The sequence below is a fragment of the Ceratotherium simum genome, chromosome 36, assembly GCF_057802395.1.
Source record: "Ceratotherium simum simum isolate JZ-2026a chromosome 36, ASM5780239v1, whole genome shotgun sequence".
Taxonomy (NCBI): domain Eukaryota; kingdom Metazoa; phylum Chordata; class Mammalia; order Perissodactyla; family Rhinocerotidae; genus Ceratotherium; species Ceratotherium simum.
Window position 1 is genome coordinate 28,677,213 of NC_141935.1, and position 144,179 is coordinate 28,821,391.

Below are 144,179 nucleotides of genomic sequence, written 5' to 3' on the forward strand. Positions count from 1 at the left end.
TCTGGACCTATAGTTTATCCAGAAAGCTATTTTCCTGTAAATGTCCTAGGAACCAGATGCTGACACTCGAGATTTATCTGCTAGAATCATGGATCCTTTCACTGCCTGCCCCTTGCATCTTCATTTTTAAAAATATCAGTTCAAGCATACATTTAAGTGCAATCTTATCCATGTAAGTGTCACTGTGTTAATACTCAGTTCAGCTAATAATAAGCATCAGGCAGGATAGGGGATAATCACTAAGTAAAAATAATATTCCAAATCTGCTGTCTATTTTACATGCTGATTTTTTTTAATTTAAGTCTTTTTGTTGCATATTACAAAAGAATGAAAAGAGTGGTCCAGACATCATGTATATTTTAATTTACAGACATTCATAGTTGGGTTGAAAATCAGCTTATAACTAAATGAAGGGACTATGACCTCAGATTTGGCTCCATCATCCCTGCAACAATTTGTTTCACACCCTCTTCTGCAGCTGGGGTGGTCCTCAACCATTTTCTTTGTCAAAATGCTCAGATGCAGATGGGTTGTAATTAGTATTTTGGTGGTGAACATGATGTAGTCCATGCAGAAATAGAAGTACAATGATGTACACCTGAAATTTTTACAATGTTATAAACCAATGTTACTGCAATAAACAAAAAATTAAAGTCAAAAAAAAAAAAAAAAAAAAAAATGCTCAGATGTATTTCATTTCTCGCATCTTCGTCACCCATGCATTCTTTACAATTTTGAGGTGTTAAAATTTTTTCCAGGCTGAAGTCCTCACCTTAGTGTTTAGACTAAGATTCACTGTTCTCCAGGATCCGAATGGAATCAGTAGATACTCAACACACGCCTTTCAGAAACTCATGACAAACAAAGGAAAACAATGCTTCAGTGATAAGTTATAGTAACAGTAAATTCTAACAGCCCAACACTCCTCAAATAAACTGCAGAAATTCTGATGCATTTAAGTCTCAGGGTCTTCCATGTGCTAGACTGTTGACAGGGTACTTCCATGAGGCAAAAGGATAAACAGTTTAAAGTTCACTGGGCCTTTAACTTTGAAATGAGGATTCTTGAAATAAAAGAAAAATTAGGGTGACATGGGGGCAGAAGATGGAGACTTTCTGTTATTTCAGTTGAGTTATCTGTTGATAACTCTATTATCTGTTGCTGTGTAACAAGTCACTCCAAAATGTGGTGGCTTAAAACAACACACATTTATTATGTTCAGGTTTCTGTAGGTCAGGCTTCTGGGCACAGCTGAGCTGGGGCCTCTGCTTCAGGTTCTCTCTTGAGGCTGTAACCAAGGTTTAGGTCTACGGTCTCTCCCAAGCTAGATTGGGGAAGAACTCACTCCCTTGTGTGATTGTTGGTGGGGTTTAATTCCTCACCCCTGTTGGACTGAGGGTCTCAGTTCCTTGTTGGCTGTTGGCTGAAGAGGCTGCTCTCAACTCCTTGTTACACGGACCTTTCCAACATGACAGGTTGCTTCATTAAAATGAGCGAGCCAAGAAGGTGATAGAGTACGCCAGCAAGAAGGAAGTTGCAATATTTTGTAACCTAGTCACAGAAGTGACATCCCACCAGCTTTCCCATTATTTTTTGGTTAGAAGTCACTAGATCCAGTTTACAGCCAAGGTGAGGGGATCACACAAGGACATGGGGATCATCGGGCCATTTTAGAAGTCTGCCTCCCACTTGTATCAAGTAAGACTTTATATTTTATATCATAGTTTCAAATTCACATAAAATAAATTAGCCCTCACTGGCCGAGAGAATCTAATAGTGCTTAGAGTTTGGCAAATACATATATTCACAGGGTACTTGCGAATTATCTTCTATTTATTTATTATTTTAAGGAAAATATTTCAGAGACAGGTGGCATTAGAATAAATTGATGCTTTGCAAGGCAGCAGTAGACCAGGTAAGTATGTAAAAGAAAAAAAGTTCAACTTTGGGAGACAGAAAACTTGACTTCAAGCTCTGGTGCATCACACAATGTGTTGCGTGGCATCAGCATGGCAGAAGTCTCCCTCGTGCTCCCTCTAGTCACTACCCAGTCTTCCCCAAAGTTAACCACTATCCTGACCACAACAGGTTATTTTTGTCCATTTTTGAACGTCAGATCAATGTAATCACGCCATCAGTATTTTTGTGTGTGTGTCTGGCTTGGTTTCGTCATCAATACATTTGTGAGATTCCATCATGCTGTTACACATAGCTACAGTTCATTCATTTTCATTACTGTTTAGTAATTTCATGTTTGAATATATCCCAATTTATCCATTCAACCATTGGTGGTCCTGTTGTTGTTGTTAGTTTTTGGCTACTACGAATAGTGCTGTTCTTTCGATATATACGTACATATGTAACTATTGGTTTTACACCCAAGGTTGACATTGGTGGCTCATAGGAATGTGTATGTCCAACTTAAGAGATAATGACAAACAGTTTTCCAAAGTGGTTGTACCAATTTACACTCCTATCAGCAGTGTATGAAAGTTCCTGTGGCTCCACAACCTCACCAAAGTTAGCACTGCCAGTTTTTAAAATTTTAGCCAATCTGGTAGAGGTGTCATATATATCCTCACGTGGTTTTAGTTTGCATTTTCCTGGCTATTAATGAGGTTGAGTACCTTTTCATATATTTATTGGCTAGTTGTATGTCACCATTTATCATGCTCCTGTTCAAGTCTTTTGCCCATTTTTCTATTGGTTGTCAGTCTTTTTCTTATTGATCTGTAAAATTTCTTTATATTCCAGATATAAGCCCTTTATCAACTATTTTTTGTATATATCTTCTCTTACTCTGTGGCTTGTCTTTTCATTCTCTTAATGGTATATTTTGATAAATGGAATGTTTTAATTTAATGTAGTCCAATCAAATACACAACTTCTTTATGGTGGTTCCTTTAGTGGTTTATATGTCCTTTTTAAGAAATCTTTCCCACCCTAAGCACATGAAAATGTTCTCCTATTTTATTTTCAGGAAACTTTATTGTTTTACTTTATAACATTTATATCTTCCATCCACCTATAATTGATTTTTTTGTATACTGTGAGGTAGGGGTCAATTTTCTTTCTTTTTTTTCTAACATGGATATCTAATTGACATTTATTGAAAACTAAATCCTTTCTTTGCAATGACTTCTTTGTTGTAAATTAATTGTTCAGATAACATATGGGTCTGCTCCTGCATTTTTTATTTTGTTTCGTTTGTCTATTTGTTCCTTCTTACACCAATACCACTTTGTCTTAATTACCGTAGCTTCATAATAAGTCTTGATATCTAGTAGGACGGACTCTCTCATCTTGTTCCTTAAAGATATCTTGGCTAATCTTGGTCTTTTGTATTTTAATTTACATTTACAATCACCTTGTCAATTTCAAAAAAAAAAATGCAATCTTGCCTAGCTTTTGACCAGAATTGCATTATATCTATAGATCATTTTGGGGGAGAATTAACATCTTTATGATATTGAGTTTTTAATTTCTGAAAATGTTACACCCTTACGTTTGTTTAGGTTTTCTTTATTTTGTCTCAGTGATTTGTAGTTTTCTACGAATAGGTCTTATAAATCTTTAAATATATTTAGTCTTTGGCATATAATTTTTTGTTGCTATTGTAAACAATATAATTTAAATTTCATTTTCTCTTTGTTGGTGGTATATAGAAATACATTTATTTTCATTTGTTGATCTTATGTCCAGAGACCTTGCTAAAGTCTTTTTTTTTTTTTTTTTGTGAGCAAGATCAGCCCTGAGCTGACATCCATACCAATCCTCCTCTTTTTGCTGAGGAAGACTGGCCCTGGGCTAAGATCTGTGCCTATCTTCCTCCACTTTATATGGGATGCTGCCACAGCATGGCCTGACAAGCGATGCATCACTGCGTGCCCGGGATCCGAACCCAGGCCGCCAGCAGCGGAGCACGTGCACTTAACTGCTAGGCTGTGGGGCCGGCCCCAAGACTTTGCTAAAGTCTATTCTAAGAGTTTATCTTTAGATTCTTTGGATGTTTTTATGATCTAAATTATGTCATCTTGGAATAAAAACAGTTTTATTTCTTCCTTTGAAATCCTTATGTCAGGTATGTATGTATGTATTTACACTTGCCCCAGTAAACTGGTTATAATCTCCAGTACCTGCCTGTAATTGGTGCTAGTCAGCATTCTTATTATATTCCTAATTTCAGAAGGAAAGTTTGTTTCATTTATGATGTTTATTCTGAAATTTTTTGTAGACAACCTTTATCAGATTAATAAAGTTCCCTTTTATTCCTAATTTGCTGAGAGTTTATCTCCTACAAATGAGTATTGAGTTATATCACGTGCATTTTCTGCATCTATTGAGATAATGATTTAATTTTTCTTCTTCAGTTTGTTAATATGATTAATTATATTGATTCATTTTTGAATGTTTAACCAACTTTGCCTTTTGGAACCCTAGCCAAATTGGTCAACTTTTATTATTCTTTTATATATCACTGGATTTACTTTCCTAATATTTTGCTTAGGATTTTCACGTCTATGTTTATGAAAGAGACTGACCCATAATTTTTGTTCTTTTTTGTAAGGTTTTGGAATCAATGTTATGCAGGCCTAAAAAAGTAAGTTGGCAAGTATTCCTTACTTTTCTTAGAGTTACAAGAGTTTTTTTTATTTTTTTTAATTGCTGTTATTTCTTCTTTTAAAGTTTGTAAAATATTCATCATAAAGCTATTTGGGCCTGCAGTTATCTTTGTAGGACTGGAATTTTCTTTGTAAATTATTGATTTCTATTTAAGAATAATTATTAATTATTTAGGTTATCTATTTCTTTTATCAATAATGGTAAACAATGTCTTTTTTTATAGAAATGTGTCTTCATCTGATTTTTAAAATATTTATCAGCATAACAGACAAAATAGTTTTTTTATCTTTTTTTTTTGTGTGTGTGAGGAAGACCAGCCCTGAGCTAACATCTGCCAATCCTCCTCATTTTTTGCTGAGGAAGACGGGCCCTGGGCTAACATCTGCACCCATCTTCCTCCACTTTATATGGGACGCCGCCACAGCATGGCTTGCCAAGCAGTGTGTCGGGTGCACGTCTGGGATCCAAACCGGTGAACCCCAGACCGTTGCAACAGAGTGTGCGCACTTAACCGCTTGTGCCACTGGGCCAGCCCCCGTCTTTTTATCTTTTTAACATATTTAGGATTTTTTTTTTTTTTTTTGGCTAAGGAAGATTCGCCTTGCGCTAACATCTGTGCCAGTCTTCCTCTATTTTGTATACGGGTTGCTGCCACAGCACGGCTGCTGACGAGTGATGCCCGGGAACCAAACCTGAGCCACTGAAGCAGAGCACGCTGAAGTTAACCAGTAGGCCACGGGGCTGGCCCCTAGGATCTTTTTTTATTCCTGATATTAGTTATTCGTGAACTCTTCGTTTTTGCTGATTGGATTCACCAGGAGTTTATTAATTTTGTTACTTTTTCCAAATTTTCCGCTTTAGTGGGTTTTTTTAGCAACTAACCTTTAGCTATTTAACTTTATTAGCAAGACCAACTTTAGTTTTTGTTTGTTCTTTTTTATGTGCTTTTTACAAAATTATTAATAATTGTTCTTTTTTTCCCCTTTCCATCCACTTTCTTTGGATTTAATTTGCCCATCTTTTTCTAATATTTTGAAGTGATTATTTCGATCTTGGTTTTTGAGACTTTCTACTTTTTATTATATACGTTTTAAAACACACGTACTTTTCCTCTTTGTACAGCTCTGGCTGCATTTCACAAGTTTTGACATGTCTTATTTTCATTATCTTTCAGTTCAAAATATTTTCCAATATTTATTGTGAATTTATGTTTCATATGAAATATCAAGAAGTAAAATACTTAATTTCCAAACATTTGGGGATTTTCAGTTATCTTTTTGTATCCGATTTGTAGCTTAATTCTACTGCAGCCAGAAAACATATCTTGTGTAATTTCAAGTCAGTGAAATTTGTTGCTTTATGGTTAATTTTCTAAATGTTCTATGTGCACTTGAAAAGCATATATCTCCTCCAGTTATTAGGTGCAGGGTGTAATACATGTCATTAGGTCAAATTTGTTAATCATTCATCTTTACCAAATCTTCCATATCTTTACCAATATCTTTTACAATAATTACCAATTATTAACAGCTATTTTTTGTGATTTTTATTTTTTTATTGAGGCATAATTGACACATAATATTGTATTAGTTAAAGGTATACAACATAATGATTCAATATTTGTGTATGTTGAGAAATGATCACCACAATAAGTCTAGTTAACATCCGTCACCACACATAGTTACAAAATTTTTTTTTCCTTTTTTTCTTGTGAGGAGGACTTGTAAGATCTACTGTCTGAGCAACTTTCAAATATCCAACACAGTATTATTAACTATAGTCACCATGCACTACATTACATCCCCATGACTTACTTATTTTACAACTGGAAGTTTGTAGCTTTTGACCCCTTCACCCATTTCGTCCACTCCCCACTCCTGTACCTCTAGCAATCACCAATCTGTTCTCTCTATCTACGAGCTTGTTTCTTTTGTTTGCTTTATGTTTTAGATTCCACATATAAGTAAGATCATACAGTATATGTCTTTCTCTTTCTGACTTATTTCACTTAGCTCAATGCTCTCAAAGTCCACCCATGTTGTTGCAAATGGCAAGATTTAATTCTTTTTTATAGCTGAAGAGTATTCCATTATATATATATATACCACATCTTCTTTATCCACTCATCCATCGATGGGTACTTATGTTGTTTCCATATCTTTGCTATTGTAAATAATACTGCAATGAATGGGTGCATATATCTATTCAAATTAGTGTTTTCATTTTCTTCAGATATATGCCCTGAAGTGGAATTGCTGGGTTGTATGGTAGTTCTATTTTTAACTTTTTGAGGAAACTCTGTACTGTTTTCCATAGTGATTGCATGAATGTATGTTCCCCCCAACAGTGCACAAGGGTTCTCTTTCCACATCCTCACCAACACTTGTTATTTCTTGTCTTTTTGATAACAGCCATTGTAACAGGTCTTAAGTGATAGTTTATTGTGGTTTTGATTTGCATTTCCCTGATTATTAGTGATGTCGAGTACCTTTTCACGTACCTGTTGGCCATCCGTATGTCTTATTTGGAGAAATGTCTATTCAGATCTTTTGCCCAATTTTTAATTGAATTGTTTGTCTTTTTGAGTTGTGTGAGTTTTTTGTGTATTTTAGATATTAGCTCCTTATCAAATATATGATTTTCAATTATTTTTTCCCATTCAAGAGGTTGCCTTTTCATTTTGTTGATGGTTTCCTCTGCTATGCAGAAGCTTTTTAGTTTGGTGTAGTCCCATTTGTTTATTTCTGCTTCTGTTGCTTTTGCTTTTGGTGTCAAATCCAAAAAATCATGGCCAGGTCTGATGTCAAGAAGCTTACCACCTATGTTTCCTTCTAGGAGTTTCATGGTTTCAGATCTTATGTTCAAGTCTTTAATCTATTTTAACTCTATTTTTGTGTATGGTGTAAGATAGTGGTCCAGTTTCATTCTTTTGCATGTAACGGTCCAGTTTTTTCAGTCATTTATTGAAGAGACTGTCTTTTAGCCATTGTATATTCTTGCTTCCTTTGTTGTAGATTAATTGACCATATATGCATGGGTTCATTTCTGGGCTCTCTGCTCTGTTCCATTGGTCTATGTGTCTGTCTTTCTGCCAACACTACACTGTTTTGATTACTATAGCTTTGTAGTTTGAAAACCAAAATCATAGTTTGAAATCAGGGAGCATGACTCCTCCTGCTTTGTTCTTTCTTACGGTTGTTTTGGCTATTCTGAGTCTTTTGTGGTCTATACAAATTTTAGGATTATTTGTTCTGGTTCTGTGAAAAGCACCATTGGTATTTTGATAGTGATTACATTGAACCAGTTGATTTCTTTGGGTAGTACGGACATTTTAACAATATTAATTCTTCCCATCCATGAGCACAGTATATTTTTCCATTTATTTGTGTCACCTTCAATTTCTTTCATTAGTGTTTTATAGTTTTCAGAGTATAGGTCTTTCACCTCCTTGGTTAAATTTATTCCTAGGTACTTTATTGTTTTTTGATGTAATTTTAAGTGCGATTGTTTTCTTAATTTCTCTTTCTGGTAGTTTGTTATTAATCTAAAGAAATGCAACAGATTTCTGTATATTAATTTTGTATCCTACAACTTTACTGAATTCATTCATTAGTTCTAATAGTTTTGTGGTAGATTATTTAGGTTTTTCTATATATAATATCATGTCATCTGTAAATAGTGACAGTTTTCCTTCTTCTTTTCCAATTTGGATGCCTTGTATTTCTTTTCCTTGACTAATTACTGTGGGTAGGACTGCCAATACTATGTTGAATAAAAGTGGTCATCCTTGTTTTGTTCCTGATCTTATAGGAAAAGCTTTCAGTTTTTCACTCTTGAGTATGATGTTAGCTGTGGATTTGTCATATATGGCCTTTATTATGTTGAGGTACTTTCCATCTATGCTCACTTTGTTGAGAGTTTTTATCATAAACAGATGTTGAATTTTGTCAAATGCTTTTCCTATTGAGATGATTATATGATTTTTATCCTTTGTTTTGTTAATGTGGTGTATTACATTGATTGGTTTGCAGATCCTCCCATCCTTGCATTCCTGGAATAAATCCCGCTAGATCATGGTGTATGATCCTTTTAATGTATTGTTGAATTTGGTTTGCTAATATTTTGTTGAGAATTTGTGCACATATGTTCATCTGGGATATTGGTCTGTAATTTTCTTTTCTTGTGCTGTTCTTGTCTGATTTTGGTATTGGGGTAATGCTGGCCTCATAAAATGAGTTTGAAAGCATTCTTTCTTCTTCAAATTTTTGGAAGAGTTTGAGAAGGATTGGTATTAATTCTTCTTTGAATGTTTGGTACAATTCATCAGTGAAGCTGTCTGGTCCTGGACTTTTGTTTTTTGAGAAATTTTTGATTACTGATTCAATCACCTTACTAGAAATCAGTCTATTCAGATTTTCTATTTCTTCATGATTTAGTTTTAGAAGGTTGTATGTTTCTAGGAATTTACCCATTTCTTCTAGGTTGTCCAATTTGTTGGTGTATAAGTGTTCATTGATCTTTTCTATTGTCTTTTTAGTCTTTATTTCATTTATTTCTGCTCTGATCTTTATTTCCTTCCTTCTGCTAACTTTGGGCTTCATTTGTTCTTTTTCTAGTTCCTTGAGGTGTAAAGTTAGGTGGTTTATTTGAGATTTTTCTTATTTCTTGAAGTAGGCATTTATCACTATGAACTTGCCTCTTAGAACAACTTTTGCTGCATCCATAAATTTTGGTATGTAGTATTTCCATTTTCATTTGTCTCATGATATATATATATATATTTTGTGTGTGTGTGAGGAAGATTGGCCCTGAGCTAACATCTGCCAATCCTCCTCTTTTTTTTTTTTTTGCTGAGGAAGACTGGCCCTGGGCTAACATCCATGCCCATCTTCCTCCACTTTATATGGGATGCTGCCACAGCATGGCTTGCCAAGCAGTGCATTGGTGTGCACCCGGGATCTGAACCGGTGAACCCTGGGCCGCTACAGCAGAGCACGGGCACTTAACCACTTGCACCACTGGGCCGGCCCTCATGATATTTTTTGGTTGCTCCTTTGATTTCTTTGTTGACCCATTGGTTGTACAGTAGCATGTTGTTTGATCTTCACATATTTGTGAACTTTCCAATTTTCTTCTTGTAATTGATTTCTAGTCTTATACCATTGTGGTCAGAAAAGATGCTTGATATGATTTCAATCTTCTTAAATTTATTAAGACTTGTTTGGTGGCTTAACATATAATTTATTCTAGAGAATGTTCCATGTGCACTTGAGAAGAATGTGTATTCTACTGCTTTTGGTTGGAATGTTCTGTGTATGTCTACTAAGTCCATCTGGCCTAATGTGTCATCTGAGGCCAATCTTTCCTTATTGATTTTCTGTCTGGATGACCTATCCACTGATGTAAGTGGGGTATTAAAGTCTCCTGCTATTATTGTATTGCTGTCTATTTCACTCATTATGTCTGTTAATATTTGCTTTATATATTTAAGTGTTCCTGTGTTGGATACATAAATATTCACAAATGTTATATCCTTTTGTTGGATTGATCCCTTTATCATTATGTAATGCCCTTGCCATTTTTACAGTTTTGTTTTAAAGTCTATTTTGTCTAATATAAGTATACCTACTCCAGCTTTCTTTTGTTTTCTATTTGCATAGAACATCTCTTTCCATCCTTTCTTTTTTAGTCTGGACGTGTACTTACATCTGAAGTGTGTCTCTTGTAAACAGCCTATGGATGGGTCTTGTTTTTTTATCCATTCAGTTACTCTATGTCTTTTGATTGGAGAATCTAGTCCATTTACATTTAAAGTAATTATTGTTAGGTATGTACTTATTGCCATCTTGTTAATTGTTTTCTAGCTGTTTTCATAGTTCCTCTCTGTTCTTTATATCTTCTGGTTCTTTCTTCCCTTGTGGTTTGATGGCTTTCTTTAGTGTCATGTTTAGATTCCTTTCTCATTTTCTTTTGTGTATTTATGATGAGTTTTTGCTTTGTGGTTACCATGAGGCTTACATATAAAAACCTATATTTACAACAATTTATTTTAAGTTAATAACAGTTTTTGAATGCAGTTTAAAACTCTACATTTTTACTCCCCACAACATTTTATGTTTTTGATGCCACATTTTACACCTTTTTTCTTGTGTGTCCCTTAACTATTGTAGTTAGTTATTTTTGCTACTTTTGTGGTTTAACCTTCATACTAGCTTTATAAGTGGTTAATCCACTACGTTTGCTATATATTTACCTTTACCAGTGAGATTTATATTTTCATGTGTTTTCTTGTTACTAATTAGTGCCCTTTCTTTTCAGTTTAAGGAAGTTCCTTTAACATTTCTTGTATGTCCAGTTTAGAGGTGATGAACTGCTTTGGCTTTTGCTTGTCTGGAAAACTCTCACTCTGCCTCAATTCTGAATGATAGCTTTGCCAGGTAGAGTATTCTTTTTTGGGAATTCTTTTCAGCACTTTGAATATATCATGACACTTTGAATATATCATGACACTTCCTTCTGGCCTACAAGGTCCTGCTGGAGAACCTGCTGATAGTCTCATTGGGGATTCCTTGTACATAACAAATTGTTTTCTCTTGGTGCTTTTTAAGATTTTCTCTTTGTCTTTGTCTTTGTCTTTTTGACACTTTAATTATAACGTGGCTTGGTGTGAATGTCTTTGGGTTCATCTTATTTGGAACTCTCTGGGCCTCCTGGATCTGGATGTCTGTTTCCTTCCCCAAGTTAGGGAATTTTCAGCTACTGTGTAGCTGAAATAAGTTTTCTGCCCCTTTCTCTCTCTCCCCCTTCCGGGACCCCTACAATGTGAATGTTGATCTGCTTGGTACTGTCCCATAAGTCCCTTAAGCTATCTTTACTTTTTAAAATTCTTTTTTCTTTTCGCTGCCCTGATTGGGTGAGTTCCACTGCCTTGTCTTTGAGATCACTGATCCTTTCTTCTGCATCATCTAGTCTGCTGTTGACCCCCTCTAGTGTGTTTTTTCAGTTCACTTGTGTTCTTCAGCTCTGTGTGTTCTATTAGTACCTTCCTATATTTTCTATCTTTTTGTTGAAGTTCTCACTATGTTCATTCAGTCTTCTCCCAAGTTCCCTGAGCATCTTTATGACTCTTTATCCGGTAAGTTACTTATCTGTTTCATCAAGATTTTTTTTTCCTGAGGTTTTATCTTATTCTTTTGTTTGGAACATATTTGTTTCATTTTCCTTGACTCTCTGTGGTTTTTTTCTCTGTCTTAGATGAAACAGCCACTTCTCTCAGTCTTGAAGAAGTGGCCTCATGTAGGAGATGAATCTTGTCATTCAACCCTACCCTCGCTCTTGGTTGTCTCTCAAACCTTTGTGATTGTCCAACCAGCCTATTTGATTTTTAACAGCTCCCAGTAGTTGAGGGTGTGCCAAGACCTATCAGTGTCCCAAAGGGAGGATCTCAGTCAGCAACTAATTTTAGGCTGATTGGAAGCCAGGCCCAGAGCAGCAGCTTTTAAAGTATCAAATATACACAGTCCTGTGGGACCACAACCATAAACCCTGCTGGCCTCCAGACCAGGCAATCTGGAGGTGTCCCCTGGGCAACAGTTGCAAAAATCAGGGTTCTCGACAAGTATATAAGCTTCTTTCTGGGAGATACTGGTGAGCTGTAGTGAGGCAGAGGGAGAGTGCAAAGATGATGACCCCCAGCCTATGTTCCCAAGAGCACCTCCATAGGCTTCTAGGTGCATGGCAAATCTGAAGCCTGCCCCTATAGTCGAAGCTCCAGACAAGTAAACAGGCCTCTTTCACAGAAAGACTGGGGGTGTGTTTTAGTCTGCTGTCTGCAGTGCTCTGCCAAGAAGTCTCTCTCTCCAATTTTTATGGTCCCATAGCACCCAGGAATACAGACCCCTGGCCACCAGAGCCAGGCAATCAAGGGGCACATCTGTGCAGCAGCCGCAAATACCGAGGCTGGGTCACCACACGTCTGGTGACCCGGATTAAAATCTGGGTCACCAGATGCGTAAGAACTTCCCTCTGAGAGATACTGGAGCTCTGGATTGGTAAAGGGAGAGTGTGAAGACAGTTCCTGCCTTCTGAGGTCTCTGGAAAGGTTTACAGTGAGCCCTTAGATGTGTGTTTAATTAGAAGCCTGCCCCTCATGTGTAACTATGATGATAGGCTCATAGGCCTCTTTCACAGAAAGACTGGGCTCCTGGGTCTGTGGGCTCTGGTTGTGCCCTGAGGGCGGTAGCTGTTTGGGAACTCTTTCTCTGTTAGTTACAGTCCTGTAGGACCCACGAGCATAAGCCCTGTTGGCCACAAAAGCCAGGTGAGATAGAGGTATCCTCCGAGAGCAGCTGCAAGAATTGGGGCACAAGATAAGGGTGTAAGCTCCTTTCTTGGAGGTACCAGTAACCTGGGGAGGGGAAGAGGGGGAGCACAAAGACTGTGTCCATCGGCCTCCATTTTCTGGGATTCTCTCTGTAGGTCTCTAGAAGTGTGCCAGAGCAGAACCCTGCCCGTCAGGCCAAAGCTCCTGAATAAGCAAACAGCCCTTTCTCAGAAAGATTGGGGTGTGTGCCAGGCTGCTGTGTGTGCACTTCCCTGGGGGTGGGAGTCTGCCAAGAACTGTCTCTCCAACTGTTACAGTCCCATGGGACCCAGGAACACAAGTCCCCCTGGTCTCCAGAGCCAGGTGATCAATGGGTATCCTCTGGGCTGCAGCCACAAAATACATGACACCAGACATAAAAACTGGAGCACTAGATGTGTGTGAAAGCTCCGCTCTGGGAGATACTGGCACTGGTGTATCTCCCGTGGAGTGCGGAGTGTGGCAGAGGGAGATCCTGAAGATGGCACCCACTGAGGGGAAAAAAAAGATGGCGCCCACTGGGTTTAGTAAGGAAGAGGGAGAGCACAAAGACGGCGTCCAGCAGCACCTCCGTCCCTGGAGAGTATCCCAACAGACCCCTGCCCCTCCAGCAGATACTTTAAGATTAGTAAATGAATCTCTTTCACATATAGTCTGGGCTGTTTTCAAACTGCTGCTTTTGCACTGGGCCCTGGGGTGAGTGAGTCTGTGCAGGAGCTCTTTAAGAGCAGTTTCTCAGTTCACCCAAGACGCTTTGGGTCTCATGGACACTAGCCCTGTTGGTTTTCCCAGCCAGATGTTTTGGAGGCTTATCTATCAGGTTCATGTCTTAAAAGTTGGGGTACCTGATGTGGGGTACATCACTCTTCAGGGATAAGCTCCAGATTTGTGAGTTTCCTCCTGATTGCTTCCCACGCACCAGGGGTGGGGTTTATGGAGAGACTGCCTCTCAACCTCTTCTACCTGCCTCCATGTGGCCCTTTGATTGCTTGCTGATGTGAAGGAGCTGTTCAGCCTATTCAGGCCTTTTTCAGAGAGAATTGTTCAGACGTAACTATAGATTCGGTGTGTCTGGGGGAGGAGGTGAGTTCAGTATCTTCCTACATCACCATCTTGGACTGCCTGCTAACAAGTATTTTTAAATCTCCCTCAGTGATTGTAAATTTGTGCAGGTCTCCTTTCATTTCTGTCAACTTTTCCTTTCTATATTTTGAGGGTATGTTGCAGGTGCACTAAAATTAGAACTTCTTTCTTATGAATGTAATCTCTTAAAACTATGAAATAACACCCTTTATCTCTGATAATGTTTCATGTCCCTTTTATCTGATATTAATATAGCATTTGCCCTTTAAAAGTGTATACAATTTTTCCATCTTTTAATTTTCAACTTCTCTGTGTTCTTATATTTAAAGCAAATCATTTTAAAGTAGCATAGGGTTGGGTTTGTTTTTTTAAAATCCAATCAAACAAATTTTATCTTTTAAATGGCATAGGTATTTATTGTCTAAAATAAGATAATTATCGATAAACTTAGTTTAATTTACCATCTTACTATTGCTTTCTATTTGTCTGGCCTGTTCTCTGTTCCTTTGTCTCTCTAGTCTTGCCATCTAGTGAATTAATTATTTTTTAATCTTCCTCCATCCCGTTTATTAGCTTATTGGCTATATATCCTTTTATTATTCATTTAATGATTACCCTAGAGATTATAATATGCATCCTTGACTGTTTAAATCTAAGATAAATAAATACCTTCATTCTTTCCTGGATAATACAAGGCCATTAGAACAATTTATCTCCCTTTACTCCTCACTTTCCCGTGCCCACCAACTTGTATTCCATTGTTGGTATGTGTTTTAATTCTCTTTCTCTTTATATCTATATATCTATCTATTATGCCATAAGAAATAAATATTTATTTACACAGTCTAAATTTATTTGAATGTGTCCACATATTAACTCTTTCTGTGAATTTTCATTCTTTCTTGCATCTGTGAGCTCTCTCTGGGTTCATTTGCCTTCTGCACGAAGAAAACCCTTTCATGTTTCTTTGAGTGACAAAAACCTCAATTTTATTTGCCTGAAAATTACTTTATTTTGTTATCATCCTTTGAAGAATATCTTTTTCTGGGTAAAGAGTTTCAGGTTGGCAGTTGTTTCTTTCAGCACTTTGAAGTTACTATTCATTGCATTGTCTTCTGGATTCTGTGGTTTCTGTTAAGAACTCAGCCATCATTTTTATTGTTACTTCTTTGAAGTTAGTATATATATTTTTTAGCTCCTGTAATTTCATTGTATTTGGTATTTAGCTGTTTTACTATGATATGCCTAGGAGTGGTTTTCTTTGTATTTATCTTGCTTGAGGTTCATAGAAATTCTTTAAGCTATAAATTTATATCTTGTTTTTGTAAATGCAGGTGGCTAAGTTAGAAGAAATAATAACCCTCAATAACTTGAATTCAATCAGAAATAGAGATTATTTGAAGCTCCCTGACAGGGCTCATCTATCTCCAACTTGTCCCTACTCCTTTGGTATTAGCCTTCAGAGTTCCAACCCAAAGGCTGGGGTTTATAAGGGCCCATCTTCCTTATTGAATCTGATTTCCAATATTGTATTTCTAATCCCTTGAGTTGACAGCTCAGCTCAGCATCTGTGCTTCTGGAATCAACAGGTGCCTCTGAGGAAAAGTGGCTGTAAATTCTTGACCCAACTCTCCAGGTCCTTCTCTCTCAGATCTTAATCATGCAATTTTCCTCCCTGCTTTAGCGGATCTCTGATGCATTCAAACAAATGTAGTGTTACATTTTTTCCCCAGATTTTCTAGTTGTTTTCTGCAAATGGATTGATCAGCACTACCTACTCTATCACTGTAGGAAGGGAGACATTCTTTATGTTTTAAACATAGCATTTCACTCTTTTTCTTTCTTTTCTCCCCAAACCCTGAGGTCCCTGAGAGGAGAAACTATCTTATTCATCTTGGTATGCACAGCACTCGGCACAGAACTTGAAATATAATACACGATTATTAAATATTTGTTGAATAAATGAATAAATGCAGCTTCTGCTTGGGATTGGTGACAATTAATGTTATTATTATTATTTTTTTACCTTTTACTGGAAATTGAAGAGCATCACTCATGAGCAGTAGTATGCCACAGGCAGGGCAGTGGGAGCTGCCCACCCTGGATGCAGTCAATGCTCCTACTGTCCACAGCCTAGGGTGGCCTGCTCCCACCACATAACCCTCAGTGTGCCCTGCCCATGACAGCAGAGGCAAGTGAGATGGTTGTGGGGACAGTCCAGCTGGGCTTATGGAGAGGGCTGTGCCATGTAGTGAGTGGGCCAGCTGGCTTTGACTCACTTCATTTCCTCTGACATCCCCACCCTATGCTGGTCTCTGGGGAAACATTTATCTGGATTCAATTGTTTTTAACTACACTTCTGCTGATGAAACTGGTCAGGGCACCGTGGCTGGCAAATGTTAAAAAGTTATTTGCCCAAATTGGATAGACTGCACATTTGGGTTTTCTTTCCCTTGAGGACAGAGACATTCATTATTGTCTGTTCCCGAGCACCGACTCCAGTATTGCAGAGAATTGGTGCTCAATCAATGTTAGTTACACTGAATGGTTCTCCTCTGTGTCTTATCTCACACATAAAACACAATACACTTGTTTTCTCATTTCTTAAAACCAAGATGAATGGGAGTGAAATATAAACTTCTTAGAGAATATATGACATCCAGTTAAAAGGCTCTATGCTTCCTGGGATATAATTTTAAGAGAGAAATTGGTAACATATCAGTAAGGAATACATTATTTGTTTAAAAGAGGAGGAAAGCACATATTAAAGAAATAGGTTTTATTTCATGAAGAAAAATGGAACAAAGATTAATGAGCAGTCAACCTACACAGTAAAGGGAAATACCACACACACTTTGAGAGACGAGTTCATGAAATTCAAAGACACACTGGGGCTTCTCATACGGGAAGACTTTTGATACACTCACAAAGCTCAGTTGAGAACACTCTTTTCTTTAATTATGTTCTTGTGTATCTGTTATTTTAGATGTTGACAAGCAATAAAGTTCACCTAAAGAGATTTCTGCAACCTAGGACACATGAAAGAAAGCTATTTGAACCTCTTATATCCATGACTATTTTTGCCCTGCCTGAGCATTAAGTCAGCTGGTTGACATCTCTGAGTAAATTTTAAGAGTGTGGCTTTTTTTTTGTGATTACTGACACCAAAGTTTAGGGTGTCCTATTTTGGTTCCCTTCGTTCTTATTCCTCAGAGAGTCATTCTGATCCTAGACTTAGATTCTTTATCAGTATTAAATATTCCTTACTTTTTATCCTTATGAATTTGTCCTCACTCTCAATGAGAAAATCATTGATGAATTTGTATTTTTCTAATTGACCATGTTAGTTATTAATACTATTCCCTAAATATTTCAGATTCTCCACCGTTCCAGAAATGCTGGTAAGATTGAATTTATTAGCATTAGGCTGAGTGAGAGCACATGACTAGTTCTGGCCATTGTATTGTGAGCAGAAGTGACGTGTGTTACTTTCTGGCCAGAGAGAGCAATTGCTGATGTAAGACCCTCCAGTGATCTCTTTTCCCTCTGGCATAATGACCAGCAATATTTTCTCTGTCAACTTGTGTCCCTGAGTGGCCATGATAAGCAGAATATTCCTGTCGACCCTTGAGGAATACATAGTGCGAGCAAAAAATAAACCTTGTGGTTTTAAGCCACTAAGATTTTGGGATTGCTTGTTACTGTGTTTATCAGTCAGAGTTCCACCATAGAAATAGAACAAGTAGGATACACACACACAGATACACAAACATAATTAAGGAAAGATTTATCGAAAGGGATTGGCTGATGTGATCATGGGGCTGGCTCGGCAAGCCTGAAACCCACAGGGCAGGCCATCAGGAGGGGCAGGCTGAAACTCTTGGGCAGGAGCTGATCCTGCTCCACAGGTGGAATGTCTTCCTCTTCAGGGAAGCTTCAGTTCTGTTCTTAAGGCATCCCAACTGATTGAATCAGGCCCACCCAGATTATCTAGGATAATCTTCCTTACTTAAAAAAAATGATTATGGATTTTAATCACGTCCACAAAATACCTTCACAACACCACCTAGGTTAGTGCTTTATTGAACAAGTGGGGACTATGACCTAGCCATACTGACACATACAATTGACCCTCACACTGTGGCCAACATAATCAGGCTACTCGAATTAAATGAACATTGTAACAATTTAGCAATATTTGACCGTCAGCAGATCTTAGACTTAATTGACCTGTCTCATGCGTCCTTTCTATATAAATAACTGCAAACTGACTGGCTAAGTGACAAACTCGAAAAAAAGAATTTTGTTTTCAACTCGTAAGTTAAATGGTAGTTTTTACGGAAATCTTTTCACTTTTGAATGAGTGCCCACAATGGACTTATGGGTGAAACAGAATACACAACTGTAGACCTTCTTCTGATTTTACCAATCCCTACTCAGATTGAGCAGGGAGAGATGCCAGGCTAAAAGCGCCTTAACTCTACCCTACCTCCTCCAATCCCTCCTGGGGCATCTGAAAGACCCATCTTCCTTTGTCAGACCTCTTAGGAGTAGTTTCACTTCCATCTTCTACAAATCCCTGTAAACTAACCTCTTGCCCTAAATATTCAGCATATAATATTAGCAAAATTTGCATTTATTAAGTCAATCATTAGAATATGTATTTAAAAACATTATGTAAATTTATAACACATCTGCCTCTACTTTAACTTAGTGCGTGTTCTCTACCTCATTTTCTTCATATAAAAAATGATGGGTTTGGGCTTCAAGAGTTCTAAATTTTCTTCCAGCTCTAACAATCTCTGTGTCTATCATGTAGTCACCTTCGAAATGGATTTTTCATTTGCATTCTCAGTGCTTCTAATTCATCTTTATGAGTCTAGGATATTTGGTTACAGCTGATTTGATATTTAACACTTGTAGGGTGGATCCAGGTGAGGTACCATGGAGATATCCCTTGTGGGTCCCCATCTAATCAAAACATAGTGTCCTACAGTGGTTCCTCAGCTTCTCGCTTACTTCCAAGCTACTCAGAAACGAGGATAACTTTAACTTTAGTAAGCGTGTTAGGCCCCTCTGGATTACAAAGAACAGACACGCAGTCAGGTCATCTCAATTAATGTGAGTTTATTTGTGTCGATACACAAGAAAGTAAGGAAGATAAGAAAGCAACCCGATAACTACAAAGTCCAGCCTCCTTGTTCAGGCACCAATCACTACTCCAGTAACATAGAGCAGTAACGGTGAATCAACAAGTACCCTGGTTGTCTTACTGCAGAAGTAGCAGCCATGACTGCTCTAAGGTGGCGCCATTAGTTACTTAGCTCCTCTCTGTGTCTATGTTGGTTGCTCTTAGTGCTACTCATTTACTTTCTATGTCTTGTATTCAGACTCCCTGAAGGAGGGCTCTGACTCTTTCAGCTAGGTGCCATCCAATAAGAAAACCGCTGCTGGGTCCATCTCCTTTCCTAAGCTACCTGCACAGGCTGGCCTGTAACTGAGTTTCTTTGAGTCAGGTATGGACCTTGGTGCAGTTAGCCGTGGCCAGTTTGGAGAATTCACGTGACAGAAACATGGTTCTGCTTGTGCAGGAGCTACGGGTGTATTCTCTCCAGGAAACTACAGATCCAACCAGGAAATACGGATAGTAAGACAGAGCTTTACTGCTGGGCACAAAACAGCTTTTGTTTCTTTTTTTTTTTTAAAGATTTTATTTTATTTATTTTTTCCCCCCAAAGCCCCAGTAGATAGTTGTACGTCACAGCTGCACATCCTTCTAGTTGCTGTATGTGGGACGCGGCCTCAGCATGGCGGGAGAAGCGGTGCGTTGGTGCGCGCCCGGGATCGGAACCCGTGCCGCCAGCATCGGGGCTGAGCAGCTTTTGTTTCTCAATGACATTTTCTCATGGAGGATTTTCAAAGTGCTCTATCGTTACCATAACCTCCCCGAGACTAAGCTGCCGCCTTTCGTTTACTGCATTTTTGGGGGGATGTTGCTTTAATAACATGCACTTTCTAAAGAAGCAGATGATCTCCACTTCTAAGTGAAAGTGAAATTGCAGATTAAGCTCTGAATCACGTGAATGTTATTGGGTCATATGTTCTGAGTTGTCTTTAAAGATCTTCTTCTTCCATTTATATTGGAAAGTCACATATAATTTCAATATTTTTAATCCTAGAAATTGAGGTCATACTCCTAAGATCTGTTGTTGACCAATGTGGGGACACTCTATATTATAAACCAGTTTGTCTGTGTACGTGACTTACAAGGAGCTCAGAATTTCTCAACCGTTCCTCAGAATTTTCCACCCTTGGGAGACAGTCAAGTCCATAAGGGAACTGAAAAATTTTCAACATGGCTGAAGCCAGAAGGAATGGGTTTGAGAGCCAGATATCCATTTTATAAAAGAAGAACTTTTTCCCTTACTAATTTTTCTCTCATATGAAACAAAAATAAATCATAACTAATCTTCACCTTTACTATGATTTAATTAGACTCCTTAAACATGACTGTCTCTCATCAGACTGTTAGCCCAGTTAAAAAAGGAAAAAAAAAAAACGTGAAATTGTAGGATTCAAAAACTGCTGGTCAAATCAACTTATTGTTCACTATTGCAGATTCAGAAGATTGGTTTTTATTAAGCCTTTTGCTAAACTCTCAAATGACAGCTTTAAAAAAGTATGAGTCTTCAGATTTCTTGTCTTTATGAAGAGGGTACCTACCTCATGCACATACCATGCACATCCTTTCAGAGATAAGACTTTGCCTCAAATCCAAATTACTTTAGTGAATCAAGAAAATTGTATTCTGTGTGGGTCTGGAAAAGACCCTGTACTGAGCACTCCAAATATATTTGGCTTGAGTAAGTCCTCAGCTTCTGAGTGGCTGAATGGGATGGGAATTTGTGCATCTGGAAGAGTTGGTTTGGGTGGCTTTCAAGGTGCCCTCTAAACCTGAGATTCAATATGGATTTGTTGAGCAGACACCAGGTGTATCTGATTTTGGATTTAAGCCTGGAAAGAAAAGAGTGTGGTGGGCAAGTACAGAAGACAGCTGAGCTCATATACACAGTTGCTTTTTCTGTCACTGGGCTAGAGTGTACAGCCTGGTCTCTACAATGGTTTCTTCACTAAAACCATTGTAGTTTATTTACTAAACCATTTAGTTTATTCACTAAAACCAGCACATATTGGAAACAAACTGTTTTTTGCTTTTTTTAGAGAGACAGGAATAGCATTACAAAGATGCCTCCTTGGGCAAACATACAAAATGGTGGGACTGTAGCCCACTGGGCCAGCTGCATTACTTTATTCATCACTTAGATTACAGCTTGGACACTGATGAGAGACCAGTTTGTTTCTGAGATTAAGCTGAGGAGAAAAATAAATGCTTCATCTCACAGAATGAAAAAACCGTGTAACATTTACTTCTGAAAAAATGGAGCATTTGGTTATATGAAAGGTTTCAGAATTGTAATGATGCCCAAATTCAGCCCTTTATCACACCAATTTATTTAGAGATCTTAAGGTCAATAATATAGATATGTCCAGGTACAACTTTATCCTATTTACATAAAGAAACATTAAAAATTCAAGATATCTTTTGTAACAGAATTAGAAGTTTCGTAGTTGAACATAGCAAAAGAAAATGCATAACAGCCTATTAAATCTCACATTTCTTTTCATCAAATTGCCAAAAGAAGTGTAAGTGATCAGGGACCTTTTTTAGAACTCTGTAAGTATAAGATTGCTAATGGGTCAAAAATAAGAAAATTTGGTTTTTATAATTTCAAGAAACTTCTGAAGAATACCTATCTGGTCACCATAAAAAGCAATATCTTCATAATTCAGCCAAAGATGGGAATTCTCTCAAATGGGAAAGGCAGGCTGTGAACTGGGCTTGACTTTGGGGTGATTAAAAAGCCTTCACCAATCTAAATCGATATGGTAAACAGCTATTTGGTTACCAACATATAAAAGGAAAAGGAAAAATGCTAAATAAATAACAGCAGATGGGAAAATGCTGAATATGGATTAATTTATCCAATCTACCTCAGGCCAAAGGGACATTACATTAATTTCTCCTTCAAAAGGCTTATAACAAAGTCCACCAGTTCATTGAGAATAAATACAGAAAACCAAAGAATTGAACACTCATCCAAGATCTACGGGGCTGCTTATAAGGGACTGAATTTGAATAACCAATAGCAAAGTACCTTTCATTACAGAGGATAACTCTTCTATTGCGAGTGAAGGCAGCTTTTTACATTCTTTAAATGTTAAAAATAATAGAATGAATTTTGGACAGAGAAACAAACTCACACAAGTAGTCATACATATGGTAAAAAGGCAGATTCTGGGATAGAATTCCTGAGACAGACGGATCCTGGGTCTGATCTGATCAAGAAATTCTTATAGTCCTTTTATTTTTTTTCCTCTGGAATTTAGTTCAATAAAAGTTCCTAAAAACAGAAAACTCAGAATGAATCAGAGTCACTTGAGAATAGCCACGAGTGGGCGGGAAATGAGCTTCTGTCAGTCCCAGGTTCAGCGAGGCACTTTTAACAAACCAGCAACTGCAGGAAGAAAACACGTTTTTCAAAGGTTAAGACCAACCAAAAATGTGATCAGACCGGACTCACCAAGAGCCAAGTCAGAAGTGAAACAAACAACAGCACAAACACCGCCCAAATGGGAAAAGTGGCGCCAGAGCTACACAGACGCCAAATTCTTCCACAGCCCTGTCATTTCTTTTACTGAGTCTGCTTTGAGTTTTTTAAGACACTAATTTTCATTCTATGTTCCATGGGACTTTGGAAGTCCATGAAACATCTCTGTACAAGGTCCCTTAGAGACAGCGGGGACATTTCCAGTGTGCCTCGCTTCTATCATTTTCAGGTACCCACAGCATGGTGATACAGAGCATGGATATAATCTAGAATGTTCCATTTCCTCTCCAGTGGTTTGGTAAGCTATGATTCAAAAATTTTACATACTAGTGGCCAGTGGCAGTGCAGTGGAGGCCAACAGTATTGATATTTGACGATATGTGTCAATGATTTGATTTGGGGGTGATCAAGGTTGTGTGGCTTGGGAGGAGAGTTGGCTGCATAAAATCTATTGACATCCATAAGCAAGTTTTCAACTGGAAGGCCCATTAGAAGGTCCTAGTGGACTCCACAGTAAGCAGAAGTATTCTCATATAGTGAATCGCTGTTTAAAATCAATGCTTGATAATAAATAAGGCACTAGATTAATAATGTTAGTGGCACAGAAATCTAAAATATAGTCTCAAATTGTGTTTGCTTTCCTTTTTCCTCCCTTGGGAAATGATTCCTGGAATGTTTATGAGGAAAGAAATGGAGGTTGGTAGTCACCCTCCTCCTCATAATTTCTGGCATGGATATCTGTTAGATAGTCTCAAATTAAAGTGTTTTTGTTTTTCCTTCTTGTCCTCTTGGGAAACCATTCCCGGGATGTTTATGGGGGGGAAGTGGAAGTTGGTAGTCTTATTTAGTACAGACAAAATCCAAAAGAGAAGGCCACTTCTAGAGGGGTGGACAAAGCATCCATAGGAAAAAGAAGGTTCTGCAAAATAAAATATTCTCTTAGGAGACATGGACCCATTTATGACACCCTCTGCACAGGGGCCATTTTCTGGCTGCCACAGAAGGCCAGCCTTGCTTTTTGAAGTCAATGGCCTGACTGCTGCTGCCTGGACCACCCTGAGGAGGTGACTGCTGTGGTGCATGGCACAGAATCCTGGGACACGGTTCCTACCTTTTTGGTGGGGCTCAGAGGGAAACGGCAATGATGATCATTTCGTAAAGGACAAAATTCTCTTCTCCTATCACATGCAAAAGATAGAGACTTGAAGGGGCCCCATTACACCAAGCCTACGCTTGTCCCACGGCTGTGACAAATACTCCAGGAGACAACTTGAGAACTAAGAAGGAAGCAGCCATCCCGCCTCCCTTAGATGTCCCTTGCAAACCCAGCCCAGGTTGCTTTTCTTTGCCCAAGAGTGAGCTTGGTAGGTTAGTTTTTCTCTGTGCCTACTCTTTGCTTGCTTGTTTTCTGTTTTGAATCATCACCAAAACCACATTTACTTTGCTGGGATGACCGACAGGATAACCCTCTACTCAAACAAGGATTGGGTATACAGTAAATATTTAGAGTCCTATGGATTGTCCATTATTGGTGGAGAATTTCATTAATAATCCCCCAGTCAGTCATAAAAACATGCTACGCTTAAAAATACAAGTTTCGTCCACCCTTCTTCACTGCCTGGTTAAATATCCAGAAAGCCATACTTGGAAACAACAAGAAAGGAAGTTATGTGATGCTAGATGACCAACAATAGCCATTCTACACCAAGTGAACCCATTGGATAAGATTCATGGGTTCCTCCATCACTCTTTCTGGGATATTAGAAATCAAGTCTCTAGACATAAAAAAAAAAAAAATTGAGATTGCTTTTCCTTGCTCTGAAAACACACGTGTGTGCTGGTCCTAAAGAACCATCACTAGCATAATGTCCGGTTTTGTGTTGATGTTATTCATGCCAAAGTGATCCGACAAAATGTTCCATCAAAAGGATGACAATCCAGATCTCCAGCAGGGTTTCTGCCTTGCCGTCTTCATCCATAATCGTAACTGGAAGCTATGGACTTGTTTTCCCTAGTAGGTTCTCTGGGAGAACCTGGTGTTGATTATATCAGGATACCACAAAGATTATTTCAAGAAAAAGATTATACATCATAATGCTTAGCATTTATATAGGTTCTTTTGATTTCAAAACAAGTTATAAATATTTCCTACCGTGACAACGTCTTCACGAGGTAGGTGAGAATTACTGTCCCTACATTACCAATAGAAACCCGAGGCCAAAGAGTGCAGGACTCTGTCTCAGGCCAGAGATAGTCAGGAGCAACATGAAGACTGGGACTCCCGATGGCCACCTGCTCTGGGCTCTGAAGAGGCCACGCATCTCTCTAGTGTAGCAACAGTCTCCACTAATATAGGGTTATATATTGTATAGATATAAAACAACAACACACAATGACATTATAGAACAATAATCCAATATTTTTCTTTCTTAGTAAAATATGTTAAGCACAGTATTTAAATTGCATTTCTCTGAAAAGCATTTGGTATATTAAATAGCAGAAGGTATATTAAATAGCTCTATAAATGTTGGCTGGCATACTCTTAACAGCATAACGATTCTAAAGAAATTAAAATCCACTGACGCATAGAGATCTTTTCTGTATAATGCCATAAACTAAACAAAAATGTGAAAAACTACTTTATTCTCATAATGCAGACTTAATAGCTTGCTGGATATTAGCAGGTGGCTACATGATTGTTCTGAGCTTGAGAGAAAGGATACATATTGCTGGCTGTGGTTTTAAAACGTCAATTTGGTAGGGAGAAATGCAGTTGAAAGGTGAAAATTAAAGACTGCAATTTCCATTTTGTATCCATTCTGAGGAATTTATACATTTTCAAAAGATATTATCATACTTGGAACTAATGTGGAGGTGAATATAGGGATGCTACAGAACACTTTGTGAGAAAAGGATACAAAATAAAAGCTATGGTATTAAGAAGAAAATGAACAAAGAGGCAAAATGGGTGTTTTTCAAGAGTGTTGAAGCCTGACATGAGATGTAAGCTGTTCGTGCGTAGACTGTATGGGTCTTGGAGACGTTTACAAGGATAAACACTTGGTGTGATCAGTCTCTTCTCCAAGGTGAAATCCTTACTCTCCTCTCTAAGTCAGCGGTTCTCAGAAGGGTGTTAAAGAGCTTACCTCATGCTAAGCTTCCTAAGAACTGACCAAGTGGGTCAGCAGAAAAAGTTCTAAAACTAGAAACGAAGACGCATCAAAGTCTTAAAATTTGTATGCAAACGTAAAAACTAACTTCCAAGCCGGAATGACATTCTTTGTCAGAAGTAACAAATACAAAAGTCTTAAATTTTGTGTACACGCTGCTAAGATATTGTTAGATAAGGTATTACACGTCGTTCAGAGAATATTTTTTATGTGTGCTTTTCCCCTAAAAAAGACATATTAAATTGTTTTTTCTCTCCTCAAGTCCTTTTGGTATAAATATGAAATATGAAGTGTCCTGTCAGTCTATTCTTTCATGTTATGCACTCGCAGGGTCCTTCCCACTCACGTTGTACGTGGCAGTTTTGTTTGAGGAGGGTCTGAGTTTCAACAGGCTTGAGCAGTTCGGCTGTTTGGTTGGCTGGAAGTTTCTGGCATAGGGTGAGTACCAGTCCCTCTCAAACACGTCTTTCAGTTGCTTAATGATGCTCGTGTTGTTCCTCACATCTGCTTGGTTGATAACAAGGCCTGTGCCAGCATTCTGGGTAAAATCATTCCCCACCCAGTCAAAATTTCCTGCCAACAAAGGAAATAATGGTGAGGAGTTAAGATCCACTGGGGAATATTTCCCATTTAATGAAATACAGAGCAGATTCTATTAAAAAAATTAAATAAACACCCCAGAATAATGACAGGAAGATTGAATTGTGTTGACAGCTCAGAAAAAAAATTCCAAGAAGCCTTCCATATGGCGTATTAATATTTGCATATTATTTTGGCATTTTCTTCAGCTCTGCTCAACTTGAAACTCAAAACAAGGAATCTGCTGTTCTTTTTTGTAAATGTTATTTCTTATTGACATTCACAAGGCACACTAAATACAGCAACATTTAAAATATATAGGAATACACTTAAAAATCCTGTGAACAATTACTACCTTCTCAAAGAGACAACATCGAATCCATATGGACAAATGAGGGATTGTGATTATAATGCTCAGAGGCTTTCACATCAAAGAAAAAGCTGAAGTCAGAGGAGGACCAATTCCTACATGAATACACACAACACTCATTGCTTGGGCTGTGGATCATTTCCCAGTTCCCAGATCAGGCTCCTCGGCCCAGGAATCAGGGCAGCTGCTGTGACAGCAGGCTCCCCAGTATGACTGTCTGGTGTTGGGTAGTACATTAGTTTGCTAGGGCTGCTGTAACAAAAGACCACAGATTGGGTGGCTCAAACAACAGAAATTTATTGACTCACAGTTCTGGAGGCTAAAAGTCCAAAATCAAGATGTTGGCAGGGTTAGTTCTTTCTGGCTGTGACAGAAAGGTCTGTTCCAGGCCTCTCTCCTTGGCTTGTAGATGGCTATCTTCTCCCTGTGTATCTCCACAACATCTTTCCTCTATGCATGTCTGTGTCCAAATTTCCCCTTTTTCAAGGACACCAGTCAAATTGGATTAGGGCCTACCCTAATGAGCTCACCTTAACTTGATTATCTCTATGGACCCTCTATCCAAAGAAGGTCATATTCTGAGGTTCTGGTGTTAGGACTTCAACATATGAATTTTGGGGGAACAAAATTCAGCCCACAACAGGTAGTAATGCTGGGATCTGCCCCACAAGGGGCTAATCAGGTCTACGTCACTCACATATAGTCCATCTTCAAAGTGGGAGTTGATGCAAGGGCTGGACCACCCAAACTCCTACACGTATCTCTTGTCTTTGGTATCCAATGGGGAGAGGCTTCCAGCAGGAGAACAAAGGTTTCTCCTCAAGAGGGTACAGGACTGTTTGTTTCCTCGACTCTCTTTGTCCTTCATTTAACGTGGAGTGTCTAATGTCTACCAGGTACTATGTTAGGGGCCATGACATAAAACTGAAGATGACAGTCCCTGCCTTCAAAGGAGTCCAGAAGGAAAACAAACACAATAAGCATAATACAAAGCATGTGAGATAGTATGAGAGAGGTATGTGAACTGTGCCATGCCTGGTAGGGCAGGAGAAAAACTTCTGACCTGGCTAGATGTGTCAGGAAAGGAGCACTTCACTGAGTAATGAGAGAGGCACAGAAACTTATCAATTAGGAAATTAATTCCAAAAGGAAGTTGTCATATTTGTGGACAAAAGACGATTAGGATCTCGGAGCATCATGGGGAAAAGCTAGGGAGGAAGTCGGGGTAAAGGGACTTCGAGGGGAGAGGCGCTATCATTTATTAAGTGCCTACTGTGAACGAAGCACTGTTCTCGCTATTTGTATACACTATCTCAGATGGCTGGTGGGATTTATGTGCACTTTACAGATGAGGAGGGTGCGGCTCCAAGAGATGAATAAATCTGTCCAGTGTCACATGGCTAATCCATGGTAGGCCCAGGTCTGCCAGACTCCGTAAACTATCTACAATACCATAAACGAAGAATTATTCTCACTGAGAAAGACTCACTCATGTCAAGACTGACACAATTATTTCATAAATTACCACCAGCCCGGATCTGCTCTAAGCTCCCAATTTTGCTCTCTGTGGTTCAGAGCTGGTGCCATAAGGAGAACTGAAGGCTTTTTAAGTGTAGACCTTGACTTTCCATTCTCTCAGCCCCTCAGACATCACGGCAGGAATTTTTGCTGGAAAAGATGCTAAAATCATGGTCCCTGGGCATCCTTGACTCAAGGCCCTGCAGCCTTCTGTGGGAGAAGCTGCTGGGATAAGGGACATTGGTAGAGAGAGCCAGTATATGTTCCTTTATAGCTCTCTTCCTTTGGTCCTTGCTCTCTCTTTGGAGCCCCCACACACATAGACTCCCTTTTCAATACGGCATCCTCTGGAATATTGGAAGGTGGTTCCCTTGTCTCTCATTTTATTCTTTAGATTTATTCCTCAGGGCCTAATACTAAATCCCTAAATCAATATTAGCACAGAGAAGGAACTCTTCTCTCTCTCTTTACCTCTCTTCTCCATCTCACACCCTCCCCACCACCAACAAACACCACAATGATAGTCAGTGGCTTCATGATAAACATAACTTTGGACGAATTTTACTGCTATAAATTAGCAAACTGTCTGCCAAGTGATTTATAATATCATATTCAGGTCTCTGTGCAGAGACCCCCTTTGCCAGTGCTGTGTTCCTGACCATGCATTCTCAGAGACGTGGCCACGCTCAGAGGCTGCGGCTTTGTGCACGCACTCAGTGCCAGGTGAATACAGGCTTGGACCTCTAGACTGGGAGATCAGTAGCTACCACAGACTGAGAGTTATTCTGAGCCTGCTGGCAGGTGGCACCTTCTATTCATTCCATAAACAAAAAAGCCCCTGTGTTCTTGACATCTTTCAAGGACTTTTGAATAAGACGCTAAAATCTCATCCCTCTGGCTAAGTGCCAGGCACTGGACCACGGGCAGTAAATTCATTATCTCATTAGATTATCTCATTCAATATTCACTGCAATCCTACAAGGTGATAATACTAACTCCACTGTACTGATGAGGAAATTAAGGCGCAGGAAGGTTAAGTAATTTCTCTAAGGCAGGAGGGAAAAATTACCAGAGCTGAGGCTCAAAGCTAGGTCCAACTCCACAGCCCACACTTAACTTCTGTTTCCTGTTACCTCTGATCCTAAAGGCATATTTCTTGCTAACTGTGCACTTGACCGTGGACTTCAAACCAGCCCCCGAGGTGGAGCATCAGGCCACCCGAGATCTCTGCTCCATTCATCTGTGGACCCCACTCTCTGAAGGAAACATCCATAGATTCGTGCTTTGGGGGCAGCATGGGGAGGGGGAAAGATGAGAGGAGAGAACTGATGAGATTTCAAAGGCTCATTCTGTGAAATTCAGCTTTTTCCTTCAATACAATGGATGCAGCCAGGATCCTGCATCTTTGTTGATTCTCAAACGCTTGAATTAGGTTATTCTCAGGAAGCATAGCTCTAGGCAACTTTCACAGGCTGCAGAGGCATTTCTACACCAAGTGATCCTGTTTCCCTACTTTTCACTTCCTGACAGTTTGGCTAACCTTCAAAATCATGTATGTGCTTCAGTATTTTTTCAGTTGGCATGCAGCTTCACCCAGCTTTTTCTGAGCCTGTCATTTCAGCTTCCAGAATACTTGTTTAGGCTCCAGTTGCCAAGGAGAACTGCAGTGCCACCCTCAGGACACCAGGGTGAGGCTGCAAATGAACTCACTGGGAAGGTGTATGGGCCCCAATAGGCCTTCTAGTGTCTTTAATCAACCTACCACCCCCTTGAGCCCTCAAATAATTCAAACCATCTCCCAGACAAGTTTGCCAAGCTTGACTCAAATATACTCTGGTAAATTCAAAATTAGAGAGATGACACTGTTTGGGGATTCTTCTGTAAGTCTTGTGAAAATTTAATGGGGCTATATAATTCCATGCAAGGTCTAGCGTGGGTTTTTCTTAATTCAGCATTCTCAGCAAGTATCTGAGTGATGACTCAAGAGATTCCCGGAACATGCTGATAATTATTTAAATTATCAATGATTTTTTCCCTCTTGATGCTCTTTAAATATTTTTATGCCAGAATTATGCTTCACTCTAGGGAACTAATGTTTTGCTAAAATGCTATGTGTAAAAGGAACTCATTCAAAATTGCATTATAATAGAGAGCCCAGAAATAGACCCACATAAATACAGTCAACTGATCTCGACAAAGAAACAAAGGCAATACAATAGAGCAAAGATAGTCTTTTCAACAAATGGTCTTGGAACAACGGGATGTCCACATGCAAAAAATGAATCTAGACTCAGATCTTATACTTTCCACCAAAATTAACCCAAAATGGATCACAGACCTAAAGGTAAAATGCAAAACTGTAAAACTCCTAGAATATAATACAGGAGAAAATCTAGATGACCTTGGGTTCAATGATGATTTTTAGGTAAAACACCAAGATCCATGAAAGAAATAATTGATAAACTGGACTTCATTAAAATTAAAAACTTCTGCTCTGTGAAAGAAACTATCAACAAAATGAAAAGATAAGCCACAGGTGGAAAGCAAAAGACATATCTGATAAAGGACTGTTATTCAAAACATACAAAGAACTCTTAAAACTCAACAATAAGAAAATGAAAAACCCAATTAAAAAATGGACCAAAGACCTTAACAGACACATCACCAAAAAAGATACACAGATGGCAAATAAGCATATGAATCAAGAAAATTGTATTCTGTGTGGGTCATCATATGTCATTAGGGAAATGCAAGTTATAATAACATTGAGATACCACTATATACCTATTAGAATGGCCAAAATCCAGAACACTGACAACACCAAATGCTGACAAGGATGTGGAGCAATCGGAACTCTCATTCATTGCTGGTGGGAATGCAAAATGGTACAGCCACTTTGGAAGACAGTTTGGCAGTTTCTCACAAAACTAAACATACTCTTACCATATGATTCAGCGATCATGCACTTTAGTATTTACCCAAAGGAGCTGAAAATTTATGTCCACACAAAAACCTGTACATAAATGTTATAGCAGCTTTATTCATAATTGCCAAAACTTGAAAGCAACCAAGATGTCCTTCAGTGGGTGAATGGATAAATAAACTGTGATATATCCAGACAGTGGAATATTATTCACCACTAAAAAGAAATGAGCTATCAAGCCATGAAAAGACATGGATGAACATTAAATGCATATTACTAAGTGAAAGAAGCCAGTCTGAAAAGGCTACATACTGGATGATTGTCAACTATATGACATTCTGGGAAGGGCAAAACTATGGAGACAGTAAAAAGATCAGTGGTTGTCAGGGGTATGGGGGGAGGGAAGGATGAAGAGGTGATACAGCAGATTTTTAGGTCAGTGAAAATACTCTGTATACTACTACAATGATGGATGATGTCATAAACATCATATAATGATGTCATTATGCATTTGTCCAAACCCATAGAATGTACAATGCCAAGAGTGAACTCTAACGTAAACTATGGACTTTGAGTGATAATGTTGTGTCAGTGTAGGTTTGGCAACTGTAACAAATGCACCACTCTGGTGGGGGATGTTGATAATGGGGGAGACTATGCCTGTGTGGGGACAGAGGGTACATGGGAAATCTCTGTACCTTCTGCTCAATTTTGCTATGAACCTAAAATTGCTCCAAGAAAAATAAAGTCTTTAAAAAATCCTTATAAGGGAAGAAGTGAGAGAGCCAGGAATCAGTATTTACTAAGGATCTAGACAGAAGGCTCAGAGATGGTGTTAGGAGCTTTTCATATATTTTCTTATTTAATCCTCATACCACCACCAAAGGGTGGGTGATTTACCATTTTAAAGATAAGGAAACAGAGGCTCACAGAGGCTCAGAGAGATTGCATGACTTCCCACCATCTTTCAGCTTGTAAGTGTCAGTGTTTGAATTCAAATATAGGTTTGTCTGACTCCAAACCACTTACTTAATTCATTAAAAGAATATTTGGACGCAGGCACAAGTTGCTGCTGAATATACACCAACCCCTTACTTTAAGTAAACCCCACAGGGAAAATATCCAGAGTTGAGTCCCTAAATCCCACTGCGCCTGACACATATCCATCCTGTATTTCTCAATAATTGAGCCAAAAGTTCCCACTTTTGATTAAACCATTTTGAGTTTGTTTTTGTCACTTGCTTAAAAAGAAGCTGATTTCATTCTACTCTCCATAAGTTGACGAACATGAGACAAATCCAGATTATCACATCTTGGGTCACTGAGAGGGACAACATGAAAAAAATAGTATTCTCATATTCTAGAACAACCAGAATGATGTACATTGCTAAAAATCCCAATACTCCATTCTACTAACGTGACACATAACTATTCAAAATGGAAAAAGACAGAACATCTTCACTGGGCCAGGAGGTAGTAACTGGGGAGCGGGCAATGGCAGTGTCTTCTGAAGGGTCACTGGGGTGAGGCGTCTGGGTGCCCTGAATTCTAGACCCTGTTACATGTGCATGTTTTAAGTCATTTCATGTCTTATGGCTCAAGTCTCCTCATTTCCAAACTGCAGGTGATAAAAGCCACCCTCCCTATTGAGAATGTTGCTAAGAGAATCAAATAAGATGAATAAGCTTTATAAAGTTAAAAGGGCATATTTTTTATTCACTGAATTTGGGGGAAAAAATACAGAATCCATATGCCTTCATTCTATACATGTTTTCCTGTTCTGCTTTGAGACTGCCACTTCATCTGTACAATGTAATAACCAGGCGGCTGTTGGGGGACTTCTCCACCTTGGTTTTACAGATAGTATTTTCTACCCTGCCCATGATGGTACCAGGTAAGGGGTTACCCTGGACTCATACACGTCATGGGAAAGTAGAATAGATTTGATACATTAGTAAATAAATCCCCCAGGATGTATGGTTTCTGCCTCTGGAGCTTCATTACCCTGACAATAATAGTTAACACGAATCGGCTATTATCTATGTGCCATGGGCTTTAATTGTGCAAGGTGCTTTGCATCGATTATCCCATTTAAACTTGAGCCAGTGAAGTAGAAACTATTATTAGCCCCATTTTACAGATGAGAAAATTGAGGTTTAGAGAGCTTAACTGTCCAAAGTTGGACATATAAAGATGGCAGGGGTGGGATTTGTCCCAGGCGGTTGCTTTGACAGTGAATGTCTGCCTCCCCATTAATCCTGACAGGCTGGCTGTGGGACTGTGGGCAGGCAAGGGACACTGTGCTTGTTCTCAGGCCAGGACTCACCTTTCACGAGCTGCTCAGCCCCTCACCTATAAAATGAGGCAAACGGACCAAGAATTTCTGCAAAGCATTTATGCAAAGACATCTTATCTGGTCCCCTAGCAGATGAACCAAGCCATCGAGATGTTGGGTTGAAGAGCTCTTTGCCCTCATGCTCCTGTTTACTGACCTCCAAGGCCCCCCTCTCACTGGCAGGAGCTCTCGAGCCGCTGCTTCCCCATCACGGGGTACAGAAGAGCACAGCTGGACCACCACCAACCTGCGTAATCCCCCAAGGAGCCTTACAAGCCTGACACCTACCAATGTAAGCTGCGCCATCTGTCACCATGTACTTGTTGCGATTTAATTTAGGAAAGGTGTGATCCTTTTGTTCCTTTGTAGCACAAGCATTTTCTCTTTCCAGATCAAAAAACTTCTGTAAGACAAAATAAATAAATAAATAAAGCAGGAGAATAGAGAACGTTTCTGGTCTTGTTCAAGAGCACAAAAGGGTTTCTTAGCCAAATATCAACAATAGACCTCATGTTGGGTTATTAAAACCACAATCTTGCTACTTCGTATAGATGAAGCTATTTTTATTCTCAAATCTGTATAGGCAACAAGAGAGAAAATTAAAGTGCTCGATGGGGTCTATCGTTAACACTTTTAAGCTGCAAAAGGAACACAAAATTCATTCTTTCAACAGGCTGGGGGCCAGAAGGTTGTTTAATTCTCATTGTCTTATTCACCAGGGTGCACTGGCATTTGAGGTCTGCCTCGGGGCGCTTTCTGTCAAGCATGCCAATGAACTGAATGAATATTCTGACACTCTGCATACATTATAAGAAGCAGTAGGCCCAGGTCATGAATGGCTGATTAAACTGGGGATTTGCAAAGGTCAAAAGAGATTTTGCCAAGAGAATAAATACTCCCATCTAAACACCTACGTCTACAAGCCCTTTTAATGGGCGATTCAAAAAATCACAACTTCAAACCATGAACCCTGAATTTCAACTTTAATGTGACCCAAAAAGTAGCATTCCAGTTCACCTCAGACCCAGATTTGGGAGCTAAGAGAGGGGGCTGATAGCCAGAGCGGCCGGCCCTGTGCCTCAGGAATCTGCTGAGATGGGGTAATGGCTTAGAGGAGGCTTACAGTGCAACCGAGCTCACAGGATCCTGTGACTGAGCTCACAGGAAGACACTGTCAAAGGTGAGGGTTTCAAGTTTCCTCCACATTGGAAAACGTTGAACATTTTCAGAACTGCATGGAACCTTTCTGGAATGTCTTACAGCTGTAGAATCATTGTGTTTGAAGGAAAGAAGAGGAAAACAAGATGGTATCTAGGAACGGAGATGTCATTTACAGTTTTTTTTTTTTTTGGTGAGGAAGATCGGCCCTGAGCAACATCTGCCAATCCTCCTCTTTTTTTTTTTTTTTTGTTGCTGAGGAAGACTGGCCCTGGGCTAACATCTGTGCCCATCTTCCTCCACTTTATATGGGATGCCGCCACAGCATGGCTTGCCAAGCAGTGCGTCGGTGCACGCCCGGGATCCGAACCGGCGAACCCCGGGCCACCACAGTGGAGCGCGTGCACTTAACCGCTTGCACCACCAGGCCGGCCCCTCATTTACAGTTTTAAAACTCTACGTGTTCACATTTGGTTTGGAGAAATAACGAGAGTTGGTCTTCCCTCCCACCAGGCTGAGAAAGGAGTGATAAACCAGGTGCTCACGAAGGTCCCTTCCAGCTCTGGAAATTCTCTTCTGATTGTTTGTAGAAGCCTTGAGATCAACGGTGCACAGGCCCAAACTACTACTCTAGAATTGTCTATTGCACATCACAGAGGAACATTCCTCCAGGGCCATACTGCCATGGTTATAGCCAATGCTGCCCAGATCACCTTCTTTCCTTGATTCCTGTCTTCTGCAAAATCTGTGTTGTTTGGAGCATTCACATATAGCCTTTGTGGCTCTTCAAACTGGCTTAACCTGTGAATGCTCTTAAGTCATAGTTATGTATTTGTAAGGCCATGTGAGTATTGAGGCTGCCCACCACCCAGTGACAGCCAGCAGCCACCTCACTTGGACATTCTGACTCTACACATGTCCACACACTTGACCATTTCCTTTTGAGGAAGATATTACTGTAGAATCAAGACGGATCTGAAAAAAAATACAATATACATTCTAAGTCAGGGATGGTATCACAGCTTGAGGCTTTACTGAGAACCCATTTGCTCCAGAAAGTCGAAGATGGCCCAAAAGAGGAGAAAGAGCCTTATCCGGGAGACTAAAATGACGGCAGCCAGCCCTGGTGGTCTAGTGGTTAAGATCCAATGCTCTCACCAACATGGCCTGGGTTTGTTTCCCGATCAGGGAACCATACTACCCATGTGTCAGTTGTCATACTGTGGCAGCTGTGTGTTGCTGTGATGCTAAAAGCTATGCCACCAGTATTTCAAATGCCATCAAGGTCAGCCATGGTGGACAGGCATCAGTGGAGCTTCTAGACTAAGACAGACTAGGAAAGAAGACCTGGCCACCCACTTCCGGAAAAAATTGGCCATGAAAACCCTATGAATAGCAGCGGGGCATTGTCTGACATAGCGCCAGAAGGTGAGAGGATAGAGCAAAAAGACCAGGCAGGGTTCCACTCTGCTGTGCACAGGGTCACTAGGAGTCAGAATTGACTCAACAGCACTAACAACAAAAAATGACAGCAGAAATCATATTGTATTCAGTGACATAATATTAGACAGGTAATATGCTGTAGGTGACAGCAAAGATATTTCAGAAGTGATTTGTTAATTTATTAAAAAATAAAAGCCCAGCTGACTGGGACAACTTTATGAGTTGCAGTCTCTTTCCATGAGCTCCCTCACGGATATAAACCCACAAAGCCAGCAGTGGGGTGGGGTGGGGTGCCCACCCCTCTAAGGACAGAGATGCTCTGCCTCATTCCCAGGCCATCGCTTTATCAGTGCTCCGAGGCTCTTGAAGACATGCTATGTGTAGGGTTCTGTCACCCACTTTTCTTGGAAAAGTTCCTCACCCATCTGTGTTCTGGATCTTGGGCCATAAGCTTCTTTCCCACCTAAACTTATCTTGATGCAGAGAAATGCACAGCCTGACTTAAGTGAAGATCGGAGTCTTTGTTTCATAAAATGTCCAGCAGTGAACTATTCATGTTTGGTTTATTCAAATCATGTGACCATCAGTGTTCAAAAACACGAAGATGAGTAAAGACTGTAGAGGTTAAAATGATGGATTCCACTTTCCTTGTGATTTCTTGCAAGTCTTAAATGAGAGCACTTAACATTTCACGACGGAGATTTCAGCTGACAGAGCCTTAGTGGGAGGTGCTCTGTGGGGTCAGGAAGCAGTGGGTGGGCAGGGACCACTGAGTTGGCCTGAGGGGGAGTTGAGAGAGGAGATGGGGCAAATGCAGCATGTGCCACAGGCCCCAGACACTCTCCTCTTTGCTTCTGCTTGTGTTAGTGATGTCCTTTTATTTTCCGTGTTCTGATGCTCTGACATCCAGGGGCCTTGCTGACCCTGGAGGCAGCCCTGCCCAGGGTTGGCTAATTCCTGGAGATAGCAAACAATTGCCTGTGAGCACACCTCTCACATGCAAACCAACCAATCCAGAGCCCAAACCCTGAACCACCTCCTTTATGGGCTCTCACACTCTGAGCCACTATCCACCTGCCCTAATCAGGTCCAGGTACCAGGCCACTAGGCACAGCCCCTAGGCCCCCAGAGCCCACTGAAATTACTCAATCTAGCCAATCCTAAATCGGCTGACCCTGCCTCGCCTATTCCTTCCCACAGAAACCACAGCAAAGGCTCTTGCCCATGTTTTCTCCTTGCTCCCTCTGCCTCCTGGGTGATCCTGGTGCTTCCCTGTATGTCCCCCCCCGCCCCAGATCCCATGCCCCCTTCTCCTGAGATCTGTGAAAATAACAAACTATCTTTTCAATGGCTATCGTCTCCTGATCAGTTGAACTTGTCACACTTAAATAATAATAAAACCCATATTTTAAAACACTGCTATACCTGGTAAGTCTGACAATGGCACTCCTCTGACTGCATGCACACTGAGCTCCCAGGCACATGACCTCACCTGGCAAATTCCTCACCCCTCAGCTGCCTTTCTCCAGCACAGCCCCGGAGAAAATGGCTAAAATGACTCCAGGTCCACCAGTCTTGGACTCGGGCATCATTCTGGGCTCTGCTCCCTCCACTCGCTGGTCCACAGAACCTTTATCACTCTGCCTTCATTAGCTCCCTCCCTTGACTTCATTCCCTCATTCATCCAGTCACTCCAATGTTGAATGCTATGTGCCAGCACCATGTAGGCACTGGGAATACAATCGTGAACTAGACACCTGCTCTCTGCCTCACTTGATTTTCCCTGAGCCCCACATGCCACTTCAATTATCTGGAAAATGCCACCCCTGAGCTGAAACAATCTCCAGCATTTGTTCTCTTGTCCACAGAAAGGTACTGAACACAGTCTGACTCAGTTCTCCTGGGTCTCTGCCTGGCTTCCTGGGGCTGTACCAGTGTTTCCTCTGAGCCCTGATATCTGATTCCAAACCGAGGTTGGCGTGCTGATCCAACTCCTGGTTATTTCATTCACTTGCAAATATGGCCTGGAAAACAGGTTTGTAGTAGTAATCATAGACTTGTTTTTTTATTTCTAACACAGGCATACCTAATTCTATTGTGCTTCGCTTTATTGCACTTTGTGGATGTTGTGTTTTTTATAAAAGACCCTCCACCAGCAAGAAGATTACAACTTGCTGAAGGCTCAGATGATGGTTAGCATTTTTTAGCAATAAAGTATTTTTAATTAAGGTATGTACATTGTTTTTTTTGGCCAAAATGCTATTGCACACTTAACAGACTACAGTATAGTACAAATGTAACTTTTGTATGGACTGGGAAACCAAAAAATTATGTGATTTGCTTTGTTGCAATGTTCACTTTATTGCAGCGTCCTGGAACCAAACCCACAATATTGCCAAGGTATTTTTGAACCCACAGACATGTGCATGGCTGCCTCAGTTTACAAAAACCAGTTGTATACAGATAAAAATGTCTATTTACCATCAATATTACCAAAATATTAGGGAGATTAAGGTGAAAATATATGTGAGAAGCAATATTTTTTCTTTTTTTTTTTGAAATTTACAATAAATTCTAGAATTTAACGTCTTTAAATTGTTAATGATTTCAACATTTAAAAATATTTTAATGGCATGAATGAGTTGAAAACATTTTATCTGACTTTTTTCTAATCCTCAGAGATATAATTCAGATGTGTAGCTTCTCAAGTCTTTGAGAAAGTGTGGGATATGATGTTTTTGAATATAGATAGGAAAGACAAAAACGAACTTTGTAACTTCACTTGTTCCACATGCAGAGGCGACACAGTATAATGTTTAAGGGCTCAGGCTCAGCATTAGAAAGACTTGCATCAGAGTCTTTCTCTGTTATTAACTAGTGTCCTTGAGAGAGGTTATTTATCTCTCCTTAAGCGTCATTCTCCATGCCTGTAAAATGGGAAAAGTGCCTTCTTCATACTGTAGTTGTGAATATTAAGTAATACATACAAAGTGTTTAATGCAGTGCCTGGCTAATTGTATACACTCATGAATATAGCGGATTCCTTCACCTGTTTAAAAAATATTAAGCACTTACTATGTCCGGGCAATGTGAAGTAGGGTGCTGCCATAGCAACAACAACAAAAGCTTAATAAATTATGCAGCAAGGTTTACCCAATGGGCAGCAGGCAGCAAGTGAATTGCTATCGCAGGATGGAAAGATGGATACCCATGTTATGCAGTGGAGAAATATTTGGTAAAATCATAACCTGCATTTATTTGAAAGGAAGAGCAAGTACCCCTGAACCTTTGACTATAGGGCAAGGAATTGGAAAACAAATTGTGTGCAGTGTGTGTTGGTTATTATTCGTGTTTTAGAAAATTATTAGAGGAGATAAATAAGCTCAGGGAAGGATTTGCTGGTTTGTAAGCAGATATGAAAAAGAATAGACTAGAAATTTGCTATTTCAAAGGGTTGGGAAAGCTGATTGTGCCTAGAGCTTAACAGTGGAAAATAAGTTTGAAAAATGCTGTAAGTGACCAGGCCAGTTAAGACTCATCCTGCAGCAAAGATCAGATAGTTGGTGTAATTATAATTGGTATAATCTTCCCACCCGCGTGTGATGCCCCAAATGAAGTTACCATTAAAAAGAGAGGGAAAGAGAAAGACATGGAGAGGGAGAGAGGCAGAAGTATATGGCATAGAAGCATAATTAGGTGAGTTTGGGAACTACATACATCAAAAAAATTTGGCTGTGGTTACTGGTACATGGAAACGACTAGAAGCAAATAGATCAGAAGCCTAATAAGTTTCTGAGAAAATTGCATTGCCAAAGAAACCATGAACTGGGACCAAAAACTCCTGTAATTGTTCATGCCTGAAAACAACCCTGGGGGCCAGCCTGGTGGCACAGTGGTTAAGTTCATGTGCTCTGATTCGACGCCCCAAGGTTTGGATCCCAGGCATGGTCCTATGGATCGCTCATCAAGCCATGCTGTGGCGGTGTTCCACATACAAAATAGAAGAGGACTGGCATGGATGTTAGCCCAGGGTCAACCTTCCTCACCAAAAAAAAAAAAAAAAAAAAAGCCCATAACCTTGGTCCTTGGTTTGAAGGAGCAGGAGTACAAGGACTTTATAACACTTCCCCAAAGGATTTTACACTTGCTGTGGTCCAGTGACCACGGTGGGTCTCCCCCTCTTCCTGTTTCTGAATGGGAGTTTTCACTGTCCTTCTCCTGTCTCTGTTATGTGGGAGGGAGGTAACTTTAACCTCAGTTTTGGTTTTTGGGGGTGGTTGTTGTGTTTTTAGTCTCTGTGTCATTGAACTAGGAGGTGCCATGTCCAGACTTGCTGTTGCGAACTGCATGTCACTGGGAGGTCCTAAACTTTGGGCTGTGCAGTAACTGTGGGGGGATGAGGGCTCTCTATGTGGGAAGAGAGTGAAATGGATAGTGGGTGCCCACAATTTCAGACTGTGATAATTCACAAACCTGTTCCTTTGTCCTCTTGGGAGGAGCCGTCAGAAGGACGGCTGCCCTTCTGACCACACACATAAGCCACCCTTGCCATTGGTGTGGTCAGGTGAGTGATTTATGGGCAGTGGAATGAAGGCTAAAGGGATGTTCACCACCTCTAGGCCTAACCCGTCAATGCCTCTTGTGAAGTCCTCCAATCTCTCTCTTCTTCTGATTGGCCTCGGGATATTGAGGCTCAGGGCAATCTTGGAAGCCATGTGTCAAAGTTGATGGTGGAACCTCTGTCATCCTGGATCTCTAAATGCTACCTGGATAGCCCCATCACCTAGAATAGGGCATGGCACAGAGTAGGGTCTCAAGTACATTTGCTGAATGGCTGGGCACAGCTGAGACCTAGAGGAATATTGGGCATTAATTAGTCAGGTAAGGCGTGGAGAAGAAGAGTGTCATAGGCAGAGGGAACAGCATGTTCAAAGGGCCTGAGGGAGCAGAGGGTGGTACATGTGAAGACCAGAGGATAGTCAAAGATAAGCTAGAGAGTTAGCGCATTTAGAATAGTACCAATTTCTAATCTTGCTTTCCTCATGGTATGCAGAGATGGATTAGCATGTGGCCCAGGGGCCCTGGAGCAAGCACGGGAACCCAAGCTAGGCGGACTTTAGGACTAGGGTGGCGGGGGGTGGTCCATGCTGGTGCATATTCTAGTGCTCCGTTGCTCACAGTCTTACAATAAGAATAGTAGGTGAATGAAGCAGTTCAAACAAAATGGAGAGGATGCCACAGAAAGAGTGTGTAAAGAGGGCTACACTAAGGGGGCCGGCCCGGTGGTGTAGTGGTTAAGTTCGTGTGCTCAGCTTCGCGGCCCAGGATTTGCAGGTTCGGATCCCAGGCGCAGACCTATGCACCGCTTATCAAGCCATGTTGTGGCAGTGTCCCATATAAAGTGGAGGAAGATGGGCATGGATGTTAGCCCAGGGCCAGTCTTCCTCAGCAGAAAGAGGAGGATTGGCAACAGATGTTATCTCAGGGCTGATCTTCCTCACACACACAAAAAAGAGGGCTACACTGGAAGGGCTCCAGAAACTTGGCTTCGAGTCCTCTTTTTTATGTGTGATTGTTTTGAAAAATTACTTACCTACTTTTTGAAGTATCTTCACTATCAAAGATTGTGATCCTGGTTCTTATTGGAAGTTTATGTGTACGTGTGTGCTTACAGCTTTCACGGACGTGTAAAGCATATCAACTCTTTTTATTTAATAACATAGTCAATATAGTACTTACAACTTTCAAACTGCAGTTGGCTATTTCAGTGCAAATAGCTTTAAGAGATGAAATAAAGTTAAATGTAAGGGGATCAGTTTCCTTCCAGAAGCTTATAAGGAGTCGAACTTTAACGCTTCGCAAAACTAATGCTTCTCTTATCTTCCCATCCAGATCTGGCCAGTAAGTCCTATAGAAATAATATCCATATAGATAAAAATAAAGAAAATAAGTTAGTTATGGAAAAGATATTTACTATATTACAGAGAACATTGATATTAATCGATTATCTCTTTGTTCCGTAATATATAAATAACCTGGTAGGATATTGAAAAAAAAGCAAGCCTCCTGGGTTAGGGTACTGGGAGACAAGGCTTTCCTGAGACCTGCCCCTACCTAAAATGAGGTGTCCTGCCACCAGGGAATCAGGCTGTGTGGGCTGAGGGCATGCATAGACTGACGGCCGCCATATACCATCCTCACTACACCTCCAACCCTACCTGGGCCTCAGTTCACATGTGGGCTAAGAACCAACTTTTCAACAGAATTCCAGTTAGGAGCCTTAAGCATTCACTCTGTCCCCAAATGCTGCTCAAACTTTTCTTCTTGGGTAACACCCCCAAAATGAGCTTCTGCTCTAGTTATCGGAGATTTCCCACACTCTTATTTCCAGGCTGTCTTCCTCTCTCCTGACCAAGCCCCCTACTACTCTGGGCCCTTGGAATCCTCCATCAGGCCAACAGTTTCCCCTATAGCCCCAGCCTCCTCCTTGAATCCGTAACCTTTTGCCTTAACAAAATCCTGCCGTGTGTTTTCCCCCAATACCTGCCCACTTGGTTTAGGTTGCAGGGTCAGCCTCCCTGCTCTCCCCACAACACACACAGTGTCAATTCCAGATCTGTCACTTAATTCTCATGTTAAAAACAGAAAACAACAGCAACTAGAAGGATGTGCAACTATGACATACAACTATCTACTGGGGCTTTGGGGGAAAAAAAAGGAGGAGGATTGGCAATAGATGTTAGCTCAGAGCTGGTCTTCCTCAGCAAAAAGAGGAGGATTGGCACGGATGTTAGCTCAGGGCTGATCTCCCTCACAAAAAACAAAAACAGAAAACAATAAACTTTCCCATCTTAAAGACAAGCCTCAGATCTCCTATCTCCCCTCAATCCTGTTATTTGTAGACCTTCTATTTACTCATTCAAATCTTTCCCTAATTCTGGGCCAATTCACTGTTGGGACTAATGATATATTATTCAAAACCTTAGCCCATCAGTTTCATAATCATTGCTCCTCCAAAGGTCTCCTCTTTACATCTGACCCTGGCCTCCTGGCCTTCAGGCTCCTCCACTCTCCTATCACGCGTGCGGGCCCAAGATCCAGGCTTCCTCCACTTTGCCTGGTCCATTGGTTTTTCCCGGTCCCCTTTCCCTGACCAGCCTAATCTTGGCTCTGATCACTTGAAGGACTCTTACCCTTCTCCCTTCCTCTTGCTCTTGGCAAAATCTAAATCCTGGATCAGTGCTATAATTCCCTTGGACTATTTCAATAGCCACAAAGCTGAGGTCTATTGTAAAAAGTCCCCTCAACCTTGTGCAGACCTGAGCAAACAGGAATGCATTCTGGCGCCCAACATCATTCGCCAATCCCTGCCCTTGTGTTGTGTCAGATCCACCTCCTGTACCTCTCTGTAATTATTCTAAACTTTGCCTCACTCTAGAGAAACTTGTTTCTTCCTTCAATCACAAAATTGAGGTTCTCAGTCATGGTCTTCCTCAACTCTCTACTCCGTATGGATACACTCATCCTTATCTCCTTCCCTCTGGCTCAGAGGATAAGGCATCTTCCTCACTGTCAGACCTGAACTTGCCCCTTCTCCCCAGGCTGTTCCCTGGACCCTCTGCAACTGCATTTGATTAGTCACTTTCCTGAAAATACCCTCAACTTCTCCCTCTCTAGCCTCCTCTTAGTTTGAAGAAAAAAATGTAAATCTCTCCCATTCAGAGAACCCTCCCCTGACTCTGCATTGCTCTGTGGTTGGTGCGCAATCCTTTTCGTCTTTTGAACAAAACTTCTTGGCAGCAGAATCTAGAATCTCTGACTTTACTTCATCATCCTCCAATCACTCCTCAGCCCACTGTCCCCTGGCCTCCAGCCCACCATTCTTCTGCAAATCTTCTCAAAGTCAGCAGTGATATCCCAGCCGCCAAATCTAATGGACATCATTCGATTCTGATTTTACTGTTAGACTAGGCTGCATGTGGCTCTGTTGATGGTTCCTTTCTTCTTGAAAATCGATTCTATTGGCTTCTACGACTCTATGGTTTGCTGGTCTGCCCCTTACCTCTAGGACTGTTTGTTTACCTGTTCTAGGATCTCTTTAAATATCAGTGCTCCCTTAGGATTCCATCATCACCCTCTGTTCTTCTCACCTTACCTGCCATCTCCTTGGTGACTTTTATCTACGTACTTGGTTTTAATTGTCCTCTATTGTCTGAAGAGCTCCAAGTTCATGTCACCAGGCTAATCCACTTCAGACTTCATTCCGGATATCTTGACAAGATCTTTACAGATCTAAAGAACCTCGAATTCACAAATCTGCATATTTCCCTATACTTTTTATAGCCTTCCCTACTTTGTATAGCCTTCATCATCTAATCATCCAAAGTAAAAATCTGGGAACCATTCTTGTGTCTGCTCTCCTTTTTATCAATCACCACGACCAGAAATCACCCTCAGAAATATTCCTGGAACGTATTCCCTTTAGCCTGTCCTTCCGAAGACTGCCCTAGTCTGGGCCCTCATTATCCCCGACCTGGGCCACTACAACAGCTCCAAATTGATTTTTCTGCCTCCAGTCTTGTCCCTGTCGAGTACATCCTCCATGACCATCAAAGCGATCCATCTGAAAGCATACCTCATCCTTTGATTAAAACAGAGTGGAGGCTCCCCGCAGTCACAAGACTCCCCAGTAGTCAGGCCCTCCTGCTCCTGGTCCTTGTCCCCTCTCCAATTTGATCTCTCATCACCTTACCTTCGGCTCTACGTTTCAGCACTGAACTGGTTACAGATCCTGGCCTGCGCCAGGCTATTTTTTTCCATCTGAAACTTTGCTCATGCTGTCACTTCTACCTGTCTCACTCTTTTCCTGACAAACTCTTGCATATTTTTAGATGTATTTCAGGTAGCATTTCCTCCAATAAGCTTCCTCTAACCGTGAAATTGCCATAGATGCCCCTTCACTGAGCATCCATAGCATTCTGTACATATATCTATTGTTCCATTCACCCCATTGTGTCATGATAATCTATCCTGTGTCCATTTGCCTCTATTGGACAGCGCTCCTGGAACCATATGTTGTTTATACTTTAATCACTCTTTCAGAGTGCCCAATAAATATTTGTTGAATGAATACATAAATGAAAAATACTAATACCCCACAGACTAATCAGCCTACTTTTTTTTTTTTTTTTGGTGCGGAAGATTGGCCCTGAGCTAACATCCGTGCCCATCTTCCTCTACTTTATATGGGATGCCGCCACAGCATGGCTTAACGAGTGGTGCGTCGGTCCGCGCCCGGGATCCAAATCTGTGAACCCCGGCCCACCGAAGTGGAGTGCGCAAACTTAACCACTATGCCACGGGCTGGCCCCCACAGCCTACATTTTTTTACTGAATAAATTTGATGTGTAACATTGTGTAAGTTTAAGGTGTACAGTGTGTTACTTTGGCATATTTATATTTTGTAATATGATTACTGATGTAGCAATATTTGTCACATTACATAATTGTAGTACAATATCGTCTATATCCATTATACTATGAATTAATTAGATCTCTATCGCTTATTTACTCTCGTTACAAGTTTGTACCCTTAAACACCATCACTCTTATCCACTCTCCTTATCCCCTGTTAACCACCATTTTACTCTTTGTTTTTTACAGGTTTAACTTTTTTAGATTCCACATATAAGTGATATCATACAGTACTTGTCTTCCTCTGCCTGACTTATCTATCTTAGTGTAATGTGCTCAAGGTCCATTCGTGTTCTAGCAAATGGGAGATATCTTCCTTTCTCATGGCTGAATAATATTTCATTTTGTATATATACCACATTTTTGTATCCATTCATCCGTTGATGAGCATTTGGGTTGTCTCTCTATTCTGTCTATCACAAATAATGCTGCGATAAACACGGGAGTGCATACATCTCTTCAAAATCCTGTTTTCATTTCCTTTGGGTATATATCCAGAAGTGGAATTGCTTGATTTTATGGTAAATCTATTTTTAATTTTTTGAGGAACCTCCATATTGTTTTCCATAGTGGTTGGACCAGTTTACATTCCTGGCAACAATGTATAAGGATTCCCTTTTCACCACATCTTCGTCAGTACCTGCTGTCTCTTGTCTTCCCGATGATGGACATTCTAACAGGTGTGAGGTGATATTGTGATTTTGATTTGTATTTCTCTGATAATTCATGACAGTGAGCATCTTTTCATGTGTCTGTTACCCATTCTGATATCCTCTTTGAAGAAATGTCTATTTAGTTCTCCTGTCCATTTTTAAGTCACATTGTTTGTTTTTTTGTAACTGAGTTGAAAGTTCTCTATATGTTTTGGATATTAACCTCTTATCCTATATATGGTTTGCAAAAATTTTCTCCCATTCTGTAGGTTGTCTTTTCATTTTGTTAATTGTTTCTTTTGCTGTGCAGAAGCTTTTGAGTTTAATATAGTCCTATTTATTGATTTTTTTTCTTTTGTTGTTTATGCTTCTGGTGTAATGCCCAAAAAATTATTGCCAAGACCAATATCTATAAGCTTTTTCCCTATGTATCTTTTAAGAGTTTTATGGTATCAAGTCTTATGTTTAAGTCTTTGATCCATTTTGAGTTAATTTTTGTGAGTGGTGTGGCATAGGGGTCCAATTTGATTGTTCTGCATGTGTTTCTCTAGTTTTCCCAGAACCATTTGTTGAAGAGACTATCCTTTCCCTATTGGGTATTCTTGGCTCCCTTGTCAAATATTAGTTGACCACATAAGCCGGGGGGTTTAATTCTGGGTTCTGTATAATGTTGATATGTCTATTTTTGTGCCAGTACCATTCTGTTTTTATTACTAGGATTTGTAGTAGTTTGAAATGCAGAAGAGTGATACCTCCAGCTTTATTCTTTTTTCTCAAGATTGCTTTGGCTGTTCAGGGTCTTTTGTAGTTCTACACAAACTTTAGGATTGTTTTTTCTATTTCTGTGAAGAATTACTTTGGTATTTTGATGGGGATTATGTTGAATCCTGAGATGGCTTTGGGTAGTATGGCAATTTTAACAATATTAATTCTTCTGATCCATGAACATGGATGTCTTTCCATTTGTTTGTGGCTTCTTCAATTTCTTTCAGCCAAGCTTTATAGTTTTAATTGTACAGATCTTTCACTTCCTTGGTTAAATTTATACCTAAGTATTTTATTGTTTTTGATGCTATTGTGAATGGGATGGTTGTCTTTATTTCTTTTTCAGATGCTTAAGATTCACATCATTAGTGTGAACGCAATTGATTTCTGTATGTTGATTTTGATCCTGCCACTTCACTGGAATTGCTGATTAATTCCAACAGTTTTTTGACTGATTCCTTGGAATTTTCTATATATAGGATCATATCATCAACAAATAACAACAATTTTACTCCTTCGTTTCCAATATGGATGACTTTTATTTCTTTGTCTTGCCTAATTGCTATACTTAAGACTTCCGGTACTGTATTGATTAGGAGTGAGGTGAGAGTGGGCATTCTTGCCTTGTTCTTGATCTTAGGGGAAATGCTTTCAAGTTTTCCTCATTGAATATAATGTTAGCTGTGGATTTGTCACATATGCCTTTATTATGTTGAGGTATGGTCCTTCTATATGCAGTCTGTTAAGGGTTTTTAATCATGAAAGGATGTTGTATTTTGTCAAATGCTTTCTCTGCATCTACTGAGATGGTCATGTGATTTTTATCTTTCATTTTATTGAAGTGATGTATTACATTTATGATTTGCATATGTTGAACCATTCTTGCATTCCAGGGATAAATCTCACTTGGTCATGCTGTATAATCCCTTTAATGTGTTCTTGAATTTGGTTTGCTAATATTTCATTGAGAATTTTTGCATCTATATTCATCAGGGATATTGGTCTATAGTTTTCTTTTCTTGTGGTATCCTTCTCTGGTTTTGGTATCAAAGTAATGTTGGCCTCGTAGAATGAGTTTGAATGTATTCCCTCCTTTTTGATATTTTGGAAGAGTTTGAGAAGGATTGGTGTTAATTCTATAAATGTTTGGTAGAGTTCTCCAGTGAAGCCACATGGTCCTGGAGTTTTCTGTGTTGGGAGTTTTTTGATTACTGATTCAATCTCTTTACTCATTATTGGTCTGTTCAGATTTTCTATTCTTAATTCAGTCTTGGTAGGTTGTGCATTTCTAGAAATATATCCATTTCTTCTAGGTTATGTAATTTGTTGGCATATAAATGTTCATGGTAGTCTCTTATGACTCTATGTATTTCTGTAGCATCAGTTTTAATGTCTCCTCTCTCATTTCTAATTTTATTTATTTGAGTTTTTTTTCTTAGTCTACCTAAGTGTTTGTCAGTTTTGTTTATCTTTTTGAAGAACTAGTGCTGAATTTCATTGATGCTTTCTATTGTTTTTCTGGTCTCTATATCATTTATTTCCACTCTGATCCTTATTATTTCCTTCCTTCTGCTAAGTTTGGGCTTAATTTGTTCTTTTTTTTCTAGTTCCCTGAGGTGTAAACTTAGGTTGTTTATTTGAGATCTTTCTAAATTCTTAATATGTGCATTTATTGCTGTAAATTTTCCTCTCAGAACTGCTTTTGCTACATCCCATAATATTTTATATGTTGTGTTTTCATTTTCATTTGTTTTGAGATAATTTTTTATTTCTCTCTTGATTTCTTCTTTGATCCAATGATTGTTTAGAAGTGTGTTGTTCAGTTTCCACATATTTGTAAATCTTCTCACTTTCCTCTTATTGTTAATTTCTAGTTTCACACCATTGTGTTCAGAGAAGATAGCTGATATGGTTTCAATATACTTAAATTTGCTAAGACTTATTTTGTGGCTTATTATTTGATCTATCCTGGAGAATGTTCCATGTGCACTTGAGAGGAATGTGTATTCTGCTGCTGTTAGGTGAAATCCTCTGTATATGTCTGTTAAGTCCATTTGTTCTGAAGTGTGCTTCAATTCCAATGTTTCCTTGTTGATTTTCCATCTGGACAATCTATCCATTGCTGATAGCAGGGTATTGAAGTTTCCTACAGTTATTGTATTGTTGTCTATTTTTCCTTAAGATCTGTTATTAAAATTGCTTAATATATTTCAGTGTTGGGGTGTTGGGAGCATATATATTTACAAGTGTTAATATCTTCTTGATGTACTGACCCCTTTATCATTATATAATAACCTTCTTTGTCACTTGTTACCCTTTTTTGTTTGTTTGTTTGTTTTTTTGTGAGGAAGATCAGCCCTGAGCTAACATCCATGCCAATCCACCTCTTTTTGTTGAGGAAGACCGGCTGTGAGCTAACATCTATTGCCAATCCTCCTCCCTTTCTTTTTTTCCCCCAAAGCCCCAGTAGATTGTTGCACGTCACAGTTGCACATCCCTCTAGTTGCTGTACGCAGGACACGGCCCCAGCATGGCCAGAGAAGCGGTGTGTCAGTGCGCACCCAGGATCCGAACCTGGGCCGCCAGCAGCGGAGCGCGCGCACTTAACTGCTAAGCCACGGGGCCAGCCCCACTTGTTACCCTTTTTGGCTTGAAGTCTATTTTGTCTGATATAAGTATGGTTCACTCACTTTGTTTGGGTTTCTGCTTGCTTGGAATATCATCTTCCATCCTTTCACTTTGAGCCTACATGTGTGTTTAGAGCTGAAATCAGTCTCCTGTAGGCAGCATACAGTTGGGTCTTGTTTTTTTTACCCAGCCAGACACTTCGTGCCTTTTGATTGGTGAGTTCAATCCATTTACATTTAGGGTGATTATTGATACATAAGAATTCATTACTGCCATTTTATCTCTTGCCTTCTGGTTATTTTGTTTCTCCATTGTTTCTTTTTCCTCCTGTTTCCATCTACCATTGTAAGTTGGTGGTTTTCCATGGTAATTTGCTCAGTCTCCCCTTTCTTTATGTTTCATATCTCTGCTCCAAATTTTTGCTTTGTGGTTACCATGAGGTTTACATAAAACATCTCATAGATAAAATAGTCCTTTTTCTGCTGATAGCAATTTATCTTCATTTGGCTATAAAGGTTCCATCCTTTTACTCTTCCCCTTTTATATTTTTTGATGTCACAAATTATCTCTGTTTATGCTGTGACTTCATTACCGAGTTGTAGCAGCTATAGTTATTTTTAATGCTCTTTTGCTTTAACCTTTATGCTATAGTTAAGAGTTAATATACTATTCTAAAAAAGAGTTACATTATTCTAATTCTGGGTGACTATTTATCACCTTAATCAGAGTTTTGTGTACTTTTGTCATTTCATTTCAGCTTGAAGAGCTCCTTTCAACATTTTCGTAAGGCAGGTCTAGTGGTGGTGAACTCCCTCAACTTTTATTTGTCTGGGAAAAACCTTTATTTCTCCTTCATATCTGAAGGATAACTTTGCCAGATAGAGTATTCTTGGCTGTTGGCCTACATTTTTATTGATCCTTCACACATTTACTGATTTCCTTTTGAAAGATGTATTTCATGTGACTGAAGAAATAAATAATGAACAACCCCAAACTGAGACCTAAATAAACATGCAAGTTGCTTAAAGAAATAGAGCTTGATTGCTAACTCAGGAAGAAATGAAATAGGGCTTCTGATTATTTACTGCAGGATTTATTTAGCCACACATCATTATTCCATTCATTTCTTACCTCCTTGAAAAGCAGAAGTTACTTCTAACAGTATTTCTAAATGATAGAGTATATATTTTTTTACAAGTTATCAACCATTTCTAATTTGAGAGCACATGAATTGTTTCTCTTTTATTTTAATGTTTAGCAGTGTGCAGGCTAAAAGTTAAGCCTGTAGGATATTAACACACTGATATTTGATAATATCTGTTTGTTTATTCAAGTTGAATTCACTCCTAAAAAATTTCCCCAGGAAAAGTGAAGACAAGTAACTAGTCTCACTTTAAAAATTTTTTCATTCATATGATTGAGAAGAATTTAATTATAACTTGGACGTTTGAACTACTTCTTAAATCTCTGATGACTTTTCATTTAGAATCTAAAGGCATTGAGAAGTTTGAAATATTGTAAGTATGATAAAAGAACTGCTTTAGTAATAGCTGAAAAAGTAGATTAATAACCAAAATGTAAAATTTCAGGTGTCTCTCTTGTTCTTTAAAATTTTTGCATTTTCTTTAACTTTTATATTTCCAAGATATTTTAGATTCTCCATACTAATTCCTTCCTCCTTGGCCATGACGGATCTTAATTCTGTTCGTGGGACTTCAGGAAATGAAGGTTTTGTCAGTCCTAAGAAATCATCATCCCATCCTAACATGTAAGTCCATAAACTTGACTTTTCTCCTTCTGAAGAATAGGAAAATCAGGCAAAACCTATCTGTTATGTTTTAAAATCTTCCCAAAGTGAAGCTGCAGGCTAAAGCTAAATCTAAAACCAAATAAACAATAAGTAGGAGAAACATGAAAAAGAGGGATAGAAAAGACATGAAAGTATGTGGGAAAAACTCCATGAACGTTCAAAGGATGCACAATATTTTAAAGTAAAAGTGTTTTAATAATGTGCCTCTTGCAGCTTAAAATACTTTATGATGGTTGTTAAGAATAATCACTTTCTGGGAGAAACTCGCCTTTTGCAATCCGATAGTCATTTGCATAAATAAGTTGCATATTATGCATATGTGAGGTTAGCAATATGAAAAACATTCAAGCAATATAGGGCACACTTAATCATTTAACCTCAGTAGAGGGGTATTTTGAAATTGTAATTTCCCAATTAAAAAGATCTCAGGTTGTACTCCCAGAAAGGTGCACTTTGAAAACTTTTTCTGGATTAAATAGATTATTCAAACCCTTTACAAGCATTCAAATCTCTGCATTCTCAGCAAGAAAGCAAAAGTGAGAAATACCCAGTACCTGGCCATGCATTTGTGCAATGATTTAGGGGCATACGTTCTGCCCCTGAATTTATTCCACACTTAAACAATGAGAAATTACTGAAAAACCTCTCCATTGTTAAGATGCTCCCTTCCTCATACAGAGGAATGGACTGACTGAGATCATAGACATTTTAAGTTTCTTTCTCTTTTAAGTTGAAAACATATGATGGAAATTTAGCATTTAATGAAGACCGACATTAATATGAGCAAGTGATGCCTCCTTTAAGGAAAATTCTGCCGGACCTACTCAGTTTCAGAATGTCCATCAGGTACATCTCAATAATAATTTTCAAAAAATATTTGTTTTCAAATAATGTTTATTTTTCAAATAATTTTCAAGTTGAAAACAACTCAATCTTCATTCTATAGTTGCACTCATGCCTATAAAGTAAACTACTGAGGCACTTCTGTAGGGTACCCAGTTCCTCCTCAGTGAGACCCTGAGTCCTTAAGATGGACTGAGGGAGGAGATGCATCATGGGTAAGCCACAAATGGACACGGAGCAGATTTGAAGGGTGTGTGACCTAACAAGACCTGATGGCATCTCAGTGTCCAGGCTGGTTTCTCCTGTGGCCCCCAGTTTAGTGACTGGCCCTGGGGGTGCGTTCTAAGTGGAGGTTCCCCACTCACTGACCTTCCGGTGCTTGTGCTGGAGATGGGCAAGTAGTCCATGACCGCGATGTACACATACTGCTTGGCGTCATCTATCACGCTGTAGATGGCGTCTATGTCAAAGCTTCTGTTTTTAGGGCAAAAGAGTTTGGGAGAATTCTGTGAAGACACAAAAACCAAACTTTCAGAGTATTATTTTTTCTCATCTGGGGATGTCTCTTGTTGGTTGCTGTTTTTTTAATTTCTTTTAATGGATCTTAGCTTTTAACTAAATTTTTGCCAACCTACTTCCCAGGTCTTTATGAGATTAGACAAATATATTTTCAATCCTGTCAAAGTTGAGGCATGTAGAGATCATGGTAGGGTGGGTCTCAAGTCTGTCCTTTAAGTCTGTTTTGGGAGGGAATTCTTGCTTTCAATGCATACCTCTGATTTTCTGAGAAGTCCTCAGCTTTAAACTTATGCGTTCCTGTCATACATAGCTATTAATTTTCTCAGGCGTTACCATATAATATATATATACACATACGGCAAGCAATTTACCCTAGAAGTCACTTCATCTGAAAGATGATGTGGCTATGAAAATATTCAAGACACACAATGCAAAATCTTGTTTCTTTCCCTCCGAATCCTTCATCGAGTCAGGAAGAGGAGTGTTGATTGTCGAGAGAGGGTCACCAATAATTGTAGAGGAAAAACCAAGTAAGTTATTAAGATGCCCAAATTCATCAGAAGAAACAGAAAAGAAGGATATTCTGAGAGACTTAAGCAAAATGAAAAAAGAGGCAAAGTATACCTAGGTATTTTTCTCACGTTGCTCAAAGTGGTTTCCGTCTTATAAAAATACGGTGTTTTTAGATGAAGTTGCTATAGAAAGGGAAAGAAGGACTTTGGTTTTCTCATTATTCTTCCCCTGCACAGGACTGAAAATAGTGTTTCTGTAGTTTCTGTCTTACTCTGACAAACAGGCAGAGGAGCACAAATAATGCAAAGGGTGCTTACTACCAAAAGGCTGAATAAATGGTTTCTGGCACTGCCCAGAAGGGCAGTGTTGGCTCCCTCATCAAATGCTCCTCCAGTATTGGTGTCAAGGGCCCTCCTCAAATGTTCAAGAACAACTCCCCACCCTCTGCTGGCGGGAATCCCTACCCCAGCTTAGATGGAGGAAGATGAAGCTGTGGGACGGGATGCTCAACCCTGAAGGAGCATGGGGGTGAGGAAGAGGGGGGCTGAGGAAGGAAGGTGTTGAACCTCACACACCCTCCAGGCGTCCCTGCTCAGAAAGCCGTCTTGGCAAGTGAGCATCAGAATGAGTTTTTGATTATTTAAATTATATTTTTTTGGAATGAAGATGAGCTTCCAAGTCTTTAAAAAAAAAAAAACTAATGCAAAAAATAAAAAACTCCAAATCAAAAAATAAATAAAAAAACAAATAATAAAACAAAGGAACAAAGCCCATTGCTAGTCCTACACTCGTTTCCCAGCACTCACACTCACAGATTCTTCATCTGTTACAGAGACAGAGCTTCTGCAGCCCCTGCCTCCTATTCCTGACTGCCCCTCCCTCCTTCAGGCATTAGTGCTTTTTGCTGGGGCTTCTACACGTCTTCCTAACTCATTTCCTTGTCTGCATGATGTTTAGCAAGGGAACACGCACGTGTCACTCTCAGGACCCCTGGTCTCTCGGAGTCCAATCTGATCCCATTGGGAGGATGGATCCACAGCCTTCAGCGACCCGTTTCCCTCTGTTTCTCTGCCTCCCTCTTTTGCGGCTACCATGCCCTCTGTGCCCCGATTGGAATTAATCCCCAGCCCATGGCTGTGCTCTCATCTGTCTGCCTCTGTGCTTTAGCTCTATTTAATGAAAATCAAATCTGTAAAAGATGAATTTTATGGTATGTAAATTATATCTCAGTAAGGCTGTTAAAAATGTAATTAACAATACATAGTGGAGGTTCTAAAGAGGAATATAATGTGGTATTTTCTGTAGCAGCACCAAGTTCTATTTAACGTCCGCCCTCATTCACTAAAAATATCTCATATGCGTGACAGATGGGTGGATGAACTAAACAGTAAACAACAAGAAGTGAAATCTGTCTACCACCCAGATCAATAAAAACAGACCTTGAACTAACTCCTCTTTATCTTGGAAAGAAAATGCATAATCTCAAGGGCTCTAAAAAGAAATCTACAAGATAGGATAAAACTCAGCCAACTATTGTTCCAATCTTCCGATTTCAATGGAAAATCTAAGAAAATTGGAATTACCTGGCCCCAATTACTAGAGAGCACATCGTTAAATCTAACCCAGCACCTCTTTGCGTTCCATGAGAAAATTAGAAATAATCCATATTTATATCATAACTTAAAATTTATATTTAACCGTGCTAAGTTATGAATCATCTCAAATCTAATTTTGGGAATGGTAATTCTTAAGGTCTTCAAATATATTTTTGTGTGTGCGTGAATTTAGTCTTGGGATTGTCAGCTTATAAAAATATAATGTACTATTTTAAGATATTTTACAACAAATATTTTAAACTTAAATAAATTTGTCTTTGCATTTGTTTGGCACATATTACTCAGACAACTGCATGCATCTAGAACTTTTTATTAACATTATTAGTAATAAAACCAATCCAACATTTATTGCTGCTTTTAGGAAGCCCCAAGTAGGGTGCTGGGAGTGCCAATATGAAGAGAGTACAGTATATGACCTTCAGAGCCTTCTAAATAGTGGGAGGGAGGATCAAGAAACAAATAGTTACAAAAATTTGAGAAATGCTATCATTGAGGCGAGGTCAAGAAGCTCTGGGCAAAGGATACCAATTCTAATAGTGGGTTTTCTGACTTTATTTTACACGTGTAAGATTTCATACATACCTCTGCAAAAATTATGTTCAATTAATTCAAAGGTAGGCTTGATATTAATAGGAATTAGCAACATAATAAGTTAAACTAATAAAATAATTAAAAATAGAAAAATAAGAGCATTGCGTAGTTTAAAAGACTATACCTGACGGAATGTTTCACAACTCAACTTATTTCGTGGCAAACTGTGTAATAAAAAGCAATTTGTAAATTTGCCCTGGAATATGACAAAGGCCTTGCATTTTAGTAGATGTTATTAAAGGCCTGGGCCCTCTCTTGATGTAGATCAACAAACTTTGGGATCAACAAAGGAGGACTCCCGCACCTTTTTAAGGGGCAGAATTTAAATTTATGCAACAACCACATTCACTCATCTCTAAGATTAATGTAAATTCAAAGTCCAGTAATAATCTGAGATTTGCTCATAATTCATCTATTTCTTGCTGCTTCCCATCTGTTCTACTGGACCTGGAGGAGCCAGTGTCCCCTGGGGTATCATGTCACCCTGTTACCATCTGGATTAAGGGTTCCTTGGCAAATTTCCTATTGCTCCTCATCTACAAAATGAGAATGATGTCTGGCCTTCTTGTCTTATAAGGTTGTCTTGAGAGGAAATGAAATTGAATATATGACATAATTTTGTTAGTAAAATGCTCTATGCAATACGCTACTTGCTACTGCATTATTGACCTCCACACGTTTAAAAAAAAGTTCTTTTAGCTCCCTTTGATGAAAATCTTTCATAGTCTATTTTCTGCTATTCCTATTTACGTGAATTTGTCATTTAAGACAAACAACTTCAACTTCCTCTTTTCTCTCTATTGCTACCCTTCTAAATTTTCAGGTTGTGCTTTCATTTTAATAAACAAAAGGGATACGGTTCACTTGTCAATGAAATGCTCTCCAGTGACACAGAAGTTGTTGGCATAAAAGCACGGCCCGTCATTGGAGAAACAGCCATGTTAAATTGGGAGCATGGTTTAGAGAAGTTTCTCTGAGCATCAGAAGGCTGATTCACAGAAAAATTCTAAGCTCTCCCCCCCAGGTCCAGTGGATCAGATCCTGGGTGAGGGTGGGGCGACTGTAAGTCTGCATTTTAAACAGGCGCCCCAGCTGGTTCTCAAGTATTTTAAAGTTTGAGGACCAGGGCACAGGAATTTATATTGCCCATACCCAGTAACACTGTGGGGCCAGCTGTAATGTGTGGGCAGTAGGGTGGAGGGTGGGGAAGGTGGGGGTGGGTGGGGTGGTGGTTTTCAGTGTAGTCAGAGGCCTGGGAGCTGTGCCCTGCCCTCCTGGGCGGGACTCTTGCCCTCCTGCCTCAATCAGGTACCAAAGCTCTGCTTTTGTCTGTTTTATACACTGGGGTTCCCTCAGATTTATTTCATCAAAGGGTTCTACTGCTAAAAACAAGTCTGAAAATCAGTGACGTGGGGCATCAATAATGGGATTTGGTGCCAGAAGACCTGGATGCCGGTGCCTCTCTTGGCACCTGCCACCTGAGGGTCTTTGTGCTACTGAATAAGCTTCAGTGTCCTCATGTGTAACACGGTCACAATCCGGGGTCCGCCCTACAGGACGATTGTGGGGATCAGATCAGATAACACAAAGGATCCCAAACTAGGAATAGTTATTAAGATTTATTATTGTTATTATCATTAGGACAACATGTGGTTGAGCCTAAGAGTTGACACATGTTAACTCTTCAAGGGAGGGGACAGAACCAATCTGTCAGATTCATCTTGGCCCAACTCAAGATCACACTTGAACAGTCCAACCTAATAAAGGGTCTTCAGAGCAGGGAGGAGGAAGAGGAGGAGAGAAGGGCAGCAACTCACCGACACGAATGCTTGAGATTTGGTTTCGTTCAACTGAAGCTGCAATTTCTTTTCATTGTCATAGACCCCATAGAGCCTCTTGGACCAGGTCAGAGGCACTCTGCTCTTGAATTTTAATGAGCTGTATAAAGCGAATATCCTCTGCAGATCGAGGACCAGGCAGCTGCAGTTGTAGAAGATGACACCGAGTTCTTTCATCTGTGAAATTAAAATGGAAAGCATCAATGCCGTGTGCATCTGAGAGTGTTATTTTCAGAGGGAAAAAATGCCCAAGAATGCAGCAGTAGTGACTTTTTTTTTCTTGCAGTTGATAACAGAAGTATGTTGACACAGGCACGTTGTGGTATGTGGAAATGATGCGTTACAAAAATGCTTAAATATTTAAGGAGATCTTTTGCTTGCCTTTGGCCTGTGGGATCTTACAGATAATTTTTCCATATTCACCTATACTTTTCATATCAGCTCTTCCGATCCATTTCCTTAACACTAATATTTTTGTACGAATCCTCAAATCATGCAGCAGTATAAAGGTTGACTGTTAATTACCACGTAACAGAACGGTTAGATCATGGATTCCAGAGTCAGATTGCCTGGAATTAGGTTCCAGCTCCACAACTTTCTAGCTCTGTGACTTTGGGCAAGATACTTAATCTCTGGGCCTTGTTTTCTTCTTGCATAAAATGGAGATAATAGTATGTATTTCATACAGTTGCTATGATGCTTAAAATGGTTAATACATGTCAGCGGCTTAGAATTTATCATGTACCCCATCACATGATAACCACTAAAAATATGTTAGCAATTATTATTCTTATTAACATTGCACAAGCCATAGAGGAATAAACCAATGGAATCTTGCAACGAAGAGACCATAGATTATGTTATCCACCTCCCTCAGTGCACAGATGAGGAAAGTAAAGCTCGCACGGGTAAACAAAAATGCTTGCCCCAAGATAGACATCTAGACAGCGGTAGATCAAGAATTTGAACACAGGTTTCCGACCCTTCATCAAATACACCCAGGAGCATAGCAGCACTGGCTTCATCTGAGTCCAGTATCACTTTGTAAACATTACAGATGATTCTAATTTAGTCAATGAAAGTGACAAAGTGAAATTTCGGTCACAAAAGAACAGCACAAATATACATGTTTTATGATCGGAACACCCAGTGAGGGGTTTGTGGGCTTGGCCCTTCAGGGAGCTGGGGTCCACTGATGTTAAACTCCCTTCCTATCCCTTCCTCCAGTCCCCTACTCAAGATTCTACTTGGGATTATAGGAGAGGTCATCCACCAGGTAGGGACCTGTCTCTCCTTGCCCCCTGGGACTCCCCAGTACACCATGCCATCGAGTTCTTTCCATGCTCATCAGCATCCATTTGGAATCATACCAGCTCCAATGCACACAAGCTACTTACTCTGCTGATGGACTTTTTCCTTTAATGCAAAAAATAAAGCAATGAGCATCCTTGCACGTATATCTTTGTGCACTTGTGCAAGTATTTCTTTTGTATAGATTTCTAGAATTGGATGGACAAACACATTTAGGACAATTAGAGGTTAAGAAAGTGGGAGGAGATAGAGTGGGGAGGGGATATCAGATATGTGCAAAGGCACTGAGGCTGGTGGGGATATAATCAGAGCTGTGTGGCTGAAGTTGAGTGAGACAGGGGAGAATGTGTGTGTGTGTAAATATTTTTTTCTGATGGCAGGGGGTAATACCAGAGGGAAAAGGATGTCAGATCATCAGGGGCTTTTGAGCTGGGGTAAGCAGTTTGATATTTATGCTGAAGGTCATGAGGCCAGCGGCAATGAGGGAAGTGGGTGATGAGGTTGTGGACTGGAAAGGTCCCTTGGCTGTGGTGTGGAGATGGAGGACAGGGTGAGGGAGCTGGGGGAAGGGCATTCAGCCCCAGGCCTTGGCAGTGGCAAGAGGAGACACTTACACCTTCTTTCGTGTTTTCTAGTCTCAGAGATTTCAAAAACTGTGTAGAGTGACTGCTAAAGGTTGCTAATCTCATTCCAGGTTGAAGACAGGGCCCACCTTGCTGTCTGCCGAGTCTCTGCTGACAGGATCTCAGGAATATTAGCTGTGCATCTGACCTTCATGCTTTCGTACCTTTTCCAGATTGAATCAATGCTGCCACCTTATCTTCTCCAAGGAAGCCTTTAGCACTTCAGAGATTCTCAACTTTTGTATCAGTTTAGCTTTATAACTGGGGTCTTCATCTGATGGTGGGAGTCAGGGACAGAGGAGCTGAGACCTGGTAAGTGGCTGTCCCACAGGACCAGGGCTCCCAGACATGTGGACACGTTTCTTGTCTGCCAGACACAGGCAAGGTTAGTTCACCTCCAGGGGGCTGGCCTTGCCTGGGGCCATCCTCAGGAAAAACAAACAAACAAAAATGACCTTGAAGCTAAAGATCTGGATTGAAGTCCAGGATCTTTCACCAACCAGATATAGGGCCTTGGGCAGCTCATCCAACTTCTGAGTCTTTATTCCTTTTCTGAACAGTGAGGGAGTTTGGTTCATAAAGTCTACAGAGGTCTTCCAGCCTTGCCACCTATGGCTTCGGGACATCAATTTCCCGCCCACTTTGCATCTCCTTCCCAACGCTGCCCAGAGAGCTTCTGTCTGTGTGTCCCGACCAGCTCCTTTAGGCTCCTGCAGGATTGTGGCTTTAAATTCAAGGTTTTAAATTCAGACAAGAAAGGTTTGCGTCTTGGTTCTGCAACTTGTTTCTTGAATAGCCTTGGGTGAATTACTTAACTCTGAAATTTCAGTTTATTGCTCAGTGAGGATAATATCTATCTCCAAGGTTTGCTGTTAGAATTTAACAATAATCATAATTTCCCTAGCTAGTATTGATTGAGAGCTTGCTTGGTGTGGGTACTGGGTTGAATAGTACCCCCAGCTATTCATTTCCATCCGGAACCTTTGATTGTGACCTTATTGGGAAATATGGTCTTTGTAGATGCAATCAAGTGAAGTCACACTGATTTAGTGTGGCCCTACATCTCATATGACTTATGTCCTTATAGGAAAAAGAAAATTTGGACACAGAGACACAGACACACAGGGGAGATGGTCATATGAAGAGAGAAAAGGTGTGAGGCACCTACAAGCCAAGGAATAGCAAGGATTGCCAGCAACCACTAGAAGCTAGGAGGTGGGGAAAGATTCTCCCCAAGAGAGATCTGTCTGCTTCAGACAGATCAATGCTCTTCCAACACCTTGATTTCAGACTTCTAGCCTCCGGAACTGGGAGAGAATAAATTCCTGCTCTTTTAAGTTATCAAGTTTGTGGTAATTTGTTATGGCAGCCCTAGGAAATTGATACAGTGTGACTCACTGTCTTACATCTTGATGGTGGGTTAGGTAGATACAATGTTTATTTCTTCTCATTTCACCTAAAAGAAAACCAAGGTTTGGATAATTATTATACATAATATATAATTTTGAAACCATGGGTGTGACTTGATTTAGCTGGAGTTGTGCTATAATTGCAGGAAACCACAGGGAAAAGGAGTAGATTGTGGTGAGATCATGGGATGCCTTAAATGCCTGGCGAGGGGTCTCCATGGGGCAGGAGAATTACTGAAGGTTTGGGGCAGCAGACTGACAAAAGCAGAATGGTTATACCAGCTTTCTGTGGACTTCCACCGAAGTCTCAAATCTGAGTGCGCAGAGCATTTATGAAAGACTCCAGCCTGCTTATGAAGGAAGGCCTGGTGGAAGGAACGGTGACCTTCCTTGGACCTCTTCCCTATTACCTGAGCCTGTGGAACTCAACGTCCAGACTTTGAGGCCAGTCACTCCTAGAAGTCATCCCACTGGGGAACTAGCTTAAGAGTACAAAATGAAGGCATCTGGTCATTGGGCTTCCTGGGAATTTATCACTTTAAATTATTATTATTATTATTATTATTATTATTATTATTATTATTATTTTTGGTGAGGAAGATTAGCCCTGAGCTAACAACTGTTGCCAATCCTCCTCTTTTTGTTGAGGAAGATTGGCCCTGGGCTAACATCCGTGCCCATCTTTGTCTATTTTATCTGTAGGATGCCTGCCACAGCATGGCTTGACAAGCGGTGCATAGGTCCATGCCTGATCCAAACCAGCAAACCTCGGGCCGCCAAAGTAGAGCATGCGAATTTAACCACTATGCCACCAGGCTGGCCCCCTAAATAATTTTTTTTTAAAAAGAATTTGTCTGATGTTTGAAATATCAACTGGATGTCAGCTTTGGGAATCAAGTGCCACAGGGCACTATTAGCGCTACTTTATGAACAGGAGACAATGGAATGTTGTTCTTTCTTAATGAAAAATTCATTTTTATCTACTCTTAAATTCATATATTTAAAAAATTAAAAGAATGTAAAAGACTGGCATGTGGAAACATTCTGATAGTTCTGTCATACACAGGACACTATGAACTCTTTGTTGGGGAGAGTGTATGCTTTCTCTTCAGGCTCATATCTGTGGCCAAAATGTACGTTTCAGGCCAATCACAATTATGACCTAATTATATCTACACCTACATCTACATCTACACCTATATCCAGATCCAGATCCAGTTTTACAACTACATCTATATTCATACTCAGATCTACACCTACATCTACATCCACATCCACATCCACATCCACATCTACAGCCATATCTACATCCACATCTACATCCATATCCATATCCACATCCACATCTACATCCGTATCCACATCCACATCCACATCCACATCTACATCCATATCCACATCCACATCTACATCCATATCCTTATCCACATCCACATCTACATCCGTATCCACATCCACATCTACATCCACATCCACATCCACATCCACATCTACATCTACACCCATATCCACATCCATATCCACATCTACATCCAGATCCACATCCACATCCACATCTACATCCATATCCATATCCACATCTACATCCATATGCATATCCACATCCACATTCATATCCACATCTACACCCATATTCATATCTATATCCGTATCTGCATCCATATTCATATCCACATCCACATCTACATCTGTATCTACATCTACATCCAGATCTAGATCTATGTCTATGTCTTCATCTACATCTGTGTCTACATCTGTCTTCTTCTGGAAGCCAAGCACCATGCCAGCTTCTGAGAATATAGCAGAGAACAAGTCATACCTGATTCCAGCCCTCGGGTGCTCAGAGCATACAGCATAGCAGAGAATACAGACAAAAACCATAAAGTTATCAACATTAGGTTTTTTATGAGAGCAGTACATGTTTTGAAGTAGATGTTCTAATTCTCACATTAGAGATGAGGGCACTGAGGCAATGGTCACTAATCTTGCTCAAGGTAACTTTGCTAATACTTAGCAGAGCTCACCTCTGCACCCAGTTTGTTTTGACTCCTTAGCCTGTTTATTTCCACTGTTTCACCTGCCTTAGGCTGTCTGTACTCCTACATCCTTGGGGGAGTTTCCCCCAGCACCTTCTACTATACTAAAGGAATGCGTTAAAGAGGGGTTCACTTGCTCTGTTAACCTGAAGGCACTGAGTGGCTGGAGCTAAAAGGCTGGAGATCACTGACTAGTGGTGTTTCTAAACGTAAATGTGAATACTTGCACAAAATCTGATTTCCGACAAAGAAACAGACGGTGGAGAACAAGAAGCCGTCCCTGAAACAGAGTGTGTTGAGGTCATATTAGGTGTGAATTTTCAGTGAAGTCAATGGACAATGTTGTTCTCAAGACTCAATCCAATTCTCTCCACGGAATATGCCGAGAAGCCTGGTTGGATTCCCCTGGGACAGCTGAAGATGAAAGCAAATGTTTCATAAAAGCCAAATGAGATCAAATCGTTGCTAAGTGTTTGGGCTTAGAGACCAGACAGAGCTGTATTAACATTACGGCTCTTCAACTCATGAGCTGTGTGACTGGACCAGCTCTTCAACTTCTTTACACCCCCAAGAAGAAGAAAAGCAGCCCCTGACATCTGGAAGCTGGCATGTGACTGTCAGCCTGATGTAGACGTTTCTAAGAACTGTCCTGACACTCACAGCTGTGCCCTGGTGATCTCCTGTTGAACATGAGCCATTTCCATTGCACTACCATCAGACAAGGCCCCTCTGTGACTGTCCATGACAGATCAAGACGAAATCAAGACCACTCTGTAATCCTGTCTGAACACAGACAACAACGTGGGCATTGTCCAAGCCACAAAAATGATGCAACAGCCCCCATCCCGGCTAATTGGGTGACTGTTGCTTCTTTACCAGCTACAGCTTTAGCCTCACTTCATTCTGCCTCCCATATAGGTAAGATTTATTAAAGATACCCAATCACAAAACTGCCCCTACTTTCTGAGCATCCAATCTTGAGCGAAGAAAGCTCTGCTTCCTTAAACCCTCCCCAAATTACGCAACACAAGCCAAATCCCATAATAAGTCCTTTCTAAAGCCGCCTTTAGACACCCCACGGTTTGCTAAGGTGTGCATTCTCCCTCATTGTAACAAGCAAGTGTTCACCTTCAGCATGCTCGCTGGTCTTTGGCTGGAGGGCAGTGCCACCACCTCATCCCCATGACACCTTCATCCTGGGGCTGTGAGGTCAGACAAATCAGTGCAGCAGAGCATGGCAACTAGCACTCAATATGTGTTGACTTTTGCTATTCTATCTTAAGTCACATTGTGGAGCTCATTCAAGTCAATATTGTTTCAGTTGAAAGTCTGCCCAGGCATCAGAGAAGGAGGCATTTAGGGGGAATGAATGAATAAGGCAATAATGGCTCTTGTGGAAAGGCCTATAGGAGGGTTGCACTTTTGGAAGTACTTTGCCTATTGGAACCTAAGGCCAAGTAGTGCTCCTGAGATGTTCTCAGTGTTGCTCTGTCTTCTGCTCTCTGTATCTGTTATATACTTTGTTTTGGAATGTGTACCATCACACATTTTAATCTGGAAATCTGGTGAACCAATTCTTTAAAAGCTAATGGAAAAATTAGAAGCATAAAATAAAAATGCTTATTTAATGGCACAACAATTACGAAGGATGCTTGTCTCTTTAGGTATGATCGTCCCTTTAGTAGTCTGAGTTTCAAAACAAAATAAGAATTAGGGGAAACAAGTAATTATACGATAAAAATGTTTTTCTTTATTTTCTCAAAATTAGTGGAAGGCAGTTATAAAAGGAAATGCAGTGAATGAAAGAAAAGAGACCTTTTCTGCTTAGGACCTGAGAGGCAGCATAGAGGGAGACAGGCTTGGTTTGGTGGGGTTTTTGGTGATGCAGAAGCCAAAGCAGACATCTGATGGATGCTCTTGCCAGCAGAACGAGGAGAGGAGAGGCATTAGTATCATTCTCTACTGTAATTCAGAATAATTCATACAAGTTAGCTTAACCACAGCTCAATCTATCATATACAGGTGTCCTGTTTGTTGTTTTCATGACTTTATAGAAATGTGAACAAGCATTTCTTTAATTTTCTTGACAAAGACAAAAGAACCTGCAACTGTGAGCAACTAACCTGCGTCCAGTTAGCTGCTGATCGATATTCTGAGTTACTGCAGGAAATTTAATTACTAGCAGCTCTAACTTGATTTCGTTTCTGCCCTCAAGGTGAAATCTCTGTTACCGGGGAAACAAAATAAAGAATTGAACCTGAGCAGCTCAGAGACAGCCTCCCGCTCAGAAATGTTCTCTCTGGCCCCTTCACTCCCACAATGGGTGGTCTATACCACTTCTTGATGCCTTATTTTCTTTGTTACCAAGTGGGAATAATAATGCTTGCCGGAAGGAATGTGACTAATTGAAGAGACAAGAGAATGTAAGAATCTTAGAGAGCAGCTAGTTCAACCTTATTTCAAAATTAAGGAAGCTGAGGTTCCAAAAGGAGAAATGGCTTGCAAGATCACAGAATAATGTCTTGTGATTTCCAGCCCTAAGCTCCTTAGCCCAATAAGGCTGTGCAAATACCACACAGGGTCATTTAGGATGAATGAGGGCTGTTGCTTTTTTCCTTCCTTCTTTTCTTCCTTCCTTCTTTCCTTCTCTCCTCACTTCCTCCCTCCCTCCCTTCCTTTTCTTACCTCCTTTCCTTCCTCTTTCTTTTCCTTCCTTCTTTCACTTTAATCACTGCTTCATCTTTTACAGGGATCTGAAAACTTTCTAAAGGACCACCAGTCATTTGGCATCTTTGACTTCTGGCTATAAGAAATTCACACATCAATTTCTTGGCTTTATCTAATCAAAGGGAAATCAATAGATAAAACCTTGACTAGAGTGACCGGAGAATGTTAGTGGGAGGAATCTTAAAGGAATGGGGCTGAGAGTGGAAAGGGATGAAACAAAGTGGAAACACATTTCAGTTATTTTTTGGAGTACTTTAAATTTATCCTGCTTCTTTAGAAGAGGTGAAAATGATTCCAAAACGCCACCACAGCTCCTCCTTTCTGCCTTCTCTTCTTAATGAGCAGTAAGGAAGCTGAGATCATCCCAGTTTCAGTTCGTTGTATTTGATCCCCTTTCCAAACCCCTCTAAGGATCTACTCCCTTTGGACAAAATGTTGGGCCAGGCCTGAGTGACTCTATTTGCCTTTCAGGTTTGTAAAATAAACACTTGGCCCTACTTATGCACCAGGATCTTAACAGTAATCTGAATATTACCCATTTAGCTTCTTCTTATTCATGATGAAATAATTAAGGAAACCAGAGAAGTATAGAAAACCTTTTCTAAAAGGAAATACATAATGTGTTTGTGCTACCCTTTTTTGCAGCCAAGTCATGTAGTAGTGGGAAGAAGAGGCAAATGCATAGAACTCAGTGAGTTTTCATTTGCAGATTATAATTCGTAAAGCAAATTTAGATTTCTGCGTCTGCTTTGAGAGAACCCTTGAGTTCAGAGAAGTTTTGAAAGTTTTCAGAAAAGAAGGACCTTCTTCTTGTCCCAGAGAAATGTTTTGATGTCCCTCTATTCCATTCTTCCTGATTCATTCTTGTCATTCGGAGCATGGCTCACTGGATTTCTCCCCCCTCAGTGAGGCCATCATGAGTGCTACTAAGTCCCCTTTACTTACATCACAGCAGCGGCAGCAATAAGGGCAGGAGATAACTACCCCTTTAGAAAGAATATTACATGTCCACATGGCTCTAGAAAGATCTCAGAATGGTAAAAGAGAAAAGTGCTTCTCCTCTGGTCTAGGCCACAATGGGCTAGCCTGCAATCCTGAGACCAATCGCTGACCGTCCAAGGAGTTTACCTGCCTTTGTGGATAGAGCAAAGACTCAGGCTGGAATTCTAGTTCTGCTACCTTCTCCAGTGTGACTGTGGGCAAGTTCCTCTTATGCCCATAACTGACAAGTTCCTTAATCTCTCTGAAAAGTGGGGTAATAATGATACTCAGAGAGTTGTTGAGATGATTAAACAAATATATATAATCTGCTTAGGACAAGGTCTGCCACTTAGAATAATAAGTATTTGCTATTATCACCTGCATCATCACCATTACAACCAACCACACATCAAAAGGAATTTTCTGCACACTTCTGCCACACCTATAGTCTTTAGGAAAAGGCTCTCAGCTACGCAGTGACCTGCTGCACCTCATATATGGAAACTACGAATGCACTTGCCAGGCTCTGCTGCTGCCTGGCTCAAAGAGATTCCCTCCCTCCCGTCTTTATTGCAAGCAGGAAACTTGCCCATCTACATATTTTCCATTTTTCTGCTTATCAGTACTGCATGCTCATAAAACAAGAAACTCAGGGAGGCTCCATGAGATTATTAAAGGAAAGATGCTGGAGGAGTAAAGTTATCTTAATTTGCATTAGGATGGGCCATGGACATAAAAATAGCTGATAACACTTTCCAAAATACAAACTGTTAAGTCACGATTGAATCCCAATCCCCGGGTTCCACATTGTGACCTGGTCTTCCTTGTCTCCATTATGATTTTGAGATCCCTCTTCTTCCTCACCCAGGGCTCCTACCTTCACCTAAGACTTTGGTCTAAAGATTAAGAGCTTCTACCCTTTTGGAAGTATTGAAAAGGGTAACTTCCACCTCCTTTTGATCTTGCGCACTCACTTACTCCTCCCAAGGGAGACAGAGTGACCTCCCCAGTGAGATTGGGGAACGGACATGGCAGGCATGGCACAGGCCCTTCTTCTCATTCAGAGCAACCTGGGTGCCAGATGCATTGCTCCCATCCTCCATGGGGCATGTGCAGGAGCAGCCAGAAGACATGCCTTTAACTTGAGCAAGGTCAATATGGAGAAAGTGGTAGGAAGCCCAATTTTGACCACACATGTAAACTGCATTTTCCATTCTGGTTTCGTCAGTAATGAAGCTGATAGTTTGATCACCATCTCTCTGATTCCTGGAGATATTTTAAAAAATGGCTTGGAGCTCAGGAGGGTAAGAGAAGGGTGTTGTTTATTGGCTTCCTAAAACCCCAAGAACAAACTCCCACATCTAATGATCTCATCCTCCTTCTCCTATGGCCATTCCCATGGATTTGAATCAGGTATAAGTGCTCTAAGCAACTTCCACCCTGCCTTTCATAAGGGAAACATTCAGCCAGAGTTTTTAAAAGGTACCATTTCTTTTTGTGCCATGTCATGGTGTACTCTTGACTTATCTGCGTTGCTCATAGATCTATTGTACTGTTCATCTCAACATTCACCACGCCCTCCCCATCATGGTGCTTTGAATAGAGCATTGCTCAAGGTGTTCCGGCATTGTTGAAGGCATCGATGTCCTAACCTCAAAGAGAAAGCATGGGCTGGAGTATGACATACAACGGAGATGCAACAAACCCTCTTCTGATTCCTCAGTTAGTTCTTAGACCTTAACTCCCACAAATAGCTGAAGCACCACTCCGTTGAGGCTGTGGTGACACGTTTGTGTCCCTGTGGTGCTTCTGATTCCCTTCTGATTCCCTTCACTACATATCCAACATCTCTCTCCCAACAGCTTCTGGGATGGGATGCTATAGAAAATGTCAGCATCCAAAAATAGGGTGAAATTTGAAATCTGTGAACCTTATCATGTAACAATTTCACAATGATGGCATCAAGTTATCTGGAAAGTGTTTGGCTGTAACCAATTTTTCAGCTAATGGGAAGCGACTTTCTTCAGGATCTGGAGTGGGGAGACCCCTCCCTAGGGGAGTGGGAGGCAGTCCAACAGTTGCTTGGTAACTGACTGATCAAAGGCTATAAAACAGGGACCACTGCATTGGGCTTGCATGGGGATAGCTGTATGGGAGTGGGAAAACTTACTGCAAATAACTTAATAATGCTTCCCTGGAATATAACCAACATTGACTTGAAAAACAACCACAACAAAACAGGTTTTAGGAGTATCTTATTTGAAACCAGATCGGCAATGTTAAAGGGTGGAAATGTTTCCAATAATCTTATAGGTGGAAATGTCTTGAGGGTTATCCACTAGCCAATCCAGTGTGGTCTGAACACTCAAGATTCTTTCATGTTGAGAACTGTCACACAAAATGTAGCCAAATCTAATGTGAGTGGGAGAGCATTCAAATCCAATCCATCATGGAACTGGGCTGTGAGCATCTTCAAAAATGTATCAGAGCCACAGAGACACCACAAATCCATGGCAGACAAAACTGGTATGACCTCTATGGAAAGATGGAATAAGTATGACTTAATGGAAGGAAATGAAAGTAATGTCACTAAATGTGGGAATAAAGAAAGAAAAAGGCCAAATGCTTTGTTTGCCAACTTCAAAATTCTCATATGAACCTAAAATGAGAGTTGAATTATTCAATCCTTTGCACATGTTTATTGGGTACTAAGACATGGCTGTCATCAATAATTCATATAAATTAGGTGTCTGAGGGCAGTTATAGCACAGAAAACAGTTTGACAACCAAATATTACCAGAAAGGTGTGTTTATCCCACGTATAATTATAAAGTGATAATTTCCCCAATTTTATGAGCAATGCAGTTTTTGTAAAATGGTTAACTGCTTAGTCAGTTCACCAACTGGTAATTCAATTTAATTCAATAATTAAATACTGAGCATGTCTCATGTACAAGGCACTGAATTGGCAAGCAGGGTAATCTTATGAGCAAGCCATGGTCCCTGATGGATAACTGTGCGTGGGGATGGGCTGGGGTGTGAAGGAATGGTGGCAGTTGGGAGAGGAGAACAAAAACAAGCTATGAAACAAGGCAGAATTTGATAAGTGTCTTAAGGAAAATATCACCAACATTCTGTAGGATTCAAGTAAGGAACATACTGCATCAGATTAGAAGGGATCCTTAACCTCTGGACCACACATGGAGTTCAGTGGGTGTAGTGTATATGTATCTGCAGGTTTCTAGGGAGAAGACCCACAGTTTCTTGCCAAATACTCTGTGATTAAAAGACCTAATAGCTCAACTGGTAGATGACTGCTCAATTAGGTGGATATGGAATGGCTTCATGGAGGTGGTGAAGTTTGAAAAAGATCTTGAAGGATCTGGAAACTCTATAGTTTCAACAGCAGAGTTGGGAGGACATACCCGGCAGAAGAAAGGGCGTGAACATGGGCAGGGAGGTAAGAAATGTTAGGAGCATAGACTGTGAGAGAATGAGTGATGGGAGGGGAGGTCTGGTAAGTGGAAGGATCCAGATCTGAAAGGCTGGGATTTTAAGGAGTGGGCCCCTTACCCTTTATGTTAGAGGTCAGAAACCCAACTGACTTGGGGACGAGTACAAACGTGTGATGTAAATACATGCAAAACCCTACGAATAGAGGAGACTGAGGCTGAACTGGGGAGCAAATAACCCAAGTGATGACATTCAAATTCAATTTTCTTTTATTTATTTATTTTTTTTGTGAGGAAGATCAGCCCTGAGCTAACATCCAATGCCAATCCTCCTCTTTTATTTATTTATTTATTTTTTTGCTGAGGGAGATTGGGCTAACATCCGTGCCCATCTTCCTCCACTTTATATGGGATGCCGCCACAGCATGGCTGAAATCCAAACCCGTGAACCCTCGGGCCACTGAATTGGAGCACGTGCACTTAACCATGGTGCCACCAGGCTGGCCCCTCAATTTTATTTTTTAATGTCACTGGCCAAACAAAAACATCCGCTGACTGAGTTGGCCTTCAGGCCTCAGGTTTGGGAATTCTGCTTGGAGTGTTAATGAAGTGAAGCGACATTACCCAGTTCCTCTGAGCTGAATTAGAGGGAAGGAAATTGAAGCAGGGCCAGGGAGAGATGATGAAGTCCCGAACCGCAGAAATAGGAGGTAATCGTGGACCTGGGGAATGATTGGGTCTGTGGGGATGGGGAATGGAAAGAGACGAAGCCCACTCCTGAGTTTCTAAACTAGATGAGTTGAGTGAACAGGACATAGCAAATCTGCTTGCAGACACGGTGAGTCTGAAGTTCATTTGTGAAATCCAAGTGGTGATAATAATAATGATAGTAAAAATAGTTAACATTTGTTGAGTTCTTATCGCTTTATAATTTTTTACATGTATTAACTCCCTTAGTCCCCAAAACAATCATGTCAGGTAGGTGCTATTATTATCCCCATTTAAAACATGGGGGAACTGGGGCCAGCCCAAGTGGTGTAGTGGTTAAGTTCAGTGTGCTCCACTTTGGTGGCCTGGGTTCGGTTCCCGGGCGAGGACCTACACCACTTGTGGCCATGCTGGGGTGGCAACCCACATACAAAATAAAGGAAGGCTGGCAACAGATGTTAGCTCAGGGCTAATCTTTCTCAGCAAAAAAGTAAATAAATAAATAAAAGATGACTGATAACCACACTAAGTCTCTACTTCTGGAGGAAATAAACCAATATAAAAAAAATGGAGAAACTGAGAAACAGTTAAGGCCAAATATTTAGTAATGAGTGGAACTGGAATTTGAACAGTCAGAGCATCTCCAGGATCCACACTCTTAACACTATGCTCTGTATCCTTTCTAGTGTGTTGATGACTCTGAATCCTGAGTCAGGAGGGAGTCAAGGAGCTCCCTCCTGAGCTCAAGGGAGGGGTCAGAGCTGGTGACGTAAAAGTGAGAAGCATCATCACAGAAATGATGGCTGCCACTACAAGAGTAGCTGATTCCCATAGGAAGAATGGATATGCTGTTCAGGATGAATGACAATATTAGGGCATTTGTCTATTTATATTGTCCCTCATCAAGAACAATAACCTTGTTTGTCTCATTGACTGCTGAATTTCCAGCCCTAGCACGTAGTGGATGTTTGATAAATGTTTGTTGGATGAATAAGTGGATGCATGAAATCCCAGGGAACACCACTAATTAAGGGAAGAACTCAGTATTTAAGAGGAACGCACAAAAGGAGACAAAGAAGGACTAGTCAAAAAGGAAGATGAACTGAAAGAGATCAGTGTCATAGAAGATAAGAAAAATTTCTAAAAGTTAAAGAATTGAGGAGGATTTCAAAAAGGAAGAGATCAACATGGCCCATGCAGCAGAGAAATCTTGTAAGATGAGTAAGTGAAGAGTCCCTTTTGTCATTGTTGTTGTTGGCAATTAGGAATCTCTCCCCTCATAACTTTGCCAATTTTCTTAAGTGCACATAGGAAAGTTTTCTGTTTCTCTTTCTGAGACGCTCTCCTTAAAGGAAATTGAGGAAGATACAGAGAGTGAGCAAGGGATAGAGACAGGCAGGGGGGAGGCTCAGGTGAATTCTTCCATCAAGCTAGGTGCCATCATGATTTTCAATGCTGCTCATTATGCCCAAGGGTGACAGAGCCCAGAAGGGAAGGTGAGTAAGAAAAGAAATAGCTTCTTGTTTGTGTACTGTTTCTCTTTCTCCACAGTTCAACTTATTTTCCTCTTCCTGCCATTAAATAGTTCTTTTTACTCAGTTTTTAACAGTCCAACAGATTTCACTTTGTAATTCCAAGTGACTTTTTATTTGTAGATTAGAGTTGAAATTAATAAAAAGGTAATACCACTAGTATATGCCTGAACATTTAGATGAAAGGGCAGAGTGATTTTTCTACTTTTGAGACATTATATTTATGCAAATGCAGAAAATATGATAATAGCGAATAAATCACATCTTCATTTATACAAAAATAATCCTACTTTGATTTTTATAGGAGAGATGGCTTCAGTTTCTCCTTCTCAGATAATTTCAGATTTTTTTTTACAACATGCCATACACTTTTAAAAAAATTTCTAGAATGCAGCAATTGTATAAGCACTAAGAGGAACACTCAGATACTATTTTTTTTCTCCAGTTATCTTCATGACAGAGAAAAACAGTGATCTTACATATTAAAAGGCTCTTATGTTAAAATGATGGCAAGAGCTTTGTGTAGGAAACATGGAGTGTTATTTACAACAGCAGCTCAGCAACATTCACAGAGGTGACTCAAGCGTAGCACACACACAACAGAATGCTGAAAAACAGCCATGTTTTGTCCTATTAGTGCTTTGTTTTCCCCACAAGAATTACAGACCCATAGGAAGTCTTTTCTAAAATCTTATGCTAGATTACGCAGAACCACCAGACTGTACTGCATTACTCAATAGCTAGTATGCTCAAAACTAATATTTAGTTTACAGTTTATTTAGTTTACAGTATTATTTAGTAATAGTTTTTGAAGCCAATGCCATCATAAAACCACAGGTTTAAAAAATTACTTTCCATTTTTATTAATGACTAATTTATATAGTAAAATTCACCCTTTTTAGCATACAGCTCTTAGGGTTTTGGTGTACAGTCTGTAACCACCACCACAGTCATGATATAAAACAGTGCCATCACCCACAAAATTTCCCCCAGACCTCTTTTGTAGTCAACCTCTCTTCAAACCCCAGCCTCTGGCCACCACTGATCTTTGTGTTTTGTCACTACGGTTTTGCTTTTGTAAGAATGTCATATAAATCAAATCATACAGTATGTAGCCCATTGAATCTGGCTTCTTTCTCATAGAATAATGCATTTGCAATTCATTCGTGTTGCTGTGTAGAAGGGTAGTTTTTCCTCCTTACTATTGGGTAGAATTTCCTTATGTGGGATATGCCACAGTTTGTTTATCCATTCTCCCGTTGAGAAACATTTGGGTTGTCTCTACCCATTGGTGATTACAAATAAAGCTGTTGTAAACATTCACGAGCACATTTTTGTGAGAATATAGTGTTCATTTCACTCTGGTAAATATCTGAGAGTGAGATTGCTGGATCATATCGTTAAGTATATGTCTAATTTTATAAGAAACCACCAAACGGTTTTCCAAAGTGACTGCACAATTTTGCATTCCTAACAGCAATGTATATCAGCCTAAATTGCTCCATATCCTTGCTGGAACATGCTATTTTAATTTTTTTATTTTTTGAAGATTTTAGTTATTCTAATAGCTGTGCAGGGTATCACATGTGGTTTTAATTTGCATTTCCTTAATGACCAATGTTGTTGAACATATATTTATGTTCTTATTTGCCATCTGTATGGGAAGCATCTGTTCACATAGTTTGCACATTTTTTAAATTGAATGTTTCTTGTTCTAGTGAATCTTGAGTTTTATTAAGTTTGAGAATCTTATATATTCAGGATACAAGTGCTTGATCAGATATGTGATTTGCAAATATTTTTTATCAGCCTGTGACTTGTTTTTCATTTTCTTAACAGTATCTTTCAAAGAGCAGAAATTCTTAATTTTGATGAAATCTAATTTATCCACTTTTCCCCTCATGTTTTTAATATGTTAGCTAAGAAATCTTTGCCTATCCCAAGGTCATATGATTTTATTCCATGTTTTCTTCTGGAAATTTAATAGTTTTAGCTCTTATATTTAGGTCATGAGCCATTTTGAGTTAATTTTTACATGGATATGAAGTATGGATTGAGGTTCATCTTGCTTATGGATATCCAATTGTTCCAGCACCATTTGTTGAAAATGAATTGCCTTTGCACCTTTGTTAAAAATCAATTGACCATATATGAGTGATTCTATTTCTGGGCTCTCTATTCTGTTTTATTGATCCAGATGTCTACCATTTCTCTAGTACAAAACGATCTGAACTTCTTAGCTTTATAGCAGGTTAGAAAATCAGATAGTGTGAATCTTTCGACTTTGTTCTTCTGTTTCAAAATTGTTTTGGCTATTCTAATTCCTTGGCCTTTCTAAACAAATTTTAGAATCAGCTTGTCAGTTTCTACAAAAGTCCTACAGGGATTTTGATTGGAACTGCATTGAATCTACAGATCAGTTTGGGGAAAAGTGACATTACAACAACATTGCATCTTCCAAACCACTAATACAGTATATCAAGGTCCTTTTTTATTTCTTTCATCAGTGCTTTGTAGTTTCTAGCATAAAGATCTTTCATATGTTTTTAAGATTTATATTTAAATATTTCATGGTTTTGGTGCTATTTTAAATGGCACTGACTTTTTATTTTAACTCCCAACTGTTTATGCTGTTATCTAGAAACACTGATTTTTGTATCTAGAAATACCACATACAGAAAACATTCATTTTTGTATATTGACCTCCTATCATGCAAACTTACTTATTAGTTTTTCTAACTATTTTGTAGAGTCTTGTAGAATATTGGAAGACCAATATTTGTCATGAACATAAGTGTGAAATTCTCAACAATATGCTAGCCAATCAAATGCAACAACACATGAAAAGATAATGCATCATGACCAAGTAGAGTGTATCCCAGGGATGCAAGGCTGGTTCAATATTCAAAAGTCAACCAATGTAATATAATATAATATAATAAAAGACTAACAAAGAAAAACCATAGAGTTATAACAATGGGTACAGATAAAGCCTTTGACAAAATTCAACATCCATTCATGATACTCTCAGAAAACCAGGAACAAAAGGAAACTTTGTTAACCCAATAAAGAGTATCTGTGAAAAAACAAACAGCTAACATCATACTTAACGGTGAAAGACTAAATGCTTTTCCCTAAGGTCAACAACAAGGCAAGGATATCTATTCTTACCAATCCTACTGCATATTGTACTAGAAGTTATAGCCGGTGCAGTATGGCAAGGAAAATAAATAAAAGGCATATGGATTGGAAAGGATGAAATAAAACTGTCTCTATTTATAGATGACATGATTATCTATGTAACAATTTGGGATATTTTGGTAAATATTCCATGTGTACTTGAAAAATAATATCTATTCCACTGCTGGGGGATGAAGTGTTCTATAAACATCAGTTAGGTCAAGCTGTGGATGGTGTTTTTCAAATTTTCCATATCCTAACTGACTTTCTCTCTACTTGTTCTCTCAATTACTGCAAGGTAAATGATGAAATCTTCAATTATAATTGTGGATTTGGTTATTTCTCCTTATATTATTCTTATTATTAATTTTTGCTTTATATATTTGGAAATTCTCTTATTAGTGGCATATACCTTTAGGAGTATTGTTGATGCTGAAAGGTTGACCCTTTTTATCATTACATGATGCCCCTCTCTATTCCCGGTAATATTCCTTTTCTGGAGTCTGCTTTGTTTGACATTGTTATACCTACTCCAGCTTTCTTTTGATTAGTGGAGGCATGGTGAACATCTTTTCAACTCCCTTTTTTGTGTTTTTATTCAAATGTCTACACTGTAGTTACCCTGATTAGTTACGCATTTTAAAAATACAAATTTTAAGTTCATTGCTCCTTTTTTGAAATGTGGAAGTTCTTATTCCTGCTAAATTATCTACATTTCATTACTTGTGTGTGTTGAGTGGATTTTATTTCTCCATAAAGTGTAGATTTTGTTTGTTATCAAAGGATTTTATTTCCAACATATGTTAGCCCCTTTTTTATTCATTTTCCAGTTAAGAATTTAAATGTCCATCTCTTTTACTGAGAATTTTTTTGAAAGTTTCTCTGTTTCTCTTGGAACCTGACATACATTCTCATGGTGATGTACACAGAGTCTTGCTGTCAACTCCTTTATTTTTAATCTATCCATATATTTATATTTAAAGTGAGTTTCTTGTAGACAATATATAGTTGGGCCTTGCCTTTATAATCCAATCTGACAATCTTTGTCTTTTAAGTGGTATGTTTAGACCAATTATATTTAATGTAATTGATGATATGGTTGGATTAAAATATGCCATCTTGATAGCTCTTTTCTACTTTTTCCATCTATATATTTTTTTAAATTTTTTCTTCCTTCTTTTGAATTATTATTCCATATTCTATTTTTATCTTCAGTCTCAGCTCATTACTTATGCACTGTTTTGAATATTTTTTAGTAGTTTTAGTTGTTGTCCCACACTTAAGAGATACACTTTAATTAATCATAGTCATCTTAAAATAATATTATACCACTTCATCTGTAATATAAGGACTCCTTCCCATCCTTGGCATTATTGTCACATATTTTACCTTTATCTATGATAAAAGACACAATACACCGCTATTTTTTTCCCTATAGACATCAGTTATTTTCTAGAACAATTAAAATAAGAAAAAAATTATATTTACTTTATTCACTTTTTAGTGTTCTTCATTTCTTGCTGTAGATTTGAAAGTTTCTTTTATCATATTTCTTCTGTCTAAAGAACTCCTTTAACATTTCTTGTGCAGTTTTGCTGGTAATGAATTTTCTTGATTTTGTTTGCCAGAGAAAGTCCTTGTTTCTTCTGCATTACTTCTTCCTAATTTTGAAAGACATTTTCACTAATTATAAAATTCCAGATTGACAGGTTTTGTCCCTTGACACTTGAAGGATGTCACTTTGTCATTTTCTGGTTTTCATAGCATTTGACAAGAAGTCTTCTTTAACTCCTCTGGTTGTTCCTATATGTAATACATCTTTTCCATTTTTCTTGTTGCCTTTGAATCTTTGGTTTCCAGCAGTTTGAATATGATGTGCCTAGTTTCTGTTTTATTGTATTTTTAATGTTTGATATTCTATGAGCTTCTTGGATCTATGTGTCTGTCATTAATTTGGAACATTCTTGGCTATTATCTTCAAACGTTTCTTCTACCCTATTTTCTCTCTCTTCTCCTGGTAATTCCATTATATACATGTTTAATTTTTGACATTGTCCTACAGCTTTTGGATTCTATTCTTTTCACTATTTTTGCTTTGTCCTTTCAGTTTGGGTAATTTCTATTTACCTATTTTCAAATTGGTTGATTCTTACCTCAACTGTGTCCATTCTATTGATGAGCCTATTGAAGGCATTCTTTATTTTCTTTGTTTTTCATTTCTAGTGTTTTCATTCAGTTCTTTCTCATATATTCCCTTGCTCTACTGAAATTAACCATCTGCTCTTGCATGTTTCCCACTTTTTCCATTAACATCTTTAATACATTAATCATAGTTATTTTAAGTTCCTTGTCTAATAGTTTCAATATCTGTTTCGTATCTGAGTCTGGGTCTGCTGATTACTTTGTCTCTATTTTTTTCCTTGATATATTGGTATGTCCCAAGAGGTTTTTTTTACTGAAAGCTGGACTCTTGTATAGGACAGTATAGACTGAGGCAAATAGTTTATCTGCTTGTGGATAATGGGCATACCTTTCTTTCTTCTAGGCCTTGGATGTGGAAAGTTAAGTCAATTTAGTTAGATTTTGAATTGGATTTTGGACTTGTTGTTTCTGTAGTTACCCTCAGTTCACCAAGGGCTTCAAATTCACCTAGTGGTTATCTTGTGTTGGGGGGGGGAGGTTTGCAAGGGGGTTATTTTCAATGTCCGCTCCACCCTCAACTTAGGTCTTTCCTTTGCACTGCACCTCAGTGGTGGTCTCTCTATGTTTTTACCCCTCTCTCAGCAAGAAAATACTGTTAACTTGTTATAGAGAAATCATTGTTTTTCTGATTAAGCTTTAATATCAGGTAGACACTGTGTGTCTGGTTCTCAGAGGTGGGGCTTTCTTGGTGATCCTACACTGACCCCAGCTGTAGGTCTATGATGAGCAAGTATATCTGCTCCTGCCCCAGAGGTAGAGGGTTTTTTTCAGTTCCCTCTCCCCAGATTCAATGAGTTTTTACTAGCACCCCAAGGACAACGTAGTGTTTTACTCTTTCCCTAGTAGTTTGAGGATTTTGTCCCATAGAAGAGATGAGGGAGAAGAAAACAGGTAGGATTTTATGCCTTTGCTGCAGTGGCTGCTGTCCCTCTACCAGGCTTACACAATTACAGAGGCTTTCTTAGGAATCTTGCCAATTGTTTTTGTGAGTACCTGGTGAGATCCATGGAGAAAAGGCTAAGACTGGGTGCCATTTCTCCTTACTTCTGCATTCCACAGGGGCTGTATATTTTCTTGCTTTGACAACACTTGCTTTTAGCAATTCATTAAAAATTCCAGCTGAATTCTTCTTACTGATGTATGGCAGTGTCTTCCTCGGGTGAGCAAGTGCTTGTGTCCTGTCTCTCTTTCGAGGTGACTGTCTTTCCTTAGGTTTCGGATTAGTTGTCTGCCCTGCAACCTCAACTATAGGATGTAGTCAAGAAAAGTAGTGAATCTGTGGATTGTCTGCTTTTCTTTGTTTTTTTCTGTAAGTGTTAGAGCACTGTTCTTTTCAATTTTCTCCGTCCTAAGCAGAAACCCCACAGATTACTAAAATCAGAAATTTTCTTACAAATAACTATTTGAAACCTCTTATCTTAAAAATTAAGAAGTCAAGACCTAGAAAGATCATATTCTTAACTCAACAGTCATTGAGTTGTTCAACATAGCACTCATGAGATAAAAGGTACAAATTAGAAGAGCAGAATATTGGAAGCAACCTAAGTGGCCACTAGAATATTGGTTAAATAAATTACAATATATCCATATATGCAAATATACTATTGACTCTTTCATGGTATTGTAGGTATTACTTACTGACTACTAGAAAAAGTTCATTTCATGGTTAAAGTGCAAACAGCATTACAAAAGACACGCAAAATAAATAGTATGATTGCTTTTTATTGCAATAAAAAAGTAAGCAATGGCAATGTACGGGACGTGTGGTCTCTATTTTTTTTCAGTATTTTTATCAATATTTTTAATTTGGTACAATAATATTTGTTGTATTTTCAATAAGAGAACATTTAAATATTTTTGGTGCATTTTAGATACACTCTATTTATAGCTATATAAAAGTATGTGTACCTATGGACAATGATTGGTGGAAACAGAAAAAAGAAAAATAGTATTAAAGTGGTTAGATTTTGGATGTATTTTTCCCCTTTTGCAGTTTACTATATTATAATAATGAACATAATTTGGGGGGGAAATAGACATTGTGCATATTTAAGATGCCTTCCTTAAGGTTTGTTGAGAGGTTTTGAGGTGGGTACGTGAAATGAGATGGTCATGAGTACTCATGACCTTAAGAACCTTGTTCTTTTGTATTTAGAACATAAGTGGGTGACCCTGATGCCCTTTCTTTATCTTCCCAGGTTGGGGGGTGGTTTTGCTGTTATGCTACCATCTCCTCCGGCCTCGCAAATATTTCTAACCTAAAAATAATGTATATGCCTTATGATTCCAGTATGACTTAAGCTATTTATTCTTTCTAATTTAGCAGAAATCTATTTCACAACGTTTATTATTTTAAGTGAGCCAGAGCAAAGCACTTAAGCTTTTTAGTATCACAACCCTGATCCCCAAAGAGAAGCTATATAGTAACATTCTGTATAACTAATTGCTAAGGTCTCATCACTGGGAATTTTTTAATACATTAAAGTTGTCTACCAGACTGAGGGAAAAAAATACCTAAGCCCGAGAGATAAATACAGACACTAGATTCCTGGGGATTTGGGGCTATTAGAAATATATTTGGAGCCCTTGATGACTTTTCAATCGAGACGAAGGGCACTGAGGGACAACCACACAGAGAATAACAGCTGCCACACAAAGGGGAAGGAGAGATTCCTACTCTAGTTTATGTCCTGGTTCCTTGCAAGCTGAGCACCTCAGGACAACATACACAGCTGCCTGACCTTCACAGTGGAGCAAACTTTGTCGTCATCTGCATTTCGAAGGCTATTTCTTGGCATATATATTTGTCATATATATATATTTTTTTCTTTTTTTTTTTTTGGTGAGGAAGATTGGCCCTGAGCTAACATCTCCTGCCAATCTTCCTCTTTTTGCTGAGGAAGATTAGCTCTGAGCTAACATCCGTGCCCATCTTCCTCTATTTTGTAAGTGGGACACCGCCACAGCATGGCTTGATGAGCGGTGCATAGGTCTGCGCCCAGGATCTGAACCCGCGAACCCCAGGCCGCCGAAGCAGAGCATGCAAACATAACCACTATGCCACCGGGCCGGCCCCAGCATATATATATTTTTTAAATACAAAATGAATTCAGTCCATAAGATGAGTACAACATTTATTCAACTAACAAATTAGGATTGGAAGTTAAATTCTCCTCTGAATCTTACACAAAATTAAGTTCCCCATTAAAATTTCCAAAGATTGACATCACCAAATGAAAGAACAGGGAACACTAGAAGCAGAAATCTTTGTCTTTCATTCAATAGGAAGGAGCATTTCTTTCTCCAGTGAATCAATTGCATGCTTTTTGCTGAGTGTTGTCATTGTTGAAGTGCTTTTTCATTGCTACACTCCATCAATCGTTTTCCCTTGACAGGGCACTAATTTATCAGTTGAAAAGTCACTATGCAATGACTGTAACATTACCTAGGAAGCAGGTCAATATGATTATTGTCACTTTGTAACTGAGAAAGCAAAAATGCAAAGAAAATTGTCTAGCCCCAAATCCCCAGGAATCTAGTGTCTGTATTTATCTCTCGGGCTTAGGTATTTTTTTCCCTCAGTCTGGTAGACAACTTTAATGTATTAAAAAATTCCCAGTGATGAGACCTTAGCAATTAGTTATACAGAATGTTACTATATAGCTTCTCTTTGGGGATCAGGGTTGTGATACTAAAAAGCTTAAGTGCTTTGCTCTGGCTCACTTAAAATAATAAACGTTGTGAAATAATAGATTTCTGCTAAATTAGAAAGAATAAATAGCTTAAGTCATACTGGAATCATAAGGCATATACATTATTTTTAGGTTAGAAATATTTGCGAGGCCGGAGGAGATGGTAGCATAACAGCAAAACCACCCCCCAACCTGGGAAGATAAAGAAAGGGCATCAGGGTCACCCACTTATGTTCTAAATACAAAAGAACAAGGTTCAATAAATGCAAAAAAAAAAATCATGTTAGCAATAATCAATGTCATCCTTCCAAAAATAGCCGACAGAGACCCTGCAGTTTTCTGACCCAGCTCATTCTAATTCTTCTGTCCACTGGTGTTCATTAGATGCATTTGGTTCTGGATGCCATAAACATTTTAGGACTATGAAAGGAATTAAGGAATTCATGGAAATATAAGCAAAAAAAACAAAAAAAGGAGAGAGGGAAGTATTATCCTCAAGTCCTAATTTTTGTCATTGAGAGGGCAAGGATCCTGTGTGGATTTTTTAAAAATTTAATTAGAATTAAAAAAAAAAGAATGGGAATAAGGGGTAAGGATGCTTGATCATCATGTCAGAAAAGTACGGAAATTCTCATAAATTTGAACTGGGACAGTTAAATCACTTACTGTTAGGAGGTGCAGAATGTGAAACCCGCTGTCTACTCTTTCTCTCTACCAGCATTTTCCCTTTCTTTGTGTGTCTTCACACTTGGGCTGGGTTGAATTTGCATTCTCCACCTCTCAGCAAAGGGAAGAGAAGGGGAAAATGGTGAAAGAAGATGAGAGAAGAAGAGGGAGAGGAAGGAAGTAGAAGAGAAGGGGAGCAAAGAGGGACAGCAAAGGACAACTCTTTGCATCTGTGAAGAAAAATAATCCCTTTTATTTTATTTCTTTGGGGACCCTCCAAAGAAAAACTATAATATTATATATATATGCATATAAAAATTTCAGCAGATATAAATAAGCTTTCAGCTGTCTGTAGGTAATTTCATCATTCAATTCCTTGATGTTGGCAAAGCTTGAAGCTTTTTAGGGAGCCAATTTATTTATTTATTTATTTATTTATCTTTTGTGAGGAGGACTAGCCCTGAGCTAACATCTGATGCCAATCCTCCCCTTTTTTCTTGAGGAAGATTGTCCCTGAGCTAACATCCATGGCCATCTTCCTCCACTTTATATGGGACACTGCCACAGAATGGCTTGCCAAGCGGTGGGTCGGTGCGCACCCGGGATCCGAACCTGCAAACCCCAAGCCGCCGCAGCGGAGCACACGCACCTAACCGCTTGCGCCACCGGGCTGGCCCCAGGGAGCCAATTTAGAAGACCATATATAGGCAGGAAATAAGTGATTGTCTGGGAAAACCATTTTTTTAAAAAAAAGAGATATTTGGGTAAAGGAAGTAAAACCCTCAAGACCCGACATTGGTCATGCATCTGAAAGCAGAAAAAAAGAAATTCATGCAGTTACATGCAATTATGGAAAGTACAGGAAAATCGTCTGTTCTTGGAAATGAAATTTCCCTCAATCCCACTGTACATGAAAAAGGTCTATACTTTATGCAAGTGAAACTGTATACACCTCTGGAAGGTTCTATCAAATTTTTCCAGTGAATCGCCAAATATTTTAGAAATGTAAAAATGCTTTCCAGCATCTTTCTTGAGGTATATCTACTCTACAGATTCACTGATGTCTTATAAATATTGAGCCATGTCAATTACAGGATGTGGATATTTCATTTGCAAATGGAATTCAGGGCAAGAGAATACTAGAAGCAAAGAAAGGGAGTTTTAGAAACGGCTTTCTTGAGAACACAAATTCAAATTTGTTTGTCTGTTTTTATATGTAGAAGTAAGTCAAACCATTCAGTGAGTTAATAAATCTATTTGACAGATACCATGGGTTTATGATGGATGTGGATAGAAAGGTACCTCCCACTTCTACATTGCTTTAGGTTTTCACCCTCAAAACCTTCATCACACTGCTTTTGGGAAGCTTTGCCTGAGTTATCTCACTTGAGTCTCCAATTTCCTCTACAAGTTATTATACAGCTGCGTAGCACTTCTATCCCTGGTTTATGTATGATTAATTTGCAAGTATTTATATGTTGACTTGTAAATCTTTGAAGGCACTTTTTTTTATGGATTTCGTGCTGCTCTGACTAAAATGCAAATTCTGTTTATATCCTTCCACAGACCAAATGTCTGACTGTTTTCTCACCTGCTAGTATCAACTTAGACTTAACAGAAAATTTATCATCCTACAAAGGGCTTTTCTCTAAGGGGGAGGAAAAACTATAGAGGAGCAGATGCTAGGGATGAGGGGTCTTTCCTGGTTGAAATAGCTTCCTACTTCTGCCTGTCTTCATTCTTCTCTTTACTTACACTCCTTTCGAGGAAGCAAAATGTTTGTTTTTGAGAGAGAGCAAGAACAGGACTCGATATTTTATTTGAACAAGAAAAACAAGTGATTGTAATCTGAACCGTGTTTACTGTAACAGCAATATTTCTAGGACAAGTTGCTTTCACTGTCTTGAGGTTTCAATGCCCTTCTGCAAAAGGGCATCTTCTCCAGTACAAGTTGTAACTTTTGTTTACGGAAAATTAATTAAAGCTTTTCACATCCCTAATAGGTTGTGTGTGGCCTTTAAGAAAATGAATGCCTGCCAGCAACCAGCTGGAAGTGAAATACAGATTGTGCAAAAAAGCATTTTTCAAATTTTACAATGGTAAACACTTGGAAGCCAATGAGAAGCCCTTAGATGCTTACCTGAGTGATGTTGTAATTAAGGAAAAGATGGAAGCTAATGCTATTTAAAGGCGCTTGCCTCTATTCACACGTGCCTGTGCACACGCGTGCACACACTCCCACACTCAACCTCTGATGGGGCACTCAATACACCAGGCTTTTCTCTTTGGCACAGAGGCAGCATTAAATTCCCACTCACCCCCCCAATTCCAAGATCTATTAAAAGTGGAGGACATGTCAGGAGAGACACTGATTTTATCCAGCAAGCAATCTTCCACCTCTTTAGTTACTAAAGTTTTCTTGAAATCTTTCCCCATTTTCTTTTCCAATGGACAGAGAAAATTTAATAAGCTTTCCTCAAAAAATTGACTCAATTTTACTTGAAGTTATTGACTAAATAGGTGTTGGCTGATAAAAGTTATTCAGGAAGGAAGCCAATTTGGGGGAAATGGAAGAATTCACCCTTCTTTATAATACACAGGTTAAGGATGTGCTTTATGGGTTGCTGTGGCCAGGGTTATGATGTGCCTGCATGTCTTGTTGGGCTGTGAGTTGTGCAGAAAAGTGTTACTGATAAAACGAAAGAAGCAAAGATTGAAACATATTTTGGCTTCATAAATTAGAGTGGGTTTAAGATTATCCTTATTATAAGGTCACTATCACTTCCTTTCTGGTAGCCTTTCCAGAGAGGGATGCAAAAGAAAGTGGCCTTACAGCTAGATGGCTAGAGCAGGATCCTAGTAACAGCAATGACAGTGACAGCAGTACTCACAGTGACAACAGTAATAACTAACTCATGAAATCTTTAATAATTGCCTGACAGAGTTCTAAGTATTATCGTGTTAAATCTCAGAACAACATTGTGAGGTAGGTACCGTTTTTTTGTGTGTGTGTGTTTTTTTTTCCTCAGGAAGATTAGCCCTGAGCTAACACCTGTTGCCAATCTTCCTCTATTTTGTATGTGGGTCACCGCCACAGCATGGCTGATGTGTGGTGTAGGTCTGCACCTGAGATCCAAACCAACAAACCTGGGCCACTGAAGCAGAGCAAGCCAAACTTATGACTACAGCATGGGGCCAGCCCAAGGCACCATTTTTTAATTCTCATTTTACAGATGAGGAAACCAAGGCAAAGAGAGGTGCAGGGACTTACCCAAATCCATACAGCAAGTAAATACATCCATGGGCATGTATGGCCTATGTGCAAGCAATCTGTGAAGTATATCATGGCAGAGATAAACACAAACAAAATAATTCAGGGTTTATTAGACATCTATTTGTGCGAAGATTTAGGTAGGCAATTTGCTCATGCTTTTTCATTGATCTGCCATTTGTCTTTGAAACATTTTGGTAATTGTTTATTCAATCACTATTGAAGATGAGGTAAAATTCACGATAGTGTATGTTGCTACATATAAATGTTGGGAAATGCTTGCTGGAGAAGGATGTAGTTCTCCACCAGGTGGCACAGTAGAATAAACTGGGTATGCATTTTCAAAAGCACACGCTGGGTGGAACACCAAATCTATGGAACCAGAATCTCTAGTATTTACAAAAACAAATAAACAAAAACCAGGTGAGAATGTTGCAATCCATAACTAGGAACAGCTGATCTTTTAATAATCCTATAGATGTTTGTTTATCCATCTCACTATCATGGATAACTGAACAATAGCCTTTAAAGAAAATCTTTGGTTGAACATAAAGAATATATTAATTGGGCCAACAAATCAAATATGCACGTATTCATAATACCAGAGTAATATAAACATGTCACCTAGAAAAGAAATTTCAAATTTTAGTTTTTGATTTAATGACTATTTTTTGCTGAGAATATAGTCTGTTAACTGTCTACATATCAAAGATGATGGGAAAAGGAGCACTTTGAAGCTACAACAGCTCCACTACTATCTAGGCAGAGGGAGATGGCAGAAACAGCTGGCCAAAATACTCTTGAGACTGAGAGCTTTTCTCATGTCCAAGTTTATATGAGAAGTGGAATATACACAATAATTCCTTATTAAGTTTAAATAACACAAGTTAAGATTATAATTGGACTGGAACTACAGTGTACTTTTGCCCTATTTAATGAGGCGAGAGGATTTTAAATTTTTTTAGGAGCACATCTTTACCTGTTTAGACGAACCAACTTATCTTGAGTACCACTGAGCAAACCATGCTAGTTAAAAATAAATTATCTGCTCATTAAAGCAACAACTGCTACTAAATATCTGCTTGAAAATTGCATCTGTAGCTGATTTCATGTGTTATATTACGTACACACTTAAAAATAATAAAATAGCACCTCTCTAGATGAGACTTCACTCATTCACACTGAGTTTATCTGTAATCATTTTGAAGTAATGAAGTTTTAGAGAATGAACTCCTGGACATCTGCTACTTATTATAAAGCCAAAGAAAAGAGAGAAGGGAAGGGAAGAGGTTCTAATGAATTTAGGCCCACAATGTAAAGAATAAGGAATTTCAAACCACTCCAGATGGCTGGGAGTGCTTTAATTTCCTCATAAACAATGTAGATTAATGTGGATTAATACCGGAAGGACTGCCCTAGTATGTACTAAGGCCTCCTTTCTTGTCCCGTCATTAGTAGCTCTAAAAACACAGAAAATAATTCCAACTAAATGGTTTTAAATTAGATCAGGTCAACTGAATTGGTTTCCTCTTTTCAGACTAGGAACTCTTGAGAACCTCATGATTTTCCATAAAATCTGTGAATAAATATTCCCCTTTCAAGAAGAGGCCAGGGCCCCCACTGCTGGGATCAGGATAGACATTGCTAAGGAGGCCTCGAGACAAAGGACTCCAATGAACGATCAACAGATGGGTTTCCATTAATCCCTTCTCATACTGAGCCAAGGAGTGGTTGGGCAGGGGGTTATCACAGAACCTTCCAAGGGGTCTACGAGCCTGTCCAGAATATCTCCCAATAGGGAGAGTCTGGTGCAAATGAAGACTCAGGCTCTGACACTGGGGACCCAGACAGGATCTAACTACCTGGCCCTTTACCACTAAGCTTGTGTCCACTTCTTGAAGTAAGTGTTAATTAATCGTCTTCTTCTAGATAAAATGGGTTAATTGAGGACAAATGTATCCCTGAGTGTTCCCTGGTGCGGACCAATGCTTTGAACCAGACTTCCAGGTTAAAGCCTATCCAGCCAGCTTCTAGAACCAACTCTTCATCCAGTCTCTATGTACTGAAATGCTACTGTGATCGCCCACATCATAGACCTGCCATATATGTATCATTATAAACCCCCAACTCTTCTACCTTTGCATAAACATTATTGATGCCCTAGCCTAGCCCGTGTTCCAACTTCGAATGTCCAGCCTGAGTTAGAGTGGAACCCTTTCCATTCATTATGACTCCCTAAGTCCTAACACAATGCAGCCGACATCTTAGTTGAAAATAACACACCATTTGCTGTTCCTCTTATCTATGAGGTCCATCACTCTGTCCTGAAGAAAAATAGATCTAGTAAAATGGGAATTTTTCTTCATGAACCCATTCTAGGGCCATCTTTTTTCCTAGATGCTTTCCAATTACTATTCTTGTGCTGAATCTCCCAGACTATTTTCAAGCATAGGTTTTCAAGCAAGTCAAGATGTCATTTCCATGATTCTCTCTGCTTAGAGAGTAGAATGTTCATATTATGCTGCCAGCTATGAATGCATTAATTAACACTCCAATTACAATATAATCTACACCGAATTACAAGATGCTGCCATGTTGCTGGATCTGTGTTACTATAGAATGAAACAAAAATGATAATTGACTTTAGAAAATAAGTGCTAAATCTGACCTATCAAGAAGCCACTGGTCTCTACATATGTGTAGAAAGGACACCAGCATTTTATAACTCAGAATAATGGCTTGCTTTGCGTCTTTCGCATTCTACTCCAGTGCAAAGGTACTTTGCTGCAGGACTGAAAAAAATTGAGATTGTCAGAGTCCTCTTCATTACTATAGTACAACCAGAAATTAGCCAGGGAACATGCAGACTGGTTCTGAGGAGGAGCCAGATGTTCAGGAGACCCTAAAGAGAATATATAATTGTTGCGTATGATTGTATGCAGGTGAGCACTCATGGAGCGCTGTGTGGGGTGTGATACAGAGGCTCAGTGGGGAATTCTCTTCTCTCTTGAAGATTTTTGTGGAGTAGACTTCTTATGCCCCAATCAACAGAACATCTCATACCCTGGGAAAGCATCACGAATGTCCCTTTTTTGTCTGTGAGGCAGTGGAATGGCAAGAGAGAGGGGGCAGTGGGGAACAATCCACCCAGGGTAGACACTAGGATGCATTGTCTGCAGTGAATTTGAAAACAATAATAAAACTGACAAAAGTCAGTTTGGTTCACCTTGTGCTAGCAGTTCTACACAAATTCAGGGGTCATTCCTCAACAGGGGGAGGACTTCATCTATCCTCCCCCTCCCCATTCTGTCCCCTTACGCCCCCCATGCTGAGCCACTGCGGCACTGCTGAGTGGATACTGACTGTGGTGTTTCCCTGTCATCTTTGCATCTGTCTGTGCCTGTGCTGCCCTGGACTGTGGTTTCTAACCTGAGCTTCTTGCATGGAGTGTAGGTAGAATTGAGTGTGTGTGTATGTGTGTGTGTGTGTGTGTGCGCGCGCACGTGCAGAGAGAGAGGGAGAACAGCTCATAGATCACCTGTGAGCTACTTCCAGGGTTTCAGACATTGTCACACATGCAGTGTTCAGTGTAGACTCACTGACATCTCAACTGCTATAGCTTTTAGCTGATGTTATTTAAACTTCACAGGGCAATGCTGAGGCGGGGAGGTAAGCAGTATGCACACAGGTTTTGGTGTCGTCCTGACCTGGTTGGGTCCCGGCTCTGTCACTGATCAGACGCAGACGCTGGGAGACCAGGGCACTCATCTGTGAGATGTGAATATTCATGCCCACTTGGTAGAAAGTTGGGAGGGGGTCAGAGAAAATCTGCGAAAAATATCTAATATAGAGCCTAAGACATGGGGAGGTGCTCAGCAAATGGTAGCTTTTACTGCATACTGACAAAAGTTCTTATTGAAGTTATTTTAATATATACATTTTGATATATATTTAATGAGATAATATATGTAATGTTTTAGTGGGTTTCCATTCCCCTTCCTCTGACATCAATGAAGATATACGTATCTGAGTAATGACAGTGGGAAACTATATTTGTTCCTTAACAAGTGCAATTTACTAGAGAAAAAATTCTCTCAAAATACAAAGCTCATGGGAAAAACTATAGTATCTTTGCTAGAGAAAGATGTTCTAGTATAGTGGGTCTCAAACTTGAATGTGCATGAGGATCCCTGGAGAGCTTGCCGGAACTCAGAGTTCTGGCCCCAGAGTTTCCAATTCAATTAGTCTGTGTTGGCGCCAGGGACTTCCCAAGTGATGCTGATGCTGCTGATACTGGTCCGAAGATCACATACTGAGAACCACTGTTCTAGAAACGTTAACAGGCACACAAATCACACAGGGAATCTTAGTACCATTTAGACTGTGATTCAACAGGTCGGGGGTCTGGCGTGAGAATTCTGCATTTCTCACAAGCTCCCACAGGGTGTTGATACTGCTAGTCTGCAGACCACGTATGAAGGAGCAAGGTTCTGCAGCTGCCTTGTCCAATATGGTGGCTAATAACCTCGTGTGACTACTGAGCACTTAAAATGTGGCTGGTCCGAACTGAGAAGAGCTTGTACGTGTAAAATACACACTGAATTTAGAAGATTTAGTACGAAAAAATGTAAATTATCTCAATAATTTTTCATATTGATTACATATTAAAATGCTAATATCTTAGAGGTATTGGGGTTAAATAAAATTTGATCATTTTTACTTTTTTAAAAAATGTTTTTAATGTGTAGAAAATTTAAAATCACGTGTGTCTCATTATATTTCTATTGGATAGCACTGCTATAGAGAAGACCAATCATTTTCTGTCTCAGGAGTCCAAGAATATTTTTAAAGTAGCTCCGTTGAAGAACTTTATTCTAATACTGACTGCTGCATAAATGTGTCCTCCAGGGCTGGCCCAGTGGCATAGTGGTTAAGTTCGCGTGCTCCACTTCAGTGGCCCGGGGTTCGCAGGCTCGGATCCTGGACGCAAACCTATGAACTGCTTATCAAGCCATGCTATGGTGGACGTCCCACATACAAAACAGAGGAAGATGGGCATGGATGTTAGCCCAGAGCCAATCTTCCTCAGCAAAAATAGAGGAGGATTGGCAACGGATGTTAGCTCAGGGCTAATGTTCCTCACAAAGAATAAAAAAGCCTTCCCTTAAAAAAAAAATATGTCTCCTCTGTGCTGTTTTTAACTTCATCTCTCTAAAATACTTCTTTGATTAGGTCAAGGTCAAAATCTTCAAGGGCCCTCTGCTGTTTAAATGACAAACCTCAAACTTTTCAATTTGGCATTCCAGGCCATCCATAGTCTATCCAAATTCCTTCTCCAACTTACATATAATTGCTTCCTTAGGCACAAGGCTCAAAAATATTTGCTGATTATTTGATTAATGATAATTCTGATCAGCATCAAAAAGAGTAGATTTCTAAATTGACCCTGCCTAACGTCTGCCCTTTAGGGTAAATTCTTTAATCTCTACCCAGAGGTAAAAGTCAGGATAATAATTTCTACCTTCAAGGGTTGACATGAGGATTTAATGAGATAATATATACGTAAAGGCCAAGTGAGTTTCATTCCCCTGCCTGTGATATCAATGAAGATAAATTCAGGAACAAGTTTTATATGTAAGATGCTCTTCTTAAAGTGGTAGCTGGTCTGCCTCTCCTCCTACCTAGCTCTCCATAGGTCAGGAAACCCTGTGGCTGGGGAGTCCAGTGATTCCTCTCCCAGTGACACAGAACTTCCAGCTGTTCTGTTGAGCAGGTTAAACTCAGCAAACCATGCTTCTGACACTGGGTGATGGATATTTCTAAGACTCCAGAGAAACCTACAGAGGTTCCCCAGGGGATTTCTCCAAATGGGTGAAAATTTTAAGTGTTTCTGTAAAATTATTGTTTTCAAAATGCTGAGATTGTCATAGCTATACCTATCTGCATCTATATCTATATCTGTCTCTCTATCTGTATCTCTATTTATATATCTATCTCTATCATCTATATCATCATCATCTCCGGGGCTTATTCCTATCCTTCCTTGCACCCTTGATTACACATCATTTCACTCTGTGATGGTCTCTTTTCCCAAATTCTCAAATACAATCAAGGGCTAATAAAAACCCATCATAGTACCACCTAAAGGGAAGGGATGGTGGAGGTTTTATTTTATCTTAACTTGGATAAGAAAAATAGCAAAAGGAAAGTTGAATATTAATATAATGCCCATCAACTCCATCTTTAAGTCATCACTTTTTAGCATAATTTGTCATTTCTTCTAATGAGGGCAGCTGGTTATAAACTATAGTATGTTTTGCTTTACAATAGTTTAAATATTTTATTAAAACATTACTCCTTATTAAATACTTTTAATGTCATCAAATAGGTGTCTAGACTAGTTGGATTAGTTGAACTCTAAGGCAAATTTCCCAAACTTGCTCAGATCACTGCAGCCTATGTCTTAATAATCGCTGCCCAGACCCCTAAGACAGAAGAAACACCTAAGAGTTTAATTTATTAAGCATTTAGGTCCGAATGACTTCATTTTTATTTACGTCCTAACAACTTAGTAGCCGTTTAAAAAAATTGTACAAGTAAATTAAGATAAAAAATATTGTTTGTTTCATTCCCAAATAACCACAATTATTTATTAATGGGAAGGGTGCACCCGTTCAGCACAGCTTCTCAAACCTTGGAATCAGAGTGGACACTGCCTTATTTCCTGTTCCACAAAGATTTTTGCCCGGTACTTGCTTTTGATCACAGCATTTCACAAAGAGCATTGAAATTATGAACTACTTTGAGATAGCAACTTCTGTGGTGACCAGATCAACAGATTTTGCTGTATTTCCCTTGAAAGTTTAAAATATCCTGCAGTACCTCTGGGAATTTGCTGCAGTGCCCAGGGTGCCTCGGTGCACAGTTTGGGAACCACAGCTCTAAGTTAACTTCTGGTTCTGAGAAGTTATGATTCAAAGGTTTTTGTGTGTGTGTGTGTGTGAGGAAGATCGGCCCTGAGCTAACATCTGCCAATCTTTATCTTCTTTTTGCTGAGGAAGACTGGCCCTGGGCTAACATCCATGCCTATCTTCCTCCACTTTATATGGGACGCCGCCACAGCATGGCTTGACAAGTGGTGCATCAGTGCGCGCCCGGGATCCAAACCGGCGAACCCCAGGCCGCTGCAGGGGAGCGCGCTCACTTAATCCCTTGTGCCACTGGGCCGGTCCCTGAAAGGATTTTAAAACTTGAAATTTGAAACTCCTTACTCTCCACTGTTGGGACTCAAATCCCATTGCACTGTCAAAGAAAAGCAAGACTGTCAGAAAAGAGCGAGGCTGTGTATGGAAGAGGAGGAAGTATTTAAGTACCCTGCTGTTTTTCATATTGGATCGGAGAAATGGATTCTTGAGAAGAAAGGCAATCACCGATGCGATCCAAAAGTCAGACCCTAGGATGGACCTCAAGAATTTCCCAACCAAGCCCAAGGACTCCTTCTAATTCCCACTTTTTCTTCTCCAACTTGTAGCAGGCTTCTTAAGCAAAGTAGCTTGACTAACTTACTCAGCACCACACTGCAAGAAACAATGATAATGATTGAAGACTTGGGCAATGGTGACTTACTGAGACAGCTGGCTGCCTGTGTTTATGTCGTTTGGAACCCACCTGGGAACACATACATTCGTCACACCATGTTACTGAAATTAATGAGGCTGTATCCTAACCAGCCCCATATAATCAAAGCAGCCCAGCCCCACATTGCTACCATCACGAATAACGCTTCATTTGCCAAATGCGAAGGAAAGCGACCACAGGCCAGGGAGCTTCTAAAACATGAGGAGCTAAAGACAGTAAGGGAGACAGAGGCTGGGGAAAAGCAATTATCCGTACATCAGACTGGAGACTTCGAAAGTGGAACAATTAGATGCATGTACTATTTAGGAGAATTATGACCAGGAATATTAATAAAAGAAACTGTGAATACTGCATGTTCTCTTAATAATTTTGATTTGGGGGTAGGAGGGCAAAAAATAACTGCAGCTATTTTCTAGATGGCCATAAACAAGATCCTGCTTTATTTTCAGATAAGACAAGAACAATGATAAGACAGCTCCACAAGGCTTGCCTGGGGCATAGAGATATTATAGAAGGGAAACTGTCTATTTGTCAGAGAATCACTCTCACAATCCCCTTCTGGGTCTCTTAACTCCCCTATTTAGAACTTTAATGGGTCTCTCTTTTTATTTTCTAACACTAAGTTACACTAGCTATATTGTTGAAATGAAATTAAAAGAATAAGCCTCTTTGCTTTTTTCTTTTTTTAAGAATGTCATTTTAAATTTAACTTGAGATGCTTTTACTCTTGGAAAGAATGGAAAAGCTTCACAGCTTGAGGTCTTGACAGTTTTCCAGCAGACCCTAGACCCCTGTGGATTCTTGATGATGACTGTGGAGCCAGCATCTGTCAGCACCACTCAGAGTGATCACCCATAAATAGGTGCTGGGCGACAATTCCAATTCATTACCCACATCAGAACCCAGTGTGCAGGGGAAAAAGAGATATGATCAGTTTCTTGGCAGTTATCCTGTGATGGATAATTCATGTATTTTTAATAAAATATGAATTCAATTTTAATATACTATTTGATCATATGCTACGTGCTAGGCATTATTCTATACTCTGTAAGGAATGTTTTTTTTTGGAAAAAAATAAGGTATAATCACCGCCCTTCATAAGGAAAAGCTGAGAAATGAAAAACTACACAAACAGCTAAAATAGAAGGCAAAATAGAGGTAACACAGGAAAGATACAGCATGTTATGAATTTTCAGACTGAGAAAGAGAACTAGTTATTGAAAAGCTACTCAGTCCTTTCTATATTCCCTCATTTAATTTCATGTAATCTTCGCAAAAGTTCAGTAAAATAGTATAATCACCCTTTTTCAGATCAGGACACGGGTTTTCAAAGATTATGCAGTTTAGTCATGAATACACAAAGGATTTGAACTCATGATTTTCCAACTCTAAAATCTATCCTCTTTCCCCATACTGCTCAAGGTAAAAAAACAAACACATCACCCACTTATTAAAATGAAGGCTTTAAACAGGAGGTGACATTTGTGACGAAATATGAGGAATAGGTAAAGTTTATTATCAAAAATTTCCATTTTTCACTAATATCAAAGTAACCTGTATATTATTCTAGTATCAAAGGAGAATAACATCAATCCTTAAATTAATGCCCCAGACATATCCACTATGGCAAACACTGTTGGTGGGTTGACCCATCATCCAGCCTCAATCCCTCTCCCAGTCAGGGATGGCCATGTGGCAGGCAGGGCAATGTCAGAGAAGTGCCTGGGAGCAGCTTCTTTCCCAGATGAAGAGTCGAGCCCCAGGAGGAGAAATCTCTCTGCCGTCTGCCTGTCATACCACTGTCTTTCCCACTACTTGCTTCCCGGGACACAGATGAGAGAGCTACGGGGTTTCAGCTACCTTTTGACCATGATGCAACAAACGTGAAGATAAAGGCAGAAAGACCCAGGGTTCTTGATGTTATTGCTGAGCCACATATCAGCCCCGAACTACTCACCCACCGACTTTTTGTTGTGTAAAACAACCAAGCTCTGATCTATCTAAGCCAGTGTTAGTTTTTGTTGTTATTTGCAGCTGAACATAATCATAGCTGATATATACACTGTTAACACTATATATGTACATATGTATATATGACTGCAGTTTTGAGATTAAGTGGCTAAAAACATTGAGTCAATTTACAGAAATAGTGATGATAATTAAGAAGGGAGCTGTTTGGGTAGGAAAAGGAGAAAGCGCAGCCATGTTTATTTTAAGGCAGAGATAAGGCTTCATGTTGGAGGATGCAGAGGGCAGAAGTTTGGTTTTACAAATGGAGTCTAGAGTTGGGAAAGAATCTGTACCCAAATGCTTAGATATAAGACATCATTGGAATAGACGTAAGATCTAAAGTTGAGGCAATGAGAGTGATCGTCAAGCAAAAACTGAAGGGAGGAGCCTGAGGAATAAAACCGAGAGCAGCTACAGTTGGGAGGACGGCTGTATCCAGTGGGCCACAGCACGGTGGTCCTGGAGGATGAACACTGATGGAAGCCTGCAGAGTGCGATGGCTTGAAGGGAACTGTAAATTATTGGGTAAACAGTATCTAGCTATTTTGATATGGGGTTGTAGAAATACTTCATAATTCAGACAAACTGAAGGTGTCAGTTTGAATTATGATAAGTTATAAAATAACTGCTAGTTTGCAACTCTCAAATATATAGAGAAACTGAAACTGGTTGTAGAGTTTCAAATGGAGAACATGGCTATGTTGTCAAAAGTAAAAAAAAAAAAAAGAGAGAGAGAGCTGGAAAAAAGAAAAAGAAAAGAGAAATGTCCTTTATAACCAAAAGCATTAATTTGCAAAAAAAAAAAAAAAAACTAAGAAGAGAGCTGAGTTGGTTTGACATAGTCTGTGATGAGCTGGCAGTGAAGTGCAGAGGCTGTGGCTGTAAGATGTTAGAATTCTCTCCAGGCTGGGGTAAAATACTCTTGAGTCAGTCAATAAGGATTTATTGAGCACCATCCATGTGTCCCTGCTCTAGGTACTTGGGGATATGCTATTGAACAAGAGAAAGTCACCGTCCTCATGGAGTTTCGTTCTAGAGGAGGAAGACAAGCAGTAATCAACTGCAGGGGATAATCTCAGGTGCTGATAGACGCAAAGAAGATAAAGTTGGGTAACGTGGTAGAGAGTGCCTGGCTGGGTAAGCTGGGGAAGTTAGGGATGGCCGCTCTGAGGGGTGGCACTGAGCACAGGACAAATGATGGAAGACACAGGAGAAGAACTACGCCAGGAGGAGGAGAGGCAGATGCCAGACTCCACGAAGGGGAGCAAATCTGGCATGGTCAAGGAGCAGAAAGAGGGCCAGTGTCTCAGGAACATAGTAGATGAGGAGAAAAGGAGAGGAGGTGGAGATCAAAGAGACAAATGGGGTCGGAATTTGCAGGGAATTAGCGTGTTGTGAAGATTCAACTTAAATGTCACCCCTCTGTGAGGCTCTCTCTGGTCCCCCAGGCAGCACTGGGCAGTGCATCCTTCACTGTGCTCCCTCTGACCCCGCCATGTTCCTATTACAGGATCCTTCACAGACTAGGTGCGCCTCAAGGACAGGACCGTGCTCTATTTATCTTGGTGCCGCCAGCAAGCAGAGTGTCTTCACAGCACAAGCATTCATTCGATATATGTCCATGAATGGAAGCTTCCATTTAAGAAAAAATTACAAGACAGAGGATGGCTACTTTCATTTGTTGTTAAAGAACCTAGAGGAAGCTTCAGTTCCAGGAAGTCAATCATCAATCGTGTTAGTAACTTAGGAAAAAGACTATCATGAACTTTGCTCTCTGTTGGGTTTTCACAGAGTTTAATCCATGCAGCTCTGTGAAAGGTTTTGGACCTGGCTTCACATGCAATCTGTCAACTTCCAAAGGAGGTGGAAAGGGACAAGTGACATGACCAGTGGGGAAATGTGTGGGATAAGAGATCAGAGTAAGATGTACCAGCAGTAATGAAACTAACACCCAGTGGTGCCAGCCCAGGGCGCCTCCTGACCCCCTCAATCAGCAGTCATCGACCACGGGAAAATTCCCAAGGCACAACGAATTGTGTTAACTGTTCCCTTGGAGGATCTATGAACATTCAGCTCGCTCCTTTTCAAAATTAGGATTAGGAAACTAAAATACAGTTTATTTACACATTCAAGAAAGTCAAAAGAGATGTTCTTAAAAAAGGAGGAAAGAAGAGAAACAGTCCACTGTGGAAAAAGGAACAAACCCAGAAATGGGTAGAAAAAAGGGAGGAGAGAGGAGAGGTTCGTGACAGATAAGAAAAGAATGAGAGAGCTAGAAGCAAAGTCGGCAGACAGGAAGGAGGAAATGCAGACTTCCGTGGATTTCAGAAAAGAAAAAGAGGAAGAGGAAAAAACAGAGAAGGAGGCACAGAAAGAGGGGGAATGAAAAGAGAGAATGACAGACTGAAGTGAAAAGAGGGGAGGCAGAGTTCAGGGTGGGGGTGATGGAGGAGTCGGCCAGAGGGGAAAGGAAAGAGCAAGAGAGAGAGAGACTCCCCACACCCCAGCAACTCCTTCACAGAAACAACTGGAATGTATGGCACAGCCACACAGAGCAGACAGCAGAGGGACAGCAGGTAAGGCTGCCTCAAGGCATGCCAGCTGCCTACCAGCCCACATGAGTCACATCTTAACACAAATCTCACCTCTGAGCTCCAAGCCTGTATCTTTAACTGCCTCATTGACATTGCCTCTTGGATGCTTTGTCAGTATCTTAGAAGTATAAAGTCCAAACCTGTACTTGCCACCTAGTTTCTCCCTCTGAGGAGCTGACGTGGCCATCACCCATGGCTGTCAACACCTCCTTCTCCAGCCCACACACACACCAATTCAGCAGGTCCTTCCACTCTGCCTCCGAGGTAGGTTGCAAACCCGTCTCTCTTCGCCACCTCCATTGCTGCCATGCTGGCGAAAGCCTCCTTACCGGTCACACCTTATTCCCGTTCTCGTCCCTTTCTCCATGCGGAGTGACCTTCTTATGTGTAATTCAGATCCTTCATTACTCTGACTTAAACCCTTCATTGCACTTCCAACAAAAGCTCCAAGAAGGATGTTCCCAGGGGGAAAAATGATACTAATAAATCCCTGCAATGTCCTCTCATGTCTGGGGAAAAACTTCTTCCAAAAAAGTAGGAAAAGGTTCATAAGAGCTGGGCAAGTGAGAAAGGATAGTAGCTTAAACTCTAGGCTGTGTAAGGGAGATGGGAATGGTTAGAGGAACAGAAAAGGCAGTTAAATGGGTTGCCTGAAGAGCTGAAGATGCTGAAGTCCTTGGGCAGGAAGGAGGGGATGGGATATTGACCACAGAACCTCAAGGACATAGAAGAATTTAGAAGAGGGAGTCATTGAGGTCCCTCCTGCCCCTCCAGCCTGCTGTACTGGTCTTGCCCACGTGGGTCTTCCATGAGGTCCGAGATAAGCCAAACTGGGAAAGCTCTCTGTGCCTTCTGCGAGTCACTTATTCTTCTGGGAATTTTCTCTCTGTCCCCCTGACCTTTCCCTACCCCTCGTTTGTTCCTCTCAGCCATCTATCACTGTACTTATTTGATTTCTTTGTTTATTTGCTCTGTAGCCTGATTCTTCCACCTGACTGTAAGCCCACTGAAGGCAGGGGCTATTTTTTTTTTTAATTGGTCTATTTTTTATCTCCAGTCTCTGGCATGGTCTAGATAAAACGAGTAAGTGAATCAGTTAAGGCGATGTAGAGAAAAGTAGAAATCATTTTTCACTGCTTCTCCCTCTGGAAGTTCTCATAAAATTATCACACGGTTTGGGGAGTGTTTGAGGAGGCTTTTTTGGCTGGTCCTTAGGATGGTGAGAGGAAAGTTGAAGGCTTAGAGCAGCTGCTGGGGAGACAGAGGAAATCTCATGAAGAAGGATGGTCCCAGCCACTGCAATCTCTATGGAGGTGCGTGCCTTGCACACAGCACGCAAATGCGGGCAGCAGCTACACAACAATAGGAACAATAAGTCTTTATTCTAAGTGCCATTCATTAGTGTGTCACCCAGGTGAGGAACACCAGGTTCCTTTTCTATAGAGGAGACCAGAGCAGTCGCCTCGATTCAGCCACTTCCCAGCACCATGTATGTGCTTGGGCTGATCATTCAGTGTTTCTGGATCTCAGTCCCATATCTGTGACCACGGGAAGGTAACAGAGGCCTCTGTCTCCTTCATTGGCTGCGGGAGGATTAGATAAACGAATGTGTAAGAGAGCATTTTATTAACTAAGAGTAGACAACTGACAGGGACGATTATTCTTCAAAAGTCTTCACTGTCAGGATATTGCCTATAAAAGCATTTTATCTACATTTTATCTTCTGAGGAGCTAACAAGCTGTGGAAGTACTTAGAAAAAACACAATAAATTTCTTGAACATTTAATCACAAAGCTCCTATGGCCTACCTGCAGTGAGTTCTGACCTTATGGATAAAAGGTCACCCTTCTCCATGGGCAATCTAGAAATGGCACCCACAGGGGGAAAGGAAAGCTCTTCTGTGTGCCTCATGTCCCCAACCCAGGGGCCCCACCTGGGCATACCTGGCCCCAAGGTTTAGTGTCTTCACATTTCTGTTCTCTGATGGGTGCTCAGTGCTCACAGATTTTTTTGTTTTTTGCTGAGGAAGATTCGCCCTGAGCTAAGAGCTGCTGCCAATCTTCCCCTTTTTGCTTGAGGAAGATTTGCCCTGAGCTAACAGCTGTGCCAATCTTCCTCTATTCTGTATGTGTGTCACCACCTCAGTATGGCTGCCAAGGGGTGGTGTAGGTCCACACTCAGGAACCGAACCTGGGCCGCCAAAGTGGAGCACGCTGAACTTAACCACTATGCGATGGGGCTGGCCCCTCACAAGTTTTTAAGAGTATGTTGTCATAATTTTTTCTAGGGCCTATAAGAATGTTTGTTCTAGAACTTGGATCGATGGATAGAAGTTTTGGGAGACAGATTTTGGATCAAAATTGAGGAAGACTTTTCTAATTAAGACAAATTGAGGAATAAAGTGCTTATGTGGACGTGAGCCCCCATTACTTGAGATGTGCAAGCCGAGGCTCGTCACTGGTGAGGACGCTGCCCTGGAGAGTTCTGCACTGGGTGTTCTGTTTTTTCCCTCTCTCTGCTCTGAGAGTTCTGGGGATTCTGGTACAAGAAGGCAAAGAGAAAAGAGTTCCCCAAATGAATGTCCACCTCTCAGACAACATTCCAAGGCCTCACTCGCCTGCTCGTTAGCCTCTTCTACTTTGGTGCCTGTGTTTAACTGATGAAACTTGTCTTCTCTTTAGCAATCTCTCTCACTTTTTTTTTGTAAATGCCGAGTGACACCAAGAAACTGACAATGTCAACTAAAAATAACTTGAAAATAAAAACGTGTAAGGCTTCCTTAAATATGGTGTTTTCCATCTGTTTTAGATGCAGCCTCCGAGACTGTCTGGTAGGCACATCAGAGCGAGAGAAGGATCCAGGGCCAGCTCCTCAGCCCCTCCGTGCCCTTTGTCTCTCTACATTTCACAAGGATTCCATCTGGGGACCTCTACCCAGTGACGAGCTCAGAGGGGACTCAGGAAAACCTGCCTTCCTCTCCCTCCCCAGAAAAATGCCTTCTGAGAAGGTCACTGAATGTGAAATAATGGGAAGAGGACCAATCATCTTGTTATAAATCCTACACTATGCCCAAGGATTTTAGTTTAGAAGTGGAAAATAAGGATTCAAAGGCGAGAGTTAACACACGTAACTCAAAGATGGGTTGAAATCCAGGTGAATGAGGCGAGGGGCCAAGGGAGAGGAGAGGGTAACGGGAATTTGTCTTATGTGACGAGGAAGGGCAGAGATAAACTAAATGAGAACCAGATGGGCTTTGAGGTCGAGAATAACATGCAGTAGAAGGCTGAAGTGGTCTGAACTACTTTTGTTGTTGTTATATGTTTGGTTTGAGATGAGAGCTGGCAAAAGGCAAAAATGTTACCTAGACAGGAGCAAGTAAGTTGAAGTTAATTTGACCCCCGCATTTAAAAAATAATGGCTAGAAGGTAAATACAGAAATAATGAACAAATCTGAAAAAATATGTGTCTAGATTTGTGGTGAAAGCATCACAAGAATTCCCATGGAATCTGTCCTCACTCACCGTTAGTAATTTATAGAGGGCCTGGGTGGTGCCACGTGGAGGCAGGGGGATGATCTCAAAGCCACTGATAACTGATATCACAAGGGTCAGGCCTGGGTCAGGCCATGACAGTGGCACTTATTAGTTAGGGGCTCAGGAGATTAGAACGTTTTTCTTCTAGCTTTACTGAAATATAATTGACATATAACATTGTGTAGGTTTGGGATGTACCACGTGATGATTTGATAAACATATATATTGTGAAGCGATGACAACAATAAGGTTAGTTAACACCTAACACTAGTCCATCTTCTCACATAGTTACCTTTGGTTGTTATTGCTAAGATCTACTCTCTTAGCAACTTTCAAGTATACAATACAGTACTGTTAATACTGTACACTAGATCCCTAGGACTTATTCATCTCATAAATGGAAATTCGTATCCTTTGAGCACGGAAAGCTCTTTCATGGTGCTGCAGGATTAGGGCCCTAAATATTGTTCATTGGGGCAATTATACTTCTATCATGGTGTGACATACATATATACACATATACATATATATATACACACACACACACATATACACCTGTACATATATAAACATGTACACACATACATATATACACATGTATATATACACAATATACATATGTGCACACATATAGTAAATGCTTATATTATAGAGAATTAATATATTGAACTAAAATTAAATATACTTTAACATATAAAGTATATTATCTATTTATATACATATAATATATGTATAATTTAAAACATCTATTTAAATACATATGTTTACCACACACTTACAAAGGAATGCTCTTGAGCAGTGTGGATGTCTCTGGAGTGGACAGCAGAAGCCCCTCTTCCTCTACTTCTGCCTGCTCTCCAGAGATGGTGGCCATAAACAGTTTGCTGTGTGTCCCTCAGATTCTTTCCTGTGCACACCTGTATACGTGCTCAGATACGTGCACCTACGTGTTTGGGGTCTTTGTTTACAAGAATGGGATGATGTTATACCCCTTCAACTAGGAGGCGAGCGGACACTTTGACTCAACCTCGGGCTCCCTTCGGGGAAATGTGACAATGAGGAACCCAGAGTAGAGACAAGTAATGAGCCAGCCTGGGGCGGCCCAGCCAGTCCAGCAGGGACCCTCCCCCTCCCCGCCCTTCCTCACTGCCATGACTTAGTCCAGTCAAGACGAGTCCAGGAACTCACCTTCTCCAGCACCCCCTTCACGCCACATTTCTGCAACAGCTTCCTAAGCGGTATCCCTCACTCCAGTCCAATCATTTCTCCATGGCTGTCCCTCTTCTGCCTAAAATCCTTCAAAGGTTTCCGTGAACTTTAGGCTAAATCCATGCTTCTCGGCATGACACTCGTGGTCCTAAAGACCTCTCTGTCTCCTCCCTCCACTCACGGCTGGCATTGTGTATAACAACCACACGGGTGACTGCCTTTTCTCTGAATAAGACTTGCCTTCTCCCGCCTCTGTGAAAAGGAAAACCTCACTCCTTTTTCTTCACCTGGCTCCTCTCCATGTAGCCTTCACAGTTCAACTCAGGTATCACCTCCTCTAAGGAACCGTCCCTGACTCTTCCCTTAGTCCAAGTTAATTCCACATGCACCAAACTGTGTTCTAAATATCTGTTTACTTGCTTACCTTCTCGGTATAGTGGGAGCGCCTTAAGGAATGGGACCCATCTGGCTTCTGCATCTTTGTACCCCTAGCACTTTCCATAGAGCCTGGCACAAAGTAGATGCTAAACAAATCTTTACTGAATGAATAAAGGAATGAATGAACGAATGAAAATAACGTAGCAGGGAAATGACGCTAGTTTGCAGAAGGCCCAGCGTGTTTTAGAGATGTGCGCTGCTGAAAGCTCTTGGCAGATAAAGATGATAAATATTTGACTTCTGACAATAACATCAAAATCATTTTATAAGGAGATAGAGCCTAATCCATAAATTGGGGAGTAAAAATAAGCAATTTACATCAGCGCCATGTGTTGAATGGCATGAAGGGCTTGTGCAGCTTTCAATGTCCTGAAACTCTTCCAGCACCGTAGGCAACCTGATTTCTGCAGAAGTTGTAACACCACAAGGACGAGTCCTTCCAATTGAAATTGGTTGGTTTGTCCAACATAAAACTAGCTTTTTTTGGTGTGTGAGGAAGACTGGCTCTGAGCTAACATCTGTTTGCCAATCCCCCTTTTTTTGCTGAGGATGATTAGCTCTGAGCTAACATCTGTGCCCATCTTCCTCTATTTTGTATATGAGATGCTGCCACAGCATGGCTTGATGAGTGGTGCATCAGTCCGTGCCCAGGATCCGAACCTGCGAACCCCAGGCCACCAAAGTGGAGACAACGAACTTAACCACTATGCCACCGGGCTGGCCCCTAAAACTAGCTATTCAGAGTAAAAACCTTAGCTCTTTAGGCTTATGTGTTAACTTAGAAAAAAACATATTCTGCTTCCTAATTAAAGAGAGAGATGCTCCAGACCTGCTCCAACAAGATTACCACCAGTCATGTGGTTACTGAGCATTTGAAACGTGACTGGTCTGAACTGAGACACGCTGTGAGTATGTAAAGAACCCACTGGATTCTGAAGACTCAGTACCAAAAAAAGGGTAAAATATAATATTAAGTTTTTTCTATTGATGACATGTTGAAATGGTAATAGGATTTGTGAGATTCTATAAAATATATTATTAACATTAATTTGACTTGTTTCTTTTTTCATTTTTAGGCAGCTACTAGAAAATTTTAAAGTACACACGTGGCTCACATTAGTGGCATGCAGGATATTTCTATTGGGCAGTGCTGCTTTAGAGATCCAGATTACCCAGGTCTGAGAGTTCACTGCTCCACAGACTAAACCTTCAGCCATTTTGACGGACAGCTCTCTCAAAAGTCTAAGCCCATTTTTCATGTCCTGAACAGAAAGAGGTGAATGGACAGAGTTTTCCCTCTTCCTAAAGAGAAAGTCGTAGCCATCTTGAAGACCAGGAGCCTCGGGAGTTGCCGGGAGGCATGTGGGGCTGGCTTATACTGATTGGTTCACGAACACCGGAATTTTCAAATTCACGTGTTGCTTTTAATGGTCAGTGTTTACTCCTGTCCCATGGGCAGCTCTCACTGGTCTGGGCTGTCAGTGTTCTTCTCTGTCTTGTGGCTTCCTACTGGCCAAAGCTTGGACATTAATGAGGCTCATAGTGAGTCCAAGAATACACGTATCTTGAACAGGCCCTAAGAGGTGCTCCAATAAGTAAAAGGCTGTAGCTTTGGACAGTTAGGGCTGTGCAAGGTCTTTTTGCATATTTTTTGGTCTTGGTTGTATTCCAGTTAGCGAAGGCCCTCAGATATCTAGTTTCTAGATCTTTGGGGTACCACTGTTTAAGTGTGGGATGTTGCTCTATTTAGACCACGGATTCAGCCAAGTATTAACTAAGAGAAAAAGTATAGCATAAACCAGAGGTTTGGGTTCCAGTCCTAACTCTGAGGCTAACTGATGGAATAATTCCAGGACATTCTTCCATTAGCCTCTTGGAGACAATTTCCCGTTCCGTAAAATGAAGCTTCTAAAGCCTGTCCTACATATCTCACAGGGCTGCTGTGAGGCTTAAATAAATCAATGTTTATGGGGGAATTTCTCAAAAGTATAAAGCTCTCACTCAAAACTATGAACCTATGAACATTTGTATCTATGTGTTTGGTTTCTCTTAATCTTGCTTTATCATGAAGCCTGATTTCTCCCACAGGCTTCTGAGAATGAAATTCAGACCCACCACTTCTAGAACAAACATATCCAGCACCGCAGGCAATTCAGAAGTAGAAGAGTATTTTTAGGCAGTTCTTAAAGTCTAACTATGGTGCATTCAACTTTGACTAAAACAACACAGAAGTCGTTGAGCGATTTGTGGGTGGGGGTTAAGGAGGCCATGTTACAATGGTGCAAGGCAATGAAGCTAATTTTCTACAAAGTTTGCTGAGGGAATTAAACTTCAGAAAAGTTTTTTAAAATATGACAGTTACATTTTGGTGAATTCAACAATAAAGGACTGAAGTGACAGCCAATTATAATAATAGATGCTTGAGCTGTAACACTTGAAGTACGCAGAATGATTTATGGGTATGAGAGTAGTATTCTCGCAAGTCATCGTATGAAGATAATACGTTCCGATTTTTTCCAACTAAAATGTGAAAGTCATGAAGTAAGAAAAATGGGGTAATAAAATTCACCTAAGTGGATTTTTGTTAACATAGTTGTTAAAATAAACGCATTTCTTAGGTCTGACTAAGCCCTCAAAGAAACCCAGTGAAACGTTTTTAGTAAACTTTTGTTGAAGGAAACAAAATCTGTACGCATGTATTCAAAAGGCTTTGCCAGTTAGAGTTTTACCTCAGTATTAAAAACAGAGCTCCATGGTTGAAAGTGGTAGTTTTCTGTATATAAAAATTTGTTTTCACAATGAAGAGCATATTCTCAATGATCATGTGGGCAGTGTCAGAAATGTTACTAAATTGTGTGGACTAGCTTTTAGGGGAGGTCTCTGCTCTGTCACCAGGCCCATCATACAGAGTGAGCACATGTGGCCACGCTCTTGGGCATGGACACACCTGCACTGTGGTCCCTCTGTCAAGATGGGGAGGCAGAGGTGTCCTGATTCCTCCCTGCCACGTGCTAGCAGGTTGTGAAAAATGATAATCGTGATGATGATGATGATTATGATGATGATGATGATGATGATGGTGGTGATGATGATGGTGATGATGGTGATGATGATGAGGATGATGATATTAGCTCACATTTATCGAGCTCACAATGCGTAAGCTCTGATGAAGAAACCACAGTTACTTCAACTCTTGCCATCTCTTCCTGCCCCCAAACATATGGCCCAGTAACACCAAACCATTTTCAGTCCCCAGAGCCTTCCTTCCACTGAATGCCGGAGAGGTTGTCATCTAGCCCATGCATCTAACTCTCTCACAAGGTTGTCCATCGCTGGAAGGCTTTAGGGTCAGCAGTTCTCACTGACATTGATGTAAATCCTTTCTCCTGTAATCTACCATCTTGGATTCCAGTTCTCATATCATATGGCATTAAGACTTACACGGTTATTGAACACACTCTAGTGTGTTAATTCATGCATTCATTCAGCAAAAATTTTTTAAGCGTCTAATATGTGGCAGGCACAGAAGTAGGTCCTGGGACTTCATGCAATAACCTATAGTCAGGGACTCTTCATCCTGGTTCTCAATAAAGCCTCCCAGTGTACATCCATCTGGGACTCTAAAACAAGCCTGCGGGGAGGCAGATGGTGGGAGTCTGTGGGGAGGAAGACTTTTTTTATCCCTAAGCGACTGAATATACAAATGGACAATGGCCAGATCATATATAAAAACAGAACCATGACCCATAACCTGCAGCAACCAGCCCAGAGAGCCAAACAATGACCACTGTAGCCATCGGCCACCAAATAGCCAACAGTTGATTAATAGCTGCCAGTTCCCCTCATTTTGCCCCACTTCCAACTTAGGACCAATTGGAGAAAGCCAAATATGTACCCCTAACCAATTACATGGGATATCCCACTTCTAGTTAGCTCACCTACAACTTCCCTACACCAACAGCCTCCAATCAGCCTCTTCCCTTTCTTCCACTGGAAAGCTTTCCCACTCCTTTGCCTGCCTTTGAGTCTCTGCCAAATGCAGGTGATGGTGGCTGACTCCCTTGCTATTGCAAGCTCTGAGTCAATAGCTATTGCTTGTTCTCATTTGGGCCATCTTCATTTATCTCCCCATCCCTGTTCAATTTCCTCTTGTTAGCACTTTTCTGATAAACTCACTGAAATCTCTTTAAGTCTTCTTTCTGTAAACCAAGATTTTAGCTCAGTCTCCCAGATGTGTGCTACTTGTAAATTTGGTCCATTGCCTTGTAGGTGTTATCATTGATGACAACAGGATGTAGAACAAAGCTCTACGGCAAAGAGATCTCCATTCAGAGGGACACAGCCCCTAGTCCATGGCCCATGAGTGCCACTGCCCACCTTGCTGTGTTGTTAAACAGGCCACGTGTTTATGGACAAACCTAGGGAGATTTATGAAATCTTTGCCAAAGATACTAAACAAACACTTGCACCTCTGGCATTGCCTTGATCTATGGATCTACATAACTTCTCAAGGAAGGAAAAACGCTTCCTTGTCATCAACTCCAAGGCTACAATTTATTGAGCAGTAAGCAACCTGCAGGTGTGGAGCGAGGGTGTGTTGGAATATCCCATTTGGACCCTAACAGCTGTGTGAGATTGGTATTATTATTCAATTGTAAAGATAAAGAAATTGAAGCTCAGGGAAATGAAAAAATTTGCCCAGGGTTATATAATTATAAGAGGTAGGAAAAAAATTCAATTTCGCGTCTATCTGACTCCAGCCACTATGCTATATTGCCAAGCAACATGCTTAGTAATAACAAACAAAAATAATGAGGCTGGCAAAATGGTGAATCTGGATTTAGCCTCTATTTTCAGAAGCATGGTGCCCATAATGACTAAAGACCAAAGTCCCCATGGGAGGCTGCTTTTGAACTATCGTATTGAATTTTGGGCATCATATTTTAAGAGGGACTTCAACCAAATGGATGATATCTAGAAAAAAAAGTGGCTAGGATAGAGATCTTGAGAAACGTCACGTAAGGAACCATTATGGATATCCCAGATTATCATGCCATTTAGAACATATCCAGGAAGTAGGGGTTGGAGGGACATATGAAGAATTAATTTTGGAAATAAATGGGGTTGACTTACTGACTACATCTCATATTAGGAAAGGCAAAAAGGAGAGGGCAAATGATGCTCATATTTCTTCACTGAATTGCACAAAATGAGTCTTACATTCGTGTGCCACATAGTGATGTTTTGGTCAATGAGAGACCACATATATGACAGTGGTCCCATAGGATTAGTACCATGTAGCATAGGTGTGGTAGGCTTTACCACCTAGGTTTGTGTAAGTACACTCTATGATGTTCGCACAACGACGAAGTCATCTAACGAGGCTTTTCTCAGCACGCATCCCCGTTGTTAAGCAACGCACAACTGTATTTTATAACAGACAATAAGCTGGTCTTGTGAGAATGTCTCCCATGGGAGACCAGGAAAGAGGATTTCCTACTTACGCCTCTTCTGAACAATATTATCTGCCAAATTGTTACTTTAAAAATTGTAGAAAATAAGCATGACTTTGTTATTGAAAATGCAGTCTGCTAACACATTTCTGTTGTAAGAAACAGGCACTTCCACTCCCTCATTTACTTTTAGAATGCACAAGCAAACAAGAATGACCTTTCTCAGCAGCACAAGTAATCTTCTAAATCAACACCAGCAGAATTAATCCTTTGTTCTCCTTCATTACATGTTGTCTAAAGAATATTAATTGTTCTCTGTTGTATTTGCCGTTGAATTGCCAGTTGCTTTGGTTCCCCTGTTACCTGCATCACTAATGCACCACTTCCCTAGGAGCTACATGTCTTTAGAACCTCATAAATTCGGAGAAAAATGTCAGCCCAGTGCTAGCACGGAATGGGGGGTGCCAGGATGTGCTATAAGACAGTGCCCTCCTCCTGCCCACTGGCACGCCCACTGGGTCTTCAAAACTCTACCTCAGTCCTTTGTTCTTTCAATTGAAAGAAAAAGGGGCAAGAAGAGGGAATCAAAGACACCTGAAGCCTTAGCACCTTTCTCATTGCTAATGTCGGGCTATGACTTCAACTCACAGGGAGACTTGAAAGAAGTCTCGGCCTTGTGAGGCAGAGGGAGTGCGACTCCCACCAAATGGTTATTGTCAGAAATAGCAGCTCTGACGAAATCAGTAGCATTACGGTCAGTCACGAACTATTAGGATTCAGGTGCTCAAGCTCTTAGATAAAAAGCATCAATATCGACCAATCTCTTTGCTGTTTCTCCAACTGCCTGTTAGCCATCAGAGCTGCCCCTTCTTCCTGACATTCTCCATTTTTGTTGACAGTATGGTCCTTCTCCCAGCTGGCCCAGCTCCAGGTGCTGGAAACAATGCCCAGTGTTCCCTCTGGCTCATTCCTTATAACCCGTCAGTTACCATGACACAGCTTTGCCATGTCTCTTCCCTTGCATTTCCCTCTAGTTCTCATAGTCACCATCTGTATTAGTCAGGGTTCTCCAGAGAAACTGAACCAATAGGATATATATACATATATATATAGAGAGAGAGATTTATTTTAAGGAATTGGTTCACGTGTGTGGTGTTGGCAAGTCTGAAATCTATTGGACAAGCTAGCAGGCTAGAAACTCAGGTAGGGTTTCTATGTTGCAGTCCTGAGACCAAATTCCTTCTTCTGGAAACCTCAGTCTTTGCTCTTAAGGCTTTCAACTGATTAGATGAGGCCCACCCACAGTATGGAGGATAATCTGCTCTACTCAAGTCTACTGATTTAAACGCTAATCACATCTAAAAAATACCTTCACAGCAACATCTAGACTGGTGTTTGACTAAACACGTGGGTACCACAGCCTAGCCAAGTTGACATATAAAATTAACCTTCACACCATCTTAACTCAGTCCTGTCATTTCCCTCTTGAATCTTGGCCATAGGCTCTCTGTCCCGACCCCTCCTCAATCCTCAACCTGTGCACTTTCTCCAGACTTGTTCCAGTGTTGTCAGGTCCTGGACCCATCACAGACCTTCAAGTGTTCCCCTGTAGCCTGCAGGACTGAATCCACATCCTTTGCTGGGCACTCACAGTCCTTCCCAAGCTTATCTTTGTCTTTCTCAGCCTCATGTTCCAAGGCTTTCCAGCTGGAACACTCCAGTCCCGCCAGAAATTACTCACAGATCTTCTAATTCTTCATGTTCATTCCCCACTCTGTGTCATTGCTCACTCTTAGAATCCCTTTCTTTCCTCAGCTCATTCACCACAGAAAGTTCAGCTCAAATCCCGTCTTCTCACTGTGGCATTCACTGTTTGGTCTGCACGGATTTTCCTCTTCCCAAGTTCCCAAAGTACTAATTGCCAACCTCCATAATTTAGCACCTGGGTTCACACAGGGCCCCGAACTCCAAAGCACCCTCACTTAGAAGGAACCCATGGTTTAAAGCTCTTTTGTCGCCATCTTGAAATTCTTGATAATTTTTTCACAAGAGGCCGTACATTTTCATTTTGTACTGGGTCCCACAAATGATGTTGCTGGTCCCACTTGGCAAGTATCCTGGCTGGTCATATTCACTTTAAAGAATGCTTAAATATTTTGTTTTCCAAAACTGGATTGTAAACTTTTTGCAGGTTTTTGTCATTTTTTTCAAACCTGCTACCATGATTAGTGCAGTTCTCTGAATACAGTAATCGTGTAATAACTACCTGTTGATTATCTTTACCACATGACACTGAGCCCTGGCTTTCCAACTGTCCAGTTGTTGTGTTGCTAAGGAGACAGACCTCTACAATTACCAGCTCTGGAATCACATATTTTTCTTAAGGTAGCATGCTGCAGTGAAAAGAACACTTGCCTGAGAGTCCTAAAACTCAACATAAAGGGATGAGAGTTCATGGGTAAGTGACTAGCAACTACTCACCCAACTCTCCAGCCCTTCACCTCAGTGTTGTCATCTGTGAAGGGAGTGCCGGTTTAGACCAGCATTTGTGGACTTAGATAGGCTTCAAGGAACATTTGATCCATAAAATTAACTGTGAAAAGTAGTTCACAGCCAAACATGTTTGATGAATGTTGCATACTCTCCACCCTCTTAGAGAGTCACAAACACATGGCATATTAACAGGTCTGAGGGCTCCCACAGTAGAGAATGCTACTTAAATGAAACCTATGGCTTCTCCACCTTAGGGAGTATAGAAGCCTTTTCTCAGGTAATGACCATGACTATTTCAACGAAATAGCATTTCATAAAACACACCTTGGAAAACACTAGACTGAGATAATTTCCAGTTCCAAGATTAAAATCTTCACTGACTCGGGATACCGAGCAGATCCTGGGCTGGTCAGTTTGCTCTTGCTGCCCAAGTCACAGAGAAGGTCTGGGCAGGCTGCTAGGTGGCCGTGCCCTCCCAGCCCGGGTCACTGCATTGTTCAGTTGCCAGCACAGGGATGCCAGCAGTCACCACAAGACCTCACCTTACTGCTTCTGTGCCCATGTACCCCACGAGCCGACCTGTTTTCATATATACCTTCCAGGTCCTTTAAGATTAAAGGAAGACTAGGATTAAAATACACATGAACAAAATTTAAATTGGCCTATTCCTGTTGTCTTAATTATATTTAAAAATACTATTTAAAAATCTCCCCTCTCCGGATGTGGAGAAAAGGGAACCCTCATTCACTGCCAGTGGGAATGCAAACTGGTGCAGCCTCTATGGAAAACAGTATGCAGATTCTCAAAAAATTAAAAATAGAAATACCTTATGATGCAGCTATCCCACTACTGAGTATCTATCCAAAGAACTTGAAATCCACAATCCAAAGAGGGTTATGCACCCCTATGTTCACTGCAATATTATTCACTATAGCCAAGAAGTGGAAGCAACCCAAGTGTCCCTCGACAGATGATTGGATAAAGAAGATGTGGTATTTATATACAATGAAATACTACTCAGCCCTAAAAAAAGACAAAATCATCCCATTTGCAACAACATGGATGGACCTGGAGGGTATGATGTTAAGTGAAATAAGGCAGACAGAGAAAGACAAACACTGTATGACTTCACTCACATGTGGAAGATAAACTAACACACGGAGAGAACCGTTTGGTGGTTACCAGGGGTGAGGGGGGTAGAGGGTGGGCACAAGTGGTGAAGGGGCGCATTTACATGGTAACTGACAAATAATAATGTACAAATGGAATTTCACAATGTTATATACTATTATGACATCAATAAAAAAAATTAAAAAAAAAAATCTCTCCTCTCCAGAGTTGCCAGATTCTCATGACCAAAGAACATATTGAGCCCTGCCTTCAACTCTAGGCTCATAGTTCATTTAAGAGGGTTTGTTTGAAAAATTTAAAAAGTGACTTTTTCTAAAAACATGATTTTCCCGTTTTCTGTCCCAGCTTTTCCTATTTCAGCCTCACGCCTCCAGAGCCCTGGGGTCTGAAGACTGCTGTGCCCTTTTCTTTCCACTTCACACACTGGTTGGTCTTTTGTTTGCTTTGTTGATGCTGGATTTTTTGTTCCCGCCATGGTGTTTTTAGGAGCTCCCGAGATTGACAAATCCAGCCCCTTACGAGCAAAAGCCTGCGGTGGTGTTTGCTTTCCTCCCACAGGACTCCCCGTGGCTGCGGGTTCTAGGTGAGTGCCCTGAGCCACTCGAGGAGAGGAACGGAGAAGCACACACACATTGACTTCCTGGCCTTGGAAATTCAACCCAGAGGTTAAGTGAGTTTGCAGAACTCAAGTCCCAGCAACAGAAGGTGTCATTCTGTGGCCACGATGTCGTCATAGGTTTGCAATCAGAAAGATGTGAATGAGTGAAGGGTTTCTCCATGAACAGTGTTGTTCGCTTCTCTTAAGGAAAAGAGCAAGAGGAAATCGATAGCTTAGCATCACAGCAAAATCATGAAAGAAAATGATTTTTCATAGAGTTCATACTCTTTAATGCTTGGAAGAATGCCTCGTGTAGAGAAAGCCCTCAATACATTGAAGCTGTTATTATTATCGGTTTTATTATCTCTCTTCCTTACCGTAGACTTAAGGCAATAATTGAATTGATAGCCTTCACAAGAAAGGCTACCAATTCCACAAGAAAACATCACAAAATATAAAGCTGATGAAATAGGTTGGATTTGACACTTGGGCAATGTATTATAATTCTTCATGTACTTGTTAGCCTCGCACACAACTTTGCTCAAATTAAAACCTGTTCTAATGCATGGGACCTGCTGTGCAATGTTTTATGTCACACTGAGGTAGACCAAGAAAAATTCCACAGTCAAGCACAGTTGAAAGGAAAACTAATTCAAGATCGAGATTAAGTGTAACAACGTGATCCCAAATACGGAGAGCTATGAGGAAAGGGTGGATAAGGCAGGAGATGGCATTTGTGCATAGGTGTGGCGAGGAGGAGGCGAAGGGGTGGGTGACGATGAGAGAGAAATTTGAGTAGGTTCCCAGTTGACAAACAGATGCGGGGGAGCTATTGGGATGTTAAATGTTCATGCAGAAGAGTTTTAAACCCTGGTTCCCCCCCAGCTATGTCTCCTCTCCACCCCCATCAAAGAATATGGTCTCTTCCAGGAGGAACTATAAGGAAGATTATTAAGAAAATAGAAATGAGACATATTTCAGTTTTTGAGAGTTTGGTGTAGCAGCAGAAATATGCGAATTTAGGTTTGATTCATACCTGAGTCCCAAATTGCCAAGAATGAAACGAGAGATGCAGACTCTGCCAACTGAACTGTGGACCTAAAGAACATGAGAATCATCTCCAAAGGCTTAACTCCTACACAGGCTAGAGAGTATTCTACTATTTTACAGCAGAGAAAAGCAGTAATAGGATCTGTTCTGTTTTTTTCCCCCAATATTATCTTCATTTGGAAGGTGGAAATAATATCCACTCTTAGGTTGCTATGACAAATGGAGAAGTATATATAAAACTATTAGCACAGTGTTTGGCACATAAATAGCAGCCTTTTGGAAAAAAATGACACAAAGATTTCTTCCACTCACTCTCTGACTCCAATGGGGTCTAACCTGCTATTAAATTTACAACCCACAGAAGAATGCAGATTTCCACAAAAGAAGTCCACTGGGAAGTCCCTGGTGGCATACACATTTTATCCAAGCCTGCAGCCTTTTCCGCAACCCCCTCAAGGTTACCCTCCCCCAAGAACTGTTTCCATGGATGGCTGGTATGATCCTTCACCTGCCCTCTCTTTATGGGGATGTTTGGAGTGCTCAGCACTTTTTCATGGTTTTCCCACCTGTGACTTTATGGTGGATTATAAAATAAGTTCATTTTTTAACCTTGTGTTACACTTGCTTTATACTTAAGAAATATCTTGTTAATCCATTTAAATTTTTAAAAGCATAACTTTGTTGGTATATTCGAGCTGAAGGAGAGAACTTTAAAAAGTCCATTCTGTTTATTCTCTCTCTTATTATGTGACTTAGGAGCTGAGAACAAACCAGCCAGGGGATGAGGTCAGAGGAATATTTCTTCTAGACAGATCTGGAGGGCCGAGCTTGATGCAGCAGCATAATCGAGAGGCTGCAATTCTCCAGTTCTTACTGAGAGAGGCATTAAATAAATCACAAGGAGTTGATGGGTCCTTAGGGAAGGAGCTTGACTAGTTGTGAAACAGAACTGGGTCCTGGGGCTCTCCCACTTGTCCTCTGATTTGTGGACAACTCCAGTCTTCTCTGTAATATGAAGGGAAACTGGCCACCCCTTAGGAATGTGTAAGCAAAGAGATATCATAAGATGACTTGGATTCTTCATTTGAATAATAGGAAATAATTGGTAGCTTGTCTTTACTCTGCGTTTACCATGGGTAAAGTGGGGAAATTTTCATATTTCACAATGATGATCCGTTTCAAAAGGAAATAATATCCAAATGACTACACAGATTAAGAATAACCATTTAAAAGAGCAATCTACTTTCCTACAAAGCAAACAACAAAAAACAAAGGGAAAGGAATGATCCTCAAGCAGCGAAGTGTGATTGAATATATGAATGTCTGTCTAAGCAAAGGAGTGGACGGCAACAGAGATAACTTGCTCAAAAGTTTAGAGAAAAATGTCATTAAACCTCAAGAATTCAAACCTCATTCAAATGGAATTCACAGACTTTTAGACCCTATCAATTAATATCAGTTGATAACAAAGGAAATAAAACTTGGTGGTGGGGAAGTGCATTTTCTAAAAAAAAGTAAACAATGCTCAGGTTAAAAACCACTTAGCAGAATTTACGTGTAATCAGTATTGTTACAGAACCGGTTTTATCTATTTATTAGAGGAGATTCAGCTGAAAATTTCTGGGCAAAAGATACTTATTGATCAGGTCTTTGTAAGTAACAAACAAAAGCAAAACATGAACTCATACATTTCCACAAATTAGACTATTTTTCTCTAAATACTCTTAATTAATGAGGCTTTATACTATTATTGCCTTACTTCTTGTTTCTGAGGTAAGCCAAAGTTGCCAGAATCAATATTTTTTATATGTGTGTTTGAAGGGCCATCAGACAAGAGATATACAGAATCAAAATTTCTATTTTTCATATCATAATTAATACTGGAAGGAATTGCCTTAAAAGATTCAATATTGAAACTCAATTCTGGGCTCAAGTCTACGTACCTTTAAAATGGAGACAATAATAGTATTTACCTCACAGGGTCACTGTGAGATTTAAATTAAATAATCCAGTTAAATGGCTTAGAATAGCACCTGGCATTCACTATATGCTAGTTATCGTTACCATTATTGTTCAGCATCCTTTGCATATCAGAAGATAGCACCTTCTATATGTCCTGAGCAAATATAAAACGAACAATGTTCCATCAGTCTTTGACAGTGTCTTCATCCCAAAACAAGTCATGGAATTTTCTCTCAGTGTTCCCTTCTTTGCTGGGGTGGGAGGCTGTCTTATTAGATACAACAAGTATTTGACCCTTGAGACTAGATTCCTTGGACTGTCCTTTACATGCAAAACTAGAAAAACCACCTTAGAAAGTTGTACTTTGGCTCTACATGTCTATTCTGTGGAGAGGGAAATAATTAGATTTTTAGTATTTAGTTTTGATAAATAAATGACAAGCAATAATACATATTGGAGTATATGAGGAAGCCATTTGGTTTAAAACTAATTTGGCTGAACTTGCTTCTCCAGAAAGGCCTGATGTGGCCTGTTGAGCATGCATTGTACATCTGCTTTAAACGGTTACAGTGTCCCAAAGACAAGAAGGCTGCCCTTAAAGATAGGAATGTAGCTTCCCCCTAATATTGGCATTTCTTTAAGGATGAGCATCTCTTCCTAGAAACTAAGGATTAATTACTGACCTGCTGTGCTCACCTTGTGACCACTGACATGCACCAACCTGCTGTGCCAGCTACGCATCATGAGACAATGGTAAAAGAGATATTCCTGTCATATATGATGTATGCTCTTTGTTCCAAGGCAGTATATAACCACTCTGTACACCCGACTTCTTGAGTGTGCCTCCTTCCTTGGAGAAGGAATTCCCCAGGCTATAGTCCTCAGACCTGGCTCATAATAAAATCACCCCAAATTTTGATTTCTAGATTGATTACGGATTATTTGCATCGACAGTTTGCCCATTGTATATTTCTTCTACAGCTGAGCACTTTTACCTGCCTCAACCATAAAAGAGGAAAAATAGGTGGGTTACGTGTGCATGGAAGGTGGCAAATTAAGAAAGAAAAAAGGAGAATAGTGGAAATTGGGAGGCCAGTGGTTAAATGCCTGAAGTTAATAGTACAAATATAACCTTGTCACCCTCTGTTAGATTTGTCCAACGTGGTGGGGTCTTTATAAGTTACGGCCCTTGTGTCTATGTGCACATCAACGCTTCCTTTCCCATAAGGGATAAACAGAAGTGCGGTATAATTCGCTTTGTAATTTCAGTGATCTTAATAGTAAATACAGAGCTCAGCTAAAACGCAGTGTGTATGGGCCCTGTGCAGGCACGGTGGACTGGCCAGTCTCCCCATGTACCCAGTGATGCTGGACTTCCTGCCACCGGCTGACCAATGGGAAGAAGGTGATTTGTAATCCTCTATGGATCACCTCCGGCACACATAAATACATGAAAATCACAAGACTGGCCAAGTATATTTTCAAGATATTTGAAGTTAATGATTTGCAAAGAGAAAGATGATGACATCTTCATCTTAAGATTTATTAAAGGAATAACATAAATGATTACTATTCTAAAACATACTATCCTATACTGAATTCACATGTTTTCCTCTATCTCACAGATTATATGATCCCATCCTGAAAATTTAGGATTGGGTCATATAAATTACACACCGACCTGCTCTGAAGAATCTGAGAGTAGCGTCTGAATTACAAAAGCATTGACGCAATGGCGTTTTTTTCGGCAAAATGATTCTGACGAGGAAAGGTTTATCATTTCACATTAGACAAAGGTGCACCTTTCAAAATGGCACAGTTAAAAGTAAGAAACGCTGTAGGTTTTATTTCCCGCACCCACAGTGGAGGTGACTGAGTGCTTTCCGGAGCTGGTAGTTTTGATGCTGACGGGACTCGGAGTTGACGTGACGAGGGAGAATTACCTGTCCCAGGGATCGCCAGTCCAGACCCGCACTGCCGATGTAAACGTGCTGCTTGTCCACAATCCAGAAGGAGGACTGCAGCCGGCCCTTGTTGTAGGCGCTCATGTTCATGTAGGTCACCTCAGCTCCTAGGGAGGTCAAGGAGATCGTGGTCAGCCTCGGTGTCAAGGCCCTGAGCTTGCGATCAGTCACCCACCAGCAGCAACACTCAGGGTTTGCGTTGATCACAACTGGCATTCAGGGAGGCCAAATATTTACACTAGTTGGGTGCACAGAAGGCCCTCGAGGAGTTACTTTGTTCCCCCAAAAAAGCATACAAAGGGAAAAAAAGAATAAGAAGCTTTTTCCTACGTGAATGCAGAGGAGGCTCTGCGTAGTGACGAGAGCATGGTTTCTCAAGTCAGATCTGATTCAGACCCTGGCTCCATCCCTTACCATCCAGGTGGCAAGACAGGTGCGCCATGCTCTTTTTTCTTTTCTTTTGGAATAATCTTCGTACAATTTTGCAATCAATAAAAGGATCAGTCCTGTTTAGCATTACAGCTCTCCTCAACAGAGAACTGGCCTTCTTGTACTTTCTGTATGTTGTTTTCGCCCTTTGCCCTTTCACTTTCTTTACTCCTTCATTTTCCCTCTTCATTATTCAATTTGGATTTGGCCTCCTCCTGGCCTTTCTTTATCTGATAGTTCTTAATTTAAGCAATTATTCTTCAAGCCTTATGGAAATGCAACCTTGAATGGTTAACTAGGTCACTCAGACTATTGTTCAAACCAGAAAACGCACTTTAAGATCTGAATTTAACAAGGGGTGTTTTAAGCATGATGTGTCATAATCAATTGTCAAGCTGACAATTCTATGCTCAGGACTATGCATTTACAACTTCTCAAAAGGAGCTTAGAGTCCATTGAACGCAAAGCCATTTAAATAAATTTCTGCTAAAGGTCCATTTCTTTAAAAGAACAGCCCTACATGCATATATTTACTGAACTAAGCTATTCTGTCTTCAGATATTCAATATTAATGAAGAGGATGTATTCTGGTGGCCTACTTCATTGTCAGAATCTTCATTACCACAGGAAGACGTAATACCGTATACATAAGGTTTTATTCCAGGAGATTAGAAAGGAGGAAGAGTGATTTACACTATGAACTTAACCTGTAACTCTTGGGAAAATGTAAAGTACGTATCTGGGCTCCCGCGCCAGGAGGATGAAGAAGCTATGGGGTTGGGACAGGATCTGAGTGGAAACAAGCACCCAGGCAGACTTTCTCTGCAGGTGGAGCAAGTTCTTTATCCTAGAAGTGAGGGCACATGTTCCTCAGACTCCAGCCATCCTGGAATAGCAACATCCGAGGAATAGTTACAGGCCCCAGAGGAGGAAGAGTTGGGTATAGCAGAATCTGAATGTCCAAAGTGGGTACTTACCATGGCAATTATGGAGATACCCAAATCTGCATGGAGGGTGTGGTCTCCTCCAGAGACACAGCTGCCAGTGCTTTCAAGTGGCTGAAGAGCAGCATTTGTCTTTGAAGACTGTATTAGTTTCCAATGGCTGCCATAACATAGCACCACAAACTAAGTGGCTTAGGACAACAGAAACTTATTCTCTCTCAGTTCTGGAGGTTAAAAGTCTAAAATCAAAGTGTTGGCAGGGCCGTGCTCCCTCTGAAACCTGTAGGGGAGAATACTTCCTTGCCTCCTCCCAGCTTCTGGTGGGGGCCATCCATCTTGGGCTTGAAGTTCCTTGGCTTGAAGCTGCGTCACTCCAATCTCCACCTCTGCTGTCACGTGGGGCCTTCTCCCCAAGTGTCTCTGTTTTCTCCTTTTCTTATAAGGACACTAGGCATACTGGATAAAGAGTCCATCCCACTACAGTATGACCTCATCATAACTAACTAATCTGCAACAACCCTATTTCCAAATAAGGTCACATTCTGAGGTACCAGGGGTTAGGAATTCAGCATGTCTTTTGGGAGACACAGCTCAGCCGTAACACAGATCCAAGCCACTTTAACTGGCTGTGCCCTTCAACAGTACTAGACTGGCCAACACTGAAGGAAGCATCTTCTCTTGTCTCTGGAAGGAAGAGAATGAAGGCGACCTTGGTGTTTGCCTCAGATTCTACCTTCAACATGGCCTCTGGCCAGGCCTTCATCTGCCTTCTTATTCTGCCTAGAAATATCTTTAACCCTCTGTGACATCAGCTGGCCCTCACCTCCTGGCCTAGGGCACTGTGCCTGAAATTGACCCCACGACCAGTTGCTACCTTGCACTGTACTGTTTATTAGACCTCAGACTCCCCGTTTGTTCTCGTTCAGGCCCCTGCAGCCCCAGCCCACTGGCCCACTCGAGGGAACACTGGGCCTATCTGAAAGGCCCACTGGGGACCGTCCCCTTTGACCTCTCCATCCCACACTTCACAGCCACTGCCCTAAGAGTACTCCATTACTTTACTTGGCAATTTAGTCTAAAGAGTGTGATTTCAGGAACCATGGGCCTTATGTAACCCTCCAGCCAGAGCCTCTACAGTTACTTATTGATGCTTAAAATTATTTTATAAAGGAACAGTGGCTTCCTTCAGCAAATCTTTGAATGTCTAACGTATACCGGATGCAGTGCTATGTGAAATTAAGGACAAAAGACCTAACGTAGCTGATTAAAATTCAGGCATACTAAATAAAGTGTAATATTCAAAAATGACCAGGACCTGCTCCCTCCCTGCTGTCCAGAGTGCAAGGGGGCACTGAGGATCTGAAAGATCAGAAACAGGAGTCCCCATCCTCGTATCAGGGAACCTAAGTGAAAGCCCAGAGCACAGAAGAGTCCACGGTTCTGCCCAGGGCCAGAGCTGCCTATACAAAGGCCAATGGAGGTCCACGTAGAGATCAAGCGATATGTAATAACAGTAACTCATTTACCGAACACCTGTGGGCCCAGTGCCAAGATAGCTATGTCACAACAACCCCACACGGTATGTTGTGTTTTCCTATTTTAGCATATAACAAACTATTGGACGTGGTGCAAGAGAATCAACTGTGGGGTTTCGGGATTGGCCACCCCAAAATGTGTCTCTCTGGCTTGATTATTTTTAAGAACAAAAGACTCAGAAAGAAACTTTGACCTTCCCCCTAACTGCCTAAAAGAATTTAAGATAGAAGGCCTGTCCCAGGATGGGCCATCACCATAGATAACTCTAGGTGTGGTAGACAGGAGGGCACCTAGCAAGGCCCATTTTTTATCAGCGTTCTCTCTCATCGTCTATAGGTGGCCCAGCAAACATCTTTTTACCAAACCTGTGCTTTTCCATCTCCATGGGCATTGTCTTCCTCACCTTCAAAGTCCCAAACCACTATCCCCAACATCCTCCTTTGTCCTTAGCTGAAGATGGCATTTAAGTTGGCGGCTTCAGCCATTTTGGTGAGTTACTTAGGTTTCCTGGGTTTCCCCCATGTATACATGTTATTAAATTTCTTTGATTTTCTCCTGTTATTCTATCTCATGTCAATTTAATTCCTAGACCAGCCAGAAGGACCTAGAAGAGTAGAGGAATAGTTCCTCCTCTCCTACAAACTGAAAATATGTGATGACACATCTGGGAAAATATTTTTCTGCCTATGGTTTGTGGAATGTCACTTTCCCATTAAAAATGATGCATGTGTCTGTTTTTCTATCTATCTATCCTTCTTCTCTCTATGAAGACATATGCTTTTATCTTAATTTATACCTGGATAGATATATATTTAGTCATATCCTACATGTCCCTCCATTTCTTACGAGCATATTGTTCAATATTTTACTTAAAAGAATTTATTTAACATGTACTTTCAAAATATCTTTGTTGATTAGTTATAGAAATTATTCTCATCCTTCTGTTTTTTTATATGTATTAGAAAGAGATGGTTAAAACCCAAGATTTTATGACTATTAAACATATTTAATTACAAAAAGTCTTTAATGTACCACTTATTTCAGTAGTAGTATTATGTGGAGAAACTAAATTCAAGTTTATTTCATAATGTTATGCTAGATTTTTAATTGGCAAAGATGGCCACATACATTTTTAGGAAGCTGTCCTTTAAATATTATAGACTTATAAGACTATAACATATCTTTAAAAACCGATTGATTCAAATAAGTACATTTTTTCAACAGCTTTGAAAATTACTTAGTTGTTTGTTTGATTAACCAATTTTCATTTTCCTAGATTTTTTTTTTGTGAGGAAGGTTAGCCCTGAGCTAACATCCGTTGCCAATCCTCCTCTTTTTGCTGAGGAAGATTAACCCTGAGCTAACATCTGTGCCCATCTTCCTCTACTTTATATGGGATGCCGCCACAGCATGGCTTGACGAGCAGGCACGGTCCGCGCCGGGGTTCTGAACCTACGAACCCTGGGCTGCCGAAGAGGAGTGTATGAACTTAACTGCTGTGCCACCAGGCCAGCCCCCCAAATTTCATTGTTAACAGAGAAAAATATTGTGTCAGCCTCTCTGTTTGCAGCTCGTGAACCATTGTGCAGAGGCCCCAGGATGCCGACTGAGAGATGCACATCCAGCAACAGTGATGCACCAGGACCACCAGCTAGTGAGTGTGCAAGGGCAGTGGTGGTGTGTCTGGATCTCCGCAGAGCCTCCTGCTTTCAACCTGGTCACCTACTTGTTTACCCGATGGTTAAGAGGAGTTATTAGCAATTCAAAACAATGTTTTTAGATGTCAAAGTGATAAATGCAGAGTATGGACTTGTTTCTATAATTGCTTTATAAAATACTTTGATGATATCTAGGGAGTCCTAATTAAATCTTTAAAAAAGCTATACATGTGTCAATCTGGTGGCATGTAGTCAGGTCTTAATCGGCCACACTAATCAATATAAAGAGATATGGATAATCCCCATGTTTTGCACCGTTCTTGGAAAGTAAAACCTTAAAAATCAGGAAATCCCAAACTACTTATTACAACTCCTTTGAGCTTTAACAGAGATGGTCCGCTGAAATTTAAGAGAATGCTCCTGGTTTCAGAGGGGTTCTGTTTCTTTACTAAGTTATTCTTAGGGTATTAATCAGATAATATTGTACTTTATTTTGTGCATACATAATTTCAACGGAGAAAAGGTTCTGTTGAAATTCAACATAGAAAATGAAAGTATTAACTGACAAGTTATTTATTAATTTAAAAAGTATTTAAAGAAGAAAAGCATAATGCCATAATGAATTGGAAATTAATGTTACTACCTTGGAGAATCCAGGTGACTGCATATACACACATTTTCAAAAGCGTATATTCTCTAGTGCCTTCCTCTAGGAAGACTTGCCCGCGTTAAACTTGCACGTCATTGACCTGTCCACATCCTGGCTAGTGGGGCTAATAGCTAGCTCACTTACAGCATCGTTCTTTTTCAGGGACTCTAAAGTTTGCCTTACAGTCAGATTTCAGAGTAGCTCACTATTCTTCATGTGTGACGCAGCTATGGATGTTAATACATGGGTGGGGCTCAAAGTCACCCCCACTTTCCTACAATGCAGACCCTTGGGGACCATCCTTCCCTCTGTGCCTATTACATGATATTTAGGATGTGACTATGTTTGTAATTCTGCTTCTTTATCACCAACTTAAAAATCTCTGTACTCATATTTTGATCAGAAATAGATTCACGAATAATATCAGATATTTGTTGAACAGTAGTTAATTCATCATCTCAGGAAACTCATTCTATCTAAAATTGCTAAAGAAATATTTATCATTTCCATTTTGAAGTTCAAGAAATGTGTTGTTCTCTCTAGATTAATACAAAAATAGTATTCTCAAAATGGAATACTAGAGATTCTGAAGAGGTTTAGCATTGTTCACATACACTTACACATAAGGAAGATAACTTAGGGAAAACGAGCAACTTTAGAAGACAGTAGGTTGAAGAATTTAATTTTTAATTCCAGTGTAGATAAGAAGAGTTTAGTTTTACCTATGCTCAGATTTATATAATCCAGATGTATCTCCTATGTATCTAGCAGTTCTCTCTCTGTCTCTCTCATGAAGGAGAAAGAGAATCTTCACAGGATTCTTTTGTTGGTTGATGTTACGTGTAGTTACATCGTTTCCTCCCAGCCAACACCCTCTTCTTAGAGTTCTAGATGCACCCCCGTGACTCAGAATGGGAAGAGTCCAGGTACGACGTGAATCTATTTAGTCTCTCTTTGGCCACAGTTGATGGACCAAATGTAGACAGCTGACCTAAGCTGAGCCAATAAAATTTCCTCTTTTGAGATTTCGGTATTGAGTCGCAAACTAAGTTAATTCAAAGAAGCTGTGCTTAACAGTCATCCATATATGGAGGTTGCCACGGCCACCAGAGTCCAAGTAATTGAAGGATGAGAGAAGGCAAGCTTCAGAGAGTGAGAGAGAGAACCAGGTATATAAGAAGAAGAGAGAAAAAGACAACGTCTTCCCAATAGAGTGAAATGGAAAGTAAGGCAGTGGGGGGATGGGGGGGAGAGTCCATGGCTGTCCTGTCCCCTCAGATCAGCTCCACCTCTTACCTTGAGTTCCTCTAAATCTTTAGAATAAATTACTTGTTATTTAAACTGGCTTTGGAGGGGTTCTGTCTCTTTACTAAGTTATTCTTACGGTATTAATCATATATTATTGTACTTTATGCACACATAATTCTAGAAGTCCCACAATCTTTATACGTGTATTTTTAATATTTGACTAAAAATATTCAGTTCTAGCCTAAAAACTCATGCAATTTTTAGCAAAGAGCCAGTTGCACAAATTGTATGATTAAATGTTTCAAATTTTGAAGATTTAAAATAAACATCCTGTCAAAACACTCATCATAATGACACAAAAGGAAATATGCTAGTACATTGTGGCTAAAAAGTGGAAAATAAAGTTCCACATTCCTCATGGATGGTCATGACGAAAATCAAACAAATTCTATTTCCAAGTTTATTTCCAGAAAGTCACCTGTTGAAGGCATATTATCAGCAGCTTTAATAAATTTTATGATATAACATTTATACATTCAAGAGAATATATGTAACATAATTAAATTATGAAGCACAATAATCAAATGAGCACCTGTGAACTTTCCATTTTACTAAAACTAGAAGCTCACCCATCTGATTAAAGCAGTGCTTCTCCACCAGTGGTGATTCTGTCCCCCTGCCCCCAGGGGACATGTGGCAATGTCTAGACTCATTCTTGATGGCCACAACTGGCAAGAGGATACTACTGGCATCCAGTGGGCAGAGTTCAGGGATGCTGCCAAACAACCTACAGTACACAGGAAGGTCTCCCACCACAAAGACTTATCCTGACCAAACTGTTGACAGTCCCGAGGGTGAGAAATCCTGTATTAAAGTTGTTTGTGTGTTTAGGCTTGATCTCATATCCCCACCACTCTGATGCAACCATTATCTTAATTTAGTGTTTACCATTCTCTTGTTTTTAAATATTTTATCACATGTATTATCTCTAGTAGCACTATAAAAAATGAGTTTATCAGCAGCTTTTGAACAGATTATTAATGAACTTTGTGTGTATCAAAGGGAAATGCATCAGCATCAATAATTATAGATTTCTGGAAAGGTCTTCAGATGTTTTCTGAAAGCAAAGCTTGCAGCAGAAACCTATTTATCAATCAAGCGTTTCTTCTTCTGAATATATTAACTTGTGTGAGCACTGAGAAAGGTCATAGTTAGCCCGTTCTTGGGAGCTTTAAAAAAAACAGTACAGTTTAATCAACTCAATTAGCAACATTTTGGAATCCATTGGCTTGAAGGCTAAAGGGAACAACAATGGCTAAAAAATCATGTCATGACAACTCTCTGCTTTCAAATCATTCAGTGAGTGATGTTAAGAAAACTTTTAAGATAATCAATTACATAGTCCAGTTGTGGAAAAACTGAACCTTAAGCACACATTTCTGTTTTAGTTTTAACATCTATTCAAACACTGTGAAAACGATGCTATGGAATTTTTCACAGGTTGCTTTTGATACATTGCTTTTAGTCTACAGGTTTGGACTCACAAGGGTAGTTTCTAGAGTTCTCTCTTCCCTCCCACACATTTTTCTTACAGTTAGAATATTCTGCTTCTAGGGAAATGCTGTGCTTTGATTATCGCCTCCTAGTTCAACAGGTAAGCTATCTATAGGAATGGCTGATTTAAGGAATCATTAGGCTTACAAATAAAAGTTATGCTTAAAAATAAAATTTACTTAAATTAGACTTCTTCAATCGTGCATAAAAAGGAAAAATTCCACATTCAAAACAGATAAGCAAAACATCATCTACAATGGCTCATCAGTTATACTAAAATATGAGAAGGTCTGGGAGGCTGGTGGCCAGAGCACATGCTTACGACTTCCTTTCTCTTACCCCTCCCTGCTGAGGTCACACAACTACGTAGCCACCAAGACGGGGAGTAGGGAACGAGGAGCTCTCCTGAGGCTTCTGTTTCAGTGTCAGTGCTCCCTGGAAGAAGGCGGCCTGTCAGATCCCAGGGCTGTTGCAGTGCCAGGGAGGAGGGGGATCCGCTGGCTTTGGAGGAGGTCTGCTTTCTCAGCAAGGCCCGTATCCCTCTATTCGCCTTACCATTTGCTATCCTGGTAGTACCAGAAGGCTCCTCAGCCCAAGTCGCCAGGCTTCTGAGGTCACAAGCCTGCTGCCATAGCGGGCACCGCATCTAACACAGGTCAACGCTTGGAGGAGGCACGTCGGCGAGAAGATGCATATGGCTACCGTTGAGGAAGATCAAATACAAGGAACAGGAATTCTGAAGGACACTTGAGAAGGTATTTCAAAAGAGTGATCTAAGAAAAAGGAAATGTTCTTACAAACTAAAAAGATCCAAAATACAGATTCTAACAAGGAAATCTAACGTAGGACTGGCAGCACTGAAAACTGAAATAGGGATCCAGAATTTACTTACAACACAGAGTGAACGTCAAGAAATCGAAATGGTCGTTGAAAAGCTGATGTGTGAAGGGTGGATCTGGGGAGTGAACATCTGAGAGCCTCAGAGGGAGAAAAAGTCCTCTCTCTGAAAGTAGGGAAAAAGAATAAATCTGACCAAGAAAGCATGAAATGAGAGGATTTGACTGAGATATTCACAATTCAATTACGGTAGTTCCAGAGACAGCCGAAATCAGAGCGGAAGAAATTATAAAATAAATTACAAAGCAAAATTTCCAAGAACTGAAGGACATAAGTTTCTAAATTAGAAAAGCCTACCAATCCCTGGGCAAAAAATAAAAAAGACTCACACATATTTCATAATAAGTTTTCAGAACCCTGGAAATAAACAAGATTGTAAAAGCTTTCAGACAGGAAACAAGCATACCAAAATGATAACATACAAAGATTAATAAATTTGAATTATACCAGATATTTTAACAGGAGCAATGAAAACTAGGAAACAGTCTGAGGGGAGGTAAGTTTGTCTATCTAACAAAGACTGAAGATAAAATAAAAACGTTTTCAGATAGGAAAGGTCTTAAGTGCAACCTTTCTCAGGAAGTTTCTGGAGAATGTGCTTCACCATAATGAGAAGAAAAAAAAAAAAAAGAAAAGAAAAGTAGAAGACCCCACATAAGACAGAAGCAAATTGAATTCCCAGCAGGATGGTGAGGACAGGCTCCTGTGCAACAGGCCCAGAGAGCTTGTGAAACAATCCTCAGACTAGAATAAAAAGGAGGGATTGAGAAAGGAAATTTCCAAGAAAAAGTAAATCAAACAGAATACCTGCTGAGTTAGACTATGTTAGGTTACACGTTGCAGAATTTTGAGATGATTTATTAGTAGGTGCCTAGAATCATCAACCAAAAGGAAAAAAAATGGCTGTACAAGAGGAAATGTGACGACTGTCCATACATTGGTTGTTAATAATAGTGTAAAACAGTGCAAATATTGATTTAACCAAAAAAAAGATGATAGACCTCTATTGGGAGGATCAGGAGAGGGGAAGTACATGTTTGCAGTGGGTGGGCAGTGGCAGAGAGAGGAAGGAGTGGTAGGAGAGAGACAATGCTTCATATCCCACCACAGTAAATAAACAGGTAATATTTGAAATAAAAAATCAAGTAAAAGGAATATGAATAGGAGAAATTAAAAAAAAAAACAACAAAAAGTAATACCAGAAGAAACAGCTAAAAGTAACAAAAATAGCTACCTCTGGAAAGTAAGAATTAGAGGTAGGCTGACATAGGGTAGGCAGCTCCTTTCTTTAATACAAACGTTGTAGTAGTTTTTGATTTTGTATTTTTATGTATTATTTTGATCAATATATAAATTAAAAAGATATATAAATAAAAAGAAAATACCTCAATATAATATGGACTATTTGGCAAAATGCCAAACAAATTCCATTTTAACGGAGAAATTTTAACATTATTTCCATTATAACTAGACACAGAAAATAATTATTCACTATTGTTTAATGATTCAAAAAATTACATTAAAAATGAAAAAACTATAAATAATGAAACAGAAGAAATAAAATTCTCTCTTTTGCTGGTGGTTTGAACGTTATGTCTGAGAAACCTAACAGAGTATAGAAAAAATATCTTGAATTAAAAAAGAGAAGGTGTCTAGATAAAAATAAATAACTTTTCTCTGAAATATCAATAATTGGCTAGAAAATGGAATCTTAAAAATCCATTTACATGATCAAAAAAGTATAAATACGTGGAAAAACAATTATAAAGTCTTACTGAAGAACTTACAAATCTAGACAAAGATAAAAATGTTCCAAGTTGTGTGTGTGTGTATGCATATAAAATATTCGGAAGAATTTTCACCTTCATGTTAATGGTACTTATTTCTGGAGTGAAAATTGGGATATTATTATTTTTATGTTTATACTTTCCTGATTTTCTGAACTTTAAAAAGTAAACATATTATTTTCACAATCACAAATCTAAGAAAATATATAAATAGGTCTTTAAATTAAAAAAAAAATATGTAGCATGGCCTCATCAACAAAACAAAGAACAAAAACCACATGGTCATCTCAATAGACGCAGAGAAGGCATTTGACAAGATACAACATCCATTTATGATAAAAATTCTGAACAAAATGGGAATAGAAGGAAAGTACCTCAACATAATAAAGGCTATTTATGACAAACCCACAGCCAACATCATACTCTGATGAATGCCATCAATGCTTCACAGGTGCTCTAATCGAGCTGTTCTCCCTTCCGGAGAGAGCCCTGTCTCCTCCCACCACTGAGCAGCCCAAACACTAGCCCCAGGAAACTGGACTGAGACCTCTTTCCTTTCTACAGCCCCTCCACGTGAACATTCCAGTTAACAGGCATTTTTTTATTATTGTTAGGGTATCATTATGTTTTCCCAATCAAAGTACAAATTCCTCCAGGAAATGGTCAATTTTCTAAATAGTGTTTATAAATTTGAGATATGTAAATATATAAATATACATATATATAATTTGGGGGTATGTATCTTGACGGGAAAAATAAAAATCTAGAACATAAAATACGTACTACTGTTGTGGTTTTTTTTCCCCTGCACTTGAGAATACACATTGAAAGGAAAAAACATCAGATCTTAAGATTTTTAAAGGCTTATTCAAGTTCGTTGCAGAAAAGATAAGTCCTCAGCTCGGTCACTAAAAGAGAAAAAATGATAATCCTAACCAACATGATTGGCAAGCATGTTTCCTTGTATTTGTATAGTGTTTACACGTTATTGCAAATAATGACTGAGAGTTACCGAGAATTAGCTCATTCTCTGATACGATGTCCCTGAGAGTCTTGAGAGGTAAAAGAGGCAGAGGGATTGAGTCTCCTGGAAAGTGAACGACTTGCCTGAATGCAACAGCTGAGACTCAAGGTTTTTACTTCAGATTCGGGGCTCTCTCCACCCTCCTGCTCAGAATTGCACACCAACCTGAAATATTCTGACACTCTGTAGAGCTGTTATTCTTGCAAATAGTGACACTTGACATGAGTCTATCAGAAAGGAGACTGACTTCTAATGAGTGTAGTCAATATTCTTCCTAAACAAAAGCTAAAAAAAAAAAAAAAATGAAATGAAAAAGAAAATGAAATATGGGAGTTCTTTGAGGCACTGGATTGTATTCATTTCTTTAATTCCAGCAAGTCACATGGTGCCAAGCATGTTTTAAGGGTTCAATAAATATGAAAAAAAAATAACTGGATGAATGAGTAAACGTGTTTGCAAGCACGTATCACTCAAAAGCCCCTCTCTCTGTCTCCGAATAACCAACCAGAGGGAATCAGTGGAATTCCAGTGTAAATTCCAAGTAAAAATATTAGGGCAGTAAAGAAACCAGCAATGTGAAAGAAATAAGCTGGAACAAGAATACTTTTTATATGTGGGAGATATGGTTATGTGAAACTGAAAAGATGGTTCCCTTCCAAGCCAAATTCATAACAAAGGAAAGGTTAGGCAGTTTGACAGGACTTACTAACAAGACTTAAACAAAACTCCCAACACTTCAGATGTTTCCTCCTTTGAGAACCAATAGCATCAACATATATTCTTCCTCCTCCAGAAAAAAAATTACAATGTTGTCTTCCATTCCCAACGAGATAGTAATTGGTTTCTTTATTTTATTTTTTTTTAATTTTTTTTAATTTAATTTAATTTAATTTTTTTTATTTTTTGGTTGTGTAGTAATTGGTTTCTTTAGAACTCAAATGGTCACAGAACTCAGAGGAGAGAAAGAAGGGAAAGGTTCTTTGTAATGTGCATTACAACCAACCTTGTATTCAATGACGAGGGTTCCCATAGCTCTAAGTCCCCAAAGTTCCTGTAGGTTCAACTCCCTAGACATGTCATCATCTGATAAACCCTGATTCCTCCTCTGGTTTGTTCCTTTCTCAGCCCCCTATTCCACCAATAAACCTAACTAGAGATGGGAAGGGAGACAGTGACAGGGGAGGAAAAGAGGTGAAAGGAAGGCTCTGGAAGAAAAATTCTATAGACGACATTGCTAGTTAGTCCCCAGTGTAAACTGGAGGGCCCAGAAATCTGATGCTGGGGTTTGAATCCCGCCTCTGCCACATAGTAGCTGACTGCCATTGAATAAGTCCTTCAGCCTCTTGTACCTCAGGTTTTCCATCTATAAGATGGGGGTGAAATAACAGAAATTACAGAGTTGTTGTGAGCTCGAAACGAGTTAGTAGATTGAGGCACCTGCATGAGAAAAGTGCTTGGAAATGTGAATTTCTGTGCAATTCCTTTTGGAACCACTCATCACAAGAATTGTTTCTTGTTTAGCATTTGTCCTCTTTGCTAGGGTGTAAGCCTTATGAGAATGACAGAATTCTGACTTATCCACACCCAGAGGCGCTCAAGAAATATCTGTGGAAGGAATGCATAAATGGACCACGTTTGGGCATGTTTTTCCTTCAAGTCACTAGGAAATCAGATAACTCACTTAATCATCACACGGCAAATCAACTAGGTGACATAACCAGGGGAAAAACACTCAGTTTTTAAAGTTAAAATCTTCATGATTAATGTCGGTGCACTGTACCCAGTAAAAACCTCAGTGTGTAACCTAATGAGGCCCCTAAATATTCTTTCAGTCTGAGAAAGTCAGAAATTTGAAATGGGAAATGTTCCCAGACTATGGGAAGGAAGTGAAAGGCAAGAATAATAAGAGAGAAGACATTAGGATCTTGGGCAGAGGGCAAAAAAGTGGATGTGGTTATGTATTATGAAGGAAAATGGAGACATCTTAAAAGAAGCAGGTTCACTAAACAACAAGAGAAAATGCTTCAGGCAGCAATTACACAGGAAGCTGGAGTAGGAACCTAATTTTCTACCTTATTAAAATTTTAAAATCTTAGTTGGTATAGTCCAAATTCCATCATCTACAAAATAATACAGAGTTGAGTGATACATGATCCAACTACTTTTTGGTATTAAAAACATACAGACAGAACAGAATAGAAAGCCCAGAAATAAACCCATGCATATATGGTCAATCAATTTATGACAAAGGAGCCAAGAATATGCAATGTGGAAAAGACAGTCTCTTCAATAGTTGTGTTAGGAAAATTGGACATCCACATGCAAAAAAATGAAACTGGACCATCACCTGACACCATACAGAAATATTAACTCAAAATGGATTAAAGACTTGAATATAAGACCTGAAGCATAAAACTCCTAGAAGAAAACATACACAGTAAGCTCCTTGACATCTGTCTTGGCCATGATGGTTTGGATTTGACACCAAAAGCAAAGGCAACAATAAACAATTGAGGCTACATCAAACTAAAAAGCTTCTGCACAGCAAAGGAAACCATCATCAAAATGAAAAGGCAACCTAATGAATGGGAGAAAATATTTGCAAATCATATATCTGATAAGGGGTTAATATCCAAAACACACAAAGAACTCATACAACTCAATAGCAAAAAAACCAAACAATCTGATTAAAAAATGGGCAGAGGATGTGAACAGATATTTTTACAAAGAGGACATACAGTTGGCCAACAGGTACATGAAAAGATGCTCCGCATCACTAACCATCAGCAAAACCACAAAGAGATATCACCTCATACCTGTTAGAATGGCTATAATCAAAAAGACAACAAATAAGTGTTGGCAAAGAATGTGGAGAAAAGGGAATCCTTGTGCACTGTTGATGGGAATGTATATTGGTGCAGCCACTATGGAAAACAGTATGGAGATTCCCCAAAAAATTAAAAACAGAACTATCATATGATCCAGAAATTCCATTCTGGGTATTTATCTGAAGGTAACAAAAACACTAACTCAAGCGTCATGGCAGAGTTAGCTTTCCCATGAACTCTTCCCCTGATAAGATACAACAAAAGGAACACTCACAGACCAACAACGGAATCCCAGACAGTGAAAAGCAAGATCGGAAATATCCACACTGCCGCACATCTGCGAGTGGAATGTGCTGGGCCCCCGGAGGAAGTGGGGACAGGTAAGGAGAACTCCTCTCCCTCCCCATCAGATGAGCAATCCCGGTCCATGCAGCTCCGGGGGTGGGGGAAGGGTGGCCCTCTGCGGGGAAACCGTAGCTCTTCGGGCTCTCTCAGCCAGTGGGAAACTCCCACACAGAGGACTCAGAAGAGCCACAGGACTACCATCAACATCTTAGCACCCCAGAGAGCGGATAACAAGGGGCGAATGAGAAGTCCCCCACGCCAGGGACCCAGAGGGCAAAAACGAGAGCCCCCCACCCCCAAAAACTGGACCTTGCGGCTCAGCCGACCAGACAAGACCAAGCGATCCCACCTGTGGATTGCAGGGAAAAACGGCGGCAGAGCGCCGGGGGCTTAGATTACACAGCCCTTTACCACCACAGAGTGGCGGCGGGTGGAAATTGCAACCAGAGATTTCCAGGATGAGGAAAAACAAAGCCAACACAGGAACCACAATGCAAAGATACATGAAATCACCAGACCAGAAGGAAAATGACAAGCACCCAGAAATCAACCCTGAAGACACAGAAATCCATAATCTAAATGATAGAGATTTCAAAATAGCTATCATAAAAACACTCAATGAGATACGAGAAAACACAGACAAACAATTCAATGAGATTAGGAGTTTCTTCACAAAAGAGATTGAAATCATACAGAAAAACCAATCAGTGCTGGTGGAGATGAAGAACACAATGGAGGAGATAAAGGAGAATCTAGAATCTTTAAAGAACAGAGCTGACAATATGGAGGAAAGAATTAGCACTTTAGAGGATAGGAACACAGATATGCTCCAGATGGAAGAGGAGAGAAAAATAACACTAAAAAGAAATGAAGAAAGACTCTGAGAAATATCTGACTCTACTAGGAAATGTAACATAAGAATTATAGGTATTCCTGAGGGAGAAGAGAGGGAAAGAGGAACAGAGAGCCTATTCACGGAAATAATAGCTGAGAATTTCCCAAATCTGGGGAAGGAGCAGGAAATACCAGTAAGCGAAGCCAACAGGTCACCTAAATATGTCAACAGGCAAAGGCCCTCTCCACGACACTTAGTGGTAAGGCTAGCCAGAGTCATTGACAAAGAAACAATATTAAGGGCAGCTAGACAAAAACAAAAAATAACGTACAAAGGAACTCCCATCAGGCTCTCAGTGGATTTCTCAACAGAAACTTTACAGGCTAGGAGAGACTGGAATGATATATTCAAAATACTGAAAGACAAAAACTTTCAGCCAAGAATACTCTATCCAGCAAAAATATCCTTCAAATATGATGGAGAAATAGTAACTCTCCCAGATAAACAAAAGCTAAGGGAGTTTGTGGCCACGAGACCCCCACTGCAAGAAATACTCAAGAAGGCCTTCAGGCCTGAAAAAAGAAGAGAAAGGGAATACAAAGCTTGGAGCAAGGAGAAAAATAGGTAGATAAACTCAGAAAAACAGTAGATCTTTACCAGAATAGGTTAGCAACCACTTACATACTAAAATCAAAGATCAAAGGAAGGAATTCACCAAAAATAAATTTAACTTCATCACTGTAAACACACAGCCACAACACAAGATAGAATAAGGTATAACAAGAACAACTTAGAAGGGGAAGAGGAAAGTGATTGAATTGACTTAGTATAAGGAAATAGGAGGCCATCAGATAATGGACTATCTCATACACAAGACTTTTTACACAAACCTCAAGGGAACCACTAAAGAAATAATCAAAACAAAATCACATATGATAAACAAAGATAAAACTAGAAGAGTCACAAACAGAACAACCAAACTGAATTGGCAGTCTGAAACAAATGGGACAAGAAACAAAGGAAACGCAAAAGAACCAGAAAATAAGTGACAAAACAGCAACATTAAGCCCTCCTATATCAATAATTACCCTAAATGTAAATGGATTGAACTCTCCAATCAAAAGATACAGAGTAGCAGGATGGATTAAAAAGCAAGACCTAACAATATGCTGCCTCCAGGAAACACATCTCAGCACTAAAGACAAGCACAGGCTCAGAGTGAAAGGATGGAAGACAATAGTCCAAGCTAATGGCAAACAAAAGAAAGCAGGTGTTGCCATACTCATATCAGACAAAGCAGACTTCAAGATAAAACAGGTTAAGAAAGACAAAGAAGAAAAATATATAATGATAAAAGGGACACTCCACCAAGAAGACATACCACTTATAAATATATATGCACCCAACATAGGAGCCCCAATCTACATAAAGCAACTATTAAGAAGCCTAAAAGGAGACATTAACAACAACACAATAATAGTAGGGGATCTTAACACCCCACTTACATCATGGATAGATCATCCAGACAAAAAGTCAATAAAGAAATAGTAGACTTAAATGAAAAACTGCACGAGATGGACCTAGTAGACATATACAGAGCACTCCATCCCAAAACAGCTGACTACACATTCTTCTCAAGCACGCATGGAACATTCTCTAGGATAGACCATATGTTGGGAAACAAAGCAAGCCTCAATAAATTTAAGAAGATTGAAATCATAACAAGCATCTTTTCAGACCATAATGCTATGAAACTGGAAATGAACCATGAAAAAAAAACTGGGAAAGTGACAAAAACGTGGAGATTAAACAACATGCTACTGAACAACCAATGGATCATTGATGAAATTAAAGGAGAAATCAAAAAATATCTGGAAACAAACAAAAATGAAAATATGCCATACCAAAGCATATGGGATGCAGCAAAAGCGGTCCTGAGAGGGAAACTCATAGCAATACAAGGCCACCTTAACAAACAAGAAAAAGCCCTAATAGGCAACGTTAAACTACACCTAACAGAACTGGAAAAAGAAGAACAAACAAAGCCCAAAGTGAGTAGAAGGAGAGAAATAAAAATTAGAGCAGAAATAAATGAAATTGAGACCAAAAAAATGGTAGAAAGGATTAATGAAACAAAGAGTTGGTTCTTTGAGAAGATAAACAAAATCGACAAATCCATAGCCAGGCTTACTAAGAAAAAAAGAGAAAAGGCTCAAGTAAATAAAATTAGAAATGAAAGAGGAGAAATTACAACGGATACCACGGAAATACAGAGGATTATAAGAGAATACTATGAGAAACTATATGCCAACAAATTGGACAATCTAGAAGAAATGGATAAATTCTTAGACTCATGCAACCTCCCAAAACTGAATCAAGAAGAAATGGAGAATCGTAATAGACCAATCACAAGTAAAGAGATTGAAATAGTAATCAAAAACCTCCCAAAAAATAAAAGTCCAGGACCAGATGGCTTCTCCAGTGAATTTTACCAAACATTCAAAGAAGATTTAATACCCATCCTTCTCAAAGTATTCCAAAAAATAGAGAAAGATGGAACACTTCCTAAATCATTCTACGAGGTCAACATCACCCTGATACCAAAGCCAGACAAAGACAATACAAAGAAATAATATTACAGGCCAATATCGCTGACGAACATAGATGCAAAAATCCTCAACAAAATATTGGCAAACCGAATACAACAATACATTAAAAAGATCATACGCCATGATCAAGTGGGATTTATACCAGGGACCCAGGGATGGTTCAACATCTGCAAATCAATCAACGTGATACATCACATCAACAAAACAAAGAATAAAAACCACATGTTCATCTCAATAGAGGCAGAGAAGGCATTTGACAAGATACAACATCCATTTATGATAAAAACTCTGAACAAAATGGGAATAGAAGGAAAGTACCTCAACATAATAAAGGCTATTTATGACAAACCCACAGCCAACATCATACTCAACGGGGAAATACTGAAAGCCATTCCTCTGAGAACAGGAACGAGGCAGGGCTGCCCACTCTCACCGTTCCTGTTCAACATAGTACTGGAGGTTTTGGCCAGAGCAATTAGGCAAGAAAAAGGAATAAAAGGAATCCAAATAGGTAATGAAGAAGTGAAACTCTCACTGTTTGCAGATGACATGATTTTATATATAGAAAACCCTAAAGAATCCATTGGAAAACTATTAGAAATAATCAACAACTACAGCAAAGTTGCAGGGTACAAAATCAATCTTCAAAAATCAGTTGCATTTCTGTATGCTAATAATGAACTAACAGAAAGAGAGTTCAAAAAGATAATACCATTTACAATTGCCTCAAAAAGAATAAAATACCTAGGAATAAATCTTACCAAGGAGGTGAATGACCTATATAATGAGAATTACAAGACATTATTGAAAGAAATCGATGGTGACATAAAGAAATGGAAAGATATCCCATGCACGCGGATTGGAAGAATAAACATAGTTAAAATGTCCATATTACCTAAAGCAATCTACAGAGTCAATGCAATCCCAATCAGAATTCCAATTACATTCTTCATGGGAATAGAAAAAAGTATACTAAAATTTATATGGGGCAACAAAAGACCCTGATAGCTAAAGCAATCCTAAGAAAAAAGAACAAAGCAGGAGGCATCACAATCCCTGACTTCAAAACATACTACAAAGCAATAGTAATCAAAACAGCATGGTACCGTTACAAAAACAGACACACAGATCAATGGAACAGAATTGAAAGCCCAGAGATAAAACCACACATATACGGACAGCTAATTTTTGAGAAAGGAGCTAAGAACATGCAATGGAGAAAGGAAAGTCTCTTCAATAAATGGTGTTGGGAAAACTGGACAGCCACATGCAAAAGAATGAAAGTGGACCATCTACTATTGCCATTCACAAAAATTAACTCAAAATGGATCAAAGACCTGAAGGTGAGACCTGAAACTATAAAACTCATAGAAGAAAATATAGGCAACACGCTATTGACATTGGTCATAAAGGAATCTTTTCAGATGACATGCCTAGTCAGACTAGGGAAACTAAAGAAAAAATAAACAAGTGGGACTTTATCAGATTAAAGAGCTTTTATAAGACTAACAAAACCAGAATCAAGATGAACAGACAACCCACCAGCTGGGAAAGAATATTTGCAAAACATACATCTGACAAGGAGTTGATCTCCATAATATATAAAGAACTCACACTACTGAACAACAAAAAAACAAACAACCTGATCAAAAAATGGGCAGAGGAAATGAACAGACACTTCTCCAAAGAAGACATACAGATGGTCAATAGGCACATGAAAAGATGTTCAACATCACTAATCATCAGGGAAATGCAAATCAAAACAACACTAAGATACCACCTCAGGCCTGTTAGAATGGCTATAATCACCAAGACAAAAAATAACAAATGTTGGAGAGGATGTGGAGAAACAGGAACCCTCATACACAGCTGGTGGGAATGCAAACTGGTGCAGCCTCTATGGAAAACGGTATGGAGATTCCTCAAAGAATTAAAAATAGAGATGCCCTATGATCCAGCCATCCCACTACTGGGAATCTATCCAACGCACCTGAAATCAACAATCCAAAGAGGCTTATGCACCCCTATGTTCATTGCAGCATTATTCACCATAGCCAAGAAGGTGAAGCAACCTAAGTGTCCCTCAACTGACGATTGGATCAAGAAAATGTGGTATATATATATATATATACAATGGAATACTACTCAGCCATAAAAAAAGACAAAATCGTCCCATTTGCAACAACATGGATTGGCCTGGAGGGTATTATGTTAAATGAAGTCAGCCAGAAGGAGAAAGACAAACACTGTATGATCTCACTCATATGTGGAATATAAATCAACACATGGACAGAGAAAACTGTATTGTGGTTACCAGGGGCAATGGGGATGGGAGGTGGGCACAAGGGGTGAAGGGAGTCATATACATGGTGATGGACAAACAAAATCATTAACTATCAGGGAAATGCAAATCAAAACTACAATGAGATATCACCTCACACCCGTCAGAATGGCTAGAATTAACAAGACAGGAAACAACAAGTGTTGGAGAGGATGTAGAGAGAAGGGAACTCTCATACACTGCTGGTGGGAGTGCAAACTGGTGCAGCCACTATGGAAAACAGTATGGAGATTCCTCAAAAAATCAAGGATAGAACTACCATATGATCCAGCTATTCCACTGCTGGGTATTTATCCAAAGAACTTGAAAATACCGATGCATAAACATACATGCACCCCTGTGTTCACTGCAGCGTTATTCACAATAGCCAAGACTTGGAAGCAACCTAAGTGCCCATCAAGGGACAAATGGATAAAGAATATGTGGTATATATACACAATGGAATACTACTCAGCCATAAGAAACGATGAAATCCAGCCATTGTGACAACATGGATGGACATTGAGGGTATTATGCAAAGTGAAATAAGTCAGAGGGAGAAGGTCAAATACCGTGTGATTTCCTTCATTAAGTAGTAGATAATAACAACAATAAACAAACACATAGAGACAGAGATTGGATTGGTGGTTACCAGAGGGGAAGGGGGGAGGGAGGAGGGCGAAAGGGATAATTCCGCACAAGTGTGTGGCGATGGGTTGTAATTAGTATTTGTGTGGTGAACATGATGTAATCTATGCAGAAATAGAAGTATAATGATGTACACCTGAAATTTATACAATGTTATAAACCAATGTTACCACAATAACCAAAAAATTAAAAAAAAAATGTACAACCCAAAATTTCACAATGTTCAAAACTATTAAAACATCAATAAAAAAAAAGTAAAAAAAAAAATTGAAAGTAAAAAAACAAAATAAAACACTAGCTCATAAAGATATCTGTACCCCCATGATCAATGCAGCATTATTTACAATAGCCAACACATGGAAGCAACCAAAGTGCCCATCAATGGATGAATGGATAAATAAAATGTTACACACACACACACACACACACACACACACACACACACACAGGAATATTATGCAGCCATAAAAAAGAAGGAAATCTAGCCAATTGCAACAACATGGATGGATCTTGAGGGCATTATGCTAAGAGAAATGTCAGACAGAGAAAGACAAATACAAAGACATATGAGTATAATTTCACCTATATGTAGAACCAAAAAAAACCAACCTAAGTTCATGGATAAAGAGAACATATTAGTGGTTGACAGAGGTAGGGGCTGGGGAGTGGGCAAAATGGATGAAGGAGGTTAAAGGGTACAAACTTCTAGTTATAAAATAAATAAGTCAAGAGGATGTAATGTACAGCACGGAACTATAGTTAATAATACTATATTGCACATTTGAACGTTGCTAAAAGTAGATCTTAAAAGTTCTCATCACGAGAAAAAAAAATTTGTAACTGTGTGGTAATGGATGTTAACTACACTTATTGTGGTGGTCATTATGTAATATATACAAATATTGAATCATTATGTTGTACACCTGAAACTAATATAATGCTATATGTCAATTATAGCTCAATAAGAGAAAAAATACGGAAAGTGAACTAGAGCTTCAAGTAATGATGCATGGTCTGTATAAATCAGTGAGGATTGGTTGCATGACTTCGATCAGGGTAAAAGCAGAAAGATTTTGAAAGTTGCTGGGTTTTATGGTAACAAAAGAAAGCTGACATTTTTGGGAAAAGGCCCATCGAGCACTAAAGGTGATCTGGGTGGTGGGTGGTGGGTGTTGGCTGTCATGCTCGTTGCTCTTCTTGAAAGCTGTGGCTGTCCTATTTTCCTTTTGGGGAAAGACTGTTGACCTAGTGACCGTCACACACCTCCCAGACAGGCACATTGTTAAGGACACATTTTGTCCAGGTCCCCTTGTGGGTCCCAGTGGGATGAATGGGAACAATGTATTCAGGAAGCCCCTGCTGTGTCCTGAATTGCACAGGAGAAAGTAATATTTAAACGATGATTCATCTTTTCATAATCATAACTTTCAGATGACACATTTCTCGAGCACAGGCACAAGCGACCATTTGTGGTGGGCTAAAAGATATGCATCAGAGGGCTTCCAAGCTTATCCAAGAGCTTCCAGAAACTACCACGTATCCTGTAAAAACTGAATTCTGTGTCTACTTTCACAAGTTTCTCATTTGGCCTAAAGTTTTATGTAACTGTTTCTATATCAAAGTCTGTCCAATTAGTAAAGAATATGAGGAGTTTTTCTTTAATCTCCAGCAGGAATTGCTTTTGTTTGTGAAAGAAGAATACAAGCCTTATACTTAGAAGCCAATAAAATGTAAATACTATTAAAACATGCAAAGGGAGGTTTGCACCACAGGAAATCTTTTGTTCTACGACAAAATAGAATTTATGAATAACGTTTTCATAAACTGTTCTATCACAAAGATGTAATACCCTGGGAAAAAACACCACCTACTTCTAAAAATAGGGGTTCACCATTGGTTGGGGGGGTTGGCTCACCTATACATAAGCTTGAATGGCCGTTCTTTTTTCAACTTGAGAATTCCTCTATTTTCAACCCTTTTATTAGAAAAATGTAATTACCGCTGTGAAATAGCCTCTGAGGTGAAAACTGACAAGAAAGAATTTGGCTCACAACATATTGAACCTTCAAGTTGACAGCTTTGATACCCCAATCAAAAATTTAAAAAAAGAAGCCCGAATATTGAAGAGTTATTGTTCTTTTCACACAGACAAGCAAGCAGAAGGTGACCCTTCCCACCACATTCCATGGAACAAGGTGCTGCTCAGGGGAATTCTCTTAAACTTATTTCTCCAACTTTTTTTTTCTTTTAAAATGGCTGAGGCGGCTGGCCCAGTGGCACAAGCGGTGAAGTGCACATGCTCCGCTGCAGCGGCGCGGGGTTCGCGGGTTCGGATCCCTGGCGCGCAGCCACGCACCGCTTGGCAAGCCATGCTGTGGAGGCATCCTATATAAAGTGGAGGAAGATGGGCATGGATGTTAGCCCAGGGCCAGTCTTCCTCAGCAAAAAAAAGAGGAGGATTGGCAGTTGTTAGCACAGGGCCAATCTCCTCACAAAAAATATAAATAAATAAATAAATAAAATGGCTGAAATAAAAATAACAAGGGAACTGGGTTAAAAAATTTCAGATCTTGTAAAAACACCTAAGCTAGTATCATGTCATTTACTCTGAAAATTATGCATGATTAACCTGAGTTGATTCATATTTTACATCAAAGGAAGAGGACCTTACATAATGGATAAAGAAAAACATTTTCTGCAGTTGGCAGGGGAAAGAATAAGGCTTCATGTGCTGGTTTTCAACTTATTACCTCTCAGCTCCAAATTCCCCCTTCAATACCTGCTCTGTGGTAAAGGAGGGAATTCCTTTAAGCATTTCTCCTGCACAGTGAGCAGGAGGTTAAGATTTCTTAGGAGAAGTGCCGGGGGGCAGTGCAGGAGGGAGGGGCTTTCCAGCTGCTGCAAGGGGGTGGCCGTGGGGTGGGTGTGAGGAACTGGGTGGTGTTGAGCCCCAGCCACACACCTAGAACCACTGTCCCTCGGCGACCTTGTAGCCCCCGCCTGGCCTCGTGATAACGTTCCCCCAGCCCTCTCTCCATGGACACGATGCCTAGGCTCCTGTCGGGCTACAGCCCCTATGCCCTCTGCTTACCTGCACGCCTGGCAACCTGCTCCAGTTCACCTGTGCCTGCACCCCAGAAGTAGGATTGCCAGATTTAGAAAAATAAAAAAAAACAAAGCAAGAGTCCCAGTTAAATCTGAATGTCAGATAAATGCCAAGTGATTTTTTAGTATAAGTACACTCCATGCAATATTTGAGACACACTTATACTCTGCTCTACTCTACTAGGTGTCCTATATTTTTTCTGGCGGCCATCCCCAAAGGAGGGTCACCACCAGGCCCCACTTCCTCCGCAGGCCCACAGCCTGGCCACCAACTGCAGATTGCCGGCCCCCTGCCCGCACTCTGGAGGGCTGCTTTCTACTTGCCCAGTGACTACGGACCAGGTCTGACCCAGGCAATCCAGCAAGCTGCCCTGCCATCCAGGGGCTGCCACCACACATTCTCCAGCGCACCTGAACCCCAGCCTGCAGTATTCTCCCTCACCCCAGAATAACATACAGAGTTGTCTTATGCCTTATAGTCTCTTTTGAATCAGAGGTAAATAATTCTTTACATTAAATTTCCCTTACTCTAAGTTATCGTGTGGTTTCTATCTCAGAAGTGGACACAGACACTTCATATTCAGCCAAAAAGAGAAACTAGGGTGGTAGAACTCTCTGCGAGGTAATCAGTTAGTGAGGAAATACTGGTTGTGTCCAGGTATGACCACAAAAGAAATGCCCAGTCTTAACAATGAAGAATCCTGAAAATAATGAAGCATCTAATGGCAGAAGTTGTTCAAGGGTTCAGGATTGTGGTGTGAAACACTCACCACACCCTTCCTGCATACCCCGGATCCTCTGTCCCCACCCCCGTCCCTGAGCCCAGCCCGGCCCAGCTGCCGGCTGCAGTGACATCTTGCAGATGGGCTGAAGATACACCCTTTGTTAGAAGGGGGGCTGGCGGTTCTCTTTGGGGGGTGACAATATGCCTACGATGTGCTATGGAGAGGTGTTCAAGACACGCTGCCATAGAATTGAGGAGTTTTCCTCCATCCAACTAAAAGAACGGGAAGGTTTGAAAAAACAGATTAACTTCGGAGAGAAAATTAATTATTGGAATCATTTTGTATAAGGAGCCAACATCTGAGGATGTCTCTTTGAGGGTTCCCTGGGGAAATAAACTTTTTCAAGTCATAGAATCCTTCTATTAAAGGATAAGTCTCTGAGACATGAGCAAGGGTAATGTTGGATGAAAGGCTGAGGGACGTTGTGGACCATCTGAGTGAGCAGCACCTCTGGGTGCCTGTGGGACCAGACAGGGTCCTCGGGGAGACTGGTGGGATCATCAGTGGGCTCTTGTTACAGCCCATGGAAGGGCATCATGAGGGTTCTGCCCTGAAACTTCCCTCTGGGGCTTAACTCACTAAGAGGTTTACAGCAAATACCACGTCAGCTCTTGGATTCTGTATTATACCATGAAGCGAATGGCAATAATTCAAAATCCATAACAGTCTGAGGAACAATTATTCCACCCTTCCTTGTTTTAGTTATTCATGTGTCTTGCATTGCTCCTGCTGGGTTATAAACTTGAAAATAGGGGCTCATGCTTTACTCATCTGAAACCCCCCAGGGTCTGGTGAAGTGGAGAACCTTTGTGTTCCAGGGAACACCGTTTGAGAAACATCAACAGTAGGCGCTGTATCACTTCTTTTGTGTTCCACGGTCATGGTGGGTGCTCAGAAAGAAACAGCCCTTGCTGGGAGACTGAATGACTGGAATGCTACAACTCTGAAAGGAGTGAAGGTTATATTGTATCTACACATTTCTATTCATTTTTTATATTGCTTTCATAATTCAGAGTTAAAGAATATGTTAAGACAAACAGATGGTTCTATTTTAGGACCATCAGAATTATCAGAGACAGCTGGTCTAGTCTTTGAAGATCTTTCCCTCCTTATGTGGCCACGGAAATGTGTTGTACTTACGTATGGCTACTCTGGTTAACATCAGAATTATTATGCGAGACTAGATATGAAGTGTGTAAAGTAACCCTTCTTCCTGTCTCTCTCAGAACCTCAATCTCACAACAGGCAACTGAAGCCAGCATATAGTCTGTCTAGGCAAAAATTCTATTCCACTTGAAAAAAATGTGTGTTCTGCATTTGTTAGTTGCAAGGTTCTACGTATGTTACTTAGGTCAAGTTTATTAACTGTTAAAATCTCTCCATCTCTTTGATATTTTGTATGGTTTTTCTATTAGTTACTGAGAGAGTTGTGTTCAAATTTCTAACTATGATTATAAACTTGTCTCTTAGTTCTGCCAGTTTTCAGTTTTTATAGTTTGGAAATGTTTTCAGGTCTACATAAAAATTAGCATAGTTATATCCTTCTATTGTATTGACTTCTTAATCATTATGAAACGGCCATCTTTGTGGTAATTCTTGTTGCATAAAAGTCCACTTTGTTATTAATATAGC

At 40.0% G+C, this 144,179-nt stretch overlaps 1 protein-coding gene across 1 annotated transcript; it reads right to left on the reverse strand.

The window, feature by feature from the left end:
- Nucleotides 1-26,067: 26,067 nt before the first annotated feature.
- PLD5 (phospholipase D family member 5) lies at nt 26,068-117,453 on the reverse strand. Its single transcript, XM_004439585.3, has 6 exons — nt 117,326-117,453; nt 57,463-57,660; nt 52,776-52,912; nt 41,973-42,141; nt 33,921-34,035; nt 26,068-26,480 (listed from the first exon to the last, which is right to left on the reverse strand). The coding sequence occupies exons 1-6, from the start codon at nt 117,434-117,436 to the stop codon at nt 26,224-26,226; spliced, it is 987 nt and encodes a 328-aa protein (XP_004439642.2). The 5' UTR covers nt 117,437-117,453; the 3' UTR covers nt 26,068-26,223.
- Between the last annotated feature and the right edge of the window lie 26,726 nt (nt 117,454-144,179).

What these genes read in the sequence shown, in the direction of transcription:
- PLD5 (XM_004439585.3), bottom strand. Translation starts at nt 117,436, where the DNA reads ATGAACATGAGCGCCTACAACAAGGGCCGGCTGCAGTCCTCCTTCTGG. An exon ending in ACTGGCGATCCCTGGGACAG is followed by an intron (nt 57,661 to 117,325) that starts GTAATTCTCCCT and finishes TTAATTTCACAG; the next exon opens with ATGAAAGAACTCGGTGTCAT. An exon ending in AGATGGCGCAGCTTACATTG is followed by an intron (nt 26,481 to 33,920) that starts GTAGGTGTCAGG and finishes CTTTGTTGGCAG; the next exon opens with GAAATTTTGACTGGGTGGGG.